The sequence below is a fragment of the Carcharodon carcharias genome, chromosome 1 (genome assembly GCF_017639515.1).
Source record: "Carcharodon carcharias isolate sCarCar2 chromosome 1, sCarCar2.pri, whole genome shotgun sequence".
Classification (NCBI taxonomy): Eukaryota; Metazoa; Chordata; class Chondrichthyes; order Lamniformes; family Lamnidae; genus Carcharodon; species Carcharodon carcharias.
The window spans coordinates 112,228,670-112,372,848 of record NC_054467.1 but is presented as its reverse complement, the minus strand read 5'-3'; the positions used below and the strand labels follow the sequence as shown (position 1 = coordinate 112,372,848).

General features: G+C 41.8%; 1 protein-coding gene across 3 annotated transcripts; it reads left to right on the top strand.

Moving 5' to 3' along the window:
* Nucleotides 1–38,149: 38,149 nt before the first annotated feature.
* bod1l1 (biorientation of chromosomes in cell division 1-like 1) lies at nt 38,150–112,105 on the top strand. Of its 3 annotated transcripts, XM_041188953.1 has the most exons (15): nt 38,150–38,313; nt 57,248–57,372; nt 62,411–62,598; nt 69,040–69,585; nt 72,480–72,641; nt 84,819–84,967; nt 86,558–86,702; nt 92,127–92,277; nt 93,527–93,617; nt 94,244–98,876; nt 100,006–100,079; nt 107,321–107,435; nt 107,563–107,695; nt 108,664–108,843; nt 111,520–112,105. In XM_041188953.1, exons 1-15 carry the CDS (start codon nt 38,197–38,199, stop codon nt 111,635–111,637), a joined length of 6,927 nt encoding a protein of 2,308 aa, XP_041044887.1. In that variant the 5' UTR covers nt 38,150–38,196; the 3' UTR covers nt 111,638–112,105. The 3 variants fall into 3 exon arrangements, with proteins under 3 accessions (XP_041044887.1, XP_041044889.1, XP_041044890.1); XM_041188955.1 differs by lacking the exon at nt 38,150–38,313 and having other exon boundaries at nt 57,288–57,372; nt 62,386–62,598; XM_041188956.1 differs by lacking the exons at nt 38,150–38,313; nt 57,248–57,372; nt 62,411–62,598 and adding an exon at nt 65,289–65,322.
* The last annotated feature ends 32,074 nt before the right edge of the window (nt 112,106–144,179 follow it).

Here is a 144,179-nt window from a genome sequence, read left to right as displayed (position 1 = left end):
CAAGGTCAAGTAATTTTTTCCCTGCAAAAGAGTAGACATGTAGGTGGAAGATTTCCTCTGTTACATGTAAGGAAATTATATGCCTATTCTTTATGAAAATGTTTACCATTCTGTTTCACATAGCGCGCTGAGGAAACTTTCCTTGTGGTATGCCATTTTTTGATGTGCCACAAATTAAGGGAGATAAAGTATAGAATTAAATATATTCCAATCACTCAGGGTCTATTCCTATTTTATTCTGAGTCAGCTGATCTAAGCCAGGTCTGGTATCAGATTGCTACAATCAGTCTCAGCTCTCCTGAGCAAAGAAGTAAATAGAAAAAAATCAGATGGCTTGAACATTGGACTGTCATACTAAGCAGGAACATTACCAACAGAGAGAAAAAAAATGGATACCTTCAAAACTGTCCTCATGCTAAATATGTCCCTAGATTTAATGGTAGGCCACTGTAGTCATGCTGGTTAATGGGACATTTGGAATGACAAATCAAGCTGAGGGAAAAATAACATTTTTAGGCTTAAAGAAAGTAGTTCTCAAGAAAACAGGGAAAGGCATTGATGTTAGCTAATGGCAACAAAAGCTGCAATCAGTAGTGTGTAGTCAAAAGGACATTGGAGAAGGAGATACTGTAAGCTATGGTAGAAATAGGAAGGTCCTTCTTTCAGCTATTTTAGGATACAGAGGTCATTAAGGACTACACAGGATCTTTCAATGATTCCTTAGGGTAGATACGACAGTTTTAGACATATTGTCATAGTAAACTCATACTCAAAACTCTGTTTCTCTCTCCACAGATGATGCCAGACCTGGTGAATTTTTCCAGCATTTTCTGTTTTTATTTCAGATTTCCAGCTTCTGCAGTAATTTGCTTTGATTTTGTTTTAAATGGTTATTTCACTACAGAAAATACTGAGTTAACAATCATAGATTGTAAGATACGCTCAAGTTAAAAGTGTCAATGTTGATGTGGATATAGTCCTGTTACAGTTAATAGGCTCAAATGGCTTCTTATTCATGGTGACATTTAACCAAGGGTGCTAAAAGAAATAGGAGCTGTGGTCGTTAAGCTCTTTGTGCATATATTGGCTGGACAGAGGGTTATGGAGTACCAATATTTAAAAAGGACAGTAAGTTAGAATTGGGAAATTATGACTTCAGTTATAGACAGATTACTCTATAGAATGGATCACTGGAGTTACACAGTATGATCACTTTGACTGAGAAGGAGGTAATATAGAATCTCAACCTGGCTTCTGGAAAAGAGGTTCCTGCATTACTAACCTAATGGGAGTTTTTTGGGCAAATAACTAGGTAGGTGACCTCTAATGTACAAAATGACTCAGGTTCTATTCCTATTTTACTCTGAGTCAGCTGATCTAAGCCAGGTCTGGTATCAGATTGCTACAATCAGTCTCAGCTCTCCTGAGCAAAGAAGTAAATAGAAAAAAATCAGATGGCTTGAACATTGGACTGTCATACTAAGCAGGAACATTACCAACAGAGAGAAAAAAAATTAATTAACCCCTGGTTAATTAATGTGTATACCCCAACACTAAAGAACAAGCAGCTCCCACTGCTGTTGGCAACATCCAGGCTGGTCATTCTAGATAACTTCAACAGTATCGTCAAAGTGGCTGGACAATCAGGCAGGGCCAACAATAAAGTGAACGTCACATTCAGACTCCTGATCGAAAATGATAAAAGATGCCAAGCTGTGCGATGTCTTCAGCAACCTTGTAGACAGCGTACAGTACAGGTACACCTGATCGAGGCCAGATGGGTCTGTCAATTCTTGCTTGTGTCCCAAGCATTCACGGTCCGATCCATTGACATCAAACAGGAGTTCTTCTCTGATCACTACAGGAAGACTAGAGAATTGGCAAGGGGACATGGAAACTGAAATAAAACTGTTGACTCTAGAAAATATAAAGGGACTCAAAGGTTTACAAAGGTTGGAGAACCATGAAATTGCTTTCTGAATCCCTGACACAGTTGGGAAGCGATCAAGGAGAACAGCAAGAGGTGCTTCATCCTCAGAAGTTTTCAGTCAACGAGAGAGAGAGAGTCAGGGGGAGGGGTGGTGGGAGATGCCTCACCTCCAGAAAAGCATGCAGAATTTGCTTCTACTGCAGCCGATGGGGGTCAATGCCAAAGAGCATCTCCAAGGGTTGAAGAGCCAGCAGGCCTCCATCTTAACCTCAGACGCCTCCAAGATCATCTTCCCATCCAGATTTGACTCTGTGGAGCAAGATGAGACGTGCTCGCGGTTCTTCTTCTATACGGAGAGAGCTCTGTGATCAGCAGCCTGAAGATAGAGGACTGCAATGTTGTTGCAGTCTGACATACTGAGAATCAGCAACTCTTGCTATGCTGGGCTGTGTGATGCAAAGCTCACTGACAGCACGGCCCCCCAGTCCTTCCTATCCTCTATCACAGAGGTGTTAGTTGACAGCAAATGGGAGAGTCTGGACAAACTGCTAAACTCTGGATGAGCTGACAAAGGCCGTCAAGTCCTTCAAGAAGAGTTACATTTCTGGAAGCAACTGTTTACCGGACAAGTTATATTTGGCTTTGTGTGACTGGATGTCCAGACCTGCTGGAAATGTACGAGAATATGCTTCTGGCCAGCAAAATGTCACAATCCATGAGGAAAGACATCATCACCCTCATCTAGAAGCAGAAGGGGGATAGGAAGGAAATCAGAAATTGTGGCCCCATTTCACTGATTAATGTGGACTACAAAATTTGTCTAAGATCATAGCCAATTAGATCAAGTTTGCTGTGGAATTGGTGGTGCATTCTGATCAGGCACGTGCTGTACCTGGCAGGAAGATCTCTGGTAGCCTCATACTGCTGAAGGCTACAATCGCCTACATGCAGGACCATGGATGGTCCTGTTTCACCAGCATGGACCAGGAGAAAGGCATTTCAAAAGAATATTGTACACCTACATGATGGACACATTCTCTAAAATGAAGTTTGGGGAGGGAATTCACAATTGGATCCAACTGCTCTTTAAAAACATCAATAGCGCAGTTTCAATCAATGAGTGGGAAACGGAAAGCTTTCCAATCAAATCTGGAGTCAGAGGCAAGCTTGCTCGCTCTCCTCTGAAACGTGAACACTTTGCCAAGTCCATCAGGAAGCATGTAGACATAGGAGGGGTGACAATCTCAGGCAGTGGAGGCGCGCAGGTCAAAGCATCCCTGCATGTACATGGATGATGTCAGTGTCTTCTGCTTGGATCTGCTGTCCATTTGCAGACTGATGAGCAACTGCAACCAGTTTGAACTCACCTCGGGACCCAAAGTAAATCACAGCAAGAGCGAGGCCATGTTTTTTGGGAACCAGGCTGACCAATCCTTCGTCCCCTTCACCGTCAGATCAGGATACCTGAAGGTGCTTAGGATATGGTTCAGGCAGACCAGGGCATGTGCGATGGTGAAGCAGAAACTGGGCATATGGGAGTGACACTCACTCTCCATCGCGGGTAAGAACCTGGTCATCAATTGTGAGGTGCTCTTGGAGTTGCTCTAAGCAACACAAGTCTGGCCCATACTCCACTCCTGTGCCATGGCAGTCACCCGAGCCATCTTGCACTCTATCTGGAGATCAAAGATGGACCATGTCCACAAGGATGTAGAAGTCTCTGGACAAAGGGGTGAAGGACATACCCATTGTCGCCTTCATCCTGGTGGCCATCTTTGTGTGCGGCTACATAAAGCTGTGTGCAGACCCTTAATGTACAAACAACAAATATCACTACCTGCTCAGTTTCTGTCTGTCCCAGGCATTGCAAAGAATGGGTCTGGCTATGATGCTGTGGAACATTCATTCAGTTGGACCATTCTGTCCCTCTTGGAAAGTTTTGTGCAGAGAAAAACCTTTGACCACAAGTCCATAGGTAGTGCTCCACACAAAATGTCCTTAGGACACTGTGGGAAAAGCAGATTGTGGATCCTGTTGGATGGTTCCCCGAACAGAGTATCACTTTCCAGAACACCTCATCACCAGAGCTTTCAAACAAGCGCCATGACCTAGCTTGGCTGGTGGTGGTAAGGGCCCTCCTGATCAGATTCTTCACACATGCCCGGAGTCTCAGCACCACTGCCCTTGAGGAGGGTGTAGCAGTGAAAAGAATGTGGTCACCTCCTTCTGGAATGTGCCTTTAAAAGGAAGATCTGGAAAGAGGTACAATGGTTTTTCAAGATTCTTTCCAAGCAGCTCTGTGATGCAGGACTCTGCTCTACGGGCTGTTCCCAGGGATGCACACTGAGACAAACATCAACTGTTGCTGGAGAACCATCAACTCAGTGAAAAACACTCTTTTGCCTACCCGAAACCCACTGGTCTTCCAATTCAAAGTGTTGCAGACTCGCACGTTCCAAGGTCCAGGACTATGTGCTGAGGGATGCACTAAAGCTTGCAAAGATGCAATGGGGAAAGGCCACTGTCTAAGATCCTTCTGTCATAGTACCACCGAGGAGTTGGAAACTGTGAACCCTTGGGTGGTATTTTTTTTTCACATGTAATGCAATTGTAACTATAATTATAAATGTAGTGAGTAACATACAGTATTAGAAGAAACCGATTTGCTTTGCTTCTTATGTAATGTCAGCTTTGAACCGTCAGGTCTTCTATACTCCTATAAATTTTAAGAATAAAGTTGTTATGATCCAGTTAGGGACCAGTAGATATTTTATGAAGTCCATGAAATTTGAAATTCCAGGTATTTGCTAACAGAATAAAGACAAGATTCTATGGTTTTAAACAAACAGAAGAATTTTTACTATACAAGAGCCAACAAAACAAACAGTCAATAATACCTATCTTATATTCTAACATCAGAATTAACATGAGGTAAACAGGAATAAACAGGCAAACTGTGGTTGAACACAAACCACAAACTGCACACTAAAAGCCAGACACACCCAAGATAGATCCCATAAAGTTTCTCAGCAGCCCACCCAGTGGTCATTCGCTATGAGACACAAAAAATCTCCTTTAAAATTCTGTCATCATGAGAGGTTTCAACTCCTCTCCTTTGAGGATTTAGCTTCTGATTTCCCTCAACAGCAACTCCAACTCAGTCTGGAAGCCCTCTTGCTTCATCTGACTGCAATTAGTTGTCAGGCAACTAGACTCCAGCTCAGAATGCCCCAACAACTTCTCCATCACTCAATCACTTTGTCCTAGACTGCATCCCATGTTCTTTTGTAGGCTGCGCCCTGGGGTCTAAAGTCAAGCACATTTCCAGTTCGGCAGTTGCACTGCTGCCAACAACTGTGCCAACATTCTTCTCTGAGCCTTAGCTCCTCAGCAGCAAAGGGCTATCAACTGTTTCCAGATTATTCTGAGCCTCAAGTGCACAGAGCTGAGCCCCTTCTTCTTCTACTCCCGACTATCACATGGGCTCCTTATCGTGCCCAAAACCCCAGTCACCTGAGCAAATTTTCATGCCATCTCCCCAGGTCCTGTAGTTGGATTTTCACACCATCGCCGAGCAGCCATCAAAGGAAACCTGGAACCAAGCATGTGCGGCCCATCCCCCTACAGTGCTCTGCTCTTGCACTGGAGTCCCAGCATGCCAGGAGTTGTAGTCCTTCAACCAGAGCCCAGCCTCCGCTTCGAAAACACACAGAAACAAACCAGAAGTATAGATTCCCTCAAAGTATATTTAATAAAATACTTTGAATGTATGCAGTGGATTGATGATATCAATCAAGTGGCCCTCCTCTAAACTGTTTCCAAGGTCTCTACATCATCTACCATGTGAGAGCTGTGGAATACAGCATTCTAGATGAAGCCTGACCAAGGTCTTATATAAAGACAGTTTAGCATTTTTTGTTTTGTATTTGATTATTCCATTAATGCATCCAAATACTCTATTGACTTTAGTGACAGCTCTGGCATTGACAGTGAATCTTTAGAAATTTATGTACTGTGCACCAAGGCCTCGTCCACATTCAAAAGGCAAAGTTCACTGCCCTCCTATTGTACACATGCAAAGCACTATATTAACCTATGACCTTTCTCCCAGATCACATACACTTTTCTCTTGAAAGACTATCAATATATGTTATGTTAACTCTATTCCTTTCTCTCCATGTCACCTGACCTGAATATTTTGTGTTTTTTAATTTCAGATTTCCAGCATCCGAAGTTGTTGCACTAATTTATCTATATTCAATAACTGCTGAATATAGGCCCATCCCATCTAGATCAGCTTGTAATCTATCACTTTCATCTACAACAACAACTTGCATTTATATAGCTCCTTAACTGTGCCAAGTTGTTTCACAGAGGCATAATCAGACAAAGATGAACACCGAATCAAAGGAGATGGTAGGTATAATGGGAAAAGCTTGATTAAAGATGGGCGTATTAAGGAGTGTTTTTAAGGAAAAGTGAGGTTAAGGAGTTTAGGGAGGAACCAGACCCCAGGCCTCAGAGCTGAAAGCACAGCTAACAAAGGTGGGACATAGAGAGAAACTGATGCAAAAGAGGGCAGAGTCAGAGGAACAGAGATCTGGAGAAGGTTCTAAGGCTGTAAGGTGTTTCAGGAATAGAGAGGGTGAGGCCATGAAGAGATGTAAACATGATAAGTTTAAGAATCAGAATATAAAATTGGTGGTGGGAAACTAGAAGAAAATGTAGGTCTGCAAGGATGAAGTTCTGGGTGGGCATAATTTGATGCAAGATATTTATAGGCGGCTGAGGTTTCGATTACTCAAGTTTACAAAACATGGAGAATGCTCAGGAGAGCTTTAAAATAGTAGTGTCTGAAAGGGACAAATGCATGGACAAGGGTTTCAGCAGAAGATGGGCTGGAGTGGTGGTTGGCAATATTATGGAAGTGGAATTAGGTGGTCTTTTTGTTAGAGAGGATATGGGGTCAGCAGCTCAGCTTGGAGTTGAATAGAACACTAACATTGTGAATAGCCTCGTTCAACTTGTGAAAGTTTCCAGGGAGAAGGATGGAATCTGGTAAGTTTACAGAATTTGCAGTGGGGGCCAAAGGATATTGCTTTGGACTTCTCAACGTTTAAGTGAAGAAAATTGTGACTCATCTAAACTAGTTATGGAACAAGCAGTCTTATAACATAAAGACAGAGGAGGGGTAGAGAGAAATAATGGAGTGGTAGAGATAGCTATCATCTGTGTACACATGGGAGTCAAAGGTCTTAACGTCCCCACAAATCTTTATACCATCAATGAAATTTCAAAGTTTCCCTGACACTTTCATCCAAATCATTAATAAAGATAGTGAAAGGCAAAAGGCCCTAACACAATTCCTGTGCAAATCCACCAGTAACTTATTTTCACACAGAGCTACTGCCATTAATAATAAATTTCTTTCTAGAAGAATGCAACCAATTTATTATCTGACGTAAAATCTAACAGCAATAGTACCCTATTGTATGTCATGGAAAATCAAGCATACAAACATTTTAGTAGCTAGGGCAGGTTTTTGGATTTGGGGTTGGAACCCTGATGTCGGAGTCAAATTGGGGTCACAACTTCGCACTGTGTCAGGAGCAGTCGCTCGGCAGTGATTTTCCCTGAATGAACAATTAGTGGCCAGTGAGAGTGTCCTTGCTGTCCAATTAAGGATGGTGAGTGGGCTCTCGAAACTGGAGAGCCAATAGGAGGTTCTCCAGCACCGAAGGTTTTGCAACCTGCAGGTAAGTGGAAGAGACGGCACCTCCATCTTGAGGCACCCTCTTAGCAACTTTAAAAAATCTTGAATTAGAAATGGCCACAGCTTCTGTTAAAGGAGATCCGGTAGACAGGGAGGGCCTCAAAGCCTGCCTGGAGTGTCGGTTCACCAGTCTGCTGCTGGGACACCACCTCCAGGCAACTGGCCTATTCCCAAAGCCACAGGTGGGCCAGCGAGCTGACTGGAAAATTCCATTTAACCTCTGAGAATTGGTCTTTCACTTACCTTAATTGGCTACCCACAGCTTACGGATTTATGCATCCACCGGCCTTCGCTTGTCTCCATATCAGGGTGAAAATTCTAGTTATAAAGTCCTTTGCAACCTTGATAGGCTTAGAAAACTGTGGCTTTTTACTCTGGAAGAGAGTAAGCTTTGACATAATTTGATTAAAATAGGGGAAGCATTAGATTCGGTTCATGAGGTTTTGAGGTATGTAGGTTAGGGAGGAATAGAGAACATAACAGTTAAGTTACATAAGCACTGAATTAGGTTAGATGTCCAGGAGGCATGTCTTTTCACAGGGAGTCATTGGCCTGTGGAACAAGTACCATCTTGTGCCGTACCCACTGATTCATTGCAATTATTCAAAATGGAGCTGGACAAATTCCTGAATGTGGGACCCTTCACTACCTATTGAATATTGAGGTCCATATCTCCTAGAACTTATTTGATCACTTTTGGGAGTCAGAGGAGAATTTCCCAGAGATTTTATTCCCCTTAAATTGACTTTTTTTTTCTCATTTTTTGAACCTCTTCCAATGGCTAATGAAGGAAAGGGAGCATACGTTTCACCATGGCAGCTCTGAGGGACTGGTCTATTCTTGTCCATTGTTTTATATGTATGTTCAAATGTAATGGTAGGTATGCCAGAGTTTCAAAGGAAAAATGTGTGCAATGAGAACAATGGGGTAGCTTCCTGTATTTAGTACAGAAACCTTAGAGGAGGCAGATTAAAAGGGGGTGGTATTCCAGTTCCAAAGGCCACCCATTAATTAAAACAGAAATGCAAATTTACAGTAGGTCCCCTAACAATGCATTCAAAGCAAGGCTGGATCATAAAGCATTTTTTTGTTTCATATGTCTGCTGCAAAAGTTAAGAAAGGGAGTATAGGAAACACCATAATGAATGGAAAATATTTTCTTGGAGGTAATGTCACAACTGCAAATCTTTCCTTGTGATTTGCCTCCACAAATCTAAGGTCATCTCCTCACACTGGGTGAGCTGCTTAAACAGTGCTGCATCACTGCTTTTTGTTATGAGCTGCCTTGTCCTGTAAGAAGAACGCATTTATGAGGATGATAGCAGCTACCCGAGTATCCCCCAAATATGGTACGGCAGGAGGTTGTCAATCAAGTAAAATGCAGTCTTTGAAGTTTATCATAATGCACAGAAAGTCCGGTCACAGCAACAGAAGTGCCAAGGTAAGCACTATCACCTTTGCATATCTGCTTGTCCTTTATTCATAAAAGACAAAATAGCCCAAGTTTTTTTTCTCCTACACCATCAAGAAAATAGCACAGAAAAATTATTACTCCTTTCTGCAACACTTCTTCATACAACAGAAGCTGGAGGATATGACTACAAGTGGCACAACAGTTTTAAAAACAAAAAAACCGCAGCATGATGCCACCACCAAACACATCTTCCCTTCAACCCACTTATCGGCATTCCGTAGGGATCGCTCCCTCCGGGACACCCTGGTCCACTCCTCCATCACCCCTACTCCTCAACCCCCTCCTATGGTACCACCCCATGCCCACGCAAAAGATGCAACACCTGCCCCCTTCACTTCCTCTCTCCTCACCGTCCAAGGACCCAAACACTCCTTTCAAGTGAAGCAACATTTCACTTGCATTTCCCCCAACTTAGTCTACTGCATTCGTTGCTCCCAATGTGGTCTCCTCTACATTGGAGAGACCAAACGTAAACTGGGCGACCGCTTTGCAGAACACCTGCGGTCTGTCCGCAAGAATGACCCAAACCTCCCTGTCGCATGCCATTTTAACACTCCACCCTGCTCTCTTGCCCACATGTCTGTCCTTGGCTTGCTGCATTGTTCCAGTGAAGCCCAACGCAAACTGGAGGAACAACACCTCATCTTCCGACTAGGCACTTTGCAGCCTTCTGGACTGAATATTGAATTCAACAACTTTAGGTCGTGAGCTCCCTCCCCCAACCCCACCCCCTTTCTGTTTCCCCCTTCCTTTTTTTTCCAATAAATTATAAAGATTTTCCTTTTCCCACCTATTTCCATTATAAAAACAAAAAAAAACACCCCCACTAGAGCTATACCTTGAGTGCCCTACCATCCATTCTTAATTAGCACATTAGTTTAGATAATATCACCAACTTTAACTTTAACACCTATGTGTTCTATTGTACTATTGTCGTTGACATCTTTTGATGATCTGCTTCTATCACTGCTTGTTTGTCCCTACAACCACACCCCTACCCCCACCTCTCTATCTCTCCGCCCCCCACACACACACCTTAAACCAGCTTATATTTCAACTCTTTCTTGGACTCGAACTCAAGTTCTGTCAAAGGGTCATGAGGACTTGAAACGTCAAATCTTTTCTTCTCCGCCGATGCTGCCAGACCTGCTGAGTTTTTCCAGGTAATTCTGTTTTTGTTACAACAGTTTTAAGTTTAGCTTGCAAAGTTAGCAAAGACAATATGCTAGCTAATTTGCAAAGACCTGATAGCAGGAAGAATGTATTGTAGGCACAGGGGTGACTGGTCCTCAAAATTGTCTGTAAATTGCCCTGCAGCAGATTCAGGCCATTTCTTGTGTACTACAATGGAGGTGTCTAAATCAGATCTCCCCTATTATACGCAGGGTCCTTGACTTGGTCCTTGACTTCTGAGCAAACTGGCATATTGCCTGTGGTGTCATTCAACCTGAAGATTTGATCTTATTGTTAATTAACCTTTCTCATCCGATTGGTGCCCATGATTTTCCAACCACTCTGGACAGAAAATCATCGAGAGCCGCAACTGAATTTCTGATTTGTACTCCCATTAAGCAAATCAGTGTGTATGAGCATAAATTTTCAAAATTATCCCAAAATGTAATTTGAACCATTAAAAGTACCTGTCATTGTAAGCATAATTATCAATAAATTGAATCTAATCTTCATTTGTTGGACCACTTGAATGTTCACGCTTCGAATTAACTGAATGGCTCTACTGCCATCTACTGGCACATCTTGGAAATAACAAAAACTTACATCAGAGTAAGAAAAACATCTTAAATATAAAACAGATCTTCTCAGCATCCATGAATTAGAGAAAAGGCAACGTGTAGGATATTGACCCATAATTGATTCTTCAATTGTGGCAGATTCTGATCAATCACAGAGCTATGTTTTGAACTATCTACCTAAATAGAAGAACTAATCATATTTGAAGAATAATTGGCAAAGACCCTAAAGTTTGTCCCTACATATTTAGCTACAGCAATAGCATAGATATGGAATATACAAGCACAATAAAAATAACAAGAAGCATCAGTAGTCCTGATTTTCTGCTGGGGAAACTGCACATTGTAATGAGAAAACAATGCCAGTATTTTGGAGGCTACATTAGGTCAGTGCATTTTTCACTAAGAATTCAAATTTTATTTAAATTGACCCTTCACCGGATCTTACGGCTTTCTTGCTAAGTCTGTGGAAGTTGTGTTCTCAAAGGTGAGAATCACTTACTAATTTTTGCTTGGCAAGATAGTTCTTTTTATTTGATTAGTGTGCTGTTTTTAACCTCTGTTTATATCACTACATTAACTTTTGTTGCTGTTTATGAGTCTTTTGATATTGACAGATATATATTTTCAAATCTATTTCTTACAATAGCTTTCCTTACAGCATTTTGCTATGATCTGCATTGTTAATGCTTAAAGAGAAATTTGAACACCCAGTGATTAACTGAAAGAAATTATGCTGCAAGGTTTCATGTTTTTAAACAAAAACAAACTTTACAGTATATAAAAATAATTAAAGAAAGCAAGCACTACTAACTATAGTTTGTCAAGACTTAGGATATAAATCCAGTTCCCTTTTACAACCCAATTCCACTCAAGACTTTCCTTATGCATTATGAGATCTTGAGGGTTCATTCACCTCTACTTATTACTTTTGAAATCAAACCAAGTTGCTACAGCTCTCCAGAATTCACTTGGATTTCTCCTCAGTGTTCCAGCTATTCTTCGAGGTCTGAGAGTTCGCAGGGATCCTTCCATCAGCTTTAGGCTAAGCTTTTCTTAAAAACCCAATGACTGTGGACTTCTCAGCTCAGGCTTGGACCTCACTACATTCATGCTTAGAGATTTAAGAATCAGAGACACAGCTGGCTTCTAATGACCTCTATGCTGCTTGTCCTGACTTTGGACAGGTGCAGGTTGTTTTCTCCCAGACTGGTCTCACAGCTGCTTTTCAGTTCCTGGCATATTTATTTCACTGTCTCTAAGCTCCAGCCAAGCTGGCCTCTTGTTTTTCTGCGAGAAAACACACACAGATAAATTAAAACAAAGGAGCCTCCCTGACCCCCACAGCCCATGTCCATGGCAACATGGCACACTCGGGATTCTTCCAAACAAAATGTAAACCAATTATCCTTTACCTTCAAAACACACTCATGAATAATTTATATCTCTACTGGAGCAAACAGCCCTCTGTCCTGAGTTGCTGGTTCCATCAAGAACCCGTTCTCCACCACCCCCCCCCAAAACCACCTTATTTACAAAGGTGCTTTAAGATTCTTTGATCTGGGAACTACATGAATAATCTAAATCCCTTATTGAAATAACTCCTGTCCTTATCATAAGCTCTGAGGTGGGTCATCCATTGTTTAGGTTTTCTCATTCCAAACTCTAACCTTATTAAACACAGGTGGCCCTTTAAACTGTTTAAATTGTACTTACTTAGGGTTGTTTATCAGTTTCTCAATCAGATGTTCTCACTTATCTTACATTGAACACTTTAATTCCTAAAATTAAAATTTATACCTCTAAAACACATTAATTATGAAATTATATATTCACACCAACTTGCAGCATCTGGAGTAGGCAGAATGGGGTTCTGGTGGGTGGGGCATTTCAAGGGTGCTCCTACATTTGGAGGAGGAAGAATGGATTGTGCCTCATATATAAAGTTTGCACCTGCCCTATCCAAGGACTGACATTTATTGACCCAAATAGTCTGTCCTGGGAAAAAGGACAGCTGACTCTGATGTGTCTGCTTTACAAAATAGATTGGCATCTCTTGGATGTCACCCTGTAAACAACCTGTAGCACAGAATGACTCTTATGCCAGTATTGGTGACCTGTCAGTTAGTCAGGTGCTTCAAGCAAGTGACTGAAGCCTTTCTTGCAATGGAGCATTTGATCATCTCTTTTCCTATAAGATGAAAGCGCAGCTTGGCTTTGCGCAGAATATTTCCTGGGATCTAGTATTCCTTAGAATCCAGGTTGTCATTAACAGTACTCATGTTTCTTTGTTTCGCATCTCAAAATTGAGTTTCCTTCGGCTTACATTCCCCCCAGCACTGCTCTGCCACTGTTTGCCAACCACTGAGCCTTAACAAAGATTAATATTAAAAATATATTTTGAAGCTTTCTAAAAGCTGAAACAATATTTGCCTCTTTGCACGATCACCTGCCTTTAAATATACACCATGCTCCACATTGCCTACTAGGCTAACTGCCATCACAATATCAACACTATGCTGGGAGTTTATGCTAACTATTCAAATGAGTTAATTTTACACCACATTCATTGCTGCTGTAAGCTTGCTTGGATAAGGCAACCAGATATTCCTGCCACAAATTTTGTTTGGCTTTCAAAACCAGAGCTATTACATTCACATTGTTTGCTTGTTGGAGACAGGCCTGCAAGGCGCATAAGGGCCTAGAAGTGGCTGCAGTTGTTCTTCCATTAAGAGGTTGTCTCTCCACTCTGAGGCCCCTCAAAAGTATTGTGCCATCTTTTATTTCAACTGAAGAAGGAGCACTTCCATTTACAGATAGCCCCTAGATCTCTCATTTCTCCAGCAGTGTCACCTCTCACCATGGGACTGCTGGCTGGACATCACTCTAGGCCCTCCGATTCGATCTGCTGCTTCCCTGGTCTGCCCACCATCCTTAATTGGTTGAGGCTTCCAAAATCAGCTTCTTAATTGGCCACTACCGGTGTTCTGTCACAGTTATTATCGGGTTTCTGACCTGGAATTGAGGCAAATGTTGGTATTGTGACCCACCCAGCAAAATTTAGCCCTAAATGTCTAAATGGAGTAGAGTAGCAACAGGATCTTGTGTACAGATACACAAATCACTAAAAATAGTAAAACTGTTTAATAAGGCCATTGAATTCATTTCTAGAAGGATGAAAAGTGGAGAAGTAATATTAAATTTATATAGAACCTTGGTTAGACCACAGTTGGAGTATTGTAAACAGTTCTAATCTCAATGTTATACAGAAAGGAGAAGGTGCAAAAGTCAATTATTAGGAGGATACTAAAACTGTTATGTTATACCCATCAGGAAAGATTGAACACTTTGGGGCTCATTTCTTTAGAAAAGAAAATACTGAGGGATAACCTGATAGAGGTCTTTAGGATTATGAACAGGTTTGATAAGATAGATGTAGAGAAGATGCTTCCACTTGCAGGAGGGGCCAGAACTAATTGGCATAAACATTAAATAGGCACCAATAAACCCAATAAGGAATATAGGAGAAAAAAACTTCACACAGAGAGATGCTAGAATGTGGAAGCCGCTACCCCAAGGAGTAGTTAAGCCAACTGGTATGGATGCATTTAAGGGGAAAAAGTTGAGGGAGAAAGAAACAGAAGGATATGTTGATAGGTTAGATGAAGAACAGTGGAAGGAAGCTTATATGTAGCATAAACACTGGCAAGAACCTGTTGCCCCTGAAATTCCTATCTCCAATCTCTCCACCTAACTGAAGTCACTCATCCCTGGTACCATTTAAATAAATATTTTCTCCTGCACCCTCGATCTCTAAGGCCTTAGTATTATTTTTAAACCGTTGCAGCCAGAATTGGATACAATACTCCATCTGAGGCCTAAACAGTGTTTTATAAAGATTTAGCATAACTTCCTTGCTCTTGTACTCTATGGGACAAGTTTTTGCTAGCAAAGTAGCTCAACTGGGAAATTTCCCGAATCGGCAGACCCGCCTGGATTTAATGCTCCTGGGAGCACACAAATTTGGTTGGAATAATGTCTGCTGCCTCCAGAAGCAGATCCTAGGCGGCCACAAGGGTGGGCGAGTGCTGAAGTGAGCTGGTTAGAAGGACTGCCTCGGTTATCTGGGACTTGTAACTGTCCCAGTTAAAATAAAAGCAGTTAGGCCTCTAGCCCTCACCCACCACCCAACAATCCCCATGGCCTCTTATACTCTCCATGCCAACTCAATGCCAACTAATGTCCCCCCAGCCTCTCTCCAATGGCCCCTCATACTGTCCATGCCGACTCATGCCCTTCCATGCCCATTCACCCAGTACGTACTATGTATGTAACCAATGAGCCATATAATAATAATGGTAAGTATAGAACTACTGAGAGGAAAAAACAACCATTTACAAGTTTTCTTTTGGAAAAAAAAAAACTGCTATTCCTGCAACCCTATAAAAATGGTGAGGACAGATGGCCCTTTCCTCATTATGCAAGCATGGCCATGAACCTAGATCAATAAAAGCTGTTTTTTTTTTTTGAAAACTGAAGTGAATTGTTGACTTTGCTTGATTGACATCTTTAGTTGGTTATAATAAGTTGTTTGTTCTGTGATCTCCTTTGTCAATGTTACAATGTTTATTTGGATAAGATGAAGAGGTGTGAACTGTTTCAAGCCTCTGTTATTGATACTTTAGTGGTCTGTCTGATATTTTTATAGGGTTGTAGGAACAGCAGTTGTTTTCAAAGAACATTTCTGAAAGGGTGTTTTTTTCCTGCAGTGCCATACTTGCCATTATTATTATATGGCTCATTGGTTACATACATAGTGGATGCTGGGTGAATGGGCATGTAAGGGGCAAGATTGGCATGGGCAGTATGAAGGGATATGGGGGTATGGTTGAGGAACAGGAGTTGGCATTGAGTAGCATGGGTAAGACCTTCTGAACTTAAACTTTCAAAGCTTCCCGAATCCAGACTATGGTTCATGACTCCGCCGTGGGAGTGTGAACCACGAGCCATGGAGAAGCTGGCCTGACTTACCCCCGCAATGGAGCAGATCCGGTTGGGAGTGTAGGGTGCAGGCTCGCTACCTGAACCCTTAACCTATGGAAAAACTGGGGGTGTTGGGAGTGGGGTGAAAATCTGGGAATTGGGTCCAGTCTGCCATTTTTAAAGGCCCCAGAGTTGCTGACTCTGAAAATCCAGGCCTATGTCTGTATTCACAACCCAAAGATCCCATATTCTTTTTTGACAGCCTTCTTAAGTTGTCCTTCCACAAGTGTAGATACAACCGTTTGGCCTGAAGTTTTTGGATGGTGGGGTCTCGCTTACCACCAAAGAGTTGGCGGGGAACACACCCCGCCGAGTCCAAGTGCCCTGCAGCCATTTCATGCTTGACTGAGCGCTAAGAGACTGCAGATGGAACTACCACCCCTCTTTTGTGAAGAAGTCCCGCCTTAGAGAGCTATCGGCTAATCTAATTGGCCGGCAGCTCTCCTGTCCCTGCAGCGACAGGAGCTGCAGTGGACAGAAGAGGAAGTGCATGAGAAGACTAAATCTGGGCATCGGAGGCCCAGGGAAGTTTAAAGGGTCCCAAGGAGGGTAGGGAAGGCCGGAGGGGGTGCGGGAAGGGGGCGATTGGGGTCTCGGCAGAGAAACTGGGGGAGGGAGGTCTGGAGGCCACTGGACCTTGTGGGTGGGGGGGTGCCCAACTTCAGAAAGGGGCTTCTGATGAAGGCACCAACCTGTCCCACCCGTGATATAATTGTTGATTTTTGGGCTTCCCACACGCAAGGTCAATCCTCCGGCCAGCCTAAAAATTGAGGCTGAGCAGGAAATGGCCCTTCAGTGGCCAATAATTGGCTCCAGCCAATTAACACTCATTGGAGCATTAAGTGGCTGCAGGGCAAGGAGTAATCAGTAGGGATGTGTTCACCGTTAACTCTTTGGCTGGCGGGAAGGGAAACCCCACCATTCTATAAATTCTGGCCAGAAGGAGGCTTGAGATGGACATAGACTGGTGAAATTTGACAGGCATATGACGATGAAATTTGATGCAGCAAAATATGAAGTAATACATTTTGTTGGGAAGAATGAGAAAAGGCAATATGAACTAAATGGTGTAATTTAAAATGGGTGAAGGGACAAAGAGACCAAGGCCTGAATTTTATGCTCTGCTCCTGGAGGGATTTGAAATGGGGGGGGGGGGGTGGGGAGCGTACAATTGTAGGAACAGGATTCCCTCCGGTTTCCCGTCTGCCCCAACCAGGCAGTGATTTTATGCTTGGGTGGGCAAGGCCTCAGACGGAAGCACATTCTTTCCTGAATAACTGGCCACTTAAGGGCCACAATCAGGGTAAGAGTTCTCTGTCCACTGCAGCTTCTGGCACTGCTGGAACTAAACAATCTTCAGAGTCTAGGTCTCAGGAACTAAGGCCAGGTAAGTATGGAGGTCTCGGGGCAGGGTGAGGTGGTGAGGCCCAGAGGGGGTGGGGGTATTAGTGGAGAGGATAGGGGGAAGGGAGGACCTGCAGGGGCCAGACCTTTTTGCGGGGGGTCGATGTTACAAGGAGACTGCTGAGGGAGGTGCCACCCCCTCACTCCCACTTTCCAGCTCGAAACCTGCCCAAGGTTACTTCTTGGGCTTCCCCCCCTTCCCTGGAACAACTCCTGCAAGCCTGAAAATTAAGATTGGGTGGGAAATGGCCCTAAGTGGTCAATAATTGGACACTTAACGGCCTCAAGTGGGGCAAAGGTGGGTGGGCCCAGGCCTCGCCCATCTCAACATAAAATTGCAGAGAGGTTAGGGCAGGCAGGAGCCCGGTGGCAAAGCCATCCCAAAAATTTTATGGCTTACCCCCACCTACAAACCTGCCAGTGGGGTAACATAAAATTCTGCCCTCTATCTTCCTCCATTTTTATTTCATTTCTGAGTTATGCAAATTTTGCAAACTTTGAAATTATGGCTACACATCCAAGTCCAGGTTATTAAAACATATCAAAAAGAACATAACTCCTAATAACAATCTCTGGAGGGCAACCACTATTTACTTACCTCCAGTCTGAAAGCAACTGTTCATCACTACTCTCTGCTTTCTATCTTAGCCAATTTTATATCCATTGTCCTTTTAATCCTATGGGCTTCACTTTAGCTAACATTACATGATATTTTATCAGAGCGCTAGCCCCTTTTGAAAGTCCATATACACAAATATCAGCCACACTACATTCTTCTGCCATCTCTGTTACTTCAAAGAACACGATTAAATTAGCCAGCATCAAATAAAAACATCAATTACGTCAGCATCCGTGGAGAGATAAACAAAGGCAATGCCTGGATTTTACCAGCCTTCTGGGAATGGGCTCAGAGGCTGTAGAATGTTGCGGAAAGGTGAGGGATGGTGGTCCGCCCAGAGGCTAACAACCATTCTGGTGGCCAGTTAAGGGCCTCTTCCCATCTCCACTGGCATTTAGCCAGCAACAGGATTGGCTCTCCGCTAAATGGGGAAACCACCAGGCGAATGCCGGAGACCTTTTTGCTGCGGGGCGGAGGAGGGTTGCTCCTTTTTGGGTGCTCATTGGCCGACAGATACACCCTCCCGCATCACAATGGCACTGTCTGCTGTCACCAACACACTCTTCACTCTTTCCAAGGCCTGCCTGACTTGCTCCCACACCCCAGACCCCAGTTACCTGGTTATGAGGGTTCGCAACCATCGCTATGCCCTCCTCCTCCAAGTGCAGCCCCAACCACTCCCAGTGGCGCTACTGAGGTTGATGAGCCAGCAGCCTTCTGACTGGCTGGCAGCTCTTGGGAGGTGGACAGCCATCCTTAAAAAGGACAGCAGCCCCGACAGCAGCTATTTAATTGGCTGCTGCTGACAAGATAAGGCCCCAGCTCCTGCTGGCCCCCATCTCCATCAGGTAGATATCCTTTCATCAGAATATTGCTGACTTGCATTTTCTAGTTCATGCTTTTCCAAATTGCAATTAATTTTGTCCTGGATTATTATCTCTAACAGATTCCTCATCACCAACATAAAGCTTTGAGTAAAGAAACTTCCTTAAATTTCACTTTACCAACACATTATCTGCACTACCCACCAGTGAATTATGTAAATATTTATTCCTAAATAAGATAACATTTTTCTAAATAGATATTTTGTACTAAAGCATATTTTACGTGGATCTTTTTTGGGTTTGGTGCTCAAAGAGAAGAGCCTGACTCAGAGTGAAAAGATAGAAATATCACACTATTTTCCAACCATTTTCATGATTTTAAAACTTCCACATCATATGCCTGAATTCCTAGCATTCGCTGCCAGTTGTGAGGACCTTGACAAGTAGCATAAAACTGGAAAAATTACTAAGTGTCTTATATAAAAGTGAAGCAATTTGTAACATCAAGCATAATGTGCCATAGAGCTGTAGTTTGTGTATCTGTGCCACATGATTTTCATTGAATAGTTGCATGATCTCTGTCAAGAAGTGAATTTGTCTCTGGTTCAAAAACAGATACAAGCTAGAAGGCTCCACTTTCAGTCCTGAAAGGTACCCAGTCCACCTCAGAGTACCCTGGAAGGGCAAGGTGACTCAAAAAATTTGAGCAACAGGTGAAGCTAGCCATTTCACACTGTTACTTTGCGGTAGCAGCATGAGTGGTGTTTACCACTGATAGTATGTTGCCAGCAAGCCAAATAGACGTTCTGCCTTTCATGCAAATGATTAATGTAGTATATGAATTTCAGTGCTGATATGATGCTAGGTATGTAGGCTGTACGTCCTAAAGACTGGCAGATCATATCAAACAGCATGTCCCTTCAGCTGCTCACAACAGGCAAGGTACTAACCATACACAACCAGCCCTTGCTTGCAAAATTCAAAAGTGTCCCAACATTCGATGTGTTTTTTTTTAATTCACTCACAGATGTGGGCTTCGCTGGCTGGGCCAGCACTTATTGCCCATCCCTAGTTGCCCTGGAGAAGGTGGTGGTGAGCTGCCTTCTTGAACCGCTGCAGTCCATGTGGTGTAGGTACACCCACAGTGCAGTTAGAAAGAGAGTTCCAGAATTTTGACCCAGTGACAGCGAAGAAATGGCAATATATTTCCAAGTCAGGATGGTGAGTGACTTGGAGGGGAACTTCCCATCTGTCTGCTGCCCTTGTCCTTCTAGGTGGTAGCGGTCGTGGGTTTGAAAGGTGCTGTGTAAGGAGCCTTGATGAATTCCTGCAGTGCATCTTGTAGATGGTATACACTGCTGCTACTATGTATAGGTGGTGGAGGGAATAAACGTTTGTGGATGTGGTGCCAATCAAGCGGACTGCTTTGTCCTGGATGGTGTCCAACTTCTTCAGTGTTGTAGGAGCTGCACTCATCCAGGCAAATGGGGAGTATTCCATCACATTCCTGACTTTTGCCTTGTAGATGGTGGACAGGCTCTGGGGAGTCAAGAGGAGAGTTACTCGTCACACAATTCCTAGCCTCTGACCTGCTGTTGTAGCCACAGTATTTATATGGCTAGTCCAGTTCAGTTTCTGGTCGATGGTAAGCCCCAGGATGTGGATAGTGGGAGATTCAGTGATGGTAATGCTATTGAACATCAAGGGGCGATGGTTGGATTCTCTCTTGCTGGAGTTGGTCATTGCCTGACACTTGTGTGGCGCGAAGGTTACTTGCCACTTGTCAGCCCTAGCCTGGATATTGTCCAGGTCTTGCTGTACTTGGACGTAGACTGTTTCAGTATCTGAGGAGTTGTAAATGATGCTGAATATTGTGCAATCATTAGCGAACATCCCCACTTCTGACCTTATGATGGAAGGAAGGTCAATGATGAAGCAGCTGAAGATGCTTGGTCCCAAGGACAGTACCCTGAGGAACTCCTGCAGTGATGTCCTGGAGCTGAGATGACTGACCTCCAACAACCACAATCATCTTCCTTTGTGCTAGGTATGACTCCAACCAGTGGAGAGTTTTCCCCCCGATTCCCATTGATTCCAGTTTTGCTAGGGCTCCTTGATGCCACACTTGGTCAAATGCTGCCTTGATGTCAAGGGATTATGTGATCGGACAACATTTGCTAAACAATCCTGAAGTATGCTAAGAATTACGCTAACAACTAATTCAACATTATCATCAGGCTTGCAGTGTGGCACACTTATGCGTGCTAGAGGCTACATATATAAAGGGTCCTGTTCTTTCTAGACAGAAAGAACATGTACACACATTGCACCTGTGTCAACTAAACAAAATAGACGATGGTCATCCTCTGGTTCATTCCCCAGGGCAATGCCTTGACCAGTCAGTCAACCTGCCTGGTTTTGATTTAAACTAACTTGGCAGTTAACTGTCGGCCATCAGTTAATTGGTGCATGCTCCATGGTAACGATTCTACCAATCAATCAGCACTCTCTTCTCGTGAAGTATAAACCGTTCTTCCCTTCACATTTGGTATTCATGCAAACTGTGCTAATGACTGCAAGATGAAAAGCTTTAACAAGTTCTATATTATCAAATGCTATTTAGATACAAGCGAGATGAAGAGGGCATTAGTAGCGTGCATACGCTACACCATATTAGCTCAATGTTATTACAATTACGCAGCTCCTCCTTGAGGCTTTTCTGTTTGGTTGATGCTCTGTAACTATAAAGCTGAAAAAAGAAATCTTTTTATTAAGAGCTTCCATTTCCTGAGGAGGCTTCAGGCCAATCCACATCCAACAACCTCCTCTGAAAACTCTGCTACATTATGAAAATTGTGACAGATTCCACCATAGCAACATTCTAAAACAATCCACAATATTCTTAAAAAATTAAAATGCCCTATCGCCCAATGTTAATGGATCATTAAAAAAATTCCAGGATCCAGACTCACGTTTGCAAAAACTAACCAATTCTTCGTTGTGCCTTACCGTATCTACTCTGTCCATTAGTTTTTTTTTTGTTCATGGGATGTGAGCATCGCTGCTAGGCCAGCATTTATTGCCCATCCCTAACTGCCCTTGTTCAGGGGGCAGTTAAGAGTCAACCACATTGCTGTGGGTCTGGAGTCACATGTAGGCCAGGCGAGGTAAGGATGGCAGATTTCCTTCCCTGAAGGATATTAGTGAACTGGATGGATTTTTACAACAATCGACAATGGTGTCATGGTCACCATTAGACTTTTAATTCCAGATTTTCATTGAATTCAAATTCCACTATCTGCTGTGGTGGGAATGGAACTCAAGTCCCCAGGGCATTACTCTAGGTCACTAGTCCAGTGACAATACCACAATGCTATCACCTCCCCCTTTTGAGGTATATTGTTTAAAAATGGACACACAGGCTAACAAACAGGGGTGAAATCATGACCTCCACCTACCCGCAATGGCAGGGTTAACCATGGCCAGGATTTTGACGTCAGCGTGCAGGGGCTGGCCCAACACGCCGACGGATAAAATGACAAGCGGTGACATTGGGCATGTGTTCCGATGTCACCACACCCCATCGTGGTGAGCGGGTGCGCTATGAGCTCGAATGCACACCCGCCATTAATTAATGGGCCACTTAAGGCCCTTGAGGCATTAATAGACAAAGATTTTTCAGAGCCCATGCAATCCTCAGAACATTGCATTGGCACACGGGCAAGTGGGTAGGCCACATTTTTAAAGACCTCATCCATGAGCAGGATAAGAGGGGCGAGTGGGCTCGCGAGTGCTTTTTGCCAGGTATTTACTTTTTAAACTTACTGTTACTTCAGACTTGAGCAAAATCAGACGATGGAGAAAATTACAGCAATGGAGTCAACAATGGGGGGCATAGCCATCTCTAAACTGGACACAAATGCTATACCCCATAAGCCAACAATGAAGAGAATAATCATTGAGGAATATGAGAGAGTTGCGACCCACTGACAGGCCTTCAAGGTAGAATTTGAACAATTGCAATAAGGGGGCTGATGTCGCAGGACACTGAGAAAATGTCTGATCCATGGGTAGAGCGGCCATGGATAGAGTGGCCAGCATCATAGACCATCTCTTCATCAAATGACTCAATGCATGCCTTGAACACCACCACTCTAAATGCCAACAGATCGGCCATATTAAATAGATTGGTAGATACTTTAGCCTCGGTCTACACTGATTTGCACCAAAGTGTTCTCCCCGCACTGGTAGCGGTTAGAGAGACAATGGCAAACGGGATCATGAAAGTGCTTCACTTCTCACCCACAGCCCACCTCTCAGTCAACAGTCCACTTACTGCTCCATCTCAGTGTTGGAGTCTGCCCTGCACAGCTGCAGCTGCAGGAATCTTTGGTACAGCCTTCACAAGATCCAAAATGCAGAGGACGTTGGCCGTGACTTGCTCAATAGAGCAGTGATCTGAGCAGTTTGTCTCCACCCCTGAAGTCACAGGAATTACACCACGTAGCAGTAGCAGAAAAATGAAGAGTAAGGCTTTGTAGTTGCACATGAATGCACATTGGTATCTGTGAAAATGTAATTGTGATTCTGATTTTGTTCTTTATTTAGCTTACATAAATGTAATCCTTATTCACCATTTTCCTCTCTTCTCTTGTTAAGTGATCTTCTAACTTGTTTAATGATAAATGCAAGAACAGGAATTGATGGTGACTAACTAGGGGTTATTCAAGGGGTGATTGAATGATTGTAGGGCTTTGTGTCAGTGGCATGGTGGGGGAAAATGAGGGGTGGCATAAGGGAAGAGTGGCTATTACGTTTTCTGGTGATTCGGGTCCACTGCTGCAATCAGAGTAAACTTTGCAATAATAAAGGGCATATCTGGCATAATGGGCAGCAGTTTGAACAGCTGGGGAATGCATTCCTATTTTCACACTCCCCCTCCCCCTTTGATCATCCAAGGAGGATCTGAGCTTTACACCTTGCTCCCCCTGCAGGTGTCAAGTTTTGCTTATGCGCAATGTTGTGCAAAGCACAGAAAACCATGACCATTATGGAGATCCTGGCTGCTGGACACTTAAGGATGCCTCCAGATCTATTGAGGCACCTGAAGGGTATCTTCAGAATGCCAATGGGTTGTTTACTCACACATCTGGTGGTAATATGGTATTCATTTGAATCCCTTTTGCCATTGGGATTCAGTGGTTGGATTTGTGACAGGTGTTATGAGCCAAATTTGCAGTGGGTAACCCTTGTCGCCTAGCAGCCACCCTTTAAGACTGCTTCCAGATCCGAAGAAAATCAAGGAACTTGGACTGCTGCAGAAGAAAAGCATCAAGGTCGCTGACCTGGAATCTTGCACATGCATGAACAAAGATCTTTTTGTGATTGCACACCAGCTGCATACTGATGGAGTGGAAGCCCTTGCAGTGTATCGCCAACTGGGAGATCCGGCAGACGTCTGCAGCAGAACCCTAGAAGGATCCAGAGGAAAAAAGGTTGCAGCAGTGGTGACTTTGACAGCTTATATTTCACCCCTCTCCTTGGATTCACCTAGTTCTGTTGAAGGGTCATGAGGACTCGAAACGTCAACTCTTTTCTTCTCCGCCGATGCTGCCAGACCTGAGTTTTTCCAGGTAATTCTGTTTTTGTTTTGGATTTCCAGCATCTGTAGTTTTTTGTTTTTATCTGTGACAGTTACTGGTAATACATGGTCATCAGGTCCAGCAGGCAGCAAGTTTTTTTCTAGGACGCTGTAGATGTTCGCCACCACCTGATGTGATATCCTAAACTTCCTGATGCATTGGTGTTCAGACATGTCAAGGAAACTGAGCCTCTGCAGATAAGGCCTATGAGCTGCACTGCACTGCTGGGCCCCTCTCTGCTGATTTCCTCTCCCCTGGGCCCCTCTATACTGAACCCCCTCTCCACTGATCCCTCACCGCTGGCCCCCTCTCCGCTGATCCCTCACCACTGGCCCCCTCTCCGCTGATCCCTCACCACTGGCCCCCTCTCCACTGATCCCTCACCGCTGGCCCCCTCTCCGCTGATCCCTCACCGCTGGCCCCCTCTCCGCTGATCCCTCACTGCCGGCCCGCTTTTTACTGATTTCCCCTCTGCTAGCCCCTATTGCGCCGATTTCCTCTCTAATGGCCTCCTCTCCCACTCCGAGTGCTATTGCTGCTCATCTTAATCCTCAATCTAAGACATCGTAAGTAGCATCCATCCAGATGTGGCAGAGCAAACCTCCAAAATGTAGAAAGGTACTTCTGGAAAGTAACCTCTCAGTAGAAGCACTGCGAACAAACTCAATCTTGCAGGTAAGAAAGTAGCTTTGGATACTGAATACTTATTGGCATATGTCTCTGAGATTGATTCAGCTCCCTCATATGCCACTTTGAACTTACCTTGCATTCACTGGTGAGTTTCGGGAAGCCTGGGAAACCCTTGGACACAAGCTGAAAGTCTAAAGTATATTTAAATACACTAACTTTTATCAGTTAGTGCAAATGCTGATTGCCCCGTGTATGCACAGAATGTAAATGATGTCATGGGGTGGTGATGGAATAGTGGTATTGTCGCTGGACTAGTAATTCAGAGACCCAGGGTAATGATCTGGGGACCCGGATTCAAATCTCGCCATGGCAGATGGTGGAATTTGAATTCAATAAAAACCTGGACTTAAAAAAAAATTAAAAAGTCTAATGATGACCATGAAACCATTGCTGACTTTTGTAAAAACCCATCTGGTTCACCAATATCCTTTAGGGAAGGAAATCTGCTGTCATTACCTGGTCTGGCCTACATGTGACTCCACACCGATAGCAAGGTGGTCGACTCTTAAATGCCCCCTGAACAAGGGCAATTAGGGATCGGCAATAAATTCTAGCCCAGCCAGTGACTCCCACATCCCATGAATGCATGAAAAAAAAATTCAGAATGATTGGGATCTCTTCCTTTCCCTACAACCTCTTTAGTGGATAGCACATTCAGAGAGGTGGTCAGACTGCAGATAGGGAATAGGTGACCGCCAGGCATTCCAAGAGAAACAGGCAGTTAGTGCAGGAGTCCCCAGAGGCACTGCTCACAAACTGGTTTTCCACTCTGGATATTGGTGAAGGCGATAGATCCTTGGAGGAGTGCAGCAAGAGCCAAGCCTGGTGGCCCAGCTGTACAAGGAGGGAGGAAGAAGAGCAGAAGGGCAGTACTGATAGAAGATCCTTTAGTTAGGAGAGCAGACAGGCGTTTCTGCAGCAGTCAACGTGACTCCAGGATGGTTTGTTGCCTCCCTGATGCTACAGTCAAAGATGTCACAGTGCGGCTGTGGGGGAGGGCGAACAGTCAGAGGTCGTGGTCCACATTGGTACTAACGACATAGGTAGGAAGGGGGATGTGGTCCTGCAAATGGAATTTAGGGAGCTAGGTGGAACATTAGCAAGCAGGACCTCTAAAGTAGTAATCTCTGGATTATTCCCAGTGCCACGTGCAAGTGAGTACAGTAACAGGAGGGTAAGACAGATGAACGCGTGGCTGGAAAGATGGTGCAGGAGGGAGGGCTTTAGATTCCTGGGGCACTGGGACTGGCTCTGGGGAGATGGCACTTGTACAGGCTGGATGGGTTGCAGCTGAACAGAGCTGGGACTGAGTTCCTTGCTGGCCGTTTTGCTGAGGAGGGTTTAAACTATCTCAGCAGGGGTGTGGGAACCGGTGAGAATATTAGAAAGTAATACCAGGGTGAACAGAATGTTGGTAGAGGCAGGTAGCACTAAAATAGAGAATAGTAAGTTAATAGATGGAGTCAGAGTAAGGGAACAAGAAATGAAGTCTAAATCAGGGTTACATTGCATGTATGTGAATGAACGGAGTATAGTTAATAAAATTGGGGAGTTAAAGACACAGATTACCTTGTGGGATTATGATGTTGTGGCGATAATGGAAACCTGGCTTAGGGAAGGACAGATCTGGGTGCTAAATATTCCAACACATTGGAGAGAGTGCAGAAGAGGTTTATGAGAATGGTTCCCGGGATGAGACACTTCAGTTATAAGGAAAGATTGGAGAAGCTGGGACTGTTTTCCTTGGAGAGGAGAAGGCTAAGAGAAGATTGGATAGAAGTTTTCAAAATAATGAGGAGTCTGGACAGAGTAGATAGGGAGAAACTATTCCCGCTCATAAACGTATCAAGAACCAGAGGGCACAGTTTTAAAGTGTTTTGAAAAGAAACGTACACGAGGTGAGAAAGTGAGAGGTTAGGGTTTGGAATGCGCTGCCAGGAAGTGTGGCAGAAACAGGTTCAATTGAGGCATTCGACAGGGCATTGGATGATTATCTAAATAGAAACAGTGTGCAGAGTTACAGGGAAAAGGCAGGAGATTGGTACTAAGTTAAAAAGCTCAGAGAGCTGGTGCAGACACAATGGGCTAAATGTTCTCCTTCTACACCGTAACAATTCTGTGATTCTGTGCTGTGCCCAGCCTGCCAATACATCTCTGCACATGTGTGAAGAGCTTTTATATCTGTATGGACACACTGCCTGCAATGAATATGGTTGACAGTTTGGGTTCAGTGTCATAGCATCTTTACAGTCAGCAGGAGGCCATTCAGCCCATTGACACTGGAAGAGCATTCCACCTAGTTCCACTTCCTGTAACCTTGCACATTTGCTCCTTTCAGGTAGCAATCAAATTCCCTTTTGAATGCTTTGATCAAACCTGCCTCCACCACCCTTTCAGGAAGTTTGTTCCAGACTCTAACCACTCTCTGGGTGAAAAAATGTTTCCTCACATCACATTTACTCCTTTTGCCAATTATTTTGAATCTGTGCCCGCTAGTTCTTGATGTTCTCTTGAGCGGGCACACTTTCTCACTGTTTGCCCTGTCCACATGCCTCAGGACCTGGAATACCTCTATCAAGTCTCTCAGCCTTTTTTTCTCCAAGGAAAACAGTCCCAACCGCTCCAATCTATCCTCATAGCTACAGTTCTTCATCCAGGGGATCATTCTTGTGAATCTCCTCTGTGTTCTCTCCAATGCCTTCACATCCTTCCTCAATTATGGCGCCCGGAACTGGATACAGTGCTCCAGATGAGGCCTAACTAGTGTCTTATATAAGTTCAACGTGACCTCCTTACTCTTGTACTCAATGCCCCTATTAATAAAGCCTAAGATACTAAATGCTTTATTAACTGCTCTCTCAACATGCCCTGCCATCTTCAATGACCTAAGTGCATATATGCCATGGTCCCTCTGTTCCTGTACCTCCTTTAAAGGCTCTCCCTTTATTTTATACTGTCTCACCATATATTTCCTGCTGAAACAAATCACCTCACGCTTTTCTGCATTGCACTTCATTTACCATTTGCCTGCTCAATCCACTGATATGTCTTTGTCCTTTTGAAGTTCAAGACTATCCCCATCACAGTTGACAATATTGCCAATCTTCGTATCATCTGCAAATTTTGAAATCATGCCCTGGACACCACAGTCTCCAGGGCTGTAGTGCCATTAATATATATCAGGAAGATGAAGGATCTCAACACTGACCCGAGGAGCTCCACTACAAACCTTCCTCCAATCTGAAAAACAAGCATTTATCACAATTCTCCGTTTCCTGTCACTCAGCCAATTTCATCCAAGTGCCTACTTTCCCTTTTATTCCAAGACCTAGAATTTTGCTCACAAGTCTCTTGTGCGGTGCTGTATCAAATGCCTTTTGAAAATCCATATACACATCAACAGTGTTTCCTTTATCAGCCTTTTCTACTACCTCCTCAAAAAACTCCAGCAAGTTAGTTAAACATGATCTTCCCTTGATGAATCCATGCTGGCTTTCCTTAATTATCTTGCACTTGTCTAAGTGATTATTAATTTTATCCCACACTATAGCTTCCAGGAGTTTCCTTTCCACTGAGGTCAAACTGACTGGTCTGTAGTTGCCAGCTTTATCCTTGCACTCTTTTTGAACAAGTGTATAACATTTCGCAGTCCTCTGGCACCTCCCCTGTGTCTAAGGAAGACTGGAAGATTATCACTAGTGCCTTTGCAATTTCCACTCATTTCCCTCATTCGCCTTGCACGCATCTCATCCGATCCTGGTACCTTATCTATTTTAAGTAAAGATAGCCTTTCCAACACCTCCTTCCTCTTGATTGTAAGTTCTTCTGGTGTAATAGTTACCTGCTCTCTCATCTCAGCCTGGGTAGCAAGTTCTTCCTTTGTAAAGACGGATGCAAAGTACTTGTTCAACAGCACCGTTACTTCACCAGCCTCCACATACAAGTCCCCTTTCTTGTCCCTAATCAGCCCTACTCTTTTTACCACCCTTTTATAATTTACATGCTTATAGAAGACCTTGAGATTTCCTTTTATGTTCGCTGCTAGCCCCTTTTCATGCTCTCTCCTTGCTTTTCTTAGTTTCTTCACTTACCCTCTGGTCCTTCTATATTCAGCCTGATTCTCCATTGTATTTTCTACCTGACATCTGTCGTACGCGCACTTCTTTCTTTTCATCTATACCTCTATCTCTTGTCATCCAGGGCATTCTGGGTTTATTTGTCCTACCTTTCCCCTTCAAGGGAATATACCTCGACATTGCCTGCAATACTTTTTCTTTGAAGGTGGCCCATTGTTCAGCCATTGTCTTTTCTGCCAACATTTGATTCCAACTCAGATGCATTCCCATTCCATCAAAGATGGCTTTCCCTCAATTAATTATCCTCAATTATTCCCTCAATTAATTATCGCTGCTCTGTCCTTTTCCATAATACAATGATCCTTATGATACAATGCTCACTGTCTCCTAGAGGCTCTCCCACTGATATCTGATCCACTTGGGCCAACTCATTCCCCAGAACCAGGTCCAAAAGTGCATGTCCTCTCATTAGACTGGAAACACACTGGTGCAGAAAAAGATCTTGAACACATTCCAGGAACTCTCATCCCTCTTGTCCTTTTTTACTATTCCTATCCCAATCTATATTTGGATAATTGAAGTCGCCTATTATTACTTTATAACTCTTGCACTTCTCCACATCCCTTCCACTAGCTGCTGGTCTATAGACTACACCAATCAATGTTATTGCACCTTTCCCATTCCTTATTTCTAGCCAGAGAGATTCTGTCCTTAACCCCTCTGAAACATCCTCTCTCTCCAGTACTGTAATGTCATCTTTAATTGATATTGCCACAATTCCCCTCCCCCACACACTTTTCTTCTTTTCCTGTCTCTCCTTAACACCTTGTACCCAGGAAAATTTAATGCCCAGTCCTGCGTTCTTTAAGCCAAGTCTCTGTTATAGCAATAACATAATTCCATTTGTCAACCTGCACCTGCAGTTCATCAGTTTTATTAATCACACTCTGTGCATTTACATACATGTACATTAGCCCTGATTTAGGCTTTTTTTTAAAAAAAAACTTTCCCGCTTATTCTGACCCTGTCGAATGACTTACTGTTGCTTACTCAAATTCTATCAAACTCTCCAAGTATTCTATCTACATTGATGTAGCTCTCTGATATATCCTTGTTATCAGTTAATACTTCACTACTTCACACAGCCAGTTTTTCTCCTCTAAACTTCCCCTCAGGTTCCCATCCCCCTGCCAATCTAGTTTAAACCCTCCCCAATAGCATTAGCAAACCTCCCCGTAAGGACACTAGACCAAGTCCTGTCAAGGTGTAACCCGTCCTTTTTGTGTAACCCACCTGCCCCAGAACCGATCCCAATGCTTCAGAAATCTAAAGCCCTCCTTCCTATGCCATTTTTCCAGGCAAATGTTGAACTGCTCAATCTTCCTATTCTTATGCTCACTAGCATGTGGCACTGGGAGTAATCCTGAGATTACTGCTCAAGGTCCTGCTTTTTAATTCTCTTCCTAACTCCCTAAAATCTGCTTTCAGGACCTCATCCCTTTTCCTACCTATGTCATTGATCCCAATGTGGACTATGACCTCTGCCTGAAGAATAAAGCTATCTAATAATTAATTAGGGATAGGGTCAGGCATCCTTCTAAATTCCAATGTTGAGCCAGCCAAACTCAGGAAAAATAGAGTGCCCTGGTACACTGTGCACATCTCTGACTCATGTATCAAATTGTTGAGTCTGCCAGAGAGGATAGGCTGAACCCCCAACCTCCAATGGTTAAAACTCATCCCTAAGGAAACCCTACTTACACAGAAGTTACATGAAATCACAAGAATCCAAATCAAGCAATAATGACACATAGAGGAGTTTGAAGATTGTTTAGTTGATCAAGAACTATTAAAATACTTTGTGTGAAACACCCCTTAATTCATAACTAGACTTCAAGCCTGCTGTTAAATTTTGTGCTTAAATTACACTCCCATGAAATTATATGCCTCATTTAAAAATAAAATACTAAACCAAAGGAGCCAGTTTTTTCTGACCATTTTGCTGGTCTGCTGCGACCTCAAATATGAAAAATTGCAAATACAAGAAATCTGAAATAAAGCCAAAGTATTGAAAGCACACCAAACCTGTTGGCATCTTTAAAAAAAGACCAAGTTCCAGTTGTAAAGTCTGTCAGAGTAACAGTTGAACAGAAATCTGCACCTAAAGCCCAATGGAATGTTGCGTTAAACCACTTTAATAGTATTCAGTTGCAGCTTGCATGGGCTGTGGTTATGCAAATTACAGTTGATATTTTTACGTACGTACACATTAGATAGTCCCCCCAATTCCGACTCCGTAGGCCGGCATTAAAAGAGCATTTAAGTTGCCTATGGAAACCATGATGTTTGTGCGGTAGTTAACATTGACGCCAACTTTAAAATAAAGAGAATACAATTTAAGATTTCTGCCTTAAGGGTTTCTTCATTAAGAGATATTGGTGAAGTCATTATTCACAAAGGTAATTAATTCAAGTTCTGAACTGAGAATTGTAACATCTTTAAAAAGGTGGCTTTGACTGTTGTCTAAACGGGAGAAATCATAGCTGTGATTATTTGAGTGGGGCCATTTTTGGTCCTGGCCGCTGCTAATGCCGACGCTCGCTATGATGTAAGATACCAACAGAATCGATTGCGCCTTCCCAGCGTTGACAGCAAATACAGCCATTGAAATATTGCTTTAATTGAGCGATTAACGTGTGGTAATCGAAGACCTGCCTCTCCTGATTGGGTTGTGTGCACACAGCCAAATGTGCTGAACTGAAACCTACAAGTCGGAGAGAGCTTCCCAATGTGCTGTTAATTTCGCCGGTTTTAACCCCCACCCATATCTAAACCTCGCGCTCCTGCAGATTAAAATTCAGTCCAATGTTTCTTTCAGATGTAGCTGCTGAGAAACTCAAAACCAATTTTCTTCTTTAAGACATAAAAATTAAAAACTATTTTCTAGAAATACTTTGGGTAAGAGGAAGAATATTAACTGGAAAGTAATTGCTCTTGAATTTTTCCTTTTTGAAAACCACCAATGTGGCTCTGACGTGGGGGATCTGGAACGCTTCCATTTGGTAGATGTTAAAGCCCTACCACTTTGCTGAAGAACTGTCATTTGGAGATGAAGAAAAGCTAGGTATCATTTTCATGCGCTTTGTTCTGGCTGCCACTTTGGTTCTCCGTCTCTGAAGAATGGGCAAGGATAAAACATGAACTGGGGTCAGATAGGAATGGAGCTACTGGGTTATTTTGTTTTAAAAGGAGAAATTTCTCAGATACTCATTGGTAGTATCTTATGTAGAGGATAAGCTGCTGCTAAAGGCTTCCCTCTACTGGCTGTTCCATAACATTATTTCAAATGAAAGCATTGCAATGGTTTTTAAATTAGTAAATCCATTGGATAAGCTAACAGAACAATTTACATATAGAGTTCCGACAAGCTCATCTCACATGGCTGTTTTGTTATGATAATTATTATTCACAATCTCTGGAGAGAAAATTAGCATGGTAGCAACTGCACATGATGCTTCCTGAACCTGCTTCCACCATCAAGGTCCTGCTGGCCCTAGTTCTTTCTAAAGCCCCCTTCTCCCTGTGCTTTATGAAACATCTTGCTCCAATGTGCTTATTTAAGGTAGTTTCCCTGTGCTCTTTTTAGAAAACCAGCTTGAGTGCGTAAGCAAGAGCTGGAGGTCCAAGGAGAAATCTTTCTTCCTTTTCCTCCTGCTCATCAGTGAGCAAGCAAGTCTTTTTCTTTAATCAATCCCCATCAGAACTCACAACAGCAATTCATATTTAATAATTTAAATAATAATTTTCTATAATAATAATTATTTTAATAATAATATAATTTTATAATAATAATCTATAGTGGCAATTCCTGAATTCAGAGCACTTTAGAAGATTGTGGCTAAAACACCTATAATTTCTTCTCCTTCTTCCTTTAAACCAAAGGGTTAAAACCATCATGTCCTAGAAATTTGATGGTCCATTGTGCCAATATTTTTTTGAATACTGTTTTCCTGCTTCAGTAGGTTCCTATCCTCGATTCATTATTAGTTTCCCAGGAATATCTGGATTATTATCATCTCTCTACTGTGAACAGACAGAAAGGAATTATTTAACAAGTCTGTTATTTTAATTTGCAATATTACATGAATCTGTTTTAAAGAGCCCACATTACCTTTTCTCCTGATATAATTGTAAAATCTGTGTGTTAATCTTGATATCCCTTGAAAGTTTATTTTCATATTCTGCAGCTTTTGATATATTTGATATACATTAATGTTTCAGACTTGACGGTACAGAGCATAACTTTAGTCTTGATGTAAATGCCCTTGACAAAGTTACATCTTATTGAAACATAACTGGATTTTTAATGGTGTACTAAGTTCATAATTAATGTTGAACTACTTTGTCCCTAAAAAAAATTGTTCATCATGACTGTTTTATTTGTTCAGAATTTTTCCAACTAGGGGTATATTATTTCTCTATTAAAAATTTAATTCATTTTTGAACTCCTCCCATTGGTCAACTGTACTTTTCCCAATAATGGTTTTAACCAGTTTGTTGTCATCAGTCTCTGTCTCTTGCCAAAATCTGGAATCTCAAGTCACTGCTACATTTCTCATTTTGAACCTAATATTGAATTCGACCATATTTTAATTTCTGTTAGACAAATGTTTCCTTACCATTTGATTACCAACGAAATCTGTCTCATTAATAATCTAGTATGGCCTTCCTTCTTGTTGGTTTTAGAACATATTGCTCCAGGAACTATCTTGAATCCACAAAGAAATTCACTACCTTTCTGACTTCAGTTACTTTCTCTTCCCAATCTATGAAAATTAAAGTCTTCCATTAAAATAACTTCACATTTTTTCAGAGTTTCTCTGAATTAATACATTGCTGCTATCAGGAGCCTGTGGACAGCTCCCATTGTAATTTTAAGTCCAACTGTATACCTCAAAAAAAATAACCACAGCCACTATTATTATCCCTTACCTGTATACAACTGTACAGGGCTTTGGTAAGACCACACCTAGTGCACTGCATACAGTTTTCAGTGAGAACTTGTCCTAATATCTCCTTGTGTGGCAGTTCAAAATCCACTTGATAACGTGTTATATTAAATACAATTTGTTGCAATGAGAACTATCCTAGCAATCTCTACTCACTGAAAACAGTCCACGTATGCTGGACCATGCTACCATTGAGTTAAGTATCAGTCCAAAACTCCAGGGAACACAATGGAAACAGACATTCATAAAATGCAAAAAAAAATCAAATTAAGGGGGGAGTGGGGGTTAAACTTAAAACTACATGGTGGGTACAGTAACATAGTGGTGGTGCTACTGCACTAGTAATCCAGAGGACTGGACTAATAACCTGGTGACAGTTCAAAACCAACAGCGAGGCAACTTAAAATTTAATTAATTACATGTATCCGGAATGAAAAGCTACAGTCAGTAATGGTGATTATGAATATACTGGATTGTCATAAAACCCATCTGGTTCACTAGTGCCTCTTCAGGAAGGATATTTTCCATTCTTATCCAGTCTAGCCTACATGTGATTTCAGACACACAGCAATATGGTTAGCTCTTAAATGGCCAAGTAAGCTTGTATTCAAGAAGGCAGTTCTCCAAACTCCCCTTAACATTCAATGGCACTCCCGTCACTAAATCCCCCACTATCAACATCCTGGGGGGTTACCATTGATCAGAAACTGAACTGGGCTAGTCATATAAATACTGTGGCTGCAACAGCAGGTTGGAGGCAAGGAATCCTGTGGAAAGTAACTCACCTCCTGACTCCCCAAAGCCTGTCTACCATCTACAAGGCACAAGTCAGGAAGGTGATGGAATACTCTCCGCTTGCCTGGGTAACTGCAGTTCCAACAACACTCAAGAAGCCTGATACCATCCAAAACAAAGCAGCCCACTTGACTTGCACCCCATCCACAAACATTCACTCCCTCCACCACCCACACAGTGGCAGCAGTGTGTATCATCAACAAGATGCACTGCAGAAACTCACCAAGGATCCTTAGGCAGCACCTTCCAAGCCCACAACTGCTATCAACCAGAAGGACAAGGGCAGCACATACATGGAAACTCTATCACCTGGAAGTACCCTCCATGGCATTCACCATCCTGATTTGGAAATATATTGTCATTCCTTCCCTGTCGCTGGGTCAAAATCCAGGAACTCCCTCCCTAACAGCACTGTAGGTGTACCTACACCACAGGGACTGCAGTGGTTCAAGAAGGCAGCTCACCACCACCACCATCTCAAGGGAAGTTAGGGATGGGCAATAAATACTGGCCGAGCCCCACATCCCTTAGAGGAATAAAAAACCTCAAGGGCAATTAGGGATAGTTAATAAATGTCTGTTTTGCCAGGGGAGTCCACATCCCATGAATGGGTAAAAACATGCAGATATAGGATTCATCTGATTGTAAAATTCCCAAAAGCTACAAACTTCTTTATCTGAATAGTCTCGTATGCACACAATTCAAAATATTATCAGTGTAGTCTCTCTGGTCTCACTCACTGACAGCAATTTGCTCTACTTCATTCCAGCCTTTCTCTCCTCTGTTCACACTCTGGTTCATGCTGTACTTTCTCTTCCTCTTTCCTGGCCTTTACTCTCTCTGGTCTCTGTTATAATTCAGCTCTCTCTGGCATCCCACCTACCCCCAATAACCTATAACCCTCTTCCTCACCAAGAACCTATCCACCTCTGCCTTAAAAATATTCAGGCTCTGTTTCCACCACCTTTTCAGGAAGAGAGCTCCAAAGACTCATAACCCCAAGTGAAAAAAATTTACCTTATCTCTGTTTTATTTTTAAACAGTGACCCCTAGATCTAGATTGTCCCACAAGATGAAATATCCTCTTCACATCCACCCTATCAAGACCCTTCAGGAGCTTATATATTTCAATCAAATCACCTCTTACTCTTCGAAACTCCAACGGATACAAGCCGAGTCTGTCCAACCAATCCTCATAAGACAACCTGCCCCTTTCAGGTATTAGTCTGCTAAACCTTCTCTAAACTATTTCCAACGCATTTACATTCTTCTTTAAATAAGGTGACCAATACTGTATACAGTACTCCAAACGTGGCCTCACTAGTGCCATGTACAACTGAAGAATAACATCCCTACTTTTGTATTCAATGCCCCTTGCAATAAATGATAATACTCTATTAGCTTTTCTAATTACTTGCTGTACCTGCATACTAGCCTTCTGTGATTCATGCACTGGGACACCCAGATCCCTCTGCCCCTCGGAGTTCTGCAATCTCTCACTATTTAGATAACATACTTCTCTTTTAACCTTCCTGCCAAAATGGACAATTTCACATTTTCCCACATTATACTCCATTTGCCAGATCTTTGCACACTCACTTAACCTATGTCTTTTTGTAGCCCCTTATGTCCTTTTCACAACTTACATTCCTACTTATCTTTGTGTCATCAGCAAATTTGGCAACCATACCTTCCCTTCATCCAAGTCATTTATATAAATTGTAAAGAGTTAAAGGTCCCTGCACTGATCCCTGTGGCACACCACTCGTTACATCTTGCCAACCTGAAAAAGACCCATTTATGTCTACTCCCTGCTTCCTGTTAGCCAGCAAATCTTCTATCCATGCCAATGTTACCCCCTATGCCATGAGCTTTTATTTTCCGCAATAAACTTTGATGTGGCACTTTATCAAATGCCTTCAGAAAATCTAAGTACAGTACAACCACTGGTTCCCCTTTATCCACTGCACATGTTACTTTCTCAAAGTACTCCAATAAGTTGGTTGAACACGATTTCCCTTCCACAAAACCATGTTGGCTCTGCCTGATGACCTTGAGCTTATCTAAGTGCCCTGCCATAACTTCTTTAATAATAGCTTCTAAAATTTTCCCTACGACGGAAATTAAGCTAACTGCCCTTTGTCTCCCTCCCTTTTTGAATAATAGTTACATTTGCTATCTATCAATCTAGTGGGACCTTCCAGGAATCTGGGGAGTTTTGGAATATTAAAACCAATGCATGAACTCCCTCACCAGACACTTCTTTTGAGCCCTCGGATGAAATCCATCAAGACCTAGGTGCTTTATCAGCCCACAGTTCCAACAATTTACTCAGTACCACTTCTCTGATGATTGTAATTTTCCTGACTTCCTCCCCACCTTCCAATTCCTAGTTTATAGCTGCTTCTGGGATGGTACTTGTTTCCTCTATAGTGAAAACTGATGCAAAATACCTGTTCAATTCATCTGCCATCTCATTTTCCATTATCAATTTTCCAGACTCACTTTCTATAGGATTCTACAGAATCATAGAATGGTTACAGCACAGAAGGAGGTCATTCAGCCAGTCATGTCCATGCTGGCATTCCGCAAGAGTAACTCACCTAGCCCATTCCCCTCCCTTTTCCTCATAGCCCTGCATTTTTTTCTTTTCAGTTAATGATCCAATTCCCTTTTGAAAGCTGTGATTGAATCTACCTCCAGCGCACTCCCAGGTAGCGTATTTCTGATCCGAACCAATCACAGTGAAAAAAAAACACTTTTCCTCATGTTATGTTGCCTCTTTCGCCATTCACATGAAATCGGTGTCCTCTGGCTTCCGGATTTTAGAAGGGCAATTTTTAGAAGCGAAAACATGTGTACTAAAGGAGTAGACAAAATCATTGACAGGGTTAACGGCAGTAAAGAAAATTGGTTCTCAAAAAAAGTCCAATTCTCGATGGATCAGTGACTGCATTTTCACTCACTATTCTCCTGCCTCATCCCCTCTGCTCTTCATCTCTGCCTCCCGCCTCTGTCCGACCCTCTTTGAGCATGCGCTCCGGAGATCACGTGAGTGGCCGCCGGGTCGGGAAATGAGGTCAGGACTCCGGAAGTGAGCCATTGTTCCCATGATCCCGCGGGTTGTGGCGGGGCGCGCGGCCGCTGTTGCTGACTGAGGTCGCTCGGGATGGCGGCTCTGGCGCCGGGAGACCCGAAACTAGTCTCCATGATCGTCAATCACCTGAAGAACCAGGGCCTCTTTGACCAGTTCCGCCGCGACTGCCTGGCCGACGTGGACACCAAGGTAAGCTGGAGGAGCGAGGCTTGCGGCCTGGAGCCCCGGGCTCGCTGCTCGCTTTCGGGGGCGAGAGGGAACCGGGCCCCCGGGCAGGTTCACTCCACTGCCGGGGCGGTAACTCCCGGCTCCTCTTCAGCCCAGTTCTGTAATGTCCTGGTGCTTCACCCATTCCCGCTCGGGGGAAGCGGGAAGAGCCCCGAGTGCTGGAGCATCGAGATCCCAGAGAGGTGTTCTTGAAAAGCTGCCTCTTTGACCAACTCAGCTGTCCTGATGTCTCATGTCAGGTTTTGTCTGAAGCGCCTTGGGGATGTTTTTCCGCTATGTTAAAGGTGCTATACAAATGCAACTTAAGATATTGATGGACATGGAGCTCGGGTGACTGAATAGAATTAACATACAGATCAGCCATGATCTAATTGAATGGTGGAGCAGATTCTGGGGTTAAATTGGCCAACATCTGACCTTAATGATGTTCTTTCTACTCTGCTAAGTGGAATAGACATAACTAGTGAAGAATCTCTAGAAGGGAGGGGTAACGACCAGAAGTCATGGTTGAAACCAAGAGTATAATTTTGGTCCCACAGTGTTTAGCAAGTGAGAGGTAAACAAGATGTCAATGGTGGTAATTGCAAGATTTCCATCACTAGTCAGATTAGAAAAATACATGTTAGAGTTAATGGCTTAGATCTTCTGATCTGTGGTGGAGTGGGAGTGCACACAGCTTACCCTGTTTGAAACTGTGCCTTTACTGTCTATATGCTGAAGCCTTAAGACTTTCCTTTCCCAACTCCAGTTTGATTCAAGCGACCAGCTGAGCCAGGAGGGTTGTGGCAGTTCCAAAGAAGCCATGCCTGCTTTCATCATGAACTGAAGATACACCCCTTGAAGTCTTCAGTTCATTGAATTTCACTCTTTTTAAATATCCTTGTCTTTGTTAGGTTATCCCTCATCAATCTCTCACTTCAACATAGCTCAGACTCCCTAACAATGCTCATTTCTACCTCAGAAGATGCTTGTTCCCCTTGCACTTCCTGGCAGTGCTCAACTCCACACCTCCCAGCAATGTGAGGGTGACTATCGTTGACATCAAGGCAGCTTTTGACAGTGTGGAATCAGGAGTCCTAACAAAACTGGAGTCAATGGAAATCGGAGGAAGACTCTCCACTGGTTGGAGTCATACCTAGCACAAAGAAAGATGGTTGTGGTTGTTGGAGGTCAGCTATCTCAGCTCCAGGACATCACCGCAGGAGTTTCTCAGGGTAGTGTCTTTGGCCTAGTCATCTTCAGCTGCTTCTTCAATGACCTTCCATCCGTCATAAGGTCAGAAGTGAGGATGTTCACTGATGATTGCATGATGTTCAGCACTGTTTGTGACTCCTCAGATAGTGAAGCAGTACATGTCCAAATGCAGCAAAACCTGGACAATATCCAGGCTTGGGCTGACAAGTGGTAAGTAACATTTGTGCTACAAGTGTCAAGCAATGACCATCTCCCACAACAGAGAATCCAACCATCACTTGATGTTAAATGGCATTCCCATCACTGAATCCCCCACTATCAACATCCTGGGTGTTACCATTGACCAGAAACTGAACTGGATTAGCCATATAAATACTGTTGCTACAAGGGCAGGTCAGAGGCTAGGAATCGTGCAACGAATAACCCACCTGACTCCCCAGAGTCTGTCCACCATCTACAAGGCACAAGTCAAAAGTATGATGGAATACTCCCCACTTACCTGGATTAGTGCAGCTCCCACAACACTCAAGAAGCTTGACACCGTCCAGGACAAAGCTGCCCGCTTGATTGGCACCACATCCACAAACATTCAGTCCTTGCACCACTGATGCACAGTAGCAGCAGTGTATCATCTACAAAATGCACTGCAGGAATTCACCAAGGCTCCTTCTACAGTACCTTCCGACCCCATGACCACTACCATCTAGAAGGACAAGGGCAGCAGATACCACCACCTGGAAGTTCCCCTCCAAGTCACTCATCATCCTGACTTGGAAATGTATTGGCGTTCCTTCACTGTCACTGGGTCAAAATCCTGGAATTGCCTTCCTAACAGCACTGTGGGTTTACATACACCACATGGACTGCAACGATTCAAGAAGGCAGCTCACCACCACTTTCTCAAGGGCAACTATGGATGGGCAATAAATGCTGGCCTAGCCAGCGAAGCCCACATCCTGTGAATGAATTTTAAAAAGTGTTCACCCTGCAACCCTTGACAGTGCTCACCCCCCCCCCCCCGCCATACTTCCCAGCAATGATTGACTCCACAGCCCCTGCAACCCTGGCAATGTCCCATTCACTCTCCAATAATGCTCAACTTCTTGCCAGTACCCCACCACTGCCCCCAATCCCACATCAATGCTTACCACTCCCACACCATTGGACAATATTCACCTTCCCTTGCACCCCCCCAAAATAATGCTCACCGCATCGCATCTTTGGCTATGCTGATTCTGCACCACCGTCGGCCAGACTCAGTCAGGAATTCCAGATGGTGAGCGGGAGGGAGTTTGAGTAATGTTGAAGATGAGCAGTGTCAGGAATATGGTGGACGGTGTTGAACAGTGTCAGGTGTATGGTGGGGAATGGTGAGCCATGTCAGGCAATGGTGGAGGGTACTGAGCAGTGCTGGTGGTATGGTGGGCGCTGCTGAGCAGTGTCGGGGTTGCTGTGAGTGCTGGAGTGCTTTGGCACCCTACCTGATTTACTTAGTGCTGCACTCCCGAGCAACCTTTTCATCTGCTATGAACAGCTCTAAGCAAATCAGTGTAAAATACAGCATAAATATAGTGCAAACAGCACATGTTTACAGGTCTCAGGGAGACCACCACAAGGGCTGCAATGGGGCCATTTGAGTAAGTCGACTCCCAGAACTTCCAGTGCCATTTCAACCCTCAACAGCAGCAAATGTCTAAGCATTCACTGGTATTGGGATCAGAAGATCTGAGCCTTACAATGGAAAGAGGTTCAGATTCCTACCCCAGTGGTGAGCTGCAGAAATAGGATATTCTTTTCCTGAATGGAGCTGTGACCAGTATACATGTGGACAAATTAACCAAAGCTTTTGGGTAGTGTTTAAGCTAATGTAATGTTGCAGGGAAAATCGGGAGAGTACAGCAGCTTTAATGGAAAATAAGTGCTGGATATTAAGTTAAGATATAAATAAGGAACACTCAAATAAGATGCCGACATTAAGATGTGCGAATGTTGAAAAGAAAACTAGTTGCCAAATTGGGAGAAATTCAAATGAAATTTGGATTAATACACTGTCAGAAAAATCATTGAGGACTAGAAAAGTGAAATATGAGGGCAGTAACAAATATGGCTGCAGCTGGTCAGGGGACTTGTGATTACATAGAAGTTACGGTATGTTGTGACCGGGATGGCAGAAGTGTGCAAATTATCAAGTCCCACTACTACACAGGCTGTATCAATAACTTACATGTTTAACTTTCTCACCAAAATGGCCAGTTGTTTACCTATATTTCTAGGGCCCAGAAGAAAATAAACTCTGACCAGGCTTCTTTCAAAAAAACTCGATGATAAAATAAGTTTTGCTTTAAAAATAAATTAAGCGAGTTGCAAGTACTGGTTAACACACAATTGTAATCAGGAAGTATAACTATCTATCTCTTCCTAAAGAATTCCCCCACACCAACACACAGACAAACAAAGGGCAAACAGATAGTGTCTCTGTACAGAAGTGGGCTTTGGAGGATGGGTGTTATAAAATAAAGGATAAAGTCCACACGGTTTCGATGCCGTCGACCTGCACTTCCCTCGTGTGAAGACAAGGCTGGTCCTGACGGATGTCTGGAAGTTCTCACAAACTGTTCTCGGCTTTGCAGGTGCAAATGCAGACTAGTTACACTCAGATGAGGGTTCTCTGGCTACAGGTTGATAGCCACACACAACTTCAGGCAAGGTAGTGAGAGGGAGCCATCTTCACCTTCAAATATCTCGCATTGGAATTCTCACCAAAAGTCCCTTCAACAATTCAGAGTTTCAATCTCACCTCCTGAGATTCCATTCCCCTGGATTCTCAAGTCTACACTCTAGCACCAACTCTCAAGCACAATTTCAGCTCTTTGGCTATGTCAAGCAGAACACTGCTGCTCCAAAGGTATACCTTTGCTCTAATGGCCTACAGGACATAGTCACCAACCTTTGGCTGCTTTCTTGGATTTTCAATGCTTCTCTTGAGCCCTCTTCAATTACTTGGGCTTCTCCCAAACCTACTTCCCTTAAAGTCTGTTACCGCAGCCTTTTGGAGTCTCTTTCTCTGCTTCTCTTTTTCCTTAACTGGGACCTGTTTCTGTCCCTTGTCTCTGTCCCTTAGCTGGGACACTTGTTGGCAATGGTGTTCCTCACCTGGTTTGCAAGCACGGGCTGGTTGGGTGCATCTGTGCTTTGCCTGTTGCAAACAGCAGAAGAGACATGCTGTTTGAAACAATCCGCCAGTGTTTGGGACCTACAGCCTACATACCTAGCATCACTCTAGCACTGAATTTCATATAGCACATTACTCATTTGTGTGTTAGTCAGAACGTCTTGTTGGTTGGCAAGTGGACACTGATGGAAGTGTTGCCATGGAGAATGCATGAGTTAATGGTGTCTGACAGTTAACTGTCAAGCATTGTTAGAAATTTAAACCGGCAGCTTGACTCAGATTGGTCAAGGCAGGTGGGCTGCCCAAGGCGCACACAAGTGATGTCCCTTTACACGCTATCTTACCTTTGACCTGTTCTGCAGAGCATGAATTGACCAAATGGTTGGGCGAATTATTACAACCGGTTTTGAACAAGTTTTCCAGATACACAGTGAAGGATTCCGTCACATTTGCAAAGACCATACAGGACTTGCATATTGATAACAATGCTGTGTCCATGTGCTCATTTGACATTGCTAGCCTATTCACCAATGTTCCACTTAAGCCATTGATATTTGCACTTGTATGTTCTAGGTACTATTTGAAACTTAAATTCCAATTTTGTTCAATTGAGACGTTACCATACAGGCAACAGTTTGGTAAAGTAAATCAGGAAACTTTAATAAGTTATGAATTGATACTTATCGCTCTGGGCAACAACTTCACAGGTGTACTATGGTTCTTGCTTTCCGGTTCAGCTTTGGGCGTAGGTCGACACTCGGTCTCTGTTCTCTCTCTCTCTCTCTCACTTCTGTGGCCTTCTGCTTCCCTGTGGAGAATAGGCTCTGCAAACTTCAATTTCAAACCTGGTGCATGCCTTGGTCACTGAAAGCTTCTGCTTATTAACTTTCCAAGCCATGGCCCACAGCGTGATCAATGGTGTTATTGCATTCTGATTGGCTTAAATGAGGCAAAGCTATTTCCTAATTGGCTTAAAGGGTCCGTGATCAATCTGTTATTGGCCCCCAAGGGTAATAGTCATCGACTGATGTCACCTGTATCCTCTAACTGGTTCCTTAAAATGCCTTAAAGTTACTTATAGAACCATCCTCCTCATTAAAGTTTGTTATTTTAATGACTTCTTGCTAAGATAAAAGGATGTTTTATGATATCTTCCTTCCCTGTTTGTTTAGGATAGGGGAAGTTTGGCTGTCATGCCCTCATGAACCCCTTGAGCTCATTGTATCAGACATTGTTTAATTACAGCAGGCTTCTCATTAAATCAGAACCTTTATCAGTGATTGTTTTAGAGGCCATTTGCTAGGTGATGTGTTTTTCTCTGTGGTTGATGGTACTTGGAGTTAGTTACTTTTAAAATGAAGGATAGAATGGGAAAGTTGCTTATAACCTTAACTATGTAGGCCTGATACAAAAGATTGCAAGTACTAACACAATATATTACAAAATCCGTAGTATTTATATTTTATACACACTCTAACTTTTAATTATATAGTGTATAGTAATCAGTGTTTAAAACTTCAGGTAGTAAAGTCTCCTTATACCATTCAGTTAGTACATGGTCAACTGGTAAAGTTCTAAATGGATTGTGCAGTTACAAACCTAATCACACACTTACAAAAGATAACTCTAATACAAAGAATGCATTGAGCCAAATGTAATTACTTCTAAAACACTGAATTATAAATCCAAGCTGCCTGGTTTAAATTTCAAACAATGCTTGGCAGTTAACTGCCTAGTGCATTCCCCACGGCAATGCCTCTATCAGTGTCCACTTGCCATCTGTCTTCTCATACAGTATAAAGTTATTGCTTCTGCTGACATTGGTGTTCTTGCAATTGTCCTGATGAGTGCAAGTCGTAAAGCTTTGACAAAATGTCTTTTTTCAGCAAAACAAAGTTAGAAGTTGATGCTTGAATGGAAAAAGATTATAGAGTTAAAATGAACCAAACTTAGGTTTGAAGGGTGGGGGCAAAAAGCAAATGGTAATGCAAGAAATACTTAAACAGGATATGAAAATAGTATAAATCAAATTTTCTCCAATGCAGAAAGCTGGAATGTATTGGTTGTGTTACCATGGAGTTGCCCTTGAGAAGGTGGTGGTGAGCTGTTTCCTTGAACTGCTGCCGCCCATCTGTTGTAGGTATACCAACAAGTTCTGTTGGGAAAGGAGCCCTAGAATGTTGATTCAGTGACATTGAAGGAGTGGCTGTGTAGTTCTAGGTCAGGATTGTGTGTGGCTTGGAGGGGAACTTGCAGTTAGTGTTGTTCCCTTGCATCTGCTGCCACTACCTTTCTAGGTGGCAGAGATTGCAGGTTTGGAAGATACTGTTGAGGAGCCCTTGTGGAGCTTCTGCAATGCATCTTATAGATGGTTACACACAGCTGCAACTGTGCATCAGTGGTGGAGGGAGTGAATATTCAAGGATGGGATGCCAATCAAGAGGCCTGCTTTGCCTTGGGTGGTGTCAAGCTTCTTGAGTGTATTTGGAGCCGCACTCATCTAGGCAAGTGGACAATACTCCACCACGCTTTTGATTGTGCCTTGTAGATGGTGAACAGGCTTTGCGGAGTCAGGTGGTGAGTTACTTGCTGCGGAATTCCCAGCCTCTGACCAGCTCTTGCAGCCAGAGTATTTACGTGGTTGGCCCAGTTCATTTTGTGGTCAGTGGTAACCCACAGGATGTTAATAGTGGGGGATTCAGCAATGGTAATGCCATTGAATGTCAAGGGCATAATGGTTGAATTATCTCTTATTGGAAATGGTCATTGCCTCGCATTTGTGTGGCGCAAATGTTACTGAAATTGACAGCTGCAGTGGTGCAATTTTTACCAGTGTCCTCAGTGCATTAGCCTGGGCCTCTGGAATACTAGTCCATTGATATTCGTATCAAGCCACCTTCTCCCCTAAACTAAAAACTATATTTGAGTGCCGGAAAAAAGTGTGTGCGCGCTTCCGAGGGCATCTATGAGGCATTTGAACTCTAAAACACTGCCACTGTGATGATCTAGGTTGAGGATCTGAGCTGTGATTCAGTATGGCGATGAAGTAGTGTACGAGGTATGACTTGGAGATATGTCGAAAGTTCTGGTGCATAGTCAAACTGCAGCAGTCCTTTTCCTAAGTCACATTTAGGTTCACAAATATTATTGGTTACATGTAACCAAATCTATGATTTGGCAGTAGTGGGTACAGCTGCCACTAGATGGAGTCTGTATGCTAGTAAAACATATCTTGATCATGGACAGATTTTATTGTAGCAAGACATTTGTTAGTTCAACTTGCCTCTGCATCCTTCAATTCAAAGTATTTTTGCCCACCAAATTGCTGAAAGTACAAGTTAATAGCAGTGCAATGAGGAAAACGGCATCTGGGACCTGAGTTAACAGTAAAGGCGATTCACAGGAATGTTAAAGTTCACACTGAACCACATTAGGACACATGAGGGGCTTGGCCAAAAGATTGGATAAAGAGGTAGATTTTAAGGAGCTTCTTAAAGGAAGAAAAATGTGGAGACATTCAGGAGTGAATTCTAGAATTTAGGTGCTCAGCAGTTGAAAGTATGGCCAGCAATGGTTAGTGATTAAGATCAGGGAAATGCACTAGATAGGGGTGGAGCTTTCTTAGTTGTAGGACTGTTGGAGGTTACAGAGACAAGGAGGGATAAGGGCACGGAGGAATTTGAAAACAAGGGTTAGAATTTGAAAATAAAGATATTGCTCAGCCAGGAGTCAAAGTAGACCAGTGGGACAGGACTTAGTTAAGATATGGGCAGCAGCGTTCTGAATGAGCTTAAGTTTATGGAGATGAGAGTCTGACCAGGAGTGTGTTGGAATAGTCAAATTTGGAGGTAACAAAAGTATGGGTGTGTCAGGTGATGGTACAAAGATGGATGTAGACAGTCTGTGATGACTCAGATATAAAACTCATTTTGGTCAAATATGATACCGAGGTTGTAAATGGTCAGGTTCTACCACAGACGGTTGTCAGAGAGAGAGATGGAATTGGTAGCTAGGGAAGAGTTTGTGAGGGGTGAAGGACAGGTGTTTGGTCTTCGCAGTATGTAATTGGATGAATTTCTGCTTATCCTGTACTGGATGTCAGATGGTGGAGTGGTCATGTGGTACTTTAAGGTAGTTATGAAAAAGGACAAGGATGGGCCAGAAATCAGAGTTCTAAATTGGGGGAAGGCTGATTTTAGTAAGTGGACTGGGAGCAGCTACTTTTAGGTAAATCTGCATTAGAGCAGTGAGACTCGTTCAAGAAGGAAATAGGGAGAGTACAGGGCCAACATATTTCAGTAAAGGCAATGAGTGGGACCAATAAATCCAGGGAACCCTGGATGTCGAGGGATATACAGGATTGGGTAAAGAGAAAAAGGGAGGCTTATGGCAGATACCGAGGGCTCAAAACAGCGGAAGCCCTAGAGGAGTAAAGAATGTGTGGAGGGGACTTAAAGGAAATTAGGAGAGCAAAAAGGGGGCATAAAAAAACATTGGCAGGTAAAATAAAGGAAAATCCAGAGCTATTTCACAAGCACATTAAGAGTAAGAGGATAACTAGGGAAAGAGTAGGGCCCATTAAGGACCATAGTGGTAATTTGTGTGTGGAGCCAGAAGACATAGGTGGGGTTCTAAATGAATACTTTGTGTCGGTGTTCCCAAGTGAGAGGGACGACGTGAGTATGGAAATCGGGCAGAAGGACTGTGATGTAATTAAAGAAATTAGCATAGAAAAGGAGGAAGTTCTAAGTGGTCTGGCAGGCTTAAAAGTAGATAAATCTCCAGACCTGGATGAAATGTATCCCAGGCTGTTGAGTGAGGCAAGGGTGGAGATAGCAGGAGCGCTGGCAATAATATTCAATACCTCTCTGGCCACAGGAGAGGTGCCAGAGGACTGGGGGACAGCCAGTGTGGTACCGTTATTCAAGAAGGGATAAACCAGGGAACTACAGGCCAGTCAGTCCAACCTCAGTGGTGGGGAATCTATTGGAAGCAACTCTGAGGGACGGAATTAATCTACACGTGGAGAGGCAGGGATTAATCAAGGACAGCCAGCATGGTTTTGTTAAGGGGAGGTCGTGTCTGACCAATTTGATTGAATTTTTCGAAGAGGTGACCAGGTGTGTAGATGAGGACAATGCATTTGACATAGTCTACTTGGACTTCAGCAAGGCTTTTCATTAGGTCCCACATGGGAGACTGATAACAAAGGTAAGAGCCCATGGGATCCAAGGCAATTTGGCAAATTGGATCCAGAATTGGCTGAGTGGCAGGAAGCAGAGGATGATGGTTGAAGGGCGTTTTTGTGACTGGATGCCTTTGTCCAGTGGGGATCGGTGTTGGGTCCCTTGCTGTTTATGGTTATATATAAACGGTTTAGACTTGAAGGTAGGAGGGTTGATCAGTAAGTTTGTGGATGACACGAAAATTGGTGGGGTGGTGAATAGTGAGGAGGATAGCCTTAGGTTACAGAAGGATATAGATCGGCTGATCAGTGGCAAATGGAATTTAATCTGGATAAGTGAGATGATGCACTTGGTCGGGTCAAACAAGGTATGGGAATACATGATGACTAGTGGGACCCTGGGAAGTACTGGGGATCAGAGGGACCTTGGTGTGCATGTCCACCGGTCCCTTAAGATAGCGGGACAGGTAGGTAAGGTGGTTAAGAAGGCATATGGGATACTTGCCTTTATTAGCCGAGGCATAGAATATAAGAGCAGGGAGGTTATGCTGGAACTGTATAAAACGCTGGTTAGGTCACAGCTCGAGTATTGCGTGCAGTTCTGGAATCTGCATTATAGGAAGGATGTGATTGCACTAGAGAGAGAGTGCAGAGAAGATTTACCAGGATGTTGCCTGGGCTGGAGAGTTATAGTTATGAGGAGAGGTTGGATAGACTAGGGTTATTTTCCCTGGAGCAGAGGAGGTTGAGGGGGGACATGATTGAGGTGTATAAAATGATGAGTGGCATAGATAGGGTAGACAGGAAGGAACTTTTTCCCTTGGTGGAGGGATCAATAACCAGGGGGCATTGATTTAAGGTAAGGGGCATGAGGTTTAGAGGGGATGTGAGGAGGAATTTTTTTCACCCAGAGGGTGGTGGGAATCTGGAACTCTCTGCCTGAAAGGATGGTAGAGGCAGATACCCTATTAACATTTAAGGAGTATTTGGATGTGCACTTGCGATGTCATGGCATACAAGGCTATGGGCCTAGTGCTGGAAAATGAGATTAGAATAGCTAAGTAGTAGACTCGATGGGCCGAAGCGCCTTTTTCAGTTTTGTAGACCTCTATCACTAGTGATGGGATAGAGCTGGGTATCGTTTGTGTACCTGTGGAAACTGGTGTGGCTGTCTGTATACATGTGAAAATGGATTTTGATTTGGATGGTATTGCTGAGGCGCAGTATGTTAATGCTAAATAGGTAACAAAATGTGCATATCTTTAACCAATCAGATTGAAGGATTAAGAAATAAACTTAAAATTGAGGGGCGTGAATTAGTGCATGAATTGAATGTCAAACCAGGTACAGAAGGAGAAATAAGAAGGAAAGAGATTCTGTCTCGTTCTCGCAATCCAAAAGAAAAAATGTAAGTTAAAAATGTTATCTTGAAATCTGCAACAACAATTAATAGCTGAAAGAATGCAGTTCCAGTTTGCTTGCAGTTAATTTTCAGTGCCAGAGATGGGTAGTAATTAAAAATGATCGACAGTAATAACTTGTCTTTAATGTCATGCATCCATCTAGTAGTGTATTTCTTTCTCAATGTTGAGAGTTATGAAATATCTCCTTAAATGCCAACCACTGCTTATCCACTGTCTTTTCTTTGTTATTACCGTTAAATTAAAGGCACTAGTTTCAGCCACAAGTTTCTCACCCTCAAACAGAGTGTGAGATTCTTTCATGTTATGATCACTCTTGCCAAGAGGAACCTTTACGATGAGATCATTAATTAATCTTGTCTCATTACACATTGCCAGGTCTAAAAGCCTGTTTTCTGGTTTTTCCAGAATGTATCATCCTAAGAAACTGTCCCCAATACACTCTGTGAACTCATCCTCCAGGCTACGTTTGCCAATTTGTTTTGTTGAATCCAGATAAAGATTAAAATTGCCCTTAATTATTGCAGTACCCTTTTTACAAGCCCCCATTATTTCTTCATTTATGCCCTGTCTTACAGTGTAGCTACTGAGAAGGGGCCTATAAACTACTCCCACCAGTGATGACTTTCCTTTGCTATTTCTTATCCCCACCTAAATTGATTCCAGATCTTTAACTTTCCAGTCAAGATCATGTACACTATGGTACAGATTTTATTCTTTACTAACATAGCTATCTCCGTCTCCTTTTCCTTTCCTATCCTTCAGAAATGTCAAGTAACTTTGAATATTCAGTTTCCAGCCCTGGCCACTTTGCAACCAGGCCTCAGTAATACCTACCCTATCATATCTATTTATTTCCATTTGTGCTATCAATTCATCACTCTTGTTATGAATGCTGTATGCATTCAGATAAAGATCCTCTTATTTTTCCTTTACCATTCTTCCCTATTCTGACATTTGCTGGTGCACTTTTATGTTTGTATGCTTTGTGCCTTCCTGTCACACTCTAGCTATTATTACCCATATCACTACCCTGCACTATTGTTCTGTCCTTGTTAACTTTCTAAACCTCCCCTCAAATAAGCCCTCCCATCCCCTCCATTTTTTTCTTCTTAGACAGTCCCTCAGGATCAAGGATGACTTGCATCCACTTCAGTTCATTGGGTTCTGAGATGGCTGATAAGTCCAATGTGCAATATGCAGAATGTGCTACATGTGGGGCAGGAGGTGCTTGAAGGATTGGATAGATGGGTTGTTTGGAGGTTTGTGCGCTTGCCCCAACACCTCAGCTTCATCGGTGCATGTTCCTGATGGAAGTCTCTCAATGTGTTTGGTGCCTTCCTGAATGAGCCTTCCCTTTTGTTCCGTCACAAGCCAGGGTCTCCGATGAGTCAGTGGGGATGTTTGATCTCTTCAGGGATGATTTGAGGACATCCCTAAATCATTTCTGATGTCCTCCTGGGAGTCTCCTGTCAAGCCGGAGTTCTGAGTGTGGCAATTGCCTTGAAAGTCAGCCACCGGATTTGAAGGATCTTGCGAAGGCACCGCTGGTGGGTCTTCAGTGCTTTGTGGCGCCTGCTGTAGGTTGCCCAAGTTTCCCGAGCATGTAGAAGTGCGGGAATCACTACTTTGATTAAAGCCCTATTTACAACCCGAGTTATTCAATTTGCCTGGGCACTGGTCCCAGCATTGTTCAAATAGAGCCTGTTTCAACAGAACAGCACCCTCTTTGCCCAGTACAGGTGCCAATATCCCATGAATTGAAACCCATTTTTCCAACACCAATCTTTGAGCCATGCATTCAACTCTCCGATCTTAGTGACCCTATGCCAATTTCGTCATGGCTCGTGTAGAAATCCAGAGACTCTTACCTTTCTAGTTCTGCTTTTTATATTTAGCCCCAAGCTTCTCATTCTCCCTGAGAAGAATCTCTTTTCTTGTCCTAGCCACGAGGTACCCAAATGGACGATGAAAACTGGATCCTTCCTCTCTCATTCAAAGGTCCTCTCCAGCCTTAAGGAAATATCCTTATGCTGGCACCAGGCAGGTAATACAATCTTTGGGACTTGTACCGTTGGCTACAGAGAACAGGATCTATTTCCTAATTACTGTTCCCTATTACTGCACATTCCTTTTTCCTCCCCAAACTTGAATAGCCCTCTGCACCATGGTGCCGTGGTCAGTTTGCTCAAGTTTGCCGGAGTGTCTGATGTCATATGTGCAGGCTGCAAGAACTTCAAACCTTTTTGACAGGTGCAAGGGTTGAGGTTCTTACAGTGGTATCTTCTGGATCCCTATATCTGACTTTTTCATTGTCACACCCTGCTGTCCATAACCAAATCTGAAGCCCTTAACCTAAGGGGTGTGACTGCCTCTTGGAATCATGTGTTCAGGTAACTTTCTCTCTCCCTGATGCATCATTGTGTCCAAAGCTCAGACTCTAACTCATCAATTCTAAGCTGAAGTTCCTCAAGCTGCAGACACCTGTTGTAGATGTGGTTGCTCTGGATCACTCTGGTGTCCATCAGAACCCACACGCCACAGCTGCAGCACATCACCTCCCCTGCCATTTCTATTGTATTTTGTTTAACCAATTAGGGCTTCAAGTTTAGAAATATCACTCAATTATTTACAGGTATATTAATTACTTTAGGTAGTTAAGCTATAAATTTAATACAGTACTTATATCGCTCTGGTCCAGTTTATGTTGCAGCCCTAGTTAAGAAAAACATAATCTCACCAACCAATCACCTGCCTGCTCATCTAATTAATGCTTCATGACATCAGCACTCAAGGCTTGATGTCTCCTGTTCCCTGCCTCAGACTACTTGTTTTGAAAAAAACCAGAACAGCACTGCTTCACTCACTGCTTCCCTCACTTTATCAAGCTGGCCTAATTTTAATTAATTGGTGCATTAGCAAAAACCTTTTTCTTATGTTAGCAACTCAGCCCCAAACAACCGGTTCAACTAGCCACCCAATAAACTGTGCAGATGCCACTTGCTAGCAGCTTGTTTATCACTAACACTGCGAGTTAAGGTTGAAGTTAAGATAAATGTTAAATGAAACATTTGACTAGATTTTAGAAAAAGATCAACCGTTAAAATACTTGGAATTCCCTCACCCACCAAATTCCCAAGTTCAGTACAGTACTCTTGACTCTCCATCAGTTGGCCTCTATGGTATTTATACCCCCCTCTGGCGCTAACCGCTCTCCTAAATAAACTAGTGCTTCTGCTATCATCTTCCTAGTTTCTTTGAGTATGTCATGCATACTTGGGTTTTAATCCTCTTTCAGCTTTGCTAGTTTGTCAATTATTTTCTGCCTTTTATCGCAATGGTATTAACCTTTTGGGCTCATCCCCTATTGGAATGTCTATTTCATTATCTTCAGTAAAAGTTTGAAACCTTGGATTTCATAATTTCGCTTTCTGCTCTTTTTTAAGCTTCCGTCTTAAGTTCATATTTCCTTTTGTCGTCTTCATGTAGTCCTTACATGTCTCTTTCTTTAGATTCAGTTTTTCCTTTAGTTCTATTTTTATCCATTGTGCCTCATAATTAATTGGCTTGTTTGTTTTTAGTAGAATACATTTTTCTTGAACTCCAATTGCTCCCTTCTAAAGATTTCTTCTTCCTGTTTTTCTGTCTGACTTTTGCAATATTTTCTTCCAGTTATCATCTTTTGTTCCACCCTTTTTTCCTCATAATTTGACCTTCTCCAACCTATTATCTCTGTCTTATTCCTGTGTACTTTTGATCCTAATCTTGAATCTTCCAATGTTGTGACCAGTCTTACTACTCCTACTCTCGCCTCTATTCTGCTTCATTACCCACTACAAGATCCAACACTAATTTTTCTCTTGTTGGACCTCTTGCATATTGAGTGAAAACCAAGCTCTGGAGACAGTAAGAACTTGATCCCCTTCTCTCCTTTTGCTGCTACTTCCTGACAGATGATTTGTGGATATTTGAAATCTCCATGATTATTATTCTATTCCTGCTACTCTCTACCTAGATTTGCCAAGATATTTCTTTCATTTGTTCCCTTCTACTTTTCAGTTGTCTGTAGTTCATTCCTATTGGGTTAATATATCTTCTAACTCAATTCATATGGATCTATCTTACTCCTAGTGATTTCCTCTTTTTCAACCACCATAATGTTATCTTTTATTAGTGCAGCTGCTCCTCTTCCTCTACTCTTCCCAGATGTGTTACATCGGGCAGACCTGTTTTCCATGTAACCATATTACTGCCCATCTTTGTGTCCAGATAAAAGCAAAATACCATGGATGCTGGAACTCTGAAATAAAAACAAACTGCTGGAAAAGCTTAAAAGGTCTGGCTGCATCTGTGGAGAGAGAAACAGTGTTAACATTTTGAATATGATTCTTCAGATCCTCTCTACAAATAGCCTCTAGTTCATCCATTTTGTTGTAGGTACCATGTACATGTTGTATGACTGGTATAACTTGTTTTTATTTAACAATTCTCTGTTTTAGTTCTTTTTAGTTCTATGATTTCATCTGATCTCTGGTCACTTGTTATCTTTATTCCTTCCTTTATTTTGTCCTTTATTGTCTCTTTGTAGTTCCTTTATTGATCGGTTTCTGTCATTTCTAGCAGTTCCTTCTCTTCCCTCACCTCCCTACCACTCCCCCCATCTTATTAGCTTAAAGTCTTATTTGCAGTCCCTGTTATATTATCGGTATGGACTTAAGTGCCCACCGGTTTATTGCAGCCTGTCCCAGCAGGTGCCCCTCTTTCCCTCAATTCCTTCAGCTGTACGATCTCTGTTTGTCCCTGTGCCAATTTGTAGATTGTAATATCAATCCATGAGGTCCTATTATTCATTTTATCTCTTTAACTCCTGATACTCGCCTAGCCGGATCTCTTCCCTAACCTTTCCTGTGTCTTTTGTTCTGACATGGAGCACAACAACTGGATCCAGATTTTTCTTCGGTTGTTTTGAATGTCCCTTACCCTGGCACCAGGCAGACAACAGACCCTTTGGGGCTCATAATACTGGTTTCTGTTGCAGGCCAAGATGGGAGGAGTGCGCAGTTAATTCTAGCCCCACTTCTCCACAGGTCATAACAACAGTTTAAATGCTTAATTTACCCACAAAACCCAATTGTTACCCTCTGATACTATTATTCCCAACAGAAAAAAAATCTAACCAGGTTTCTTACAGTAAACACAAAAAAATTGATTTATTATAAAATAAACTACTCTTTAAAAAAGCAAGTTAATAAACTCATTAACATACAAGTTGTAGTTTAGGAAGGTAATGATTTTCCCTTTTTCCAAAATGAGATATTTGAACCCCCATAGACTCTCTCAAACACAAAACAAGACAAAATAAACAGTCCTCTGCAGAAGCTGGAGTATGGGAAAATTTCTTTTAGAAGGATAAAATTTGAATAGATCTCGACACTTTATCTAACAGAATTTTGGTCACAGTAGGCCTGGAAGTTCATTCAGACTGAATTTTGGTGAAATTGTCCTTTACTCTTTCTTACCACAACTTTGCGAACTCTCAGAATAAAACAGATGATTTATCCTGATGAGATGTTTGAAGAAAGTTAAACACAAAGGTGGGGCAGAGGAGAAAGAGTATTTGCTTGTAGCCTGCTTCTAAGGCACGCCCACACATTCTATGTGAGAGTTTTAAAAACTAAGATGTTCAAAGAATACTTCTCTTAGGCTGGGTGTTTTTAACCAATCAGCATGAGTCTTTAGCCTGGCAACAGCAGTTCTTTGTTAACATAGATATACAAAGTATCTCTTCCCTCTCCAGGCGTTCACTGCTGAACAGCTATCTTGTGGGAGATGGTCTTTGCCCGGCACATGCGTGGCGTGAATGTCACTTGTGACTTGTCAGCCCAAGCCTGGATATTGTCCAAGTCTTGCTGAATTTGGAAATGGACTGCTTCAGCCTTTGAGGAGTCACATATGGTGCTGAACACTGTGCAACCATCAGCGAGCATCCTCACTTCTGACCTTATGATGTAAAGGAAGTCATTGGTGAAGCAGCTGAAGATGGTTGGGTCTAAGGCACTACCCTGAGGAACTACTGCAATGATGACCTGGAACTGAGATGATTGACCTCCAACAATCATAACTATCTTCCTTTGTGCTAAGTATGACTGACCAGCTCCGAGTTTCCCCCCTGATTCCCATTGACTCCAGTTTTGCTAGGGCTCCTTGATGCCACATACAGTCAAATGGTGCCTTGATGTCAAGGGCAGTCACACTCACCTCACCTCTGGAGTCAGCTCTTTTGTCCATACTTGAACCGAGGTTATAATGAGATCAGGAACTGAGTGGCCCTGGTCGAACACAAACTGAGCATCATTTGAGCAGGTTATTGCCAAGCAAGTGCTGCTTGATAGCATTGTTGATGACACCTTCCATTACTTTACTGATGATTGAGAGTAGACTGGGTGGTAATTGGCTGGGTTGGATTTGTCGTGCCTTTTTGTGTGCAGAACATACCTGGACAATTTTCCATGTTGCTGGGTAGATGCCAGTGTTGTAGCTGTACTGGAGCAGCTTGTCGAGGGGCGCAGCAAGTTCTGGAGCACAAGTCTTCAGTACTGTTGTCAGAATATTGTCAAGGCCCCACAATTTTTGCAGTATCCAGTGTCTCCAGGTATTTTGTGACATCACGTGGAGCAAATTGGTTGAAACTGGCATCTGTGATGCTGGGGGCCTCCAGAGCAGTCCAAGCTGGATCATCCACGTGGCACTTCTGGCTGAAGATGTTGCAAATGTTTCAGCCTTATCCTTTGCACTGATGTGATTAATGGTTGCATTATTCCCTTTCTGCACCTGTGCTTTCCTCTGGTATGTGACTGTACACTGGAGTAAACTATTCAGTAATTCCTCCTCCTTGTTTTGGAGTGACTCTGAACCAGCGTGTCTTAAGGTGGACACCTTTCTTGTACACAAATTCCCACATGCTCCAACCCTGACACTGCCTGCACTCCATTTCATTATTGATAAATTCATTTATTTGTTGGTTACCTTAGTTTATTTGTTGAACTAATTAGCCAATTAACTAGGTGGATTTAGTTTGATATTAAATACATTAGTAATTAGTTACTGATAATTACTTAGAATTGGAATTTAATTACTTATTGGTTCATTTTCCTTTCGACTTGCACTTACTTGCACAAATTCTTACTGAGCCAAGCTTAAATCAATGGATATTTAGATACTTGGGTATATACTTAATTTCCTTGATCAACCGATCCCCCTCTGAGTTGATTATGTCAATTTTTTTTCCTCCAGTGTGATTATTTAATGTTGCCCCTTGGAGTAAAGCACTTAGCACCTCCTCTACACCAAATTCGCACCCTCTCCAAATTTTTGTGGCCGCATTGTTTAGCGAGCCACCCCATTTATTGAATTCTCCCAGCTCTGTGCCTCACAGCTTGTGTATGGAATAGTATCTGTTAATTTTGTCTAGGTTATGATAAATATTTGGGATAGTTCATTCCCTTTTTCCTATTAAAGATGATGTGATTATGGTTTAACCACTTCTTAATGTAATGCATTTGTAGCCCAAGTAGCGTCTTTTACTATTGCTGTGAAAACTTGCAAGCTGGTTTTGTTGAAAACTTTATACCAATGTTTGACAATGCTGAAGCAGTCGACCTGACTGCTTTAAGTATGTCTAAAAATTGGGCTATTGTTCAAATTTTCACTGCCATATTCCAGTGAATTCTGTGCAGTGTTGCATTCCTGTATTGCTCTGAAAGCCAGATTTTGAATATCAACCCAAATACCAGTAGTTTAAATTTAACTTTTTTGATCCATTTTAACATTTTATCTTGCTAGTATTAAAGTTTGTCTTACTGTTGTTCCTAGCTAAAAATTGACTTGTGCGCAAAGTAGTAAATTGGTTTTCTTTGTTTTTAGCCTGCTTATCAGAACTTACGACAGCGAGTGGATAACTTTGTGTCAAACCATCTTGCAAGTCACACGTGGAGCCCTCATCTCAACAAGAATCAGCTAAGGAACAGTCTTCGACAGATGGTCCTACAGTAGGTTTCAGAAAACAGCAAAAGTCCTTTCTTTTCAGTTTTACGAGTAATTCTTAGTAAGATTTTGACCTATTGAACAAAATTCTGTTAAAATGCCCTTGGAATTTTTTTTATATGTTACTATCATTGCTGATAATTTGTTGAAACACTTGAAGAAAAAATCCAATAAAGTCAGCCCTAGTTGTGATTTTAGTGTTGAGCAGAAAGGCTTCGATTTATGGCTTATTGGTTCTATTTAGGGAACAATAATTTTTAGAATGCACTTTTCTTCCCCATTTATTCAAATTTCATATTTTTACATAATAAATAATTGCTTGTTCCAGGCAGTGCATTCTAGACCCAAACCACTCGTGTGAAAAAGTTTTTTCTTACGTCACATTTGCTTCTTTTGCAAATCACTTTAAATCTGTGCCATCTCATTCTTGACCCTTTTATGAGTGGGAATAGCTTCTCCCTATCTACCCTGTCCAGCCCCCTCATGATTTTATAAATATTTTATAATTTTAGTGGTACTTCAGGATCTTGAAATCAGTTGACTTGTTAATACCATACATCAAAACTGTTAAACGTTAGACTTACCATCTTTCGGACAAGATGTTAAACTGAGGCCTATATACATCATCAAGTGGATATAATAGACTACATACATTACTCAAAAGAGCAAAATGTTTCCTATTTTTCTAGCCAATATTCCTCCCTCATAGCAAACATTTATTTGTGTCTTGTGCTGTTTGTTGGACTGTGTGCAGAAATTGGCTACATAACAATGACTGAACTTCAAAAGTAATTCACTTGTTGCGAAGCACTTTGGCGCAACCTGAGGATATAACAACGTGATGCATTAATGCATTTCTTTCTTTAGCAATATTAGAGGCTGCAAAATGTGTGGATTTTGAGAGGCTTTTAAGATGGGAGGGAAGAAGAAAGAGAAGTTTAAGGAGGCACTTGAACCATGGTAGAAGCTGAAAGTTCTACCTCTGAGGAATGTAGAAGGGGGAATGCATAACAGGTTAGAACAGTAGGATTACATGATGCAAGCTGGGACTTAAGTCTGGAAGAGATTGCAGCGATAAGGTGAGTACAAAAGGTTTTGTAAATAAGTATTTTGAATAAGATACATCAAGAGACAGGAGCAATGGTGCTTAGGGGATGGGATGATGTGTGCATAGAAATTAACACAGGGTAGGATTTGTATGTCGGTGAGTTAGATTTTGTCTTCAGAGGCAAGTATTAAAATTTACTTTAAATCTTTCAACACTATTTTTCTATGTAAGCTACCATAATTTAGGGTGGTGCATTTGAAGCCCTGAATCTATAACTTGCTCATTACTGTCCAGGTTCTGTTTCACCAATAATCGGATAATGTTAAAGCTGAGGGATGTCATATGACATTATAACTGGAGTAACCTGCACAGAACTGTAGGAGGAACAAAAGCATAATAAATCTGAAGTTATTGAAGCCATCTATCTGAATCTTTGAATATTATTTTGAAAAGGAATCCATTGGTAATTTTACTTTTAAAATTCCGTGGTAATTTTTAAAACTTTGATGTACTTTTCTCATTTTGCCTTTGGTATAAGCTGCTCTATCTACACCCTTTGCCTTCTCTTGTGGCCTGTGCACTTCTGGTCCAGATCTTCAAAGTCTCTGACCATTCCATCTCCCTTACCATTCACGTTCTCATCCCTATTTAATCCAGTTTTTCCATTTATCCATGGAAACAACTTTTCCTGCAGAAGGGTTTCTGCTATTCTCACTGAAAGAACTCTTACTAAACTCAGGGTTCACAATCCTGTGATTGTGTGACTAAGTTGCATAATTCCTTTTTAACCTCCAAAGCATTTGACACAATTGACCATGATATCTCTTCCAATATGCCTCCTGTCTTCAGTTCTGCAGGTTCTAAAGAACTTCATGCAGTTCTGATCTTAATTCTCTGAAGATGTGCATTTCAGGTGATGACTGCCCTTCTCTTCCGGGTGCATTTATATTTGGTGCTCTCTCCTTGTCATTACATGCTGATCGCAGGCAACACATCAGTTTCCACATTCGTATCTTCACAAAAGAAGACATTGTAGCTGAGGAGGAAGAATGTAAAATATTGGATGGAATAAACTGAGACACAAAATATTAAGACCATATGACATAGGAGCAGAAATTAGGCCATTTGGCCCATCGAGTCTGCTCCGCCATTCGATCATGGCTGATAAGTTTCTCAACACTATTCTCCTGCCTTCTCCCCGTAACCTTTGATCCCCTTACCAATCAAGAACCTATCTATCTCGGTCTTAAATGGCTTAGCATCTTTAAACTCATTGTCTGAAAGGATGTTAAAGCCAAAAACACACACTGCATTTAAAAAAACACTTAGATATGCACTTTAAGTGCTATAACCTCCAAGACTACCGACCAAGAGCTGGATTGTGGGATTGAGATAGTTTTTTTTGGACTGAACTGACACAATGGGCTGAATGACCACCTGTGCAGTAAACTTTCAGTGTTTTGACTTCAGTTCTGCTCAGCGCTCTCTCAACAGCCTTCAACATCTTTAGAGTCTCAGCTATCAGATTAAATATTTGAGATCTAGTCTTGTGTGAGCTATAACTTCTACTGTTTAACATTGGGAACGCTGAATCCATTGTCTGTGGCTTCCACGCCCTCTCCCTCCACCTGTTTTCTAGTCATTCTCACAGACAAAAATGCATCGCAATTTTGGCACCTTTTCACAGAATTGTTATATTGCCGAAGGAGGCCATTTGGCCCATCATGTCTTAACCAGCTCTCCAACTGAGCATTATGACTCAGTAGCCATTCTCCTGCCTTTCCCCTGTAACTCTACACATTGTTCCTATTTAAATAATCAACTAGAGCCACCTTGATTGAACCTCCCTCCTTGGCATTTCCAGGCAGTGCATTCCAGATTGGAACCACTTGCTGTGTGAAAAAGTTTTTTCCCACATTGCATTTGCTTCTTTTGCAAATCACTTTAAATCTATGCCCTCTCATTCTCAATCCTTTACTAGCTGGAACAATTTTTTCCTACCTATTCTCATGAGCCTCCTCATAATTTTGAACATCTCTGTCAAATCTCCTCTTAGCCTTCTGTCCAAGGAGAACAACTCCTCCAATCTGTCTTCATAACTGAAGTTTCTCATTCCTGGAAACATTTTTATAAACCTCTTCTGCACTCTTTCTAATGTCTTCATATCCTTCTTAAAGTGTGGCATCCAGAACTGTACACAATACCCCAGCTGAGGTCTAACTAGTGACCTATACAAGTTCAGCATAACCTCCTTGCTCTTGTACTCTGTGCCCCTATTAATAAAGCTAAGGATACTGTAAGCTTTATTAACTGTCCGCTCCACCTGTCTTGCCACCTTTAATGATTTATGCACATATACACCCAGGTCCCTCTGCTCCTGCATACCTTTGAGTCGTACCCTTTATTTTATATTGTGTCTTCCTACCAAAAGAATCACCTCACACTCCTCTGCATTGAACTTCATCTGCCACTCATCTGCCCATTCCAACAACTTGTCTATGTCTTTTTGAAGTTCTACACTGTCCTCCTCACAGTTTACAATGCTTGCAAGTTTTGTATCATCTGCAAACTTTGAAGTTGCTCCCTGCACTCCAAATCTAAATCATTAATATATATCAGGAAATACAAGGGTCCCAATACCGACTCCTGGGGGACTCTGCTACAAACCTTCCTCCAGCCTTAAAAATATCCATTAACCATTACTCACTTTATTATTATTCAGTTAATTTTGTATCCACGTTGCTACTATCCATTTTATTCCATGAGCTATAACTTTTTTCATGAGGCTGTTGTGCGCCACTATATTGAATACATTTTGGAAGTCCATGTACACCGCATCAACAGCATTACCCTCATCAACGTCTTCAAAAAATTCCAGCAAGTTAGTCGAACTTTTTTGATTCTGAGCAAGACCTTGGGTCATATATTCTGTCCATCATCAAGATTGTTTACTTCTGCCTCTGCCCTAACTTCTACCGTACCTCCTTCACTGCTGCCATCATTGCAGTTGCCTTTGTTGCATCCATACTCAACCATACCATGTGGTCCTCTTCTCCACAAACTCCAGTGTATGCAAAAATTTGATGCACATACCCTCTCAACAAAATTCTGATTGGCCATCATCTGCCTTCAGTGATGTACATTGGCTGTCTGTCCCCAATACACTAAACTTTAATCCAAAAGCAAAATACTACCGATGCTGGAAATCTGAAGTAAAAACAGAAAATGCTGAAAATACTTAGCATGCCTGGCAGCATCCATGATGACCTTTTCGTATGAACTCTGATGAAAGGTCACAGACCTGAAAATGGAAACATTAGCTGTTTCTCTCTCCACAGATACTGCTTGACCTACTGAATATTTCCAGCATTTTTTGTTTTTATTGTATTAAACTTTAATTTGTTATTGGCATCTTTATATCCAATCATGCACTTGCATCACTGTATCTCTACAATATTCTCCAGTTACATTTCCATGAATTGCTGTACCTCTATTTGGCCATTTCTGCATTTCCCTTGCTTCACCCCTTAACTTTCTTCTAGGTGACAGAGCCTTTAGCTACCTGGGTGCTACTCTGCAATTCCTTCCCTAAGCCTCTTGCTTCTCCATTTCTCACCCTTTTTCGTTATGCCCCTTAATCTTCTATCTTGCTATGCCTACCTGTAGAAGTACTGCGGGGCTTTATGTTAAACGCATTGTAGAAATAACTTTTTCCATAATATTGCTGACATTTGCTTGTAATTAAAGTTTCACCCTGCAATCCAGGAACAATAATAATCCAGAACAAAGCAAATATGCATAAAATGTACGGCATGGATTGCTGGTGATGTGCATGTCTAATGAGGACTGATATATTTTTGTTTAATATCATTTAGGAAATGTGGATTGAAAATTTAAGTACCCTTAAATGTATTAAAATTAAAAATGTGATGATAGTAGACATTAATACAATATATAACATAAACTGTAGGAAATTATCTTTGATATATTTGCAGATCAGGTATGCTGGAGGTCGGTGTTGACAGGATAATTTCTCAAGTTGTGGATCCAAAGATTAATCATATATTCCGGCCTCAGGTCGAGAAAGCCGTTCATGAGTTTCTAGCAACTTTGGATCGAAAAGAAGAGCCTGCTGCTGTGAGTTTTGTACCAATCTCTGAGAAATCAGAGCCAACAACTCCAGGTACTACCTGAAATAATAACCTGATTGGTTCTTTGTTCTGTCTAAAGGTATTTTTTTAAAGATCTTTATTTGATTAACAAGCACTTTATTATTGCCTGTCATTTTGATGAATATTAATAGTTGTCTTGAGAATTGAGATGTATGCATTTAGTGTAAGTTATTGCAAGAAAATTAAGAATGACTTAAAAAGCTACAAATTATGGAAAAAAAAACGACCAATTCATTATATTTCTTAAAACAGAGGTGGTACCACCCATGAAGGCAAATGTAAAGCAACTTTTGAACAAAATGTTGTCTTATTAATTAGTTTGCATCCCCAATAGTTTTGGTGTTTGTATACAGAGAATCCTTCCTCATTTGCATTATTTTACAAATATTGTCTGGTCCAATTAGATGAATCTTTCAGAATCCTGTGAATATGTATTCCTACGAGTCTGGTGTAATTGCAGACTATGCTTCCATCTTTAATTCAGACAGATAGATTGATCCAGACTTTGCAGTAAAAATAATGAGGATGCTATTGGTGCGCACTGTTATTAAAGAGCAACTTCTAGTTATTGCACATGCACAGTTAAATGCAGTAATCAGGAGATTGCTGTCTGAGTTGCTCTGCTTACCCTGGAGCTACTCAGTAATGGTTTCTCATCATGAGCCTCAGCATTCAAATTTATGGAAGGGTGTGAAGTTGCGGTACATAAGTGATAGATACCCACTAAACACACCAGAAAAACGTTATGTATGCTAGTCAAGTATGAGCTTAAATTTTAATGGCGCAGTAAGTCTTTCTTTCTGCCAACAATCTCTCCGACACTGAAAATTAACTTTTAGAAGGGTGGAGTCTCATTCCTTCAGACTTTATTTCTGAATATTGAAAAAAATTAAATGTTTTAGCTTTCCCTGTCTCTCTTTCAGCTCACTCTTAATCCTATCTTCCTTTACCTCTTTATTTGCTTTCTGTACGTAATTTAATGTTGAATTAACTATTCTAACCTACACTTTCTGGTTCAGAATCTGAGGGTGGAATTTTGGCGTCAACGCGCAAGTCCTAATGTTGGTTTGCAAAGCAGGCGCTGGAAGAGGAAATGTCATTTTATTGGGGTTGTCCAGTTAACAGCCCCACAGGCATTGCAGCCAGCCAATGGAGCAGGCCGGGCAGGTGGAAGTACTGGCACTTAACAAATGAGGTATATTTAAATGGGTGTCAGCACGCTGTGGTAAGGCAGCACAAGCAGAGCTGAGTGATGGGGAGGCTTGACAAGTGTGGTGTTATAAAAATGGCAACATCTAGAAAACAGTTGACACCCAGGTTCAGTGATACCTCCCTGGAGGTGCTCAGAGTACAGGGTGAAGATCTCTTATTTCATGTTGGCATGACGAGGCCAGCAGGGCAGACCCAGGAGACATGGCTGGAGATCGCTAAAGAAGTTAGCAGAAGGTCAGGTGGTCCCATGTATATGTTTGCAGCACTGGAAGAGAATTAATGGCCTGATGAGGTCCAGAAAGGCGAGTGAAGATCATAACTTTAAGTTTGGCCATTGAATGTCACAAAAGATGCATGTGAAATGTGAGAAAAGGGTGTCCACCCAGGCATCTTCCATGACCAGGCACCACCATTCACTGTCAGATGCACAGCAGCTTCTCAATGGAGGACCCTGGTCGGTCAGAGTTGACCGCTGCACTGTCAATACTGAATGCACGAATGCCAGCAGGAACAATTGATGGACATTGAGGCTGCCACCAGTATAGGTGTGTAGCATGGTTATGATGGGCAAGTTATAATATGTATTTCTGAGTTTGCAGAAGAGAGCTCACAATGCCAGAGAGTGGTGAAGGACTGGAAGAGTCATGTCACATCTCACGGTGCTCACTCTGATGGAAGAGTAGGTGATGGAGCTAGGCAGGTTAGAAGCAGGACAGCCTGTCACTGATGTTAATGCTGGAGATGGTAAATAATCGAATGGAAGAGGTATTAAACCTTATGAACAACAGCTATAGCGCTCCTATGCCCATCACAGAGCGTGGGTGCTCCAGTTGAAGGACACTCAGAAGGAGGTGATGGAATATGCAGTGCCTTTATATCATTCTCTCGCTCTCTCTCTCTCTCGCAGGTCAAGTAGAAGAGGAGGCAGAGCCATGCCTGTCAGAGAGCTTAATATCTCAGGAGAGACAACATCAGAGGAGGCAATGCCATAACATTCCACTGTACCCTTCACTGCAGATATTCTCATGTCAGTGGGCATTCGATCATGTATGGGAATGGTGGCACCATTAGTGAACACCGTCTGATGCGCCTGAGCTGCTGACAGAGACAGTGACAGTTGCAGCCACTCCCTCTGAAAACTGGGAGGGCACAGCATTGCTCAGCTTCAGGCTGATCACATGCCTCGGGAGTCATTAACAAGGTTACAGATTCAGGAGCTGCAGCGTGAGGTGTGTTGGACATTTGTTGGATCTCCCAGAGATTTCTTGCACCCGTGTGCAGAGGATAGAAGAGCCCATCCAGGAGATGAGTGCAGCAATGTCTCTGGCGTATGACCCCATGGCCTCCTCCATTGAAGAGAGTGGTGACCCTCGGCAAGCCACATCCATCAAATCACTCAGAGCTTGCAAGAGAAACACATTGAACTGCATGCCATCACACCTTCCATGAGCTCTGTGGAGCAGTGGCTGAGCCGGAAGGGGATGAGATGCATGGAGTTCTCGCCATGTACTCCTGTGCCTCATGTAAGTAGGTAGGGACAAGTGTGCCTTGAAGTGGTAGAGGAGTAGCTGCCTAAAGTCCAGGGAACTCTTCTCAAGGTGCTCCTGATGTGGACAGCAGGTCCTCAGCCCCTTTAATTGTGACACCAATTTCTCGTGAGGACAGAGGCGGTTCCTGTGCAGGAGACCCCCCCCCCCCCACCCCCCAACCCTGTGTGCTAGGACCTCTAGCCTCAGGCAATCAGAGGACAACTGCTACAGTCATTGACAGAACAGAGCAGAAAGGTGAGCAGCCAGCCCCATATCAGTTGCTTGATTTACAAGGGGGTGAAAACTTATCGTGGGTAGGCAGGAATGTGGGCTTGAGGTTACAATCAGATCAGCCGTGATCTTATTGAATGATAGAACAGGCTTGAGGGGCTGAGTGGCCTACCCCTGTTCCCAGTTTGTATGCTTGTGCAGGGAGAGCACAATGTAGAATTGCCTGCAAGTGCACGTGTAAATCCACCTAGCTGCCTTTAGGTATCACTGGGTGATAGTGTATAATTCAATTCAATACACTTTATTGTTCTTATGAAAATTTGCTGTGGGTACAATTGCTTATGCATAACCAACAAGGAAGAGAGAATTACATAACAATATAACAACTTGCGTAGCACCAATATCATAGCCAAAGAGAATAAGAAAAGATTCTTGAAAATGTTTTCATGCTTCCTTCCCAGCATAGGTACATCTGATAACTATGTCTAAATTGGTAATATGACTATCCTCCAGACCGTCTTTTGTACCAGGCATCAATGGTAATTAAGGTGAATGGAAATTAGGAAGATATGAAGTTTTCGGAAGCTCTCCAATCCCGGGTAGTCAACATTCTGTCGGTAAACACTTGGCCATCCTTAATATCATCCTAACCTTCCACTACCAAAAAGCTCCAGGCCAAGGAGACCACCTGCTTTTGCTGGTCCAACCTGCTGCTGTACTGAGTTGTTCCAGCCCAAAAGCCCCCTGCTGATCTGCAATGGCACGATTCTCATCTCCTAGGCCACACACTCGCAGATCTGGTGCTAACTGAAGAACCAATCTGGGAAAAAGAGTGCTAAGGAGATAAGTGATACATTCGGCACCCCTAAGTTCCGGTTGATGCACCCAAGCCAAACCAGGCCACTCCAGCACTACTAACCACTATACAGGGGCACCATCTCCCCGTCCACATAAAGCCTTCTTTCAAACCACTGCCACCTTGTCGGTATTATGTACTTTGCTTGTACTGCAGATTTGCTTCCTGGGAGAACCATGTCGTTGACTATAACAATGATGGAGGGGAGTGCGCCAAACTTTTGGAAGTTTTGGCTTATGCACATCATTGTCTAAATGTGTGAAATGAAATGTTGCCTGTTGCACCACAAAATGATTCCTGTACTCATTTCTGTACTATTGGACACTTAAAAGCTGGAGTGCTCTTGAAAAGGACATGGTGGAATTTGAGGATCTGAACCTCATGAGGTCAGTGTCATGCCTTGGCCTGGTGTCATGAGGGGCCCAATGGGATCTTAAGGGCATTCAAAGAAAGGGCTATAGGAGGGAGAAGACTTAATTTTTTACATGAGCATCTAAGGAAGGCTCAGGAGAAGCGTGTCTGTCTTTGTGGCTCGTGAGCATATATATTTGTGCCTTGCCTTTTGTACCTTAGGTACACTGCCTTTGTTTGCCTGGTTTGCAGCTTCCTCCAATTCTTCCTCCTTGGAGGAGACAGAGGTGGCATCAGGGTGTTGGACATCCTCACTCTAAAGGTTATCCCCTCTGTTGCACCAGGCTATTGCAAAGCACAGCATATCTCAACAGTACACAAGATCCTTGATAGGACATATTGAAGGGCTCCAGCTGATTAATTTGTGCATCTTAATCTCATCTTCAGAAGCCCTTTAGCCTGCTCAATGGTTGCCCTTGTCCCATGCCAGCTGTAGGAAGCAGCCCTGTCTTCAGTATGGAGCCCTTGACACCCAGTATCCATCTTCAAAGGCCTGAAAAGCTCTGGCACTTGGGACTGTCCTAGAGTGAAGGAGTTGTGATCGTTTCCCAGGAACCTTTTACAGACCTGAAGGAACCATTTGCAATTGTCACAAACTGGTTGTACATTGAACGCGTAGAAGCTGATGAAGGCTGCTACCTGTTCTTCAGGAGATTTGACGGCCACGTGTCCAGAGGTGCACCTTGGGGAATTCAGCGATAGCCCCAAATCCTGCAGCCCTCTTTTCTGACTGGTCAGATTGGAGTGAAATCGCACATATTGGCCAGCCCTCTTGAAGATGACATTCTGACCAGCTCGTTGCAGCAATGAGCTGCAGATGTGCAAACTCCCACAGATGCCTGCCATGGATCCCTGGAATGATCCTGAGGGGTAAAAATTTGATGCCATTGTGGTCTTCACTGCCACAGGCAGTGGTTGCCCACCTCTTCCCATTGGGCTCAGATCCTCCTCCATCACAGCGCATACCTCCCTGGACAGGTGCAATCATTGGTGACGCTGCTGCCCCATCATTTGCAAGAAGCAGAGCCTATATCATTAAACCCTCTCTGGATACCATCTTCTAAGCACATAAGGCTGGTTACATGCCTGTCTGCACCCTCCTTGTCCACACATCCATCCATCTGACTGCTCCTCTGTGTTTTGCAGCCCTGCACCTCTCTGTCTCATGCTTTTCACAGCATTATTATTTACAGCATTTACTTTTCGAGATGTCTCACTCTTAAGCTGCATCTTGAAAAGTACACTCAGTCTGTATGCCTGTGATGTGCTTGTGTTTGTTCAGCCTCCAGCTTGTTACTCCCGCGATTTATTCACTCTTGCCCTCCCTGCACTGAAATGCTACTGCTCGTAACGGCTGCCAATTCCAGCCAGCACTCCTGTCACTGAGCCCTCGCCTCCTTATAGAATGTGAAGCCCTGAAGCCCCAATCTTCGCTTGTGCCCCTAGAAAAATTTCAAATCCTATGGAAAATACCTGGTAATTGATTCCTTAACAGGCTCAATTGCCTGCCTGCCCACAAGAAGCACCACCTCCACCTGGCAGCCCAGCAGCCTCCGGCAAAATTCACCGCAGTGTGAGCATGTCAGACTTCCGTACTGGCACGATCCCTCAGTCATTTTGCAACTCCGTGTATCAGTCCATCTCCTAGGCTCAACAAAACTCTGCCCTGAGTGCCTGAGTAAGGCTTGCTCAGTCAGGCTAAGGAAATAGAAATTTTCTTGCCCTGTTCGCACAGATCCCAGTTCCAGTGCAAAAGCCCATAGTCTTTGTGGAAACATAAGTGTAACGAATGGCTAGCACTGTTCATTTGCCTGTGATTGTAAACTCCAGGTTCCCCATCTACCTTTCTAATCAGTGAATAGTTAAATGTTTTTGACAGTGACATTTTAAATGGTCATCAACCATACTGACTATTGTCAATGTGCTATGACTCACCCAGCAAATGTCAGCACTAAACATCAGACTGTTTGATCCACTTTTTTCTTTGCAACTATCAAATTTTTGTTTCTACTATAGTTGAAAATAATTGTTCTTCAATGAGTGTATTAGAGGGTCTCCCCATATTAAATCAAGTTCTTGCAGTATACAAGTCCAGTTGCTGTATTTCCTATTACTGCTTTGTATGCAATGCACTATTCCGAACTGTTAAAATGATCTATATGGCATTTTATTTTCAGCACCATTGGATTACACTTGGTGTTTTCAACTTGCAGGTCTTTCGTCCGGTGGCCCATGTACAAGCAAAGCTAACGATGCTCTTTCAATCCTGGACACAATAACCTCACTTAATCAGGAAGCCAGTGCTGCGCGATCTACAGTAGAGAATTCATATAATAAAAATGGTGAAAAGAGCTCGAAGAAAAATCTTATTTCAGAAATCAAGTGTCAACAAAGTTTTGATTTGGGAATGGAGAAAGACCGCACTACTGAAGAAACAGAAAAGCTTGTATTAGAAACCAAAGGGGATGATGGAAAGTTTTATTCTAAGATTGAAGGCTCAGTTAATGTTTTGATATCTGTGAAGGATTTTGAGGAAAAGGATGAAAAAGCTGAGAATATAGAGGAATGTGTTGAAGATATGAATGCAGTAAAGGACAAAATTGATATGGTGGATAAGAAAGATGTGGTTTTAAGAAGGGATGAACATTCTGGACTTTCAAAGGAGGAGAACAGAGGAAAGGGAAAAGAATGTGAATCTGTGAAACACATCACTGCGGCTCTAACTATTAAGCAGACAGCCAAGGAAAACTTGAAGAAAGGTAACTTGAATGCTTTATCCTTATTTTCACTAAGCAGAGATTTTTATAACTCAAAAGTAGATTGTGATACATGTGCATTGAGCGATAGTAGGTAATCAGTAAAATACTAATGAATACCTAGGAACTAAAGCATGCTGATAAAATGCAAGTTGACAACAAAATGTAGAGCTTATTTTTCATCAGTAATGTATTCTAGAATACATGGAAAATTCAAAAAGTTTGAGCTGATGTGTGCAGAGAAAAATGAATTAATCAAAATTCACTAATTTTGTACATATCCTTTAGCCTACTTTCCTTTAAAAAGGAAAGACTGCTGTTATCATGGAACTGCGCTGCTAAAATATGTCTCAAATTTCCTTTTTCCTCGTAGCATAATATAGCTTTGCTAAGTACTGTAAGTAAAATGTATTAATTATTGACACATTGGTGATCAGACCTGCACTGATTATTTTTAACAAGTTCATTTTTGCAGGAAAATAAAATTTTCGAATGGGAATTTTAGTTATACTTATGTAACTACACAAAAACTGAATAAAGTTTGAGATAGAGACACAAGTTGCTGTGGGGCTGTATTTGATACACATATCCTTAGATGCTGAAAAAATTTTTAAAAAAAATTCTAGCAACAGCACTGAACTTGATGATATGCATCAATGAATACTGAGAAAAGTTGTAGTGGAAATGGGCTCCAATGTAATCTTTCAATCATCTTTTGATGCCGTTGACTGGAGGGTTGCCAATTTAACACCTCCACTCATGAGTTAATTCAGGGCAGCCAACAAGAATTTGTGAAAGGCAAGTTGTGGCAAATTTCATGGAGTTATTTAGTAATTAACAATATATTGCTAAAGGAAATGCAGTAGATGTCAAGTATATGACTTTATAAAGGCTTGTGATGACGTGCTGAGAACAAAGCTTACTGGTTAAAGATTAACCTGCAAGGGAGCATGACAGCAGCCTGGATAGGAAGTTGGTTATAGGAAGGAAACCAGACTAGTGATTGATGGATATTTTCAGACTGGAGAGATATAAAGGTGATGTACCATAGCAGTTAATGTTTGATTCATTGTTCTTGCATATGAATGATCTAGACTTGGGTGAAATTGACAGGTCACATTCCTTTTTATCTGTACATAGCTCAAACTTTTAGAATTTTCCAGTGTGTGGTTAACTGTAAAGTGAATCATAAGTAACTTAACAGGCAGTTAAGCCTATAGTAAAGGGTGAGGACACATTAATAAGGCTCATGTTTTTGAAAATAAAATCCATTGAAGGCTACAGAAGTGATTCACTAAAATTATGCCAGGGATCAGAGATTTTATTTAGGGGAAACCTGGGCTCTTTTATTTCAGACAAAAGATTAAAATGAGATCTTGGGTGTTCAAAATTGGTGGGGTGTGGTGTTTGATGATGGAAATCAGAAGTATTTCCATTGGTCAGAAATAATTAGTATAATCAAAAGAATGAAGCATGACGTTAGCATGTTTTTTTTAAATACAGGGTCGTTGGGCATATAATGTCCAAGCAAAAACTGGTAGAAGCAGAATCCATTAAAACTTTTAAAGAGGCAATGGATAAACATCTGGCCAATGAAAATGGGACTAAGTAAATAGCTGTTTCAGAAAGCCAACACTGGCATGGTGGGCTGAATGGCACATTTTGTTTTTTAAAAAAATTCTACTAACTGGCAATTCTAACATAATGTAACAGAATGTTTTGCATAATTTCAATTCAAATTGAGCAGCTTTAAATTGAGTAGACTATTCAGATATTTATAATCTGTTGTATTTACAATTAACATCTAAAGCTAAAAGTCCATCTAACCATCAACACATGTTTTTAGTTTGCAAGTTATTTTTATTTCAATTAGATTACGCTACTGATCCATCATTCGAATATAGTTTTGTTCCCCCTTAAGTTCACTTCATGTGTGTATGTAGTAATTAAGAGTGCCTCAACACAGGCCTCTTTATATATAAAAAAACGCTCATATCTTTACAGCCTGAGTGTTTTTATTACTCTTGTCCATTTTTGACCCCTAACCGTGTTGATCCATGTGGAAGTGTTCATTTCAATTCCAATCCAAGTATTGTTACCTTTGCCACGTGACTTTTGTGTGGTATCTTATGGTTGCATTTCTTCTAATATCTGCTACTTCAAATAATTCTATAAAGCTAGTCAAACATGACTTGCATTTTAGAAATCTACCCTGATTGACCCTGAATAACTAATTGGCCTACAAATAATGAGCTTATTCGTGTCTCTTTCATTGAGAGTAGTCACAGCAGTCACTATGCAGTTCCCAAGCACAATTTTTTTTTCCATAAAATTTCCATAAGTTCTAGTTGGAGCCTCCATTATTTCTTCCCTTGGGATTCCAGAATATAAATCTGAGTTCCTGTGATTTGCCTATCTTTAGTACCATCTCTCAATGAAAAATAACCTCCAGGAATAGCTGTACACCCGCATCTGGCAATTCCACAATCTTGTATCCATCCGCTGTGTGAAAACAGAGGCAATGTGTTTGGTATCTGCCATTCCCTCATACTCAACTCGGTTCGCCTCCATTGTCTTTTAACTGGCCTACCCCATGTTGGGTATCCACTGAGTAACTCAGTTAAGTGTAGAATGAATAAGTACTATCTTATAAAATTATTAGCTCAGACATAAGCTAACTGGTTACAATACCAGTCCAATATATTCTCTGCAGTCTGTCTCTCTGGAAGGTGTTTTGTTTGATTGCAGGTATTTTTTTTTATTAGTCTGAATGAAAAAATGATAAAGCATGGGACAAGATAAATACAGTGTTGTCCAGTTAACTTTATTGAGTTAGTTTCTAAGTGAAATTTCACATTGTTGGGATATTAAGTTTAATCTACATTGTCATTCTTCAGAATATTCTTTGGAGGATTCAGATTTCGAAGGCCTCAGTGACATCACTGTTAGTTCCGTCCATACCAGTGATCTATCTTCTTTTGATGTGGATGACGATGAAGAGGAGGAGGGTGAGGTTCCAGCTTCTGACAGCAATGAAGACCAGGAACAAAGTTCAGAAGGTACAAGCTCTGTCTTCAATAACCAGAATTATTTGCTGGGCTTTATGTTCATCTTGGTAAATTGGCTCTCATTTTGTTAGGCTATATAGTAAGAGCATAAGTGCAAAGAGATAATTTACTCCACATTCAATATCGAATTCATGGTAGCCTGCCTCCAAAAGTTCTTCAAAGCTGAAAATTAAATATAAGCAAGAAGCTAAATAGTAATTATTTTAGTCACAGCTTCTTGTTTTATGATTTAATATCTGTTCCAGGGACTGAACAAACCTTAATCTGCCTTTACAGATGGGGCTGCTGTATAATTCTAATGTTACCTGCTTTTAATGCTTCCATGTTGCTTCATGTAACTATAAATTTGAAGTGAGGTTGCCTTATAAAATACTTTGAAAAAATGTTGGATCCTGTAAGTTCAGATATAAGGAGCTACTGATAATCTAAAAGGAGTTTTTCAAGTGTAGTTACCACCTTCATTGCTATTTTATTTTAATTTTATTGCTTTTCCTCCCTTAAATTTTTTTCTACTATTTCTTGTTATAACTTTCTGTAGTCTCACTGATTGCGGGAGCCACATAATGCCTAACAGACTTTGTGTCAAAAGAAATATTGCTTAAATTCACCATTTGAGTTAAAATAGCAGAAAAGTTTTGCTAATACCAAAAGGAGAGCCTTTAAGGAAATTTTACATCACAAGCAATTTATATTTCGAAGCCCTCACTGCAAGGGTTCCCAAACTGTGGGCTGCAACCCTTGAAGTGAGGCCGGTATTTTGGGGTCATGGGCTCCGACGCAGCAATGGCGAGTGTGGAGCCTGGACTGAATTTTGCAGCTGCAGGACCCCTTTAAATGCTCGTGTTGCTTTTGTCGATGTGTGTGACATCTGTTACCTGAGGTCTGATTGCTGCTGCTACAATAATCTGTAAAAAGATGGCTCTTTGCCTTTTTCATCAGCTTTAAATACCTCTTGCTCAACAACTCGCCCTGCCCCCACCCCTGCTCAGTAGCCCTCCAACCCCCACCCCATCACCAATTTTCACTCAGGTCACGCAAAGTCTTAGGCATTAAAATGGTCCAAATCAGAAAACAGTTTGGGAAGCACTGCATTAGTGTATGCTTTGAAAAATAGGGCAGTGGGATGTAAATAGTATCATCAAATGCTGACAACATAGATTGAGGCCATTTAACCCGTCAAGTCTGTGCTGGCTTTCTACAAGAGTAGTTTGGCTACTCCACTCCTTGGCCCTCTGCCCACAACCCTGCATCCTTTTTTCCTTTCAGGGGCTTATCCAATTCCTTTTTGAAAGCCACAGTTGATTCTGCCTCCACCACATTTCCAGGCAATGTATTTGCGATCCCAACCACACACTGCATAAAAAAAGGTTTTCCTGCTGTCATCTTTGGTTCTTTTACCAATTAATTTAAATCCCTGACATCTGGCTTTTGACTCTTTTGTCAGTAGAAACAGTTTTGGTCTACTCTGTCCAGTCCCTTCATGATTTTGAACAAATCTATCAAATCTATCAATCTTCCCAAAGAAGAACAGCCTGCAATTTCTCCAGTTTACATAATTGGAGTCCCTCATTCCTGCAACTATTCTTGTAAATCTTTTCTGCACCCTCTAAAGCAGGCTTATCCAATCTTTTCGCGTGGTGGGCCACATTTCAATCTTTCTCAGTCTCGGGGGGACCGATGAGCAAATTTCAGAAAGATGAGATTTGGGACAACAGTAAACATGAATTTCAAACAAAAAGCTGACGAGTGTAAAGAAACAGGCTGCTGAGCAAAAAAAGGCACAACAATATTTATTATGTCAACTCTTTTCTTCTCCGCCGATGCTGCCAGACCTGCTGAGTTTTTCCAGGTAATTCTGTTTTTGTAATATTTATTACTTGCTGCTTTTTAATCGTCAATTTAAAGGCAGAGCATGAAAGGGTGAGTGTGTGCGTGTCCAGCTCACTTCCAGCCTCAGGGTGCTCAATCATTCACCCTCACCCACTGTGAGTGTGCACGTTGGCATATGGGGCTGAAGATGAACGAAAACCCTGAGAATGGGAGTGAGCCAGACACACACACTACCCTCCCTCTCACACCTCTGCTCCCTCACACCCATCCATGCCTGTGCCCACGCTCCCATCCACCACCCCCCACACTCAAGAAGGTGTCTTAAAAATTATATTTTTATTGCTCATCACTTAAACTGTATAACAGTAATAAGTTGGAAGTGTGTGTATTGCCATTTCCAGTTGTGGAAGTGAAATGAGTTTCTACAGCATTAATTTAAACAACAAATTGTATTTGTATAGTGCCTTCAGCATACTAAAACATCTCAAAGTGCTTCACAAGAGAGTTATCAAGCAAATTCTGATACCAACACGCGTAAGGAAACACCAGGGCAGATGACAAAAAGCTTGGTCAAATTTGTAGGTTTTAAGGAGTGCCTTAAGGGAGAAAAGAAAGATAGAGAGGTGGGGAATTGAGGTAGAGAAGTTTAGAGATGGAGCTCTAGAGCTTAGAACCTTGGCAGCTGAAGGCAAGGCCAGTATATATGGAGTAATTAAAATTGGGAATGCTCAAGAGGCCAAAATTACAGAGAGCTAATAACATGGAGCGTTACAAAATAAAAATGATATAGCTCTGGATATAGTTGCACAAGATGTTGTTTGCAAAGTAGTGCTTCAAGTTTATTTTTAGTCAGTGCTAATAGATCTCTCCTGATGTTGCTCACAGAACATTGTCTGACTCCATAACCTTTCCCTCTAATTAACTCCTAATGTATCTTTGCTTGTGCCAATGTCTATCTCCTGTGTGATCTGTTTATGCTCATAATATGCACAGTTCTTTCTTAGTGCAATGGTTACCTATTTATGATGTTATTTCTCTTTGCTGATTCTTCTTTGAAATAATTTCTTCTTGCCATCTGTGTGATTTATTAGTATTATCCGTCTTAATCTGCTGAATATCTTTGAAAAGGCTGTCTTTATTTTTTTGATAAGTGTGTATATTTACATACAGTCTACTCATATGAGGCATCCTCTGATCCCTTCACCTATGTGTGGCCTTTTATTTCTACTTTTGCTTCTTTTCCTATGTCTCAAGTTGTATCTCTGGTACCCTATCTCCCCATGTTGTTTTGTGTCTGTACATCTTGAAGGTTTTGTCTATGATGCTCATGCAAAGCATGTATTTCCTGATATTTCTCTTGTTTGTTCTTGCATCTATATTTTACTGGGTGTGTTTTTTGGCAGAATACACTATCTTGTACAAAAGCAGAATACTGCAGGTGCTGGAAATTTGAAATAAAAACTGAAAATGCTGGAAAATTTCACCAGTCAAGTAACAAATGTGGAGAGAAAAAGAGTTAACATTTCAGGTTGATGACTTCACTCACCCAAACCTCCCTTAATGTGCTCCCCCTTGCCCTAACCCCAAATTTGCATCTTTCCTAAGGTTCTATCCCATCAATTGCCTTGCTGTTTCAAAGCTTATCTTGATCATGATACCCACCTCCTCCTCCTCCCTTGACCCTGTTCCAACCAGTTGACCACCCAACTTCCCTTCCAGGGCTCCATGTTCGTCGATATTGTTAACAGTTCCCTCTCCAAGGTACTGCCCCCCACCCCCACCCCCACCCCCCAACTCCCTCCTTCAAATTTTCTATCATTGTCCCCTCCTCAAAAACTCACCCTTGGCCCCTCTGTTCTTGCAATCTATTGCTTGATTTTCAACCTCCCTTTTCTCTCAAGTCTCTGAACTTGTTGTCTCCCAAAACCACCCATCTTTTCCTGCAATTCTATATTTGAATTCCACTGACCAGCTCTCCCCCCCCCGCCCTCCCCCGCCACACCCAAGCCAGCCACAGTACTGAAACATTGTTTATCAAAGTCACAAATAATATTTTTTGCGATTGTGGTGATGATGAACTATCTTTCCTTATCCTTCTCAACCCATCTGCAGCTTTCAACACAGTTGACCACATCATCCTCCAATAATACCTCTCCTCTGTCATCCAGTTGAGTGGAACTGCCTTTGCCTGATTTTATTCTTAACTATTAAATTGTAGCCAAAGAATCACCAGGAGAAGCTTCTCTTCCTACTCTTGCTCTGTTGCCTCCAGTGTATCCCAAGGATCCATCCTTGACTCCTTCTATTTCTCATATGCTGCCCCTTGGCAACATCTTCTGAAAATAGAACATCAGGTTCCACCTGCATGTTGATGACACTTGGCTCCATCTTATCACCTTCTCTCTTAACCTCTCCATTTATTCTGATTTGTCACACTGCTTGTCCGCCATCCAGACTTGGATGAACAGAAATTTTCTCTAACTAGATATTGGCAAGGCTGAAGCCAATGTCTTTGGTCCCTGTCACAAACACTGTTCCCTTACTACTGTTTCCATCCCTTGCAAGCTGAGCCAGACTGTTTGCAACCTTGGTGTTGTGTTTGATTCCCCAGATGAGCTTCTGATCACTTAACTGCACCATCACCAATTTTGACCTTTATAACCTTTCCGGACTCTAACACTGACTCGGCTCATCTGTCAACATTCATCCATGCCTTTATTTACCTCTAGACTTGAATATTCCAATGTTGTCCTGGCTGGTCTCCCATCTTTCATGCTACATAAACTTATGATTATCCAAAACTCTGCTGTCCCAATCTTAACTAGCTGCAAGTCTCATTCACCCAATACCCCTGTACTTGCTGACCTACACTGGCTCCTGCTCTGACAGTGGTTCAGTTTGAAAATCCTCATCTTTGTTTTCAAAGTCTTCAAAGATCTTGCCCCTCCCCATCTCCATAACACCTCCAGCTCTACAGGTTTTCGAGGCCTCTGCAGCTCTGATTCTGGCCTATTGTGCATTCCCAATTTTAATTGCTGCACCACCAGTAGTCATGCTTCCAGCTGCATTGTCCCTAGACAGTATCAGTGCCCTGCAGTATCAGCTGGGCTCAGTTGCTTACTTGGCGGTCATTCTCGTCTTTGTATCAGAAGGTTCAAGTGGCTTCAAGTCCATTTCATGACTTAAGCACAAAAATCTAGGCTGCCACTCCAGTGCAGTACTGAAGGAGTGCTGCATTGTTGGAGGTGTCATTTTTCAGATGAGAAATTGATCTGAGGCCCTATCTTCCCTGTCAGCTGGGTATAAAAAGATTCCATGGCACGATTTCTAAGAAGGGCTGGGGAGTCCTGGTGTCCTGGCCAATATTCATCTCTCAACATCACAAAGAAAGCATTACCTGGTGATTATCACTTGTTGTAGGAACTTGCTGTTTGAATATTGGCTGCCAAGTTTCCTATGTTACAGCAGTGACTACACTTGAAAATACTTAATTGGCTGCAAAGCAATTTTGAGGTTATGAAAGACGCTATGCAATTGTAAGTCCTTTCCCTAAGCTGTAGAATTCCCTTACTAAATACCTCTACTTTTATACCTCTTTGGCTCATCTTTTAAGATCCTCCTTTAAACCTACCTCATTGATTAAGTTTTTTGTCATCTGTCCTGCTGCTTCTGTGCCTCTGTCAAATTTTGTTTTATTCTATTTCTCTGCTTAGCATGTTAGGCTACGTTAAAGGTGCTTTATAAATGCGTTGCTTTGTCTCCATTAATATATTTTTAGGCGGATTTTTCACCTGCAGCACTACAGAGCACTGGTTCCTTGAATGAGTACACCCAAGTCACTCTGAACACGAACATTTACAAGTTTCATGCCTCTTAAAAAAATCCTGCTTTTCTATTCTTAGAACCAAGGTGAATGACACTTCCCCACTTTATCTCTGCCACCTTGTTACACACTCTCTCAACCTGTCTATATCTCTTCGCAGCAGTTCTTCCTCCTCACAGCTGACATTCCACCTAGCTTTGTGTCATCAGCAAACTTGGATATGTTATACTTCTGTGAAGACACAACATTTGTTCAATGTCTCTGCCATTTCATCATTCCTTCTGATAATTTGTCCTGCCTCTTAGGGATCAGTGCTTACTTTAGCTATCCTCACCCTTTTTATGTACATTAGACCAACATTATACCACCCATGAAATGTTAAGAGTGCAGAAGGAAACATTCAGCCCATCATGACTAGACCAGCTTTTTGTGTTTTTGTTCCCAGAGAAATGAGAGAATTATTTGAAGAATTGTTATAACCCTAATAACATGATATTCGAGGAAATTCTAATTGGAGAATATGGCATAGATGGTGAAATATACAACTAAAGGATATTTTTGTTCATTCCACACAGACAAATAATCTGACAATGTCTAAATATTCTCTGTAGTGAAAAGGTGACATGTAATTTTCAGTACAAATTTAAAAAGCTTAATATTATTATATCAATTATAACTATATACATATGTCTAATATCTCTTCCCTCCTCACTGAAAAACCGTCTGAGTTGGTTGTGAACTTTAAACAGTCAATTTTGTAAGTACAATTGCCAATGGTAATCAAAAGAGCATGAATATTAAGAAAGCAGCATGGTGTATAAAAAAAAATCCATTTGCACATTAAATAGTACATTAAATTAAATTCCCAGTGTATGTGAATAAAGACATTGTGGCATAGACATGGACTGCAACGTTCAAGAAGGCAACTCACCACCACCTTCTCAAGGGCAACCAGTGATGGGCAATAAATGCTGGCCCAGCCAGCAAAGCCCACATCCTGTGAATGAATTTTAAAAAAATAACATAGTGCATACACAAGAACATAAGAATTATGAGCAAGAGTAGGCCATTCAGCTCCTTGAGCCTGCTCCACCATTCAGTAAGGTCATGGGTGATTTAATTGTGGCCTCAACTCCACTTTCCTGTCTGCCCTCATAACCCTCGACTTCCTTGTCGATCAAAAATCTATATATCTCAGCCTTGAATATATTCAATGACCCAGTTTCCACTGCTTGCTGGGGATGAGAATTGGACAGACAAACGACCCTCAGAGAGAAAGCCTCTCATTATCCTAGTCTTAAATGGGAGACCCCTATTTTTTTAAACTATATCCCCTAGTTCTAGACTCCCTGACAGAGAGAACATCCTCTCAGGATCCACTCTTATTAGGTCCCTCAGGATCTTATGGTTCAATAAGATCACCTCACATTCTCTAAACTCTATTGCATATAGGCCCAACCTGTTCAACTTTCCTTTATAAGATAACCCCTTCACGCCATTGATCTCAGGAATCTGTTGACTGAACCTTCTCTGGACTGCTAATGCAATTAAATCCTTTCTTAAGCAAGGCGACCAAAACTGTGCACAGAACTCCAGATATATTCTAACTAAGGTCCTGTACAGCTACAGCATGAGTCCTTACTTCTACGCTCAATTCCCCTTGCAATAAACTTCAACAGCCCATTCACCTCCATAATTGCTTACTACACCTGCCTACCAATATTTTGTGATTCACCAGGACATCCAGATTGCAGTCTCTCTCAATTCAAATAGTATACTGCTTTTCTATTCTCCCTGCCAAAATGGACAAGGTCACATTTTCCAACATTATACTCCATTTGCCAAATTTTTGCACGCTCTGTAGACTCTTTGTCCTCTTGATTACTTACTTTCCTATCTATCTTTGTGTCATCAGCAAATTTAGCTGCCACACTTTTGGTCCTTTCATCCAAATCATTAGTACAAACAGGAAGTAGTTGAGGCCACAGCTCTAACCACCCCCCCCGCCACCCCATGGCATTCTACTAGTAACAGCTTGCGAACCTGAAAATGACCCATTTATCTCTACTCTCTAGTTCCAGTAAGCTAACAAATCTTCTATCTGCTGATATGTTACCCCAGCACCATATTTTGTGTGGCACCTTATTGAATGCCTTTTGGAATCTAAGTACATCACATCTACAGATTCCCCTTTATCCACCTTGCTTGTTACTTCCTCAAAGAACTGTAATAAACTAATCAAACGTGGTTTCCCTTTTACAAAACCATGTTGATGCCTCCTGATTACATTATGATTTTCTAAATGTCCTACTATTACCTTCTTAATAATGGATTCTAGCATTTTCCTTATGACAGACAACAGGCTAACTGGCCTATAGTTTCCTGCTTTCTGTCTCCTTCCTTTCTTGAACAGAGATGTTACATTAGTGATTTTCTAATCCACTGGGAGATTTCCAGAATCTAGGGAATTATGGAAAATCGCAACCATTGCATCGACATTCTCTCCAGCCATCTTTAGGACCATAGACTAAAAGCCATGGGGTCCTGGGGACCTGTCAACCTTTAGCTCTAGTATCTTTTCCTTAGTGATTGTGACTGTTTTAAGCTCCTTCCTCTCTTTTACCTCTTGATTTTCTATTATTCTTGATTTTTTTTATCTTCTACTGTGAAGAAAGACACAAAATGCTTGTTCACTGCTTTGGCCATTTCCTTCTTTCCCATTATTAATTCCTCATTCTCACCCTCTAAGGGAACAATACTCGTTTTAGTTACTCTTTTTCTTTTAAAGCACTTGTAGAAACTCTTACTATCTGTTTTTATACTTCTGGCTAGCTTTCTCTCAACTCTAATTTCTACCTCATCTTTTTTAGTCATTCTTTGCTGATTTCTCAGCTTGTCCAATCTTCTGACCTACCACTATTTTTTCAATATGGTACTCTCTCACTTTCTATTTGATACTGTTTTTAATGTCCTTCATTATCCATAGATAGTGCATCCTTCTCAGAGTCTTTCTTTCTCGATGGAATATATCTTTGGGAATTAGGAAATATCTAATGTCTGCCACTTTTTTTTCAACTGACCTACCTTTTAACCAATTTTCCCAGCTCACTTTAGCCAACTCTGATCTCTTACCCTTGTAATAGCCTTTATTTAAGTTTAAGACACTACTCTTAAGATCTAAATATCTCACCCTCAAACTGAATGTGAAATGCTATCATGTTGTGATCGCTGCTGCCTAGAAGCTTCTTCACTTTGAGGTAATTAATTAACATTGTATTGCACACTACCAGGTTTAAAAAAAGCATGTTCCTTGCTGGGCACTAGAATGCACTACTCTAAGAAATTGTCCAGAACACACTCATACAAACTCACCTTCCAGGCTGCCTTTACTAGACTGATTCGTCCAATCTGTATGAAGATTAAAATCACCCATGATTATTGCAGTACCCTTCTTACAAGCCTCCATTAATTCTTCCTATATACCCTGCCCTACAGTGTAGCTATTGTTAGGCGCATAAACTACTCCCATAAGTGACTTGTTACCTTTGCTATTTCTTATCTCTACCCAAACTGATTCTGCATCTTGATCTTTAGAGCTCAGGTCATCTCTCACTATTGTGCTAATGTCATCCTTAATTAACAGAGCTAACCCATATCCATATGCAGCAGGACCTGGGCTATATTCAGGCTTGAGTTGATAAGTGGCAAGTTACATTTGCACTACACAAGTGCCAGGCAATGAGCATCTCCAACAAGAGTGAATCTAACCATCCCACCTTGACATTCAATGGCATTACCATCACTGAATCCCCCACTATCAATGCTGTGGGGGTTACCATTGACCAGAAACTGAACTGGACAAGCCATATAAATACTGTAGCTACAAGAACAGGTCAGAGGTTGGGAATTCTGTGGAGGATAACTCGCCTCTTGATTTCCCAAAGCCTGTCCATGTACTACAAGGCACAAGTCAGGAGTGTCATGAAATACTCGCCACTTGCCTGGATGAGTGCAGTTTCAGCAATACTCAAGAAGTTTGACACACCCAGGGCAAAGCAACTCACTCGATTGGCCACCTTAACCATTCACTCCCTCCACCGTCGACAAAGTGGCAGCAGTGTGTACCATGTATGAAATGTGCTGCAGAAACTCACCAAGATTCCTTTAACGGCACCTCCAAACCAGCGGCCTCTACCATCTAGGAGAACAAGGGGAGCAAGGGAACACCACCACCTGCAAGCTCCCCTTCATGCCACATACCATCCTGACTTAGACCTATATCACTGTTCCTTCACTGCCGCAGGGGCAAACTCCTAGAACTCCCTTCCTAATAGCATTGTGGGTGTATCTACAAAAGTTGGACTCCAGCAGTTCAAGAAGGCAGCTTACAACCAAATTCTCGAGGGATGTTGAGGATGGGCAATAAATGCTGGCCTAGCCAGTGATGACCAGACTCCATGAATGAATAAATAAATAAGTAACACCTTTTCCTAGCTTCCTGTCCTTTCAAAATGTCAAATACCCTTGAATATTTAGGCCCCAGCCTTGGTCATCATGCAACCATGTCTCTCAAATGGTTATCAGATCATATATATTTTTCTATTTGTGCTGTCAATTCACCTGTTTTGTTGCGAATGCTGTGCACATTCAGATAGAGTCTTTAATTATGTCTTTTTACTATTCTAACAAACTGGCCTTAAGTTCATACACTCTGTCCCTTCTTGCCGCACTCTGATTATCATTACCCATGTCACAACCCTGCTCTATCACCTTGCCCTTTCTCCTAAATCTGCCCTCATGTGATCCCTTGCCCCCACTGTTTAGTTCAAAGCCCTCTCTGCCGGCCTTGTTATATGACTCGCCAGGACTGGTCGCAGCATGGTTCAGGTGAAGGTGCTCGCAATGGTACAGTTCCCACTTTCCTCAGTACTGCTGCCAGTATCCCATGAATCAAAACCCATTTTCCCCACACCAGTCTTTGAGCCACGCATTCAACTCTATATTTATTTACCCTAAGCCAATTTGCTCATAGCCTGGGTAATAACCCAAAGATTATTACCTTTGTGCTTCTGCTTTTTAATTTAGCCCCTAGCTCTCATAATCCCTATAGAGAATCTCTCTCCTAGTTCTATCTTATATTGGCAACCATGTGGACCACAACAACTGGATCCTCCCCCTCCCACTGCAAGTTCCTTTCCAGTCCCGAGCAAATGTCCCAAACCCTGCCACTTGGCAGGCAACACAGCCTTCTGGATTCACTCGGTTGCAGAGAAACATCTATCCCCCTGATTATGCTGTCCCCTACTACCTCTACATTTTTAGTTACTCCCCTCACTTGAATGGCTTCCTGCACCATGGCCAATTCACTCATCCAACCTGCAGCCCTCTCTCTCACCCACATAAGCTTCAAGAACCTCCAACTAGTTGGACAATTGCAAGGGCTGAGGTTCCTCCACTTCTATCTACTCCATCCCCTTATGTGCCTCACTCACAGTCACACCCTCCTGTCCCTGACCACAATCAGATGACCCTATCCTCAGGGTTCAAATTATCCCAGTAACATTCCCCCTTCCTGATCCATCACATTATTCACACTCAGTCTTCAGCTCATGAACTCAACCTGAGTTTCTCAAGCCGCAGATACTTACTGCAGAATTAGGCGCCGTGGATCACACTGGGGTTCATCAGCTCCCACGTGCTGCAGCGCACCACTACTCTGGCTGTCCTTATTGTGCTTTAATTAAGTAATTATTTTCTTAATTAAATTTAATGCCTCTAGTCCTACTTGTGCTTGTGTTCTTATTATTTCAATTAATCTTATTGTTGCCCCAATTAAAATTCCCTAGTTTAGATAAGCGAAAAAGCTCAACAACCAATTAATCACTTGCCATCTTCCCTGTTACATTACCCTTTGATTTTCTTTGAAATGGTCTGAACCCACAGACTTTCCCACTACCCCCCGCAACCAGCTCTTCAAACTCCCACCACTGTCTCTAGGTTACCCTCTATTTCTAGGAAGTAACTTGTGCTTTCTGCAGCTATTGAAGGCTTAAAAACAGTAGGAGCAACTCTCTTCCCCTTTGCACCAAATTCCCAATTTCACACTTGGTTTACCTCACTCGGGCGTAGTCTCCTTTGCATGTGTCCCTTACTCCATGCATTTTATAGAGGCTCAGTAGTCTGCCATTATCAAAAATCAATCCAGCTTATGAAAAGTTATTTCAAGTTATTGGAACAAATTATTAATTTGACATCACATATCAGCAGCTAGGGAACACCTGAAAGTATGCAGGGAACACTCGGTTATCAGCTCATCCACTCAAACGGAATAGTAAGTCTGAAAGTATTAAATAGGGTGAAAGTCTAATAAAATTCAGTGGCATGATGCTTGGTGTTTCACTCATCTTGTGAGTATGGTATGTTGGACTGAGACCAATGGATTCAGGAAGCTGAAGCCAAATAAAGCATTTTGGGTAGGAAAATCTGGGTTTTGATTAAACATTATCTTTATTTAGAAAAAGATACCCAATTGGAAACAAACGAGCAAAAGGAGGGCAGAGTGAAACCTGGGCGACATCCATACGTCCACAAACCATTTCTATATTCGAAGTATTATAGTGATTCAGATGATGAAGAAACAGTAGTTCAGCGTCGACAGTCGATCGTAAGTTAGAGCTATTCCTTACTCCTGTGACTGCTTTGAAAGTTTACACTTCAAATTTGAGGGTGTGGAATGAATGGGACAATTAGAAGAAATGATTGACATTTGTATTTTATTTTTATGGTACTGGTATATTAGGAAACTGGCTTGGTGAAATTGCTGGCTTTGACATTGCGATAGTGCAATTTGTTGCTGATCTAGAATACTTCACTAATTTACCCTTATCCATATGTTAGTTCAATTCCTGCACTGCCAGGTTTAATAATTCTCAGCCAGTTTCTTTTGATACCAGGGATTCCCATCTAATATAAAAACAGAAAATGCTGGAAATACTTAACAGTTTTGGCAGCATCTGTGGAGAGAGAAATAGAAATTTCAGGTTGGTGACCTTTCACCAGAACTGGAAAAGTTAAAGATGTAACAGATTTTAAGCAAGTACAGAGGCAAAGTAGGAGGAGAATGGGACAGAACAAAATAGAAAATTTGTGCTTCTGCGGGAGAGATTAACTGGCAAAAGGGATGATGGTGCAAGACAAAAGCGAGTGCTTGTGGAGCGCAAGAACACAAAGGGACAAGAAACAAAAGATAAGCCTGGAGGAAGAGTAAATGGAAATCACAGAATCATCAACAGCTACCATATGGGAAAAAAAAGGGCCAGAGATTATGATCTGAAATTGTTGAACTTGATGTTGAGCCCAATAAACTGTAATTGCAGGACAAGGTATTGTTCCTCAAAGCCAAGGGCATAGAGATCAGAATGAGAAGGAGAATTAAAATGACAGGTGGCCAGAAGCCTGAGGTTATGCTTGTGGACTAAACACTTCCACCCTACCACAGATCTTCCCTTTTGTTCTCTTCCTCCACCCCTGCCCCCTTTCCCTGTCTTTCAGCTTGCTTAAAACATGTTACATCTCTAACTTTTTGCAGTTTTTACAGAAGGTCTCTGACCTGAAAAGTTAACTCTTGCGTCTCTCTCCATGGATGTTTTTGAGCTGAGTATGTCCAGTATTTTCTGTTTTTATTTGATTCCCAGTGTCTAGTATTTTGCTTTGCATTCCATCTAATTCTTGTTTGCAGATGACAGTTATGAACTTCACTCATGGTCTGTGACCTATTTCTTGTTACATACTGAGAAATATTTGGAGAGGAATGCTGAGATGCTAATTTGGGGTTGTGTAAATTGAAGTACAAGAACCAAGACTGAAGTAGACGTTTGTTTCATACAAACTTCTTGATGCTTGGAATCAGTTAAATCACACCAAGCTCTATTTAATTCTGACTAATTTATGCTTGAGCTTCAAATGCTCAACGACGCACTGTTGTTGGTTTCATTTTAAACAAGTGTGGAATACAGGCCCGTATTCATCTATAATAAAATGCCTTGTTCTGTCCACTTACAGTGCATGGCATGAATCATATATATCTTTTGCTTGTGTAAGCAAGCACCCAAATATCCAAACAGATGATAAAAACCAGAAGACAGCCATGGACCAATTACAGCTTTGAACAGAATTTGATGAAGGAACAATAGACTTGGCTGGCAGTTCCCTATGCTCGGTATAGTTGTGATGCTTTTATCATCTATTTACGTAGGCAAAAGAGAAAGCAGAGCGGTTACTCAGGCGGCAGTGGAACAGGGAAAGGGGCGAGGACAAGCTCAAACATGTGGAAAATGAAAAAGGAAGACCACCAGAAGAGACATGGAGAGATGAAGACTATCTCCAAACGCTGGAAAAAGGTGGTTAACTTCAAAGCTGCAAAACGAAATAATTGCTGTGTATTTACTTCATTACATTTTTAATGATTATTGTGTGTTTCCCTAACAATTAAATTTAATTTCATGTATTTTTTTTAACTAAAACTTTCAGCTAAGCTCCAATCTATGTGGTCAAATTTTTCCCTTCAGAAAATGTACCTGTTCACCTGTCTCCTTTATTAGAGAGTCCACTCCACACACCAACCTCTGAAATCAATAGCCCCAATAGTGTGGCTGATGGTTCTGTAATATATTTAAGCACTTCTGCCAGTGTTGCAAATATTGACACCCACACCAGCTCTAATTAACTAGTGAGATCAACTTACAGTCACATCAATCCAGATTTGCCAGTTGTCATTTGCATTACTTAATGTAGTCAGAACCAAAATATTTCTGTCAGTGGTGCCACCTTCTTAGGCTTTTAGGTGTTTTTCTAATTCCATCAATTGTTAGTCCATGCAAACAGGCCATTTTAGAACCTTTAGAACTTTTCAAATAGAATTAGGCAATGCATTTACATGCTCTTAACTGAAATCAAATATGTGAGATTGCCAAGGCCAAGAACTAGGATTTGGTCCTTTGAGTTTGTGATCATGTAATGTTAATATTTGTGATTGAATGTGGGGCTGAAATGTATCACAGAATCTTAACAGCACAGAAGGAGGCCATTCAGCCCATCATGTCTGTACCAGCTTTCCAAATGAGCGTTATGACCTTGCCCTGCCTTTTCCCCATACCCTTACACATTGTTTTTATTCAACTAATCATCTGATGTGCTCTTGAATGTCTCAATTGAACCTGCCTCCACCACACTTCCAGGCAGTGCATTCCAGACCTGAACCACTTGTGTGAAAAGTTTTTTTTTCTCATCTCACATTTGCTTATTTTGCATGTCACTTTAAATCTGTGCCTTGTCGTTATTGATCCTTTTATGAGTGAGAACAGCTTCTCCCTATCTACTCTCTCCAGCCCCGTCATGATTTTGAACATCTCTATCAAATCTCGTCTTTGCCGCCTTCTCTCCAAGGAGAACAGCCCCAACCTCTCCAATCTATCCTCATAGCTGAAGCTTCTCGTCCCTGGAACCATTCTTGTAAACGTTTCCTGCACACTCTCCAATGTGTTCACATCCTTCCTATGATGTGATGCCCAGAACTGTACACAATTCTCCAGCTGAAGCCTAATGAGTGTCTTATATAAATTCAGCAATACCTCCCTGCTCTTGTACTCTATGCCTCTATTAATAAAGCCCAGGATACTATATGCTTTATTAACTGCTCTCTCCACCTGCTCTACCATTTTCAATGATCCAAGCATGTATGCACTCAAGTCTTTCTGCTCCTGCACCCACTTCAAAATTTCACCCCTTATTTTTTTGTCTGTCCATGTTCTTCCTACCAAAATGCATCACCTCTCACTTCTCCACATTGAACTTCATTTGCCACCTATCTGCCCACTCACCAACTTGTCTATGTCCTCTTGAAGTTCCACACCATCCTCCTTGCAGTTCACAACACTCCCAAGTTTCGTATCATCTGCAAACTTGAAATTGTCCCCTGCGCACCAAGATCTAGATCATTAATATATATCAGGAAAAGCAAGGGTCCCTATACGAGCCCCTGGGGAACTCCACTACAAACCTTCCTCCATCACAAAAAATACCCACTCACCATTACTCTCTGCTTCCTATTTTTCAGCCAATTTTGTATCCACGTTGCTACTGTCCCTTTTATTCCATGAGCAATAACTTGTCTCTCAAGTTGGTTGTGTGGCACTATATTAAATGCCTTTTGAAAGTCCATGTACACCACATCAACAGCATTACCCTCATCGACCTCTTCTGTTGCCTCTTCAAAAAAAACTCCAGAAAGTTGGTTGAACACGATTTCCTCTTTAGAAATCCATGCTGGCTCTTCCTTATCAACCCATATTGCTGCCTAATTCTATCCTGAATAATTGTTTCTAGAATCTTGCCCACCACTGAAGTTAAACTGTAATTCTTTTTTGAACAAGGGCATAATGTTTGCAATTCTCCAGGCACTATGCCTGAGTCTAGGGAAGACTGAAATTTTTTTTTTTATTATTCATTCATGCAATGTGGGTGTCGCTGGACAGGCCAGCATTTATTACCCATCCCTAATTGCCCTAGTTCAGGGGGCATTTAAGAGTCAGCCACATTGCTGTGGGTCTGGAGTCACATGTAAGCCAGACCAGGTAAGGACAGCAGATTTCCTTACCTAAAGGAACAAGATGGGTTTTTACAACAATCGACAATGGTTTCATAAAAGCAAAATACTGCTGTTGCTGGAAATCTGAAACAAAAACAGAAATTGCTGGAAAAACTCAGCAGGTCTGACAGCATCTGTGGAGAGGAAGACAGAGTTAACGTTTTGAGTCCATATGATTCTTCATTAGAACTAAAGAGAAATAGAAATGTGGTGAAATATAAGCTGTTTAAGGGGGGTGGAACAGGTAAAGCTGGAAAGAGGGCCAGTGATAGCTGCAGGCAAAGGAGAGATTGCCAAATATGTCATAAACAAAAGATCAAAGGGGTGTTGACGGTAGTGATATTGACTAAAGGATGTGCTAATGGTGACATTAAGGGTAGAAAGGATGAGCGAGTGACAAATGGCCCTAATGGGGGCAGGGTGGGGGTAAGAATTGAAGTAGGCTAAAAGGTGGAGATAAAACAATGGATGGAAATAAATTTTAAAAAATAATAATAGAAATATAGATTAAAAAATATAAAATAATTATTAGAAAAAAGGGGTTGCGGATGGAGGAGAGATTTCATGATCTGAATCAAATCGGAAGATTAGGAATGCCTAATCAGAAGATAAAATGCTGTTCCTCCAGTTTGGGTTGAGCTTCACTGGAACAGTGCAGCAGGCCAAGGATGGACAGGCGGGCATGAGAACAGGGTGATGTGCTGAAATGGCAAGCGACATGCAAAGTGGTCACCCAGTCTGCATTTGGTGTCTCCAATGTAGAAGTTTCATGTTTCAATGAAACAATGGTTTCCTGGTTATCATTAGACTTTTAATTCCAGATTTTTTATTGACTTCAAATTCCACCATCTGCCGTGGCAGGATTCGAACCCAGGTCCTCAGACCATTACCCTGGGTCTCTGGATTACTGGTCCAATGACAATACCACTACGCCATTGCCTCCCCGGTGTGGCCAGTGCCCCTGCAATTTCTACTCTCTCTCCCTTCAATATCCTTGGATGCATCTCATCTGGTCCCGGTGCCTTGTCAAGTTTGAGTACCAACAGTTTGTTCAACACTTCCTCCTTATCAATTTTGAATCCTTCTAATGGCAGCGTTTCATTGTCTGTCACCATGTCCTGGGTAGCATCTACCTCCTTTGTAAAGACGGATACAAAGTATTCATTTAATACCTCAGCCATGGCGCCTCTGTCCATGTATAAATTCTCTTTTAGGTCCCTAATCAGCCCTACAACTCCTTTTGCCACCCTTTTACTATTTATATACCTATAGAAGACTTTTATTTCCAAGTTTGCTGATGACACAAAACTAGGTCAGAATGTGAATTGTGAGGAGGATACAAAAGGCTCCAAGGGGATTAAGGCAAGCTAAGTGAGTGAGTGGGCAAGGACATGGCAGATGGAATATAGTGGGCCTGAACTTTCGTGGAGCAGCAATCACAGTTAGATTGCCACTCCGCTCCTATTTACTTACACTGAAATGCAGCCTCACCTTTCTCATCCAACGTTCCAACTTGGGCAAGGTGAGAATAGTGCAGTTCAGCGGGTTCTGTGGCCTTCAGCCAAGTGCAGGAGAGTTGGGAAAAGGAAGCCACACCCCCTTTCGTCTACAGCACTAGCTGCTGTAAAGCAGGTAGGTTTAAAGGTCCAGCCACTTTGAGAAGTCAGGGAGATGGTAAGTGGGTAGGATGAGGGATTTGGATGGGGGGGTGAGATAGGTGATGGTGCTGGGGCAGTCAGGTGGAGGGGGTGTCAGTGGATGGGCAGTCGGGGGCATGGTAGTTCTGGAGGATAGACGGTGGGGGGGGCTAGTCAGGGGTCTGATGTGGGGGAGGGGGGTGTGGGTGGTAGGTGATGTATTCGAGGGATGCAGTGTGGTTGGTGGTGTGTGGGTAGTCAGGGGTTTCAGGTGTTAGGGGGTTGTGGTGATAGTTTTTGGGGGGGGCAGCCCATTGGTGGGCTGTAGTCAGGAGGTCTAGTGTTGGGGGAGGGGGGAGAGTCAATACTGCAGTTACCCAGGAGTTAGAAGTGGCTTTAATTCTTCTAACTTTTCCTTCCTGACTATTCCTGTGAGACAGTTGGAACCATCCGAAGTTTGCTAATTAAATCAGAGTTTCGCAGTGCAGGGTTTGAACTTCCTGGGTAATTGCCATGCAATCCTTCGATGGAGAATTCTGGGGAGGTCACTCAGCACATCATTGGGATACCCCTCTGGATACGACGCCCCAGAGATCAGAAGTTGTGGGCCAATGTGAAAAAATGCGAAGCTATCCATTTTGGTAGGAAAAACAGAAATGTGCATTTTTTAAGTGGTGAGAGTTTAAGAAGTGTTGATATCCAAAGGGATGTGGGTGTACTTGCTCATGATTCACTGAAAGCTAGCGGGCAGGTGCAGCAAGCATTTAGAAAGGCAAATAATATTTTGGCGTTGTTGCAAGAGGATTTGAGCACGAGTAAAAATGTCTTGCTGCAACTGTATAGAGCCTTGGTGAGACTGCACCTGGAGTTTTGGGTACAGTTTTGGTGTCCGTGCCAAGGGAAGGATGTACTTGCCATAGAGGGAGTGCAACAAAAATTTACCAGACTGATTCCTGGGATGGCGGGATTGTCTTATGTGAGGAGAGATTGAGGAGACTGGGCCTGTATTTTCTAGAGTTTAGAAGAATAAAAGGTGATCTACTCTTGCTCCTTGTTCCTATGTTCTCATTGAAACATACAAAATTCTTTCAGGGCTAGACAGGGTGGATGCAGGAAGGATGTTCCCCTGGCGGGAGGTTCTAGAACCAGGGGACACAGTCTCAGAATAAGAGGTAGGCCATTTAGGACAGAGATGAATAGGGGTTCCTTCAATCAGAGAAGGGTAAATCTTTGGAATTATCTACCCCAGAGGGCTTTGGAGGTTTAGTCATTGAATACATTCAAGACAGAGATCAATAAATTTCTAGATAGTAAAGACATCAAGGGATATGGGGGTAGTGCAGGAAATTAACATTGAGGTACATGGTCAGCCATGATCTAAGTGAATGGCGGAGAATGCCTGAGGGGCCAGCTGGCCCACTCCTGCTTCTATTTTCTATGTATCTACATAAATGCTAAATTTTGAGAGGTTTATCTCTTTAAAGTGCCTGAAGATTACATTTTAATTATTTTTATACTCTCAATCTTAATGTTTGTTCCAGGTATTAGCAGTAATTCAGATATTGAAATGAATCCAAGGAAAATGCATCAACCTGCAGCCCTAATTTCAAAAGTAAACAAAGCCACCTTGAAAGAACAAAAAGTCTTGGAGAAAAAAGTGGCATTAAGAAGAAAAAGAAAAGGCGATTTAAGGTATTATAATTCTTAGAGCACTGTCTGAGTAAACAGGTTTCAGGAAAGCATATTTCCTTGCGTACTTAATAAAATGACTCATCATGTTCTTAGTTATGTTAGTCGGCTAAAAACATATGTTTGACAAGGTTATTCCAATAATTATTTCAAATGTCACTGCCTGTCTCTAATTTAACTGTCTTTGAGTCACACTTGGAACTGATCACAAGTTTAAGTTTTAAAGATGTAAATTGGACTGCTGGAATGGATGAGGTATTGGAGGCATCAAAAAAGATGTGTGTAGTATTTTTAAACAATTAAAACCAATTTAAAGTTAAAATAGTAAAAAGAGATCAAAATTGAGCAATGAAGGGAAAATAAGGTGGGTGAGAGCAAAAGTAAAATTTGAAAAAGTTTCATTTTTAGTTTGAGGATCATTTTAACATATAATTTAGTACTGTAATGTTGCTATTTGCATCTGTATAACATAGTTACAATAAAACAGTTTTTATTGCGTACACTGGAACTGCCTTAAAAAGAGATCTTGGAACTTCCCGAAGTTCAGATAAGCATACACACCTGAAATGCAAACCTATTGGATCTCTGCGCTGATGCTGACTGAACTGTAGTGTTTTTTGTTTTGCTTTAGCTGTCCAACACTCATTTTTTGTTTTTTATTTGATTTAGTAGCCCTCTTCCTGTTTACTGTTGTCAAATGCTGATAAGGCTTTTTTTTTCAGTAGTTTTATGATTTAGATTTTTAGAAAGAGACTTGTAGGTTTTAAGAATAAAGTGACAAAGCTGAACTTGTTTTGCATGTTTATTTCACTGTCATTCTTCTATATCAGGTCTCCCTTATCCACATATCATCTTATCATGAAAATATAATCTTGAGTATATTTGGTAAAGATGTATGTAATCTGCTTTAACATTTTTTGTGGAGTTCTTAGGCAATGCACCAACTACAGTTGAGGGAGAATAGCCAAGTTCATATCTTGTTCTTGGGCTGGTTCCCAGATGTTTAAGAGTAGCCTGCAAAAGATCTTCCACATTAGTGTAACTATAGTTGACCACTCAGTAGTGTTGTGAATTGTAGATATGAACATATGTCCCACCACACATTTGCGCTGTGACAATGTGCCCTGATTTTGGATTCATTCTTTTTCAGTGTAATTAATGTTGGAAAATAAGCATAATAATGTAAATTTTACATATATTGGGTGTTATTGCATGTTTACATTATTCTTAATTTATTATCCATATTTTACAGAAATCTAGCAGAGGAACTTGCTTTGCATGAAGATCGAAAAAGGAGATGTGAACAGCCAGAAGAATTTAAAGAGACAGCAATTAAAACAGAGGTAGATAATAGAAAACTGTCTTAACTTTCTAGAATTCACACATTTTATTTACAGTAACATATTTGAAATAGCCAGTTTTCTTCTAAAATGCAAGTAGCAAATACAAAATTTTGTTTGAATTAAACTTGAAAACTCATTTCTCATACTGAGACTGTATTGGTTACTTATCCAAAAATTGAGGGAAAAGTGTTTCATTCTGTGTAGAAATTGATATTTGATAGAATTTAAATGAATAAAATATTAACTTGGTACTCAAAACAGGATAAATTTCACTCCATAAATTGATAAATATATATTTGAATCTTAACTTTGGAAAAGCATCTAAAATTATCCCTTGAAATATCACTCTTGTTGTCTCATTTGTATGTAATTTGCATACAGTAACTCAACCGAAGTAAGCCAATGTGCTGCAAAAATGTTTTTCTGTACTATTATTGTGCTTGATCATCTAAAATAAATAGTTTTTCAGTTCAGCGCTCATGTTTGTTTATCATACTGTAAAAGATGTTCCTATGTGAAATATGGGCAGGTATTGCTGTTCCACATAGTTTTGAGCTGATTATTTTGAAGCAACACTTTATTTCTTATTATTTAACCACTAAAATTCTACCTTGTTTCTTTTTCAGAACAAAGAAAAGGTTGTTGCTTCCTCTGCTTCTAAAGATTCCAAGAGTACTGCGCCCACAGATCTGCCATCAAAGCCTGTTAGGAGAATTTCAGAATCTATTCAATCAGATGATGAGAACAGAAATGAATTGAAAATGGATCATGAGCCTTGTCAAAAGCAGCTAAGAGGCAATTCGTCCTCCCAAGAGTCAGTTACAGAAGCATTGGAAGTGACTGAAGTTAATAAACTTAATGACTTTGAAATAGAAGGAAATATGAATAATAAGGAGTCATCTAAACAGACAGATGAAGTCAAGCATATAAAAGAAAGTGATGGGGAATTGGTGTTGTCTAAGAGTGGCTCAAGGACAGACAATTTTCATATAGATGCTGATTGGAAGCTGAGCGACTCTGCAGAGGAGAAAGCCATGCCCAATTGCCTTTATGTTATTGTTTCAAAGAGCGACAACAAACCTCTCGTTTCTTCAAGTTCTTCAGATTCATCTTTAATAGAGCAGAACCAAGATGCCAAACCTAGAGAGCACTCAAAGATAAGGGAAGAAAAAAGTGATGAGAAAGGGAAAGAGAAAAGATATGATGCTGAAAGTTCCTTGTCAAAATCCAAGGACAATACACAGGAAGATGCAAAAGGCCACGAGAAAAACAAAGAAAAGAGAAATGAAGCTGAAAGCACTAGACCAAAATTCAAGGAAAACTCACAAGAAGATCAAAAGGCTACTGAAAGGGGGAAAGAGAAACGGAATGATTCTGAAAACCCTCGCTCTAGATTCAAGGAAAATACACATGAAGATGCTAAAAGCCATGAGAGAAGCAAGGAAATGAAAAATGAATTTGAGCATAGCCGAACAAAATTTAAAGAAAATGCACAAGATGATAAAGGCAAAGAGAAGAGAAATGAGCCTGAGCGATCTCGGTCAAGATTCAAGGAAAGCTTGCAGGAAGCTGTGAAAGGCCATGAGAAAGGCAAAGAGAGGAGGGGTGATTCTGGAAATTCTTGGTCAAAATCCAGGGAGAAAACGCAGGAAGACATAAGAAGTCATGAGAAAGTGAAAGACATTCAAAACGAATCTGAAAGCTCTCGGTCAAAATCGAGGGAAAGCTTACAGGAAGATGTCAAAAGTAAAGAGAAAAGAAAGAATTTTGAGAATTCACGGTCAAGGTCCAAGGAAGAATTGCAGGAAGATAAACGCAACGAGAAGAGAATAGAAAGGAGACACGATTTTGAAAGGTCTCGATCAAAATCGAAGGAAATTGAAAGCACACGGTCAAAATCCAAGGACAACATTGAAATCTTGCGGTCAAAATCCAAGGATTCTGTTGAAAGCTCAGGGTCAAAATCCAAGGACAGTGCTGAAAGCCTCCGGTCAAAATCCAAGGACAGTGATGAAAGCCTCCGGTCAAAATCCAAGGACAGCAGTGAAAGCTCCCGGTCAAAATCCAAGGATGGTGGTGAAAGCTTCCGGTCAAAATCCAAGGATGGTGGTGAAAGCTTCCGGTCAAAATCCAAGGATGGTGGTGAAAGCTTCCGGTCAAAATCCAAGGATGGTGGTGAAAGCTCCCGGTCAAAATCCAAGGACGGTGGTGAAAGCTCCCGGTCAAAATCCAAGGACAGCTGTGAAAGCTCCCGGTCAAAATCCAAGGATGGCAGTGAAAGCTTCCGGTCAAAATCCAAGGACGGTGGTGAAAGTTCCCGGTCACAATCCAAGGACGGTGGTGAAAGTTCCCGGTCACAATCCAAGGACGGTGGTGAAAGTTCCCGGTCACAATCCAAGGACGGTGGTGAAAGTTCCCGGTCACAATCCAAGGACGGTGGTGAAAGTTCCCGGTCACAATCCAAGGACGGTGGTGAAAGTTCCCGGTCACAATCCAAGGACGGTGGTGAAAGTTCCCGGTCACAATCCAAGGACGGTGGTGAAAGTTCCCGGTCACAATCCAAGGACGGTGGTGAAAGTTCCCGGTCACAATCCAAGGACGGTGGTGAAAGTTCCCGGTCACAATCCAAGGACGGTGGTGAAAGTTCCCGGTCACAATCCAAGGACGGCGGTGAAAGTTCCCGGTCACAATCCAAGGACGGCGGTGAAAGTTCCCGGTCACAATCCAAGGACGGCGGTGAAAGTTCCCGGTCACAATCCAAGGACGGCGGTGAAAGTTCCCGGTCACAATCCAAAGACAGCGTTGAAAGCTCCCGGTCAAAATCCAAGAACGGTGATGAAAGTTCCCGGTCAAAATCCAAGGACGGTGGTGAAAGCTCACGGTCAAGATCCAAGGATAGTGGTGAAAGCTCGCGGTCAAGATCCAAGGATAGTGGTGAAAACATGCGGTCAAAATCAAAGGACAGCTTTGAAAGCTCCCGGTCAACGTCCAAAGACTCTATTGAAAGCTCCCGATCAAAATCCAAGGACAGCGTTGAAAGCTCCCGGTCAAAATCCAAGGACAGCGTTGAAAGCTCCCGGTCAAAACCCAAGGACTCCATTGAAAGCTCCCGGTCAAAACCCAAGGACTCCATTGAAAGCTCCCGGTCACAATCCAAGGACTCCATTGAAAGCTCCCGGTCACAATCCAAGGATAGCATTGAAAGCTCCCGGTCAAAATCCAAGGACTCCATTGAAAGCTCCCGGTCAAGATGCAAGGACTCCGTTGAAAACTCGCGGTCTAAATCCAAGGACTCCAGTGATAGCTCCCGGTCAAAATCCAAGGACTCCGGTGAAAGCTCCCGGTCAAAATCCAAGGAAGATATTGAATGTAATCAGAAAGGAATGGAAAAGAGACATGATTCTGAAAATGCTCAGTTGAAATCCAAAGAACAATTAGAAATCCCGCGATCAAAATCCGGGGAAAAATTACAGGGAGATGCTCAATTTGAGAGCATTCAAAAGAGGCATGATTCTGAAAACCCCTCTCCTAAATCCAAGGACAAAGTGCGGGAAGTTGTCCAATACAATGAAAGGGGAATGGAAAAGAAACGTGATTCTGAAAACACTGGGTCAAAACCCAAGGATCATTCAGAAAGCTTTCAATCAAGATTCAAGGAGAACATGCAGGACGGTGTTCAAGGCAACGAGAAAGGAATCGAAAAGAGATATGATTCTAAAAACATGAATTTTGAAAATTCACGATCAAGGTCCAAGGAAGACTTGCAGGAAGATAAAGTTAACAAGAAAATAGAGAAAATGAATGATTTTGAAAATACTCGGACAAAATCCCAGGAACACTTTGAACATTCACGGTCAAAATCCAAGGAACAGTCTGAAAGTTCTCGATCAAAGTACAAAGAAAATTTGCAGGAAGATATTCAAAAGACAGAAAAAGGAGTAGACAGGAAATGTAATTCTGAAAGCATCCAGCGTCTAAAATCCAGGGAACACTCTGAAAAATCTCAATCAAAATCAAAAGGAAAAGGCCAGGAAAACATTCAAGACTGTGGAAATGAAAAGGAAAAGAAAAATGATTTCCAAAGTATTCGGTCTAAATCCAAAGAGTACTCTGAAAACGTGCAAGAAAAGTCCAAAGAAAAAGCACAAAGCAGTGAGAAAGGAGTAGAAAAGAAGGGTAATTTTGAAAACATTCAATCAAGGCCAGTGGAAAAAGTGCAAAATAATCAAGGCAATGAAGAACTAAAAGAAAAAGAAAGCGACTTGCAAAATTCTCTGTCCAAACCGATAGCAATAGATTATCAAGACATTCAAACCACTGAGAGGAGTAAGTTGGAAGACTCAGCGTCAAACTGCAAGGGAAATGTGGAAACTGCTAAAGACAATAGAACAGAAGAGAGAAATGAACCTGAGAATGGTCAGCCAGAATCTGAAGCTTACCTGCAGGAAGATATTAAAAGTAATGAAACCGAGAAAGAAAAGAAAAATTATTCTGAAAATTCAGAATCAAAATTAAAGGAATGGCACATGAAAAACATTGATGAAACAAATGGTACAGGGAAAAAATCTGAAAACTTGCAGTCAAAGAACGAAATACAAGTTGATCAAACTAATACTGAAAAGGACATTGATAAGGAGAGCTGCCAGTTAACATTAGAAGAAAGCACACTGGATTCTAAAGAAATTGCACATGATAGCACAGGAGACTTAGAGATGGAAACAGAAAAGATTCTGAAAACTGAAGACAAATTAGAGGAGAGAAAGGAAACTTTTGAAAGTGAAGGGAGTGAGGGAAGGCATATGAACAACATACCCAAGGGTGAAAAAGAGCATGAGGCTGTACAGAACAAAACTGGTATTTGTAGGGCAGCTCTGTTGGAAAAAGAGCAAACTGAGGAACCAGCTCATAACCAAGCAGTAAGGCCAAATGAGTTAAATATTCCTCTAAATGTGGAACAGTGTGGATCCTTACTTTCTCCTTATGAGACCATTTCTCCTGATACTCCAACATTGGATAATGCAGGTCAACATCCAGTTGCAAGTACAGCACAGTTTGTTCATTATGATCCTTCTTCACCAGCTACTCCAACACTTGATGAAAACTTTAGCTACGAGGCGTCTTCTGTTGCCCAACCTTCTATGGAAGGCTCTGGAAAGGAAGAAGCTCATACTTCAGAAAACGTTAAAGAGAATTTATGTAATGAACAGCAAGCTAAAGAACTGGATACAAAATTTGACCCATCAAAAGTGGAGACACAAGGTAAGAAGAAAATGTACAATGATCACCTATTGGTTGTTCACAGAATTGTTCATTAAAATAGTTAAATTGTGTTTTTCATTAGGATATAGCCACCTAATGTTGGGAATTTACTGTGGAGTATAGCTTTAGAGTTTTTGCGTATTGTTACCTTTTCAGAGCCACTTGATTTTCCCTCGCATCCAGAGATTTTGCGGGCAGGGCTTCAACCAGTTTTTTTGGCTTTATCAGCACTAGTGTCTTGCTGTAGCTGTTCAAATAAGAACATTTGTGTTATTTCCATGTCATGTTGAACCTACAGGTTGCTATTAAAAAAACTAAAATCCTGATGGTTGGGGAAGCATTCAATTGATCTCCACAGTATGTATATCAAAACAGTGGCTAGCTCAGTGATTCTGAAGCTATATGTGTGCTATAAACTGTTCAGACATCACCCTTAGTTTTTATTCTTTCATGGAATGTGGGCATCACTGGAAAGGCAGCATTTGTTCCCCATCCCTAATTGCCCTTGAGAAGGTGGTGGTGAGCTGCTGCCTTGAACCGCTGCAGCCCATCTGGTGTAGGTACAACCACAGTGCTGTTAGGGAGGAAGTTGCAGGATTTTGATCCCGCAACAGGGAAGTAACAGCAATATAGTTAAACCAGGATGGTGTGTGGCTTGGAGAGGAACTTGCAGGTGGTGGTGTTCCCATGCATCTGCTGCCCTTGTCCTCCTAGGTGGCAGACTTCATGGGTTTGGAAGGTGCTGTCGAAGGAATGTTAGTGAGTTACTGGAGTGCATCTTATATATGGTACATGCTGCTGTCACTGTGCATCAGTGATGGAGAGGGTGAATGCTTAAGTTGGATGGGATGCCAGTTAAGGGGGCTGCTTTGTTTTGGATGTGCGCCTGACGCTATTGACCTTGCTGAAATTTAAATATATACATGTGACTATCCCATTTTGACAAAACTTCATGTTGATTAAATGTATATGAATGGAATTGGTTAAGCGTGTACAAGGGTGAGACATTTTCTTTACAGTGTTCCTACAGGTAGCTGCTTGCTTTGTATGGATTTATGCCAATGACAGAAATAATAACAAAATCTTGCAAAGAGTTTTCCTTACTAAATTTCTTTACCCATTCATGTAGAGTTGCCAGTTCAGCAGGATGTTGTATCAGAAATAATCACAAGTGCCAGTTGTGAGTGGAACGATGAAGCTGCGGTAAGTAGCTTTATAGCAAGGATACATGTTGGTGGAAAATAAAATGCCAAATGGTTCAGCTATCAGGGGTGACTCAAGTGTGCTTCCTCTCCCATGCTCTTCTCTCTTTGCCTTTGACAAGGTACCTGGCATGTATTCTGCTTACCTAACGGAATTGCAGATCTTCAGTAACAGGCCATTTGTGAAAGCAACCTTTCCCTGACCTTTTAAAACTTTCCATGTTTTTGAAAACCTTTAATAATCACCCTTTGCTGTTCCTGTGAGAGGAAGAACCAATTCTTAAGACTTTATAAGTCAAGTTTACTTTTGATGTGAAGTTGTTTAATTCAAATTGGGGACAAAAATGCTTCCTGATGAAGAATTGTTGCCTACTTGGAAACCAAATAAACTAATAATTTGATTTTAAATTTGCTCTCCACTCCCAAATTTGTGGTTTAATTCAGACCGATTCAAGCAGGCCAGAGCAGCTAACATCTTTGGACCACTCAACCTCACCTTGCAGGAAAGGGTGAGTGAATTCACTAAAGATTTTGGCACTTGGGTGGCAAACAACATTTCCACAAGAAGTGTCAGCAGCTGGCCAAATAATAAAATGCCTGAATTGCTATCTCAAATGCAGAGGGCCTTACACAAAAACTGCATCCAAACTTTTCACCACTGTAAATTCAACTCGCCAGCTTTATCTTACAGCCATGGATTCCACATGAATAGACAGCCAATGCTGAAGCAGAAAACTTCCCAGTGCAAGTTCTCTTGTAACTGTTAACAGACATGGTGTGAATTCATTTTGTGTTGCTGAGGGATTGCTGACCAACAATTGTTGATGCTGTGGGGGAGACAGTGTTAGCTTCTCAAGGGATTGAGGAAGAGGCTCAAGCCAAAGTGGATTTGATGAGCAGGCAATGATGGAGAGCTAGCCTCCAACATAGGCATGGTTCCAACTTTTACTATTGTTCTTGGGGCATGGATAATGCTGGCAAAGCTGCATTTATTGTTCATCTCTAGTTTGTACACCTGAGTGACTACTGGACCACATTAGGGACCTTTAAGGGTCAACCACAAAGAGTGAACTCAACTCACATGTAGGCCAGATGGGATAGGCACGGCAGGTTCCCTGTCCTTCGAAGTATATTAAAGAACCAGTTGAGTTTTTAGGACAGCATGGCAACCTTTATGATCATCAATGATCAACCTTTCTGCTACTAGCCTGCAATTTACCAAATCGTGTGCATGCTGAAGAAGTGCTGACATGCTTTTGGCTGTTGACAGGAGAACATCTCCGAGAATATTGCAACGTGAACTTTTGCATTATGCAGCTTGTACAGTGATCAAGTTTAGATCACATAGATTTCACTAGTTGATTTGATATTTTGATTTATTTTTGCATTGCTGGCATGTTCCATACTCATTAAAATTCATTCAAATGTTTGGATTTTAAAAAGATTTTTTGATTTTTTGCAAAAACTGACTTTGAAATAGCAGGATTTTTCTTTAATTCATGGTTTCACCTGTGAAATGTTCACTATCTTTTCCATAATTATTATTCTTCCTATTATGGAGGGCCCAAAGCTGTGCACGCTACTCCCAACAGGGGTCTGACTAATATGTAAGTTCAAGATATAATCTAAAACCCTATTTGCTTTATTTTACTATTTTCTAGGGAATACTTTGTTTCACTTCCACGTTTCTAAGCATTCTTACTTGTTGATTGCCATGTTCATTTAATTTTATATCGACAAACTTTGGTGTTTTCCGTCATGGCCAAATAATTTAAATCCATAGAAAACAAGCTCTCAATGGTGCATGCATTACCCAATATCACCATGTGAAAAGATGCACAGCACAGGAGGCCATTCAGTCGATTGTGTCTTTACCAGATTTCTGCAAGAGCAACCTAGCTTGTCACACTCCTGTGACTTTTTTCCATAGCCCTTCAAATCTTTTCTCTTCAGGTGCTTATCTACTTCCATTTGAAAGCCACAATTTTATCTGCCTCCATCAGCCTCTCAACTAATGTATTCCAGATTGTAACCACTTGCCGTGTAAAGGTTTTTCTTCATGTACGACTACTTTAGCTAGTCATCTTAAATCTATGTTCTCTGGTTATCAACCCTTCTTCCATAAAGAATAATTTCTATCTATTCTATATAGACCTTTCATGATTTTGAACACCTCTGCCAAATTTCCTCTCAACCCTTCCCTGTCGAGACAATCCCAGCTTCTCTAATCTATCCACTTAACTGAACCCCAGCCCTCTTTTCTGCACCTTTCCTATAAAATGGTGCCCAGAATTGGACTAAATATTCCAGTTGAGACTGAACCCAGTGTTTTATAAATGTTCATCATAACTTCTTTACATTTTGCTCTGTATCTCTGTTTATAAAGCCCAGAATCCCATTTGCCTTTTTAACCACTTTCTTCTTTCTTGGCCTGTCCTTCCGCCTTCAACGATTTGTGTACATAAGCCCCCAGGTCTCTGTTCCTTCACCCAGTTCAGAATTGTACCTTTTAGTTTATATTGTCTCACGTTTTGGTAGGAGAAATATCACTTCACACTTCCCTGCATTAAATTTCATCTGCCAAGTGCCCACCCAAGCCTGTCTGTCGCCTTGAAGCCTATCACTATCCTTCTCAGTTCCCAATACTTCCAAGTCTTTCATCTGCAAATTTTAAAATTGTGCATTGATCAAGAAATGGTCCTAGTACCAACCCTTGTTGAACTCCACTGGATATCTTCCTCCAGCCTGAAAAACAACCACTAATCTGTTTCCTCTTACTCAGTCAACTTCATATCAATGCTATCGCTGACCTTTTTATTCCATGGGTGTCAACTCTGTTGGCAAGCCTAATATGTGACTCTTTATTTATTTTTGCAAGTCCAATCGACCACATCAACTGTGTTACCCTCATCACCCTCTCTCTTACCTCATCAAAAAAACTCATTCAAGTTGTTTAACCCCAATATGCCTTTAACAAATCTGTGCTGGCTTCCCTGGATTAATCCACATTTGTCCAAGCAACTGTTAATTTTTTCCAGGATTATCTTTTCTAAAAACTTTCCAATCACCAAAGTTAAACTAACTGGCCTGTGGTTGCTGCATTTAACCTCGTACTTTTTTTTTGAACGATGTTGTAACATTTGCAATTCTCAAGCTTCCAACACTACCCCTGTAGCTAAGAGGATTGGAAAATTACAGCCAATATCTCTGCAATTTCCACCCTTAGTTCTTGTGGCATCCTGGGATGCATCTGACCCAGCCCTGGTGATTTATCAACTTTAAGTACAACCTCCTCTGTATCAATTTTTAGCCACTCCTGTACCATGTACTCCTGAATCACTGTGACTCTGGAAGCATCTTTCTTTTAAAGACAGATGCAAAGTACTCACTCAGCACCTCAGCTATACCCTCTGCTTCCATACCTTGATCCCCTTTTTGGTCCCTAATGGCACCTCTATTCTTTCCTATTTGTAACCAAATAGATTCTGTGCTTGATGCCTCTAGGCCATCCTCTCCCTCCAGCAATGCGATATTCACTTCAGAGATCGCAGCCATCCCTTCTCCTTTTGTTCCATCTCTATCTTTCCTAACCTTTTATTCCGACACTTGTACTGCCTTTTTTTAAACCAGGTTTCTTTTATCACCACAACATCATATTTCCTTGCAGCTATTTGCACCTGGAACTCATCCACCTTATTTACCAGGCTTTGTGCATTTACATACATGCAAAATAGACCTGAATTAGATCTACCTGTATTTGCTCTCAGTTTGACCCCAAATAATATCTAAGTATTTATAATTCTAATGTTATCTGTCTCTCTCAATCTTTTGCGCATCTTGTTCTCCTTTCTAATGCTACATTGTAGTTCCCATCCCCATGCCTAATTAATTTAAAGCTTCGTCCACAGCACTGGCAAACTGCATCATGAGAACATTGCTCCTGGGCCTGTTGATGTGCAACATCAGATCTGTATAAGTCCCACTTCCCCCAGATCTGGCCACAGTATCCCAGGAATCTTAAGCTCACCCTCCCGTGTCATCTTTCCAGCCATGCATTCATCTGCACTATCCTATTTCTATACTCACTGGTATGTGGCACCAGGAGTAATGCAGTGATTGCGACCTTTGAAGTCTTGCTTCTTGGTCTCTTTCCTAGCTTCCTAAAATCTGCCTGCAGGACCTTGTCTCCCTCTCTACCTGTGTTGTTAGTACTGCTATGGACTACAACCCCACCACTCCCTCAACCTTAAAGTTCTGCAGCAGCCTAGTGAAATTGTGGATGCTGGGAAGCAATACACCATCCTCAAATTGCATCCATGATTGCAGAAGCACCTGTCCGTTCCCTTACCTAGAGAATCCCCTATCACTATTGCTTTCCCAACCTTTTTCTAATGATGCCAGCTGCTGCTCAGACTCTGAAACTCCGAGCTTGAATCCTTCCAGCTGATGACACCCCCTGCACATGTGGTTGTTCAGGAGAAATATCCTGGAGTTCACACAAGCTACAGGATGTGTATTCGATGGGACTGTGGTGCCCTACCATGCTTCTATTTATTAAACTATCTACTAAATTAAGTGAAATAAACTTAAGACTTAAATAAACCCTCACCAGCTACTCATCAAATAGCTGCTTCCCATGTGCTGGAGTCACTATTTTTATAGGGAGATTAATTTAAATGTTTTTACTTTATTCTTATTTATCTATTTACCTATTTTTCCTTTCCACTAGGGTCCTGGCCAAAGCCTGTTTCAGGTGGAGCCCATCCCAACAGTACAGTTCCTTCCTGTCCCAATGCTGGTGCCAGTGTCCCACGAAATGGAACCCCTCTTTCCTACAGCACTCCTTCAGCCACATGTTCACTTATCTAATCTATTTATCTCTACATCAGTTTGCATGTGGTTTAGGTAATAATCCAGAGATTATAATCTTTGAGGACCTATTCTTTAATTTCGCTTCCATTTCCTGGTAGTCGGGCAGGGCCTCTTGCCTACTATTCCCTATGTTGTGGACCTAACCCCACTAGATCCTCTTCCTCCTCCAATATCCTTTCAAGTCTGTTTGAGATGTTCTTCAATCTGGCTGCAGGTAGGCAACATAATATGTGGGACCTTCGATCCTGCTCACAGAGGATGTTTATTTGTCTTCCTAATTTTTTAACCACACGCAACTACCACATTACGCTTCCCTCCTTTTGGGCAACCACCTGCTCCATGATCCCAGGGCCTGTATTCTGGCTGTTCTTCCAACAGTCTTTATCATTATCCTCAAATAGAACAAATATATCATAACTGTTGATACGGATCAGTTTCTTTGGATTCTTGTTTCCTGTTTTACCCCTTGCATTTCTTGGATTCCCCTTAACTGTACACTACCAGTCACACCAACCCCTTACTGAGCCTGTACCTCTCTACAAGGTGTGATCAAAGTCTGGAGCAAAGTGTCCAGATACTGCGCCCCTTCCATTGTGTCAGGACGCTCCCAATCTACATTACACCTCAAAGACTCTGAGCAGGAGAGATTTGAGATGAAGACATCTGCAAATGTATTCATTCTGGACAGTCTCACTGTTCACAAACTCCCACATACTGCAGTCCAGGCATATAGTCTGTTTTGCCAAATCTTAGTCTAGATTATTTGTATCCACTTTTTAGTTTGTTTTCTTTTTCTCGTGCATTAACTTGCATTAAGCGCTAAAACATTAGACAACACTTCTACGTACGTCCTGCTTCGAGCTTACAGAAAACAAGAAGTGTTGGAAGCAAAAAAGCAGCATCTCCTTTGCCATTGGTACTGAATTCCCACTTGCACCAAATTCCTAACTTTAGCGTTCTGTGTAGACCACTCTTTCCTGATCCTGCCTGGAACTTTTACCCTCATGCCTCACAATTCACTTCTGTGTTCTTGCAATTTTCATCTCAGAAAGACTATTTACATTAAAGTGTAAATTATTGTAGCATTGATTTGACTAGTTTACCTAATAAATTTTTGAAGTAAACTGATAATCAGTTAACAAAAATGAGCTTCATCCCAGATTAGGAAATAAACCATTTCTCTGCTTTCCTCTATTACCATTTGCATATGCTAGTAACCTCTCCCCCTCACTAGTGGAGGTGTATTGGTATTCTTTGCTTAGAAAAGAACTTTTGCCTACCTTTTCTCTATAGATACACTGTCCCTCTTTCCACAAAGAAATTCAGATCTTGATCACTATCAAGCAGTGTGAATTGCTTGTTTTTGTAGGTGTTTATATTAACTGTTTTTCTATTAATTATTGATTAAGATAATTGTTTTTATTAGGGGTCAGCTTTTTATGTTTAAAATATTTTATAGCATTTGTTATTGTTATGATCAGTCAGACCCAGATAATCCAACAAGTAGGAGAGCCTGTTATGCTGAGCCTCATTTATTTTGCTGTTTTGGTACCTGCTTTATACGGTTATGTCCAGTAACCTGAGAGCTCTGGAGAAACTTAAAGTGGTTTTCTATTCAAATTTTCAAATATTGGTTTCATTATGTTGCACGCTTAGAAAACTGAACAAAATGAGTCTTAGATTAGCATTGTCGAGGGTTAAGTATTCTGGTATTTAAAGTAAGAGGCAGTGTGCAATTTGTTTCAGTGAGATACATGAAATACTGGGTCTTAAAAGTGTTTTACTTTTTATGTGCTGATTGCACATGAACCTTTTGGATTTCTGCCAGCCATTGTTTTCATTTGTTTTTGCCAAGCACTTTTGCCTATCTTTTCCAATTATCATCCTTCTGAAGGCCCTAACCCATGCTAAAATATGATTTGATTGCCACGCATAACTATCCCTTGTGTCACCAAAGTAGCCCTTCCTCATGGCAGCCTAGATGGTGAATGTTGGCAGGCTGTTCGACAGTTGATGTCAATCCCCTGTTCAACCAACATCCACCTACATGCACTGCTAGCAAAGGTCACTATATAAACTCGTTAAAATTGTTCCTTGAAATAAAGAATACTTAGTTTAGATGCAAAACACAAATATATCAGTGCTTTGCACAATTACTTTTGAAAGTGTGTGACAGTTATATAGGTAAAATAGTGCATTGTAATGACTGCACTTCCTATTGAACACACTACACATGTCTTGTGCAGATGAATTTTTTGTGAGGGCTCTGGAAGAATGTTTTATGCAACTAATTTTCCTGCTCAGGTGTATATCTTGCATTTTAAAGAAATTAAAAGCAATGTATTAATACAAATTTTCCTCCCAAAATAGGAAAAGCAATCTGTCAAAGGTGCCGAAGAGCAAAGCTCCCCTCGAAGAGAGAGAAAACCCAAGCGTCCATACACTCCAGTAGAAAATCCCTCTAAGCGAAGGCATCTTGATTCAGGTATATAAAAATAATCTCGGCTTTACATTTTTTTTCTTTTTGGGGTCTGTTTTTAATTAAAAACATTGTAAGAATCTGAGCCTGCAAATACCAATGAGAGATTTTCTTGTGTTTTAAATGCCTTTAGAGGAGAAAACTGCAGTAGAAGAAAAAGATATGCCCAGACCTTTTTCAGAAGCTGTACCAGCTCAAGTACAAGATGAAGAACGACCAACACAATCTCAAGGCAAAATTACTACGAAGCTTGAAGAAAAAACAAGGTAATTTTATGCTCTGATGCTATCATAATTTAAAGACATACACTTCAGAAAGGGAAAAATCCAATTAATGTATCCCTCCATTGACATCCATTTCTAATGTATCGATTTTTTATATAGGGGGAACTGTTAAAAGCAACACTTAATACTTTGTACAATTGCAAATACATTTACTTCAAAATGTAGCTTCTGAATGACATGGAGAGACTGGTCTATATTACTAATTCATAGTCTGTCACTTGGAGCTGCTTTAATGAATTGAAGGACATTTAATAGTTTAGCAAAGTTTCACTTGGCTTTTACAGTAGAAAGAACAAACTTGTATCTTTGCATTGCTGAGGCACCCAAAACTCATCAAATGCTCTGTAAACAGGTGCTACAAATTGTAAATGAATGAATTGACCATATGATCTATTTCTGGTGGTCTTACTTGAGAGAAGAATGTTGACCAGGGCACCAGGAAAGGTCTTGTTTGCCATCTAGTAGTATCTTTTACATGCAGCTGAAAATGCAGACATTATCTTGGTTTAATGCATTAACTGAAATATGCACCTGCAGCATTGCAGCACACAAACTGCACTTAATTATGTTTAAATCCTGCAGTGACTTTTGTGCCTAGAGATTTCTGTTTTAGATTATAGTACTACCAACTCCTTACGCAACTTTAATATTTTCCAGGGATCAGAGGCTTTTTTTAATGAATTTTCTTGTACCAGTATATAGTTAATCCATTTTGGGCTTAGTTGCATAAGTGACCTTCAGTAAGGTGAGTACCTTGTTGGAAATAACTGATTACATAGTAATGAAGGAATTAGTTGTCCATGTTACTGCTTAAATTTTGACAGTAACATCAAGTAAAAATGTTTTGACCAAACCTTCTATCATACCTGACCTTCAGAATCTTAACTACAAAAGGACAGACTACTCACAAGTTCAGTACATAGAGTTCTGATATTTTATCCATTTTGTAGAAGCCAGACATCTGATTTGAACACTCAGAATAAACCAACCACTCGTGCAGCCAAAAGAATAAGCAGCCCTGAGCATTTGCCAGTAGCTGAACGAGAACGGCGTTCATCAGTTTCAGCAAAAGAGAAACTAACTTCTGATACAAAGTCTGGGAAAACTCCAACAACCATGTCTGTTACAAGGTAAAGCCAGAAAGCAAATGTTAATTTTATCATGATTGTGTAAGCCTCTTGTTGAAAATTAGTGCATATTTAATTAACTTTCTGTTGAGACATTTCAATTGGTCCCAACAACCTATCTCCAGCAAAACTACATCATATTTCATTTTGCCATCTACTGACTTTTGGGAGAGAATTTGGTTTAAATTTATTGTTACAAGAATTTATAACTGTTAAATAGGCTATCTTGATTTTGTCACCAATTTTAACGAAAATACTTGTATACCATAAGCTGAAGTGTAAAATTAATTGTTTTGTTTGAGTGATATTTGTCAAATAAATTTGCAGTTAACAAGCAAGTTAAAGCTTATGACAACCCTGTAAGGTGCCAAATTCAATATATAGCTTTCTGAGCATATTTTGGGGAGAGGGTGCTAATGCAGATGCAAAAAAGTAAGCAGAAAAGTTACTGAGATGCTGGACTTCATCAGAGCAGATAATGGATATGAAAACAATGAAGTGCCTCTACATTTATACAGAATATAAGCCAAACTTCTTTTGGGTATGAATATCCATCTTAAGAACGTGCTGGTCTTTGAGAAAGCTCTGATGGTAGAAATGATAAACTTGGGTTATTTTCACAAGAGCTGAGGCAATTAAAGATGATTTGTTCAAGTTATTTAATCAAGGAAGTTGGTAGGACTTGTAGGATGCAACTCCTCCTTGTACTAGCATGCGAGTACAGTGCACAATTAGGAAAGCCAATGCACGTTGGCCTTTATTGCAAAGGGTTTGGAGTCCAAGAATAAGGAAGTCTTGCTACAATTATACAGGGCTTTGGTGAGACTATGCCTAGAGTGCAATGCTCAGCTTGGTCTCTATGTCTAAGGAATGATATACTTGCATTGGAGGCTGTTCACTAGATTGGTTCCTGGGATGAGAGGGTTATCCTACAATGAGAGGATTTGTAAATTGGGCATGTATTTTCGATTTTGGAAGAATGAGAGTTGGTCTCGCTGAAATACACAAGATTCCGAAGGGGCTTGACGGAGTAGACACTGAGTGGTTGTTTTCATTGGCTGGGAAATCAAGAACACAGGTGCAGACTCGGGATAAAGAGTCAATCATTTAGGACTGTGATGAGGAGAAATTTCTTCATTCAAAGGGTTGTGAGTCTTTTGGAAGTCTCTGCCCAAATGTTTGTGGATGCTTCAATGTTGAGTATGTTTAAGGTTGAGATAGATTTTTAATCTCTCAGGGAATCAAGGGATATAGGGAGCAAACAGGAAAGTAGAGTTGAGGCAGAAGATTATTGTATTGAATGGCAGAGCAGGTTCGAGGGGCCATATGACCTACTACTGCTTGTATTTCTTATGTTCTAATGTTCTCTCTAGTAAAGGAATCCAAAAAAAGGGCTTGAGCTCGTAATTGACCAAGTGTTGAAAACAAATTCAGGAAAAATAGTTCTTCACACGAATTTGCAAGACTATAGAATTCATGGCTCCAGATGGACATACTTGAGATATAAAGGTATTAAAGAATTTTGAGAAAGGGCCAGAATTTGGGATTAAAGAGATGTATTGACATAATCTTGGGCCAATTGACCTATCTGTTCCTCGACTTTATTTTGGTTCATTCACGGTATATGAACATTGCTGGCATTGCTACCATTTACTGGCCATCCCGGATTGGCTTTAAGAAGGTGGTGATGAGCCATCACCATGAATACAACTAAGTGGCTTGCCAGGACATTTCAGAGGGCAGTCAGGTGTTAACCACATTGCTAGGTCTGAGTCACCAGACAGCCTGACCGGATGAGGATGGCAGCTTTCCTTCCCTGAAGAACATTAGTGAACCAGATAGATTTTTACGATGATCCAATGGTTTAAGAGTCACCATTACTGATGGGAGTGTTTTTATTAATTGAACTTTTATTCCCCAGCTACCATGCTGGGATTTGAACTCCTGTCTCCTGTAACACTTGCTGATACAGTTACTGATTTCACTGTAGTGTGCTTTGCTACTACTACTAACTAGTATCAGGGTGACCTACAACAAATTATATTTTCATCAGATTGACATTGGAAACCATTTTATTCTACAGCTTGTTTTCTGTGGTGTCAAAGCAATCTGTCTTTTTACTAGACACTGAGATTAGTAATTGTCCGCTTGTCCATCAATTTGCAATCAAAACATGGAGTGTTTTCTATTAAAGTATATTTATGGTAATCTAGTAAAATGTGACAGCTGATACAGCAATGATGGATTCTGGTGTTAGAAGCATGTTACTAACATCCTTTGGAAGGCCCTTCAGAATTTTTAAGCGCCTTGCTGATCAATTCACTTCTTATGGCTACAATTTGGAAGTTTCCGGAGCAAACCACACCTCAGCTTGCATAGCTTCATAACTATTTGTCCCCACTTTTTGCTGTTGCAAGCAACATCTTTCCCTCTAGGAGCTCACGTGAAAAATACAAATTAGACTGACACAAGGAAATTTGACAAGATGAGTGTCAACTTGATTGAGTGAGAATGAAACTGTGTCCCATCAAAGATTTGGCTGTAAAATCACCGAGGAAAATCTGGATCACGTTGTCATGAAGTATAGGAAATTGTGATCAGTAATAGAATTCTAAACTGAACATTTAAATCTAAATCTACAATACCTACTGTATGTCACAGAATTTTGATATTTCACAGATCAAGGAGTCAGCCATCTCCTGTGACAAAACAGGGACGCAAACGAGAAGCGAGTCCAGGAGAACGAAGAAGGGGACAGCATAAAATTGAAGTGCCATCAAAAAGAACAAGACGATAACTAAGAATGCTAGGTGTTGCATTTCTGACTCAACAAAATTGTTAAGCTATCGTGTACATTGTATATTATAAATTAAGTTATATTTGTTGTAGTAATGTAAGGGAAACGTGAAGTCAGTATTGATAGGTTAAAACTGTCTTTTTACTGTACTTAAAATTTTGTGTTGTATATGGGAAATGGTAACGAAAATGTTGACGTGCTTTTACCTGTTGTAACTTGCAATTTTAAGTACGAAGTTTTCATTCTATGAATGTATTTTATTTTTACCAAATCCTATTTAATTGAAAAAATTGTTTGCTGAGACAAAGCAACTGAGGGATGCAACTATTCACAACATAATACTGTACATTTAATGTGCATCTCGGTAATTTTCCATATGTTACATCCTTGGAATGGGTGACCAAAATAATTTTGTATTCAAGTAAAACTCCTTGAGCATGTACAAATGGTTTATAATAAAAAAAACTTGTTTATATCGTGCCTTATCATGCAGAGACACCTGGAAACACATCACACCTTGAAATAATTTCAAGATGCATTTACTGGAATTAAGCAAAGGCTGTATTGATGTTTAATTTTAATGCATTATATAATGTTTTGAAAGCTTGTGTAATATATGGTAGTGTGAGCACACTTTGTCCATCATGTTCCTGACATACTTTGTTAAACATGTGAACTTTTTATAAAAAGACAGTAAGGTCATCGTCAATGTTGGGAGCTTCATATCTAGAGTCTGTATCTGATGTTTCTTTTTATTCATTCACCGGATGTGGGTTCATTGGCTGGGCCAGCATTTATTGCCCATCCCTAGTGGCCCTTGAGAAGGTGGTAGTGAGCTGCTGCCTTCAACCGCTGCAGTCCATGTGGTGTAGGTATACCCACAGTGCTGTTAGGAAGGGAATTCCAGGATTTTGACCCAGTGACAGTGAAGGAAAGGCAAAATATTTCCAAGTCAGGGTGTTAGATCATAGACCATAAAACATAGGAGCAGAAATTAGGCCATTCGGCCCATCGAGTCTGTTGAGTGACCTGAACTTCCAGGTGGTGGTGTTCCCATTTATCTGCTGCCCTTGTCCTTCTAGGTGGTAGTGGTTGTGGGTTTGGAAGGTGCTGTCTAAGGAGCCTTAGTGAATTCCTGCAGTGCATTTTGTGAATGGTACACACTGCTGCTACTGTACATCGGTGGTGGAGGGAGTGAATGTTTGTGCATGTTTTGCCAATCAAGCAGATTGCTTTGTCCTGGATGGTGTCCAGCTTCTTCAGTGTTGTAGGAACTGCACTCCAAGCAAGTGAGTAGTATTCCATCACATTCCTGACTTGTGCCTTGTAGATGGTGACAGGCTTAGAGGAGTCAGGAGGTGAGTTACTCACTGCATAATTCCTTGCCTCTGACCTGCTGTTGTAGCCACAGTATTTATATGGCTAGTCCAGTTCAGTTTTTGGTCAATGGTAACCCCCAGGATGTTGATAGTGGGGTGATGGTAATGCCATTGAACATCAAGGGGCAATGGTTGGATCCTTGCTTGTTGGAGATGGTCATTGCCTGACACTTGCGTGGCATGAATGTTACTTGCCACTTGTCAGCCCAAGCCTGGAAATTGTCCAGGTCTTGCTGCATTTGGACATGGACTACTTCAGTATATGAGTCATCGCGAATGGTGCTGAACATTGTGCAGTCAGCAGCGAACATCCCTACTTCTGACCTATGATTGAAGAAAGGTCATTGATGAAGCAGCTGAAGATGGCTGGACCTAGGACACTACCCTGAGGAACTCCTGCAGTGATGTCCTGGGGCTGAGATGACTGACCTCCATCAACCACAACCATCTTCCTTTGTGCTAGGTATGACTCCAACCAGCGGAGAGTTTTCCCCCTGACTTCCATTGATTCCGGTTTTGCCAGGGCTCCTTGATGCCACACCGTCAAATGCTGCCTTGATGTCAAGGACAGTCACTCTCACCTCACCTCGGGAGTTCAGCTCTTTTGTCCATGTTTGAACCAAGGCTGTAATGAGGTCAGGTTCTGAGTGGCCCTGGTGGAACCCAAACTGGGCATCAGCGAACAGGTTATTTCTAAGCAAGTGCCGCTTGATAGCACTGTTGATGACCACTTCCATTACTTTACTGATGATCAAGAGTAGACTGATGGGGTGGTAATTGGCCGGGTTGGATTTGTCCTGCATTTTGTGTACAGGACAATTTTCCACATAGCCGGGTAGATGCCAGTGTTGTAGCTGTAGTGGAACAGCTTGGCTAGGGGCACAGCAAGGTCTGGAGCAGAAGTCTTTAGTACTGTTGCGGGAATATTGTCAGGGCCCATAGCCTTTGCAGTATCCAGTGCCTTCAGCCGTTTGTTGATATCATGTGGAGTGAATCGAATTGGCTGGAGACTGGCATCTATGATGATGGGGACCTCCAGAGCAGGCAGAGATGGATCATCCACTCAGCACTTCAGGCTGAAGATTGTTGCGAATGCTTCAGTCTTATCTTTTGCACTCCTGTGCTAGGCTCCTCCATCATTGAGGATGGGGATATTTGTGGAGCCTCCTCCAGTAAGTTGTTTAATTGTCCACCACCATTCACGACTGGGTGTGACAGGACTGCGGATGCTGCAAATCCAAAACAAAAACAGGAACAGAAATACCTGGAAAATCTCAGCAGGTCTGGCAGCATAAACCAGCTTATATTTCACCCCTCTCCTATTTTTACTTAGTTCTGTTGAAGGGTCATGAGGACTCAGTCAACTGTACTCTTCTCCACCGATGCTGCCAGATCTGCTGAGTTTTTTCACTTATTTCTGTTTCTGTTTTTGTTTTAGATCTGATCCATTGGTTGTGAGCTGCTTATGCTGTTTGGCATGCAAGTAGTCCTGTTTCATAGCTTCACCAGGTTGACACCTCATTTTTAGGTATGCCTGCTGCTGGTCCTGCATGCCCTCTTGCACTCTTCATTGAACTAGGGATAATCCCCTTGCTTTGTGGTAATGGTGGGGGATATGCTGGGCATGAGGTTATAAATTGTGATCAAGTACAATTCTGCTGCTGCTGACGGCCCACAGCGCCTCATGGATGCCCAGTCTTGAGTTGCTAGATCTGTTTGAAATCTATCCCATTTAGCACTGTGGTAGTGCCACACAACATGATGGAGGGTATCCTTAATGTGAAGGCGGGACTTTGTCTCCACAGTGACTGTGCGGTGGTCACTTCCACCAAAACTCTCATGGACAGATGCATTTTCCAATCTCCACAGTGTTCTCATCAAATAACTAAGTTCTGGCTTTGTGCTGTGAAATGAATGCAAAACAGTCATTTAAAAGCGAAAAAGGCAGTCTTAATGCTTTTGAGTCTAAGCTGACCAGTCTTTCAGAATTCTACAGTTCTCTCGCCAAACAAAATTAAACCTGTGTTTGTAGCAATTGGGCTTTGTGCTCTCCAAATATGTAAATATATTTATATTAGAATATAAATGCATGCATCTAATAATGCTTGTTATGCAAGTGAAGTGTTAAAAATGTTTCTCGTTGAGGATAAACATTTATAGTATTCAAATCTTGCTGTTTGTAGGATTACCTCAATGTAAAATTACTGGCAATGAACACTTGGGGATGAAACTCAAGGTAAAACGGAGAGTTCAACCTTTTCTTGAAAAAGCATTTTTTTAGATTGCAGTATTTTGTATTTACAGTATAATACATGAATGATGAGTGGAATATTATACTATCAAATTTCAAAGTGGAACTTTGATACTTTGTAATATATTTTAAATGTTGAGAGCAATTTCCTTTCTTTTATATGTATAAAGAACTCAGATCATTTATTTAGAGACTATCCCAATATTTATTTAAAAGGAAGCTGATTATGTATTGTCCGCATGAGGGATTTCAACTAAGGAGTTTAACAACTTCTGTCTTTCTGTACAGAAAATTAGCAACAGTTCTTTTTTCATGATATTTGAAATATCTTGGCTCCTTGAGCTTTGTTTCCATCACAACAAACTCATTTACCAGAACAGTTGCTTCATAAGATCATATCCTGACCATCCTATGGTGTTCTATTTAAGGTCCCATTAACCTTTACAAAAATTATAAGAATTACCTGCAAAAGTTGTGAATCTTCTCTCTCTCAAATCTTAAATTCTGAAAGGTGCTTATTTCTTGTGATTTGTCATGAAAAATTATAGGTACTTAAACATAACTTTAATAGGTCTATAATTTTTTAAACATTTTATTTAGCCTTTGTTAGTAATACAAAAATGAACAAATATTGTCTTGTGATACTGAAACAACTACATTAAGCATTTAATAGTTCTGTTGTATTAAAAGTAATTGCACTAAAATATGCTTCATTTCACACAGTTTTTAGGTGTTGTACGCTCTTCACAGTACACATTTGTTCAGTGACTTTATCTCATACATTAGTACGTTATGTGGAAATTGGTGTATGGTTGGTGCATCATTGAGGCAGTTTCAGTAAACTGTCTGGATGTATTTCTTGGATTGACTGGTGGTCTGGACAGTCGTCTAGTGTGATCAATGGTAGCATAAGTGACATCATTATTTTCTTTCCAAAAATCTCCAGATTCCAAATCCTATACAATGAATAAAGGGACAATTTAATGGGACATTATTCATATTTTGTATTTTACAAATCACACACCAATCAACAACAGTACATAAAACATGTGAAAATATCATTTATGACAATAATAAACTTGAAGAATGGGCATGTATTGGCAAATGAATTTCAACCTGTATTGCATTTTGCTAAAGAAATGTTCAAGTCATATTGAAAAATAGGAATCTAAATAGAATTGAGAAGCAAAGGAATCTGAGAGTACAAATATATAAATCACTTATTAGTTTAGACACAGGTCAATAAAGCCATAACAAAAGCAAACCAAGGACTCAAGTTTAGCTCCAGAGGGATAGAATTGGAAAAATACAGAAGTTAGTCTGAAACTTTGGTAAGATCACTGATGTTGCAGTTCTGGTTGCCATCTATTAAAAAAAAAGCCACTGGAGGGTGCAAAAAGGGATTTGCAAGGGTGATGCCAGAACTAAGTTATACCTATCAGGAAAGGATAAACGGGCTGAGTCTCTCTTCATTTGAAATGAGATGGGATGACAGAGGGCTTTGAATTTATGAAAGGTTGTGATATTGTCAGAGTGGGTAGACTTTGCAAGTTTGGTGGCATTGGTGCATAGTCAGGTGGAAGGGGACTGTGCCTCTGCCCTGATTAAGTTCAGGGTGGGAAAGCTCATGCCCACTTTAAGACCTTATCCCTGTCAATGCTGGTATTCAACCAGTAACAGGTGAGGGACTCACCTTGTGGGAAGCCTGTTGTGGCTTTTTGCAGACTTCTGGTCAAAGGAACATTGCCTGATCATGGGATGACTTTGGGAGGGATATAGGCCTTGCTACCAGACCCCTGTGAACCCCATCCCACCATCACCTACTTCTGGCCTGGATCTTGATGATCTAGGCCTTGGCCATGTGCATTACCAGTAGCAGCCATTGCTTCCCCTTATGGTGCTGCCCTGCAATCCACAGCTGCTGATTGGCCAGCAACTCTCAAGTGGTGCAGGTTTCTTCAGGCCCATTGCTGCAGGCTTTCTGAACGAAGTCGACACCAGGCTCTCACTGGCTCTCCAGCCGGCTGGTCAACCTCCCATGACTTCCATTAAATACCGCCCAGTGTGATTCCACTTGTGGGACAGAGCAAAGCTAGAGACCTTCAATAAAAGACAGTCACCAGGAAATCAAATAGAAAACTTAGAAGAAACTTCTTTACCCAAGGAGTGGAACTCACTAGCACAGAGTAGTTGAGGATAGATACATTTATTTCAGAGACAGGAGGAACAGAAGATTATGCTGAAAGTTAGATGAAAGATGAGTTGGAGCTGACATGAACTGGTGAGCTAAGTGGCCTATTTCTTTAGTTTACATTCTATGTAACAAAAGAACAGATGGCAAACAATTTCTTGGAACAATCAATGATTTCAAATGGAAATGGGATGGGCATCGCTCCTAACTCCTACCATGACATTGTCATCTTCCAATTTCTGATGTCTATGACAGGAGTCTGGAAAGAAAAGGCTAAACTGTCCAAAAAAAATTATAAAATTATAACAGCCATATTCTTTACAGGAAACAGGCTTGTAATTAAGAAAACTGGGCAAAAATAGAGTTCCCCCCACCCCGTAAACAATTCCTTTGATAGCTCGCCGAGTAACATCCCCAAAATTCAAGAGAGTCAGGGCGCAGAGATAAGTATGGTGGCCATTACCAAGAAGAAGGTGCTAGGAAAACTGAAAGGTGTGAAAGTGGATAAATCACCTGGACCAGATGGATTACACCCCAGAGTTCTGAAGGAGATAGCTGAAGAGATGGTGAAGGCACTAGTGGTGACCTTTCAGGAATCACTGGAGTCCGGGACAGTCCCAGAGGACTGGAAAATCACTAATGTAAACCCCCTGTTTAAGAAGGGAGTGAGGCAAAAGATGGGAAATTACAGGCCGATTAGCCTGACCTCAGTCGTTGGTAAGATTTGAGAATCCATTATTAAGGATGAGATTTCAGAATACTTGGAAGTACATGATAAAATAGGGCAAAATCAGCATGGTTTCATCAAGGGGAGGTCATGCCTCACAAATCTGTTAGAATTCTTTTAGGAGGTAACGACAAGGAGAGCCAATGGATGTTAGCTACTTGGACTTCCAGAAGGCCTTTGACAAGGTGCTGCACAGGAGGTTGCTCAGTAAGTTAAGAGCCCATGCTGTTAGAGGCAAGGTACTAGCATGGATAGATGATTGGCTGTCTGGCAGGAGGCAGAGAGTGGGGATAAGGGGGTCCTTTTCAGGATGGCAGCCAGTGACTAGTGGAGTTCCGCAGGGGTCAGTGTTGGGACCACAACTTTTCATTTTATATTAATGATCTAGATGAAGGAACTCAGGGTATCCTGGCTAAGTTTGCAGATGATACAAAGGTGGGTGGAGGGACAGGGAGTATTGAGGAGGCGGGGAGGCTGCAGAATGATTTGGACAGATTAGGAGAATGGGCAAAAGAAGTGGCAGATGGAAAATAACGTGGGGAAGTGTGAGGTCATGCACTTTGGTAGGAAGAATAAAGGCATAGACTATTTTCTAAATGGGGAGAGAATTCAGAAATTTGGAGTGCAAAGGGACTTGGGAGTCCTAGTCCAGGATTCTCTTAAGGTTAACTTGCGGGTTGAGTCGGTAGGAAGGTAATGTTGGCATTTATTTCGAGAGGACTAGAATATAAAAGTAGGGATGTGCTGCTGAGGCTTTATAAGGCTCTGGTCAGACCACATTTAGAATATTGTGAGCAATTTTGGGCCCCGTATCTCAGGAAGGATGTTCTGGCCCTGGAGAGGGTCCAGAGGAGGTTCATGAGAACGATCCCAGGAATGAAAGGCTTAACATATGAGAAATGTTTGAGGACTCTGGGTCTATACTCGGACTTTAGAAGGATGAGGGCGGATCTGACTGAAACTTACAGAATACTGAAAGGCCTGGATGGAGTGGACGTGGGGAAGATATTTCCATTAGTAGGAGAGACTAGGACCCGAGGGCACAGCCTCAGTAAAGGGAAGACCTTTTAGAACAGAGATGAGAAACTTCTTTAGCCAGAGAATGGTGAATCTATGGAATTCATTGCCACAGAAGGCTATGGATGCCAGGTCATTGAGTGTATTTAAGACTGAGATAGATAGGTTATTGATTGGTAAGGGGATCAAAGGTTACGGGGAGAAGGCAGGAGAATGGGGTTGAGAAACTTATCAGCTGTGATTGAATGGTGGGGCAGACTCGATGGGTCGAATGGCCTAATTTCTGCTCCTATGTCTTAATGGTCTCATATTGCATGGTGTAATAAGTTATACAGTAAGTTATGTTCCAGGTTTAGTTTTTATTGTGCAGCCTGCTGATTGCAGCTGGAGCTTATCAACTGGCTCTGCATTGCATCCCTTTGTTGAGAAGGAAGGCAAAGAGCAGCTTTGGATTAAATTATCAAGAAATGTAAAATAGTAAGATATTTACAGGAAAATCAGTTTAGAAAACGGCTGTGATTGGAATAGGTCCTTTAAGGGATAGTCAGGATAATATCACAGGTAACGATTGATGGCAGAACTGTTAAATAATTATTCAGCTTCAGTATTTACCAGGAAGATGGAACTGGTAGACTTGATGTTGAACGATGAGATAAGCAATGAAATAATTGCATTTAAAATTTAAAAATGGGGCTGTATTGAATAAACAGAGGATAAAGCATTTATGTATTTTAAAAGAACCTAGGGAAGAGATAGCAGAGGCACAACACATATTGATTAATCTGTTTGTAAAACGTGAAGTGCCAGAGGACTGGAGGACAGCTAATGTAATTCCTTCATTTAAGGACAAAATATGCTCAGGGAATTATAGATCAGTTCTTTTAACATCAGTAGTAGGAATAATAATGAAATCCCTTCTAAAAGAGAGAATAGAAGAACACTTGGGAATTAAATATTTAATAATGAATAGTCTGCATGGATTTCAAAAGGGAAAATCTTGTTTGGTCAACCTTACTGAATTTTTTGATGAGGTAACAGAGTAGACAATGGTAATGCAGTAAATGTAATTTATCTGGATTTTCAAAAATCCTTCAGTAAGGTGCTCCATAATATACAAATGAATAAAGTCAGAGAATGTAGAGCCAGGGGACAAGTGGCTGAGTGGGTTACTGGCAGACTTCCAGACAGAAAGCAAAGAGTGGGCATAAAGGATAGTTATTCAGAGTGGGAAGTGGTGTTCTGCAAGGATCAGTGTTGGCACCACTGCTATTCAGAGTTTACATTAACAAATTGGACTTTGGAATCAAAAATACAATTTCTAAATTTGTGGATGGCATCAAATTGGGGTAGAGGAGATAGTCAATACTGAGGAGGACTGCAACAGGTTACAGAAGAACATCAATAAACTTGCAGAATGGACCAATAATTGACAAGTGAAGTTCAACATATAAATATGAGGTAGTACATTTTGATTGGAAGACTAGGAAGGTTGTTTATTAGAGGGTGCAAATTTAGGTGGGCTAGATAAACAAAGGGTTCTCAGAGTACAAATGTAGCAATCACTAAAAGTTACATCACAAGCTAGCAAGAGCATTAAAAAAAACCCAAGAAATAGACTTCAGAGGGATAGAATTATAAAGTGGAGAAGTTATGCTAAGCCTGTATCAAACATTAGACCATGCTGCAGAGTATTGCATGCCGTTCCAGTCGTCATGTTTTAAAAGGATATGGAGGCACTGGAGAAGTTAGAGAAGATTTACAAGGTAATTAGTTAATTGTTCATAGTCCACAAAGAGCACAGACATCCTTCTTCATGAGAGAGAGAGTTGGTTATATATAACTTGAGGGGTATCACTCTGCAAGCATGAGGCAAGGCAGGAGGCAGCCCTCCGTGAACCACCACAACCGGTATGGGAATTGAAGCGCACTTTTGGTATCATTCTGCAACATGCTCTAGCCATCTAGCCAATTCAGCTATCCAACACCCTCACAGATTTACAGGGATGTTAACAGAACTGTGTGGGCATACATATCAGGAAAGGATTGACAAACTGTCTCTTTTTTTCTTGAAAAAAGCTGAGGGATGACCTAATGGAAGTCTTTAAAATTTTCATACGGTGGATACAGAGAGAATGTTTTCTCTTGGAGGGAAGAACACAATTATAATGTTACAATCTTAAAGTATAAAATAGTTACAATGAAACAAAATAGGGAATTTAGAAGAAACTTCACTCAAAGAATGGTGAAAATGTGGAACTTGTTGCCACAAGTGTTGAAGCAACAGCATAGGCACGTTTAAGGGGAGGTTAGACAAGCATATGAGGAAGAAGGGATTACAATGATAGCTTTGGATGAAGAAAGATGGAACAGACTCGAGTGGAGCATAAATACTAGCATGAACTGGTTGGGCCAAATGGCTTGTTGGCATGCAATATAACCTATGTAATCCTGTGCAAGGAGGAAATCAGCTAGGATTCCCACTCTTGGTTTCTAGCCTTGAAGAAAAGTACATATTATGCAAATGTCAAGTCAGGTTAGGGTCTTGCTTGAGTCTGATGCAGTGCAGTTAAATTATGTGCCAGATACTTGAGGTCTGGTTAAGGGGCTAAAATGGTGGTCAGGCAGAACCTGCTTTGTTTTTTCAATGCTAGCCTCTTTTTGCTTACCCTTCCCTAACTAGATTTTAACTCCTGGATTTTCAGCATTAAGGAGGAGGCTCTTAAATATACAAATGTCAGGATTCAAAGGCATAATTTGGGTATTTAGTCTCAAAGTTGAAAAAACAGGATTGGGCTAGTAAGGTCCAGGTAAGTATTATTTTATTCTAAATTTTGTAATGGCACCTTGTGGTCCAGGAGTGCTCCTCATGGACAAAAGGTGGGGTTGTGGAACTAAGCGCTGTTACTCTTCCAAAGTGCAGCACAGGCATGATGGACTGAATAACTTCCTTCTCTGCTGTAGGTTTCTCTGATTCTACCTTTAATGTGGGAAAACGTCCACAGCACTTCATAGAAGCATTATCAGAAACATTTTCATACCAAGTCACATAAAGAGGTATTAAGATAGATGAGGAAGAGCTTTGTCAAAGGGATAGATTTTAAGGAGTATCTTAAAGGACAAGAGAAAGGCAAATACTTTTAGGGAGAGAACTCCAGAACTTAGGGCCTGGGGAGTTGAACATGAAGAATAGTATACAGGACAAGGTATTGGACAGCTGCTGGCTACACATCCAGCCAGAGTCAGTGGCCTTTGGAAAAGGAATGGGAGGAGGAAATAAGGAAAATAATAAAAAAAATACAGCACAAATAGCAACACTACTTAACCCAATTCAATAAAATACAACATTTTTTTTTAAAAGCATGAAGTGCGGGTTTACCTCTTCATTGGTTTGTACAGCAATATTTCTTTGGTCTCTCAGTAGGAAAATTGAACTTGGCTGTTGCTTTTCTATAATAAGTTAGAAATCATAAAACATACTTAGGACTTATAATAAATACACTCCCACCAGGTTTCTAATTTTCTCATTTATGTCTTTTTGTTGAATGTGGTGCTGGTTGCTTTAAGATCAGAGAACTATCCTTATCTTAGCTACCACCCAAAGCCTTGAGTAGGAATCTCCCAATGCAGTTATAAACAGTGAACTTTTGTTAGAAGTAATACTCAACATGTTTCATAAAGTATTAAAAATGTTTAAGATGCTGTTGGCAAATGGGTTGAAATAAAGAACAACATTTGTAAAACCAAAGGGAAACACATCAGATGTGAGACTGGAACTTGTTCTTTAGTTCCTGTAAATGATATCACAATGCCCAGTCATATGCAAACACTAATATATCTCTTAATATGAGATCAAAGATGCCATTGTCACATTTTAATAATTGAGGACCTAAATGAAAGAACATCCTATTTCTTGAATAGGGAAGATCCAAGCAATAGGTGTCCAGATGATTTTATGTTTTATACATTCACCATTTATTGTCACCTACAACAAAATGGCATACTCCAGCACCAATCTACCATGCCCAATAATCATCCCCTGTCTTTTGTAATCCTGTCAGTTGCCACCACTTCTAACATGGCTCAGAGACGCCACCTTAGTTACACTTACACAAACACTCCTAAAATGTTTCTTTAGTTTGAATGTTCTAAAATCAGTCAAATTATAGAATTGTTTGTTGTTGCTTAGCATTCATACATGACACGTCTGAAATATGATAGTATTTGGTGGTCATGTTTACCTGATCCTCCTTGTTTTTGAACAATTACAACATCCACCATTCTTTACTCTGCTTCTGCTAGTAATACCTGAAGTCTCCGGCATACAGTTTACCTCAAATGCTTGAGCGCCACCTTTCTTACTTATACAAATGTATCATTTCCTACAAAATATTCCTATAAAAGGTTCTACAGCATCAGGATTTTTAAAAATTCTTTCATGCGGTGTGGGGGTTGCTGGCAAAGGCTGCATTTGTTGCCCATCCCCAATTTCCCTTGAGAAGCTAGTGGTGAGCTGCTTTCTTGAACCGCCACAATCTATGTGTTGCAAATAAACCCACTGTACTGTTAGGGAGGGAGTTCAAATTTTGATCCAACTAAGGAAGGAATGGCGATATAATTCCAAGTCAGGATGGTGTGTGACTTGGTTGGGAATTTACAGGTGGCGATGTTCCAATGCACTTGCTGCCCTTGTTTTTCTAGCTGGTAGAGGTTGTGGCTCTGGAAGTTGCTGTCAAAGGAGCCTTGGTGCATTGCTGCAGTGCATATTGTAAAAGGTACACACTGCTGCCACTGTGCATCAGTGGTGGAGGGGGTGAATGTTTAAGTTGGTGGATGGGGTGCCGGTCAAGCGGGCTGCTTTGTCTTGGATGGTGTCAATCTTCTTAAGTGTTGTAGGAGCCACACTCATCCAGGCAAGTGAAGACTATTCCATCACAATCCCGTCTTGTGGATGGTGGATAGGATTTCGGGAGTCAGGAGGTGAAGTTATTCACCACAGAATTCCCAGCCTCTGACCTGCACTTGCAGCCACACTATTTATATGGCTGCTTCAATTCTGTTTCTGATCAGTGGTAACCCCCAGGATGCTGATAGTGGGGGTTTCAGCAATGCTAATGCCATTGAATGTCAAGGGGAGAGGGTTAGGTTCTCTAATGTTGGAAATGATCTTTGCCTGGTACTTGTGTAGCACGAATGTTAACCTGCCACCTATGAGCCTAAGCCTGAATATTGTCAAGGCCTTGCTGCATTTGAACACAGACTACTTCAGTGTCTGAGGAGTTGTGAATGGTTTTGAACATTGTGCAATCATCAGTGAACATCCTCACCTTATGGTGGAAGGAAGGTCATTGATAAAACAGTTGAAGACGATTGAGCTAAGGACACTACCCTGAGGAACTCCTGCAGTGATGTCCTGGGACTGAGATGACTGACCTCCAACAACCACAATCATCTTCCTGTGTGTTAGGAATGACTCCAGCCATTGGAGAGTTTTCCTCCTGATCCCCATGGACTCCAGTTTTGCTAGGGCTCCTTGATGCCACACTTGGTGTTGCAGCAGTGGATTACGGCCCTGAATTACTTATGGGCATATTGCACATTTTAAGGAAGACATGTGTTTTTTAAAAAAGACATAACAAGCAAAGACACTGAGCAAAAGATAGCTGAGAATGTAAAGTAACTACTTTCTGGAAAATTCCTATTTGGGTTATACTTGACAGCTTAGTCCCAAGAGAACATGGAATGTCACAGCTAAAAATGTTTCAAGGCCTACTTCAGACACTCTTATTTCACCCCTTTAGTTCAGCTCTTTTGTTCATGTTTGAACCAAGGCTGTGGTGAGGTCAGGAGCAAAACAGCCCTGACAGAACCCAAACTGAACATCAGTGAGGTCCCAGTTGTGACATAGATCTTTCAAACTTCGAGTGAGTTAAATAGCCTTGTTAAACAGGGAGCTGCATGTCAGTGACAATTATCTGTCAATCAGATGAAATTGGTTCAATAGGTGTTAATTACTGTAGCAGGAAGCGAAGCTAGCTCGTGACTCATCAGGTGCTCTATATAAGCAGACAGGTTTTTCAAAACTACATGGAGTGAGGGGATGCATGGAGAGGAGACCATGCCAGAGTGAGACACAGTGTTTATAGTTGGGAATTTGGTTCAGGTGGGAATTCAATGCAGAGGAGCAATGAGGTGCTCCTTTTTCTACTTTTTTTCAGCCTCCAGCCGTTGGTGTGTTTTCTTCCTTTGTCTCCAAGCTGGGTGAGTGCAACTTTCTATTAATGTGTAAATTAGTAACCAATTGACTAATTAAATAAATAAGTTTGGACAGAAATGCAGGGCTGGTGGTGTGCTGTGACTGCAGCATATGGGAACCTGTAATCCCAGACAACTATATCTACAGTAAGTATTTGCAACTTGGGCAACTTTGGCTCAGAGTTACTGAGCTGGAGTCTGAGTTTTGGATATTGTGTAGCATCAGGGAGGGGAATGTTACCTGGGCACTTTGTTCCAGGACGCAGTCACTCCTCTTATGTTAGTCAGGACCTTAGAGTTGGTCAGTGGTCAGGGACAGGAGGATGTGACTGTGAGTCAGGCAGGGATGGGGAATCAGTGTGTAGGGACAGAGGAGCTTAAGCCCCTGAATTTGTTAAATGGGTATGAGGTGCTCGCTATCTGTGTGGATGAGGAGAAGGTCTGCAAGGTGGGTGAATGGACTGGCCGTGGCACCGTAATGAAGGATAGCATTCAAGTGGGGGGAGTGAAGAGGAATGTCATAGGAGACAGTATAGTCAGGAGAATAGATACTGTTCTCTGCAGCCATGACTGGGAGCTCTGAAGGTCATGTTGCCTGCCTAGTGCCAGGGTTAAGGAGTTTTCCTCATGGCTGGAGAAGAACTTGGAGTGGGAGGGGAGGATCCAGTTGTCATGGTCCACATGGTAACCAGTGACATAGGTAGAATCAGGAATGATGTTCTGCTAAGAGAATTTGAGGAGTTAGGGTCCAACTTAAAAAGCAGAGCATCATTTCTGGATTCAAAAATACCTGGAAAAACTCAGCAGGCAGCCTTCCAGACTGAATATTGAGTTCAACAATTTTAGATCATGAACTCTCTCCTCCATCCCCACCCCCTTTCCGATCCCCCTTTTTTTTCCAATAATTTATATAGATTTTTCTTTTCCCACCTATTTCCATTATTTTTAAATGTATTTCCATCCATTGTTTTATCTCTGCCTTTTAGCCTGTTTCGATCCCTTCCCCCCACCCCACCCCACTAGGGCTATCTGTACCTTTATTATCATATTCCTTAGATAATATCACCAGCTTCAACACCTCTTTGTCCTTTTGTCTATGAAATCTGTTGGTTATCTCCACCTGTCACTGGCCCTCTATCTAGCTCTACCTGTCCCACCACCCGTTAAACCAGCTTATATTTCACCTCTTTTCTATTTTTCCTTAGTTCTGTTGAAGAGTCATATGGATTTGAAACGTTAACTGTGTTCCTCTCCGCAGATGCTGTCAGACATGCTGAGTTTTTCCAGGTATTTTTGATTTTGTTTTGGATTTCCAGCATCTGCAGTGTTTTGCTTTTATCATTTCTGGATTGTTATCTGAGCCATGTGCCAATTGGCATAAAGTCAAGCAGATTACAGAATTGAATACATAGCTCAGAGCGGTGTGGGAAGAAGGGGTTTCAATTCATGGGGCACTGTCAACAGTACTTGGGTAAGAGTGAGCTATTCCTTTGGGATGGGCTCTGCTTGAAGCAGTTTGGGACCAGTGTCCTGGCCAATTGTATAACAAGGTCTGTGGACAGGGCTTTAAACAAAAGGGGTTGTGGGTGGTGGGGGCGGGGGTGGGGAGCGGGGGTGGGGGGGTGGGGGGTGGCAGGGCAGAGGTTTTTGCGGGGTAGAGTTCGGATGAAGGGAGATTTAGAAATCCAAAGAGAAGGCTTGAGACATTGTAATAGTATAGCAATGGGGGTAAAGACAAACAGAGTGGGATAGGATGGACAGAAAGTTTAACAATTGTGCATTTGTGAATTAGGTCAACAGGAAACAGCAGTAAAAAATGAAATTAAAGGTTCTTTATCCGAATGTGTGAAGTATCTGAATGAGATAGATGAACAAATGGCACAAATAGTGGTAAAGGATTTAGATCTCATCACCATTATCAAGACTTGGTTGTAAGGTGGGAAATAAATATTCCACAGTAAACAATATTTCGGAAAGAAAGACAGAATGGCAAAGGAGGAGGAGTAGCCCTGATAGTAAAGGATGACATAAGGACATCAGTGAGAAAGGATCTGGTTTCTGAAGATCATGAAGTAGAATCAGTATAAGTGGGAATTAGGAATATCAAGAGTCGTAAAACACTGGTGGGAGTAGTTTATAGGCCCCCTAACAGTAATTATGCTGTTGGGTAAAACATTAATAAATAAATTATTAGAGCTTGTAACAATGGAAATGTAATAATTCTGGGGCACTTTACAAGCCTACCGACTCCCACAGCTACCTCGACCACAGCTCCTCACGCCCCACTTCCTGTAAGGACTCCATCCCATTCTCTCAGTTCCTTCACCTCCGTCACATCTGTTCTGATGATGCTACCTTCAAAAACAATTCCTCTGACATGTCTTCCTTCTTCCTTAACCGAGGTTTTCCACCCACGGTCGTTGACAGGGCCCTCAACCGTGTCCGGCCCATCTCCTGCGCATCCGCCCTCACGCCTTCTCCTCCCTCCCAGAAACATGATAGGGTCCCCCTTATCCTCACTTATCACCCCACCAGCCTCCGCATTCAAAGGATCATCCTCCGCCATTTCTGCCAACTCCAGCATGATGCCACCACCAAACACATCTTCCCTTCACCAACCCCTGGCGGCATTCCGTAGGGATCGTTCCCTCCGGGACACCCTGGTCCACTTCTCCATCACCCCCTACTCCTCAACCCCCACCTATGGCACCTCCCCATGCCCACACAAAAGATGCAACACCTGCCCCTTCACTTCCTCTCTCCTCACCGTCCAAGGGCCCAAACACTCCTTTCAAGTGAAGCAGCATTTCACTTGCATTTCCCCCAACTTAGTCTACTGCATTCGTTGCTCCCAATGCGGTCTCCTCTACATTGGAGAGACCAAACGTAAACTAGGCGACCGCTTTGCAGGACACCTGCGGTCTGTCCACAAGAATGACCCAAACCTCCCTGTCGCTTGCCATTTTAACACTCCACCCTGCTCTCTTGTCCACATGTCTGTCCTTGGCTTGCTGCATTGTTCCAGTGAAGCCCAATGCAAACTGGAGGAACAGCACCTCATCTTCCGACTAGGCACTTTACAGCCTTCCGGACTGAATATTGAATTCAACAACTTTAGATCTTGACCTCCCTCCTCCATCACCACCCCCTTTCTGTTTCTTCCCCCTTCCTTTTGTTTTTTTCCAATAATTTATATAGATTTTTCTTTTCCCACCTATTTCCATTATTTTTAAATCTTTTATGCCCCCTCAACCCCACTAGAACTATACCTTGAGTGCCCTACCATCCGTTCTTAATTAGCACATTCATTTAGATAATGTCACCAACTTCAACACCTCTGTGTTCTTTTGTCTGTGACATCTTTTGATTATCTGCTCCTATCACTGCTTGCTTGTCCCTACAACCACACCACCCCTCCTCCACTTCTCTCCCCCCCCCCCCCCCCCCCCCCCCCCCCCACCGACCTTAAACCGGCTTTATTTCACCCCTCTCCTTGGATTCACCCAGTTCTGTTGAAGGGTCATGAGGACTCGAAACGTCAACTCTTTTCTTCTCCACCGATGCTGCCAGACCTGCTGAGTTTTTCCAGGTAATTCTGTTTTTGTTTTGGATTTCCAGCATCCGCAGTCTTTTGTTTTTATCCCTTGAGCCTTAACTGGCCTATAATTTCTGTGTTTTCGAGACTCACTTGCTCTCTCTTCTAACTTTGGCTGTGATTCTCCCCCTACTGAACCTCCTCTCAGGATCCCACCCCCCTGCCAAGTTAGTTTAAATGTAAGGTGTTTGATAGGGGTTTTTATTTACTCATTTCTGGGATATGAGCATTACTGGCTAGGTCAGTATTAATTGCCCATCCCTTAAAAAGGTGGCGGTGAGCTGCCTTCTTGGACCGCTTGAACAGTGTTGTTAAGGAGGGAGTTCCAAGGTTTTGACCCAGTGGCACTGAAGGAATGGTGCCATATTTCCAAGTCAGGATGGTGATTGGCTTGGAGGGAAACTTCCAGGTGGTGGTGGCATTCCCATATATCTGCTGCCCTTGTCCTTCTAGATGATAGTGGGTTTGGAGATACTGAGAGATTGCTTCTGCTGGTCAGGGATTCTAAAACATGAGGATACAGTCTCAGAAAAATGGCTGATTGTTTGTGATTCAGATGAGGAGAAATTATTTCAGTCAAAGGTTTGTGAATCTTTGGAATTCTCTACTCCAGAGGGTTGTGGATGCTCCATCATTGAATACATTTAAGGCTGGCATAGACAGATTTTTGGTTTGTCAGGGAATCAAGGGATTTGTAGAGTGGGCAGGAAAATGGAGTTGAAGCCCAAGATCAGCCACGATTACAGTGAATGTTGGAGCAGGGTCAACAAGCCATGTGGTTTACTCCTGCTCCTATTTCTTTTGTTGTTCTGTTCCTATTTGATAAATGCTTCAGCAATGCACTACTGGATGGCTGGAAATGAGCCGCAGCCGGAAAAATTGAGAGCAGTAGTGACCTTGTCAACCACTTGAAATGGTGTCTGTATGTCGTGAGATAGCAGGATGGAGCTTTGCTATCTACAGCAGCAACAGTCCATTCTCTCCAAAAGCTGCCTTCTCTTCAAAAAGGATTTCTTCAATGATTCTTTGCAGAATAATTGTAGCTATTGTTTTATGGGCATGACATAATCTAACTTTGCAGTGATATATGCATTATGCAAAATTAGAGATGCCATTATTTTGTATAGATTCACAATGTAATTGGCTGTCCTACTCTCAAGGAACTGTTTTGGTTGCCCTTTGCTGATTTCTAAAACACTCCAATCCTCAGACTTACAACATTATGGGCAGAATCTTCTGGTTGGCACGCGGGGGCGGGCCCGACATGCTGACGCGTAAAATGACATGCAATGACAGTGGGCGTGCGTCCTGGCATCATTGCGCACCGTCGCAATATTTTGTTTGATGGGCATGCACCGGAGTCGGCTGTGTGCCCACCGAAATGTCAATGGCCTATTAAGGCAACCAAGAAAGTAGTTAAAGTAGCTAAGAATGCTGTCCGTCCAACCTTAAGGTGGGTGGGCAGACGAAAAGCCCAGGCAGACAGGATGAGATTTCCTGAAGCTTTTAGTAATAAATATTCCCTCCTTTGCAAGCATATCCCAACTCATGTGACACTGTCACATGAGGGGAGATGTTTGAATAAATTTTTAAATCCATTCTTTATTAATTTTCATAACCATGCAATCTCCGAGGCAGCTCCGTGCCTCAGGGAGATTGCTGCGCTCTTTTGCGTGCATGCATGAAGAGCGCAGGCCCCAACTCTCCCTCCTCCCCCCACCCACACAGCTGGGTGGGCCTTAATTGCCACCCGCGTAAAATGGCAGCACACAGTCAATCGCAGGTGGCGATCGACTCTACACCCAGTCCCACCCAGCCCACCCGCCATAGGAAAAACCCAGGCCTATAAGCCTCTTCTGTACTAGTACTAATCTTAATCTCCGTAAGAAGACACGGGGTGGATCTTTCTTGCTGAGTTCTTTTTTAATGGAATACATTTTTATGGAAAGTAATAACTTATGGAAAAAATAACATTCTCAATTTTTTATTGGCTGTAAGAATGGCATTACCACTATGTTGATTAAAATCGTCATAATGATTAAAATAGCTATACAAGCAAAATACTGAGGATGCTGAGAATCTGAAATAAAAACAGAAAATGCTGGAAATACTCAGCAAGCCTGTCAGAATCTGTGGAGGGGGAAACAGTTAGGGGAGAATTTCTCCCCGTCGGGCGGGCTGGTCGGGAGTGGACGGAGGTGGGTGCAGAACCAATCGCCACTTGTGATTGGCTGCACGCTGCCATTTTACATGGGCGGGCCAATTACAGCCCGTCCAGCATGTCATGTGCCCAGCAGCGCTCAGCGCTACCTGTGTGGGCCGGGGGGAGGAGGGAGAGTCAGGGCCTGCACTCTTTCACGTGCATAAATCTCCCTGAGGCAGCTCCGTGCCTCAGGGAGATTAAGTGCGATTGTAAAGTTGTAAAAAAAATAAAATAAAATAATTCAGACATGTCCCCTCATGTGACAGTGTCATATGAGCTGGGATATGTTTATGAATTTTGATCATTTTTATTTCATTTATAAATCCTTCATGAAACCTCATCCCGCCAGTGGATGAGGTTTCATGAAAAATGCGAAGGCCGCCTGGGCTCTTCGCCTGCCCACCAAACTTAAGGTTGGATGGGAAGCTTTCTCAATTGGGTTAATTGTTTTATTAATGGCCTTAACAGGCCTTTGACATTTCGGTTGGTGCGCGCTCACCGAATGGAAGATCAGAATGATGAACGGTGACATGGGGACACACGCCTGATGTCACCACACATCATTTTACATGTCGGCATGCGAGGCCCGACTCCGCATGCCAAACAGAAGACTCTGCCCTTAACATTTCAAGGTCCGAGTTTTGATATAAGATCACGGACTTGAAACATTAACACAGATGCTGTCAAACCTGCTGATTATTTCCAGTTTTTTCTGTTTGATTAAAATAGCTAGTTTAGCTAAGACAAACTAAGCCAGGACCTATCCCCCGTTCTTAAATTTCTCAAAAGAAAACTAAAGTGCTATAAGTCAATACGTTTAAAAGATGGAGTAATGAAATAACTGTTTAAATATTGGTTGAACTAAGATTGGCAAGGGTAATTTTCAAAGATTGTGTACCAGGAGCAGAACTTCTCCAATTGACCCCACAGCATTATTATTCAAATGTTCTTTAGGTCAAGTAAACAAAATAATCATCTGGATGTTTCATATTCAATTCTGATAGTACGGACAATACTTGACAACCTGTGCCTCCAGAGCACATTGTGTGACAATACATTGATTTGGTTTGTTTTCCTCCCTGAAAATAGGCGGATAAAATGGAGGACAACTTATCCTCATGGTTCCCTTGACACCTGTAGCTGTTTCAGAGCATAAACTGGGAACAGGTTTCCCAAATACCTTTTAGACCACAACCAGCAAGAAAGGGGAAAAAAAGGAAGAAATTAAAGTCCATTTCAAATGATATTCGTACATATATGAATTAATAATGGAAAGAGAATTTGCATTTGTGTAACACCTTTCACATTCATAAGTGCTTAACAGCAAATGTTTTGCTTTTGTGACATGCAGTCAATATAGTTATCTAGGCAAATGTTTGTTTTCTCAGAAAGTCACTCAGATTTCAGGGTGGATAAATAATACAATCCTTAGACAATTAGTCATGTTAATTCCAACACTTGTCTGGCATCAGGACACAGGAGGGAAAGTACAATTGTTTGTTATATCAATATGTTAAACTGATCATTGAATTTTAGCAGCATTTGCTGTAAATTTATTACCTTTCATTCTTTTCTTAACCATCCTCACTGTTGTCAAGATTATGCAAACAATGAATAATATCACCGCTGAAGTACTGGTGATCACCAGCCATGGAATTCTGGTAGCACTGGTATTGTTTGAAGTGTTGAGAGTGGTTTCCACTGAGGATGTGATAGAACCTACAAAAATAAATCCCAGCTAAATAGTTTTGTGAAATTCACTTATCTAGAAAATACATCCTTATACAGTAATAAGGCAGATTACCAGGCACTGGAATTTCCACTGGGCTGCTCTTCTCCATGCTAAAATTATTGCTGACTTTACAGAAGAAAAGACCATTACCCTCCTTCATTCTGGGATTGAGCACCAGTGTTTGATCATAATGTTTTATTTTCTTGGCTTTTTCCGCCTTACTGGCCTTCCTGTGCCACATAAAATTGATAGGTAAAGAGCCACTTGCAACTTCACATTTCAATACGACTGTGCTTTGTTCTGTAATATTTTGAGCTTGAAAAACTCTGACAATGGGTTTTGAAACGTTATCTGAAAAAAAAAGGGTATTTTTCAAACTTAAAAGAAACAAAGCTTTGACCATTGAATAGTGCATTGTAAACAGTTCTACAGTTTGTTATTCTTGCTTACAAATAAAACTATGTGAAAACTTTTTTTATTTGATTAGGACAAGCATTGTTTCTACAACCATTGAGATAACAAAATTCCATTATACATTTTGTTACCTGGTCCTTGTGAGTATGAAGTTGTTTGCCAATGATGTTGAATAGGAAAGTTCTCTCCACTGCCCACCATCCATTCACAATATTGCTGGTGCAGAAGAATTTAACCAAGAAAAATCATGGGGAGTTCTACAGAAATCATCTGCACCAAGGTTGCTTCTCCAGCATAAAAGGCGCCAGTAAGAGTGCAGATAATCACCCTTCAAATGATTTAGGGTTATGACATTTCAATGGAAACATTTTCTTTTAATCATTAGAAATTCTAAATCTTTGCTACATTCTCACATCTGCAACAAAACTAGGAAAATTAAAGTGGGAATTAGAAACACTTTAAAAGTATTTTTCTTTGAACGCCTGCCATCTTACCTCTGGTAACAGTAAGGAAGGTCTCTTCAGATCTGATACTTTGATTCTTGCTATGTGCCTCACACCTGTACATACCAAGATCTTTTAGTCCCAGGCGAGTGATTCGGAGTGAGAGATTCCCAGATGAAAAATTTTCTGGCAGTTGAATCCTGTTTCGATAAGTTTCATCTTCAATATTGACTTCAGAGTTGCCATTGTTAATAACAGTTCCCGTTATTAACAATGAATTATTCTTCAGCCAACTGAAGTTGATGTATTGGCCATTAATAAAACTGAAAGAGCATGGGAGCAATGCACTTCTCCCAACTGACCCATTCACCTTATTTTGCTGTGCTTGACTAGCAGAAACTGCAAAAGAAGAAGCAGAGATGTGAGGTAGCTTTCTGAATAATAAATTTCCACTTTATTTTACTAGATACAGCATTATTTCCCTTATATTTTTAAATGACACTTTTTTTACAAAAACAAGACATGTGAGAGCAATAGTCTATGGAAATATTTTCCACATTTGCGTTGTCATCTTAGAGATTCAGACAATATTTGAGTCTCAGTAACAACCAAACCCTTTGCCCCGGTGCTGCCATCACTGCAGAGAGAAAATAAAACCCACACAGGTTTGATCAAGGTTGTCACTGAGGCAGATAAAAACGCCTAATTCATTATTTCTCTCATTAAAAATTTATTGATGATTAAAGTCATAGAATCACGGTCATACATGCTTCTGATACAACTGTAACTTCACTACCTTTCACTCAAGTCGGTTATGTATAATGGATGGTGATAGAGCACCAGTAAAATGTTTATCAGGGTTACAGTGAGCCGTAATGGGCAGAATTTTCGGGTCGGTGGGCCGGGGAATGGACCAACTGCAATTGGCCCCTGACCACGATTTCACACTGGCTGAGCAATTAATGGCCAGCCATGATGAAAGGCATGCTGAAAAGCTCAGCGCTGCCAGGGTGGGGGTGGAAGGAGGGCAAGCGCTGAAGTCAGCACGAGTGTGGAAGGAAAGCTCCCTGAAGGCAGAGAGCTGCCTCAGGAAGCTGACTAGTTTAAAATCAATAAAAACAGAATTTAAAATCGGTTGGGTGGGGGTGGTGGATAAAATGTCCGCGAGTCAGAATGAGACACCGGAACACACAGATGATAAATTTTTTTTCAAAACATTTAAATCCTTTTTTAAATTTAATCATGGAAACTTCATCCCACCCTTGGATGAGGTTTCCACAAAAATGCAAAGATCACCTGGCCGATTTGTCCACCTGCTGAGCAGAAAACTCTGCCCAATGAAAATATTAAAGATTTTCTACTTTCATAGTCTTTATCATTATAAGATATAAAATTATTAAATCTATTAGATAAATGATATCAAAATATCAGTAAGCTGATTTCAGGATTAAACTCGCAATAAAATTAATGAATGTCAATGTTTCCCCTTCATAGGAATGCCAATTTCTCATTGTGAGGGTAAGAACGAGGTAAAAAATAGAGAAAGTCAGAAAGAAAAGAAAGAACTTCTATTTAGGCTGTATCTTTCATAACCTCATGTTATGATGTCCCTAAGTCATTCACAGTCAAAGTATTTTTTGAAGTGCAGTGGCTGTTTCAATGAAGGGCAAGCCAATTTGAACATGGCAAGGTCTCTCAAACAGTAAGAGGGATAATGTTGGCCAGAACACCAGGAGAACAGCCTTACTCTTCTCCAAATGTACCATGTGGTTGTCCTTTTTCCATCCAAAAGGCCCTTGAAATAATAGCCCAAATCTTCCATTCAGGGTTGGCACCCCCTGTTTCCAACCTTGAACAGGCAAAAAAATACACACTTACCTTCCTCCGATTTTATAGGGCAGTCTTCTGATGGAGGATCCAGCAATTCAGTGCAGGAATCCTCAGAAGGAGCAGCAGAGAGAATCCATGCACGAACCACACCCCCTTTTTACTGTACTAGTTGCCATATTCTGTAAGTAAAGAGTTTGAATGTCCCAAAGCTTCTTTGAAAAGTTGTGGAGAGAAGGTCAGTGTGTAAGGGAGTAGGATGGGTGAGGGGGTAGGGTGGTAAGTGAGTGAGGTGGTAGGGTGGTAGTTGGACAGGGTGGCAGGAAGCTGAGGTGATAAGTTTGTTGGTGGATAAGGTGGTAGCTAGTAGGGTGGTATTTGGGCAGGGTGGCAGGTGATTAAAGTGATAAGGTGGTAGGTAGGGTGGCAGATGGGAAGGTAGGTGAGGTGGCAAGGTGGCAGGTTAGGATGTTAGGCAGGCAGGAAGCAGATGGGTATGTGGGCTGGGGTGTAGTTGGGTCGGGTTAGTCAGGTCATGTCGTGGGTTACTTAGGTCAGGTCGAAGGGACGGGATGTGGTGGGACCAGGTGGGGTGGGAGTTGGGCGATGAGAGGAAAGTCAGGTGATTAGGTCAGGGAATACTCATGTAGGTTGGGGGGTGGGGTGGGTAGTCGGGTGGTGGGGGCTGGTCAGGGGTAATTGGGATGTCAAGGGGGGAGTCTGGGCAGTCAGTGTATCAGTTGTATAGTTGTATAGTTACCCAAGAATTAGACTAGGGCTGGTTTTCTGGCCCCATTGCGGGCAGGACCCACCGCAGCTGAGACGCTGCCTCAGCCAGAAGTCCATTAACTTGTGGTGGGACCAGAAGATTGCGGTGGTGGGCGGGGTGCAGAAAAGCCTACCCTAGGTTTTTTTCTGTCTAACATTTCCTAGGTAACTATCTAGATAGGTAAGTTAGAACTGTCTGAAGTTTCCCACTCTAACTCAGAGTTGGAGAATTTGTCTGAGGGTCCTGGGGAGCAGGGAAATTGCCCATTGGAAGTTCAAACCTTCCAGGCAATTTCCATGGAGTCATTGCATTGGGACTTCCAAGGGATCCCGTGGCACATCTTAAGGGATATGTCTCATCTCCAACTATCCGAAGCTCGGATGAATGATTCACCCAAAAAACAGCACCATCAATAGTACAGCACTAATTCCATGCTGTGCTGAAATGTCATCCTAAATTACATACTCAAGCCTCTGGAGTATAGCTAAAACCTACAACCTTTTCACTCAAGAGGTGAGAGGACTGAGACTAGACAAGGGTGTCATGAATGCTGAACTTTGCAAGATGATCACATTTTAAAATGTACCTTTAACTTAAAGTAAAACAGAGAATTCTGGAAAGGAATGCATAACTAGCTACATATATTAATACACAGGGCCCTGTTCTTTGCAGACAGAGAATATGTACACACATTGCATCTGTTTCAGCTGAACAAAATAAGTGATAGCCACTTGCTGACTCATTCCTCAGGGCAATGTCTTGACCAATCAGGGTCAAGCTGCCCGGTTTACATTTCAAAGAATGCTTGGCAGTTAACTGTCAGTCACCATCACTGGTGCATTCTCCATGGCAACACATCTGCCAATCAGAGTCCACTTGCCAGCTAATCAGCACGTTCTTCACATACAGTATAAATTGTTGTTTTACCCTTGTGTTAGTAGTCTTGCGAAGTGTCCTGATGAGTGCAAGGCAAAAATCTTTGACAAGTCTCTTTTTTTCAGCAAGTTCTGTATTACCTTGTAAACACCTCTGTTCTAAGAAGCTCACATGCGGCCTCAGGTTGCCATGGAGAGGGAAAGTCAAAAAGAAATCCATTGCGTGTGGAATGGCAATTTTAGCACCTTTCTCAGAACAGAGAAAAGTTGCTGCTGAGATGCAGACAGGACAAGGAACAGGCCCTCTGTGTTCCGGAGGAAATGATAGCAAGCAGAAGTAAAATTCTCTCTGGGGGGATAAACATTTTTACAGAGCGGTTAAAGTGTTTGGAAACAAAAACAGAAACACCTGGAAAAACTCAGCAGGTCTGACAGCATCTGCGGAGAGGAACACAGTTAACGTTTCGAGTCCATATGACTCTTCAACAGAACTAAGGAAAAATAGAAATGAGGTGAAATATCAGCTGGTTTAAAGGAGGGTGGGACAGGTAGAGCTGGATAGAGGGCCAGTGATAGGTGGAGATAGCCAAAAGGACAAAGAGGTGTTGAAGGTGGTGATATTATCTAAGGAATAGGTGACATTAAGGGTAGAAAGCAGGATGAGCAAGGTACAGATAGCCCTAGTGGGGGTGGGGTGGGGGGAAGGGATCGAAATAGGCTAAAAGGCAGAGATGAAACAATGGATGGAAATACATTTAAAAATAATGGAAAAAGGTGGGAAAAGAAAAATCTTTATAAATTATTGGAAAAAAGGGGGGATCAGAAAGCAGGTGGGGATGGAGGAGAGTGTTCATGGTCTAAAATTGTTGAAGTCAATATTCAGTCCGGAAGGCTGTAAAGTGCCTAGTCGGAAGATGAGGTGCTGTTCCTCCGGTTTGCGTTGAGCTTCACTGGAACAATGCAGCAGACCAAGGATGGACATGTGGGCATGAGGGCAGGGTGGAGTGTTGAAATGGCAAGCGACAGGGAGGTCTGGGTCATGCTTGCGGACAGACCGAAGGTGTTCCGCAAAGCAGTCACCCAGTCTGCGTTTGGTCTCCAATGTAGAGGAAACCGCATTGGGAGCAGCGAATGCAGTAACTAAATTGAGGAAAGTGCAAATGAAGTGCTGCTTCACTTGAAAGGAGTGTTTGGGCCCTTGGACGGTGAAGAGAGGGGAAGTAAAGGGGCCGGTGTTGCACCTTCTACGGTGGCATGAGAAGGTGCCGTGGGACGGGGTTGAGGTGTAGGAGTGGATGGATGTGGACTAGGGTGTCCCGGAGGGAACGATCCCTGCGGAATGTTGCTGGGGAGGGTGAAGGGAAGATGTGTTTGGTGGTGGTATCATGCTGGAGTTGGCGGAAATGGCAGAGGATGATCCTTTGAATACGGAGGCTGGTGGGCATGGTCCATCTCTGACAATTCCCTTCCCTTCCTTGACCTCTCTGTCTCAATTTCTGGTGATAGACTGTCCACTAATATTCAGTACAAACCTACCGGCTCCCACAGCTACCTCGACTACAGGTCCTCACACCCCGCTTCCTGTAAGGACTACATCCCATTCTCTCAGTTCCTTCGCCTCCATCGAATCTGTTCTGGTGATGCCACTTTCAAAAACGGTTCCTCTGACATGCCTTCCTTCTTCCTTAACCGAGGTTTTCCACCCACGGTGGTTGACAGGACCCTCAGCCATGTCTGGTCCATCTCCAGCGCATCCGCCCTCACACTTTCCTCTCCCTTCCAGAACCATGATAGTGTCCCCCTTTTCCTCACTTATCACCCCACCAGCCTCCGCATTCAAAGGATCATCCTCCGCCATTTCCGCCAACTCCAGCATGATGCCACCACCAAACACATCTTCCCTTCACACCCCCCCGGCGGCATTCTGCAGGGATTGTTCCCCCCGGAACACCCTGGTCCACTCCTCCATCACTCTCTACACCTCAACCCCCTCCCACGGCACCTTCCCATGCAACCGCAGAAAGTGCAACACCTGCCCCTTTACTTCCCCTCTCCTCAGCATCCAAGGGTCTAAACACTCCTTTCAAGTGAAGCAGCATTTCACTTGCACTTCCCTCAATTTAGCCTACTGCATTCGCTGCTCCCAATGTGGTTTCCTCTACATTGGAGAGACCAAATGCAGACTGGGTGACCGCTTTGCGGAACACCTTTGCTCTGTCCACACACATGACCCAGACCTCCCTGTCGCTTGCCATTTCGACACTACACCCTGCTCCCATGCACACATGTCCGTCCTTGGCCTGCTGCATTGTTCCAGTGAAGCTCAATGCAAACTGGAGGAACAGCACCTCATCTTCTGACTAGGCACTCTACAGCCTTCCGGACTGAATATTGACTTCAACAATTTTAGACCATGAACTCTCTCCTCCATCCCCACCCCCTTTCCAATCCCCCCTTTTTTCCAATAATTTATATAGATTTTTCTTTTCCCATCTTTTTCCATTATTTTTAAATGTATTTCCATCCATTGTTTTATCTCTGCCTTTTAGCCTATTTCGAACCCTTCCCCCCACCCCACCCCCACTAGGGCTATCTGTACCTTGCTCGTCCTGCCTTCTACCCTTAATGTCACCTATTATCACATTCTTTAGATAATATCACCACCTTCAACACCTCCTTTGTCCTTTTGTCTTTGACATCTTTTGGCTATCTCCACCTATCACTGGCCCTCCATCCCACTCTACCTGTCCCACCTCCCCCTTAAACCAGCTTATATTTCACCTCTTTTCTATTTTTCCTTAGTTCTGCTGAAGAGCATACGGACTCAAAACGTTAACTGTGTTCCTCTCCGCAGATGCTGTCAGACCTGCTGAGTTTTTCCAGGTATTTCTGTTTTTGTTTTGGATTTCCAGCATCCGCAGTTTTTTGCTTTTATATGAAAGTGAACACCAGAATCCCTGGAATTCTGCATCATCAGGACTGTCGTGACCTGAGGGAAGAGGCGATTTGTCAAGATATGCCTTGCTCGTGATAATCGAATCTGGAAAACTTGGGCAGAGTGGAACAATAGTCGAAGGACACTGGAAGTTTAGAGTTGGGTGAGATGGGGCATGCTGCCTAATTATGGCATTAGCTGCCAAAGTTTAAGTTTAAAACTTCTCCAATCTGAGTGAGTGAATGAATGCATAGGTGGGTGAGGTGGGTAGGTGCATGAGGTTTGAGTGGATAGACAGGTTGGGAAGTAGTCGGGTCGTGTTGGGGGTTGGGGGTGGGGGGGGTGCGGTGGCGGCAGATAGTGGGGTCGGGTCTGGAGGTCCGTCAGGTGGTCGGGGGGAGTTGGGTCAGGTGGCAGTCAGGGGGGTCAGCGCAGTGGTTGTGGGGGTAGTTAGGTGGTCAGGAGGTATTCGGGGAGGCGGGGGTTAGTGGAGTTGTTGGGACAGTGGTTGGGGTGGGAGGTCATGTCAGGAGTTGTGGGAGGGATCAGTGGTGTAGTTACCCAGCTGTTAGACTAGGTTTTAATCTGGGTAACTATTCGAGCAAGTACTGTGAAACAGTCCCAAGTCTCCGACTCTAAATCAAAGTTGGAGATATTCATGGAGGGCCCGGGGAACAGGATAATTGCCCGTCAGATGTTTAAGCTTTCCGGGCAATTGTCACAGGTCCAAGCAACTGGACTTTCACCGGGTCCCGACGTGCATCTTCAGTTACAAGTCGCGTCTCCGACAATCCAGAGATCGAAAGATTGCCCCATGTAATCATTCTATCATCAGAAATGCAGCACACTTTTGTGGATCTTATTAGCAAATTTCTTCTAGGAAGTTAGCAATCAGAAGAGATTTTTTGTATTCTTTTAAAAAATCCAATTAACTTTGTTTTTGGAGTTATATGCCAGTTTATGATGTTAATAGGGTTAACTCTTGCTTCATTCAAGTTGAACCATATGGGGGACAAACTGGTTCTGTAAGACTGCCCTGTCACCTCCTATTAATCAACCCTTTAGCAGTAGCAAGGGACCTACACAAAGAGATCTGAGCATTCTCAACCTAAAACCAAACTAAGATGTTTCCAGTACAGATGTGCATTTAATTCAGCAGTAAGCATTAATATCATTTAAAGAGAGTATAATGCTGGCTGACATGAGAATTGGAACAATTCACAATGGTGCTGTGAGGGCTGAAACTGGCATTTAGGCATGTGGCTGAAGATTCTGGGAGACAAGAATTTATTATGCACCTGGTGCACACAATGACCCTGAAAATGCTTACAGTGAGAGACAAATTGAAAAATACTTCTGTAACACATGTATCTTTTACAATGACCAGAAAATATGATTATAAAGTAACAGCTGAAAATAGTAGTAACAAAATTCTGTCTCAATCTTTGAAGACAGTTCTGAAACAACTGTTTGCACCCATTTTTAACAGCAGACATTAATAAATTTTGCAAATTTCAATATTGTGCTCCCAAACTAAAATCCAAATAATCTACAGACATTGAAAGCAAAAGTGGATCCAACAATGAACGTTTAACGTTTTGGTGCATCATTTTCAACTCTTCTTCAATTTGAGGAGCATGCATTGTTTCCTGTATCACTTACCAGTAACAATATAAAGCCAGGTTGTAAGCTGTTTTCTCGAAACCTTTATTGGCATTGTGATCCTTAGTACAGTTCAGCTAAAATAACAAGCTTTTCAAAGGCTTTAAAGAAAAGAAAATTGCTTAACGTTTCACATCGCCACTCTCCATTAGCACTTCCTATGAGTCATTTCCCTTTCTTAAAAAAAAGTTATACTGTCAATCTTCTTGTTTTTGTTGTTTTCCTTTCAGTGCACTCTTTTATTTCTTCTCCTTTTTTGGTCAAGATAGTTTCTCATTTGTCGGCTAAAGTATGGAACTTTTAGATAACAGTAGCTATGTGGGATGTGCTTGGTTGAATTTGGACTTGACTGAACATCTCAAGAGCAGATGCTTATCAATGGTCCACAGATTCCACTATAAACCGTGTCAGAACTTCTATGTTTCTCTAAGAAAATTATTTTTGTTCCATTTCAGAGAAAGCTAACTTTTTTTCTAAAAAAATTGCTTTAACATTGACTTAAAACAAAAGAATTATTTTTTAAAAGTATCTATGACCTCATTCAAAAATCATTAGCCTCAACTTTAGCTCAGGGCCGGGACCGATGGAAAGCAAAGAAAGGAATTAGCTGACCAAGGGCAAACTTGAGGGCGCACAAAGGACTGTGGATGGGTCAGGGAGTAGGCACATAGAAAGGGGTAGGAGTGGTTAAGGCAAATTTGGGCCCTATTCTTCTGAGAGGCCCCTCCACCGCAATGCTAAACTTTGCTCCTCCATTATGGCCAACACCCAAGAAAGTCTCTGGCCTAATGCATCAATGCACCAAAACTTCCCCTTCACTCAAGTTGGATCCAAACTTTTCAACCAGTGGTCAAATACCCCTTCTTGTTGAGTTTTTAATGTGATGAGTTTCAAATGGCTGTGAAAAGGTAACTCTCTTGTCTGGGCTGGAAATCAAAATACAGTTGATCAGTTTTCCAATCAGAAGCTGATAACCAACCCAACTTTCCCCATCAAAGAAAACCAAGAATTGAACACAGCATATGCTATTCAGAACAGTATGGGTGTTTTGTTGTTTTGTGTTGTTAAAGGAAGTTTTATGGGATAAATTTTTTAAGTCTGGATTTGAAACTTTTGTTCAGCTATACAAAAATATTCTGCAAAATAAACCAGCTTCTTGATTTGACATTAACCTCTTATTACCAGAATGTTTATTTTGTCTATCAAAGAGATCGGTAAAACACCCATGCAAAAGACACAAATATCTGGTTCAGAATGTAATATTGTTAAACATCTGGGTGGCATTATCAAACATACAAACAAAGAGCAGGAGTAAGCCATTAGGACCCTCAAGCTTGCTCTACCATTTACTAAGATCATGGCTGATCTGATAGTAACCTCAAATCTGCATCCGCCTACCCCTGATAACCTATCACCCCCTTGCTTACCAAGAATCTTTCCACCTCTGCCCTAAAAATATTCAAGCTCTGCTTCTGCCTCATTTTCAGGAAGAGAGTTCCAAAGACTCACAACCCTCCGAGGAAAAAATTACACATCATCTCCATTTTAAATGAGTGACCCCTTATCTTTAAACAGTGACCCCTAGTTCTGGATTCTCCCACAAGAGGAAACATCCTCCACATCCACCCTGTCAAGATCCCTCAGGATCTTGTATGCTTCAATCAAACCGCCTCTCACTCTTCTAAACTCCAGCAGATACAAGCTTAGCCTGTCCACCCTTTCTTCATAAGACAACCTGCCCATTCCAGGAATTAGTCTGGTAAACCTTCTCTGAACTGCTTCCAATGCTTTTACATCCTTCCTTAAATAAGGTGACCAATACTATACACAGTACTCCAGATGTGGTCTCACTAGTGCTCTTTATAACTGAAGCATAACCTCCCTAATTTTGTATTCGTTTATATTAGGCAGAGTGAATCAAGTGAGATCAGTTTATGGGAGCAGTTGACACCACTTTTAATCCAAGAAGATATCAACAGCAGGTCCAACTTTTGTGACAGTCTATTAAATAGCTCTGATTTCGCCTGGTCTGTACTTTTGTAACAGTTTTTACAAGTTGCCTGTCATTAGTGGAGTCTCCCAGATCGAAAATACAAGATTAAATTCAAGCTAAAGCAAATATTAATGAGGAAGTCTGTGCTTTTCTTGAATTTAAACACAAAGTGCAGTGCACTAATCTCACCATTTCAAAGAGAAGCAACCTTCTCTGGCAGCAAGTTGCATTGCTCATTGTTCCTGCTTAATGCATTATAAAACTGATCATTATTGCA

Bases quoted from the DNA above. Each gene is read 5' to 3' on its own strand.
- bod1l1 (XM_041188953.1), top strand. From the start codon at position 38,197: ATGGCGGCTCTGGCGCCGGGAGACCCGAAACTAGTCTCCATGATCGTC. The intron at 62,599-69,039 runs GTACTACCTGAA...TTCAACTTGCAG, and splicing joins ATCAGAGCCAACAACTCCAG to GTCTTTCGTCCGGTGGCCCA. The intron at 100,080-107,320 runs GTAAGTAGCTTT...CTCCCAAAATAG, and splicing joins AGTGGAACGATGAAGCTGCG to GAAAAGCAATCTGTCAAAGG.